Genomic DNA, 126082 nt, shown 5'->3' with positions numbered 1-126082 from the left:
CATTGTTGTATTATAAAAACGTGCCATGCGCACAGTGCACAACCCTGCAGCAATACAGTGGATTGAGGAGATACAATTTAAAAAGATTGTTAAATGTTCAGATTCGTACTGTCACTAAAATCGTTCTATCAAGTCATGTGTATAGACTATGAACATCATATGAACATCTATAGAATATAGTATATAGGATCTATAGTCTATAGTAGAATGTGAACATCTTTAGTATATAGAATATGAACATCATCGTAGCCTATTATGTAAAATACCAGCATATATAAATGGCAATGAAGAAGTAGATACAGTAGGTTAGCAAAACAAGCCTTGGAAGTAAAGGAAAGTTAATGTCAATCATTAAAACATTTACCACTAAGGAGTGGCAGCTTAAATGGGATACAGGACGTCATCTGTAAGTAGTAAAAAGAGAAGTAGGCTACCAATAATTAGGATTATTAAAAGAAAAACCAAAGTGGGAAATATTTTATCAGTATGGTACACTCCATGTTGAATCAAACCCTAAAATGAGCAAATAAGCAGTGAGTATTGTGGTTAGAATGAGCCAAACAGAAGTTGAACATGTTATATTTCAAACATATGTCAATGAGCGAGAAGCAATGAAGAATGATCTTAGGGAAATGGAAATGTAATGTAATCTTAAACATATTGGTATCTCTCTATATATATAATATATATTTTTGTTGTTGGTTTTTGTGAACTCCACTCCAACACAGTAGGTGGCGATAACGCGCCTTTAAAGTTCGTGCTACCCTCCCAGTACCCGCCACAAAACCAAAAATACGACGAATCTTCACCACCAGCCTGCATGACGTAGAACCATGGCTGTGTCCGAAATCGCCCACTATACCCTCATCCCCTACATTAGTTCACTGATAGAGTCCACTTTAAGGAGTAAATTGGGACACTCGGGGCACTAGAAACGTCACGCGAGCATCAGGATAGATGACTAGCCGGTAGCCGTGAGTGTACATCGGTTGTACGCTCGTAATTACGATGCATCGTGGGATTGAATGAGTGCGCTCAATAATGTCCACTAATAATCCGGACACCACTTAAAATGGACGTGGCCTCAAATAGTGCACTGTATTAGGGTATAGGGGGCTGTTTGGAACACAGCCCATAACTGTGGAGAACACAACTTTTTCCCCTCAGCACAACTTCTTTACTTCGGAAGCGCACGTCGTGTCTGTCGTCGAGCGATGAAAGGCGATTGCAAGTGCGGACTATGTCAACTCTGTGGTATTTTTATAAGTAACTTATGCCTAAACACAATCTAATAACACTTTAATCTAATTTCCTTGTCAGCAGTCAGTGCGTGACGGGTTAAGCAGATATAAAGGGTACGTTGGTGAGTTTTACGTGATGTGTCGCAGTGTTTGTTGAAAATAATGTAAATAAATTAGTTCTGTCACGCCCTTGCCATGAAAACCGCACTTCTCTATTTTACGAGTGTTGTTGACAGCTATGATATTTATCTTTGTCAGGCTGTGAAGTGTTAAACGTTATTGTTGCGTTTTATGTATGTTAAACATGTCCACATTCATCTGTTGAAGTTGATGCTTGTTTCGTTCTCTGTAGTATTGAATATTAAACGTTTCTAGTGTTTGGTCTCTCTGTCAGGACCAGCAAAATGGCCAGTAACCAGGAATCCGCTGTCGTCTACCTCAAAAAGTCCTGGGGGAACCTGGTGACCAAGATGCAAAACTTTCCAGTCATTGTTGAGAATCTTCATCAGCGGGTTTTTAATGACCATGATGTGGTTGCTGTCAAAGCGAGGAGCGCAGATTCTGATAAAGCCAGATATGTATTGAAAAGAGTCACAGACCAGGGGGAACGCGCCAGTTATGAGTTACTCAAGATTTTGGATTTCACTCGGAAGAGGACATTACATCCAACTTTACACAAATGGATCAAACGTTACTCCTTCAGGGAAGACTCGAATGCCACTTATTCATTTGGTGAGTAGTTTCAGTCACTCCAAAGTTTGGGGCTGAACAAACGAAAGGTACGGTAGTTACGCTTAACTGTAATATGGTTTAGTTCTTCAACAACCTGGTTTTCTGGTGTGTCTTGTTGTTTCTACAATTTTTGCTTTGTCTTGTTTTCTCAGAAAATTTCTAGGGACCCCTTAAGTGCAAGTTATGGTCGTGCATAGGACCTACTCCTGGGGTGGGCAAACTTTCAACCTCGAGGATTTTCGAATCCATGTTAGGGGGTAACTCCATAGTATTCGCACATTAAATACAACATTTTTTTATTGATTCCAAATTTAAATTTGAAAGCTACTGTAGTGTATGGACATGCAATTCCTTCTACGCTGTGTTTTATAAACACTTTTATACCGAAAAGAAATGGCACACTGTCATAGGACACATACTAATTTACAGTATACATCATTTTTTCAAATACTCCTTACGCTCAAGGGGATGATCCAGGCTCATGGCCGTTTTTGGCTGGCGTAGACACGAAATTTGAAATCTATTCATTTGTGTTCATGGACACAAATAGCACATTTTTTCATGTCAGTGATCACAACCTTTTGTCACTCAGCATGACTTTCTTTTCGTGTCACTCAGCACAACTTTCAATACGCAGACTGCGTGTGTATTTACATAATTATATATATATATATATATATATATTTATAACCTTGTTAGAATCTTATTAAAATGTTCTGAAGTCGGTCAAAGGAGCACAGTGAGTTCTGGATCCAGGGACCAAGAATGACACAAACACAGAAGTCAAATCTTTATCGTTAATCTGATTCTGCTTAGTTCAGCAAAACTTGTCTTCTGATGTTCTTGGGACATCGTCTTCTGAAACATCATGAACAATGGGAATGCACAGCAAATCACAGTTTATTTAATATATATATATAGGATACGTTAAGAATGTTGCGTGCATCATAACAGGATACGTTAAGAATGTTGCATGCATCATAACAGGATGCCATAGAATCTCACAATGGTCTCTTTAAGACAGAAAGTCTTACATGCAGTCCTGTGCTTTGTTAAACGTTAAGAAAACTACATGCCCTTAAGCGGTTGCTTTTATTTGGAACAAGCCCTGTTTTTTGTGCCAGCAAGCAAAAAATCTGTTGACCATTAAAACAAAATTCAAAGAATAAAAACAAAATTCAACTTTAACTCCATTCTCTTCCTCTGTCTTTACATCATCATCCTCCCTTTGAGAGACACAACGGTATATGTACAATTATAATCTGAATTTTATAAATTTAAAATAAGCATAATCAATTTCTGCACAGAAACTGAAATCGGTTCCTAGTACTTCACTGCCATAATGTGCTGTTTAAATGTTACTTTCATTTAATTGAAATGGTTTGAAGTCAGTCAACGGAGCACAGAGAGTGAAAATGCACTTCTGTGTTTGTGTCAACGACAAATCTTTAATGAAAGATGCTCACTTCTATATACGTTAGAGATGCGCGGATGAACAAAAATGTCAGTCACATCCGTTGCTTCAAATAAATTTTCCACCCGCCCGTATGTATAATTTTCTCTGATAGAGATACCCGCACCCGATCATCACTTTAATGCCTCTAATTCTTTGTTTTAAGCATAACGTTATCAGATTCAGTGACGCTAGAACTAATCTGCCATCTACATCTAATATCTCTGATAGTAAAATAATACACTGACCTTAAAATGCTTTTCGATATAGCACACACATGATGTACCATATTGGAGGTACCAGTCTTATATAGTTCATATATATACATTGTATATTACATACCCAACACTTGTTAACAACTTCGCTAAAACGCTCCCACAAAGTACTTATCTTTCTTTCTTTCCTTCCTTTTATTTTAATTTCTCCCTTTTTTTATTTCTGTTTGGCCTCCATTTCTGGTTTAAAAAATGTATACATTTTAGTTAACATGTGTATATGATCTCATCCACCCGCGACCCACCCGCAATTAATCAGAATGTCTTTTTTATTATCTGTTCCTTCACTTACGAATATGGGGTAACACAAAAAATGTTCAGTTTTACCTGTCAGAGTGATTTTCAATGGGGTAGTATTAGGGCCATCTTGACCTAGTTCTCGTTTGTGAAGAATTGTGTTGTTCTGTTTAGCCTGTTTCATTTCACATAACAGTTATTATTTTAACAACGGTACCTAGAATACAGGTTGTTCCTCGTATTCCACAAATACCTGGTCACCTAAATGGATTCCAGGGTCGATTAACATTGGTTATCATTTTTAATCTACAATTGTAAGATAATTACTTTGTCTAGGTATAGAAAGTTGACGAGGATATTCAATGGAACACTCAGAAAATATGGGCCGGGACTAAAAATGACAGACACAGAAGTGCAGTTTACTCAAAGTCAAAGTTTATTAGAGATGGGTCCTATATATATATATATATATATATATGCATAAATGAGGAAATGAGATTATTCTCAGATCCAAACCCTTGACGCACAGAAAGTCACATCATACCATATTTAGTCATTCTGTCTAGGGTAAAGAACACTTTGCACTCGTATACCCCCACCTCCTAATCATAACTTTTAATGACGGGGTCAATAAACAAACGGTCTAGGGAGATGTTTCCCATTTTGATGTAAACCATGACACAGGAAACTCTCACAACAGTTTTTTACATACTTGCAATTCCCCTTTGTTAAGCTTGAACAAATACAGTGCTAATCTTCAAAGCACTCTATCTCCGCTTCAGATGGTTCAAAATGCAGCAGCCAGATTGTTGACAGGAACAAAAACAAGGGAGCATGTTACTCCTGTTCTTGCTTCATTGCACTGGCTCCCTATCAAATTCAGAGTTGATTTTAAGATCCATCTTTTTGTATACAAGGCATTGCAAAAGTCAGACCAGGAAAATATCTGTGATCTTATCCAGCCATATCCAACCGCTAGGTCATTAAGACCTTCTAGCCAGCTTCTCTTATCTGTCCCTTGTTCTCACTGTAAATCCAGCTGACCGAGCTTTTGCCGTTGCTGCCCCTAAACTCTGGAACAGTCGATTTTCTATAAATGTAAAGACTCGTTTGTGCACCCTTGCATTTGAGTGATGTTGTGTACAGTACTTTTGATGTATACCTATTCTGATTTTATTTTGACTTTATACTTTAAATTTTGATCTATGTTGCTTTTTATCTTATTCTTTTGTAAAGCACTTTGGATCAACGATGGTTGTGTTAAAGTTGTGCTCTATAAATAAATTGACTTAACTTGACTTGACTACTTTACAATAGTCAGCATGCCGCTGAGCAAGGCGTGTCCACGAATATTGTTGCCATTTATATGTAAAAGCAAACACTGGCTGTATGTCTGGGTGTACAGGGACTGAGAAAAAGGATGCACAAACCCTGTTTATGTGTGCATGGTACTGTTGCAACTAGTGTTGCTTGAAATGCTCATGTGTGACTGCGAAATAGCTTTCTATTAGAGTGCAAAACTCAAACCCTGCACATTAGAAACTCCCTCTGTCGTGAGGAAAAGCCAGAGCTGCGTGCATTGCAAGCTCTCTTGCCTGAAGAAATACACAATACGTGTTTGTCATATTAATTGGCAACATATATTGGCAAACAGCCAACTATTGTCTAGGGAACTATAACGCCATAAGTCTTGTATATCTTATTTTTGATGAAAACTTTCCAGGATTATTCTTCATATAGTGGACTTCATTGGACTCCAAACGGTTGAAAGTCAAAATTACAGTTTCAGTGCAGCTTCAAATGGCTTTAAACGGTACCAGACGATGAATAAGGGTCTCATGTAGTGAAACGATCGGTCATTTAAAAAAAAAAATATATACATATGCTTTATAAACACAAATGCTCGCCTTGCTCTGGTCCGCAAAGCGCGTTCACAACTTCACGTAATACGTTATCACGTTGAAAAGGTCACGCTTGACGTTGGGAGGGCAGGGCGAAAAATCTCATATTCTCCTCAGAGTTCAAAATCGCCCGACATCGTTGTTTGAACTTTTAACGGCATTGGACTTAGTATTTGCACGTTCAACTTGTAAACACTGACTCTGTACTTCCGCCTACATCAAGCGTGACCTTTTCAACGTAATCACGTATTACGTGAAGTCGTGAACGCGCTTTGCCAAACAAAGCAAGGTGAGCATTTGTGTTAAAAAGCATATGTGATAGCGTAGGACACCCTTCCATCAACATTGCTTCAGTTGCATCAGTATCAAGTTTTCTTAACAACACTGCCCTGAAGTCAGCTCCTGTAAAATTACCGTATTTTGTTTGCGTTTGCAAAATGGTTACGTATCTGCCAGACTTTGGCATATTGCTTTCATATCAGACAATTTTAACGGACTATCTTTCAAAGTGTAACCAGCTCTAACCCAGACCATTGACTTTTGAGGTATTTCACATTTAGAAACAGACATTTGCTCAACTTTTTCTCGTAGGTACTAGGTTTCATAAGGTATTTAGGGTTCACCGACAGTGGTGCGCAACGGAGAGGCGTGGAGTATGGGGGAGTATTGTTTCGCTAGATAAGACCCTTATTCATGGTCTGGTATCATTTAAAGCCCTTTGAAGCACTGAAACTGTAATTTTGACCTTCAACCGTTTGGAGTCCATTGAAGTCCACTATATGGAGAATAGTCCTGGAATGTTTTCATCAAAAACCTTCATTTAATCTGTAATTATTGTTATGCTTTTATGTTTATTTTACATTTACAAATATATTGATTGTTGCTTATTTTTACACATGTATTACCTTTAAAAATAGGGGTTAATTTATTTTATGATTTCTTTGTTTTACGGTTGGAATGTAACAATGTTATTTATTTACTAATTATTAATATGTGTGCACTTACCCGAGTTGATGAAAGTTGCTATGGATGGTTCTTAACCTGTGTGTATGTTTAATTATGTAAACGACAGTAGTAAAACAATTATGTATTAGGTTAGAAAGCTTTCATTTTAAAATGTAGTGTAGCAAATGTAGTATATATTTCAGACCAAAAAAAGAATAGCACAGCGGAGACGAGCCGAGCCACACAAAGAGCAAAAAGGAGATCCAGATCGTGTCAAAGACAACTTAAAAAGACTGTGGAAGGCTTGGCAAAGTTCCAACGGATATAAACCAAAGGAGAAGCTAACTGCAACCTTGGCTATAAAAAGGGAAGAGCGAGATGCTTACCAGATACTGTTTGACCAGTGTCTCTCGATGAGTGAAACCCAGCTGATTACGCCTTTGCTCGAAACTTGTATACAAATGTTATTCAGTTAATTTAGCTTTTATTTGCAAGATTTTATTTAATAAATATAAAAAGTGAGAACGTACCACGGAGTCTTTTGTCCGAATTGTAAGTATTATTTAAATGCTTATGGTTTAGGTCAGATTCAACTTATTTACCTAACCAGACCCTTTGCTTTTGAGGCACGCTGGGCGTGTCACTTTTAGGAACAGGCCTTTGCTCAACTGTTTTCATGTAGGTACTAGGTTTCATAAGGTATTTAGTCTTCACCGACGGTGGTGTGCAACGGAGAGGCGTGGACTATGGGCAAGGTCTTTCATGCTAGCTACATAGGCAACAATTTGTTTCTTTTCAGGACCCTGATCACAGACCTATATCTTTCCATGAGCCATAAGATTTATTCATTGAACACTAGTTAATATCTCTTTGGATTTAAACATTGTTGGACTCACTTGGGATAATTTAAATGAGTAGTTCACTGCAAAATTTGCCCCCATTGACTTTCCATAGTAGGACTTAAAATGAAGTGAACTACTCCTTTAAGTACAGTATTTTATTCTCATTTCTTTTGAAACCATGCGAAAGCTTTATCTGAGGAACACTGGCTCATAACTGAAATGAATGTAAATCAAAACATTTGTCAACTAAATATTTGTCACTTTACTGCAATTTTAGGCACAAAGCCCTGTCAAGATTACATGACACAGCTTAAGATGAAAGGAAAACGTATCCTGGAGAACCAGAGGGAACATGGGAGTAAATGTTTGCTACACAAACAGCAAGAACATTTCAATTTCATACCTCTTGCTTCAGAGAAGGAAACTGTGAAAAGGAAGCCATCTTATTCTTCAGATGAGGAAGCAGAATGTCTCCCTATCACACCTTTTACTTTTAAAAGTGATTACGTGATTAAAAAAACACAATGTGAAGTAAAAAACAAAAACCGACGATACAGAAAGCTGGGAGCTTACATTCCTAACAAGGAAGATACGGTTTCACCTGAAGATTTACTATCAATGCAGAACAAGAACATCCTGCTGGTTGGCAAACCTGGAATTGGAAAAACCACGATCTCCCATCAAATGTTGCGTCTATGGATGGAGAAAACCATCACAGAACCAGACTACATGTTTTATTTTGATGAAACTATTGCCTCCCACAGTTCCAACCTGATGAATCTTGAATCTCTTTTGTTTGATGTGTATGTAAAAGCAAAAGAAGAAGACCAACGGGAGGTGCTTCAAGATATGAAGGACAATGCTGAGAATGTTGTTTTCATATTTGATGGTGTCACTGGTCTGCAAGAAGATTCGGTCTTGAAGAAGATCATGAACCATGATGTGCTACGTAAAGCGAAAGTCATAATAACATGCAGAACCGAGATGGAAAAAGATTCCCTTTTCTCAGATTGGCCCACAAAGATTGTTTATGTTCAAGGATTCAATGATGAGTCTATCAGAACTTACTATCAGGCGACGTTGGGTCACAATCCTGATCTTCTGAATGTGGTGTTGAACAACCAAGAGCTGTTCAGTCTCAGTTATGTGCCAATGTATGCATTCATGATTACAAATATGATTCTTCTCAAAGAACAAACTGTGCTCAACAGTCCACACACGGTCACAAACATAAACATCCACCTTTTCTTTAATACATTGATGAAACATGGAGATAAAAACCTTTTGGAAATAGATGAGTATATTGAACAGGTCAAAGATCAGCTTCATATCTTGATGAAAAATGCATTCAATGCAACTGAGCAAAAAAGCCTGAACCTTCCAGAGATCAGCGGTGATGAAACAAACATTTGTCCTGCTTTTCTGAAAATGATAACAGGAAGAGACAGTCTGACACGATGTGCATTTCTCCACAACACAATGCAGGAATTCTTCTCAGCTTTGTGGCTTGTTGAGAATCCAGATGAAATTGAGAAAGTCCTGAAACTGTGTCAGACTGAAGAGAATCAACACATGAGACATGTTGTGCCTTTCCTGTGTGGACTTCTGGGAGAACATAACAACAAACTCCTCAAGTGTCTCTTCTCAGAGGATCAGATGAAGAAAATATCCGAATGGTTCACTGAGAAACTTTTGGACACTTTCCTCAAACCTCAGAGTGACGGTGAAGACATTGATCTTCTCTATGTGTGTCAGTGCTTGTATGAGCTTCAGTCATCTAACGCTTGCTTGATGTTTCTGGAGAAGATGAAGCATCAGCTGAACGTTGATGTGAATCTGGACCCTCATCAGAGTTGTGCTTTGTCTTATGTGATCAGTCAATCCACAGATAAAGAAGTTCATCTGAATTTGCAGGACTGCACCGTATCTGACACAGGAATGAACATGATTCTCTCTTGCACACCACAGATCAGGTACAGCAGAAAACAATTCATCATTAATGAAACCATTCAAATATTTCTCAAACGTATTTATAATTTTAGAATTGTATGCAAGCTTTCTTTGTTGTTTACATCACACTGTATAAAAGCCATCATAATGTAACATCATTCAAACATTCTGCAATATTTTATTTGATTTAAAAGTGAATGTAGAATGGCATTGACACATTTTTTAGCCTAAAGAGTAGAAACCCTGTTGTCATCATACGGTTACAATAATTTGGATGATGCACGGAATGACAGAAAACATTGTGGAAACTCGATTGAAATAAACGTTTGGATATTTTGGTTAGTTTGTCAAAATGATTTGACATTCACAAAAATAAGACTTAATCACAGATTTAAATAGTGAATACTTAAGGCCTTGTATTTATTTCTGTCACAGATTGAAACCTTGCAATGCTGCTTTCAATCAAATCAAAGTGTTACTGCAATTCATTCATAAAGTGTCTGTTAATAAAACATCTCTCAAGAATGAGAAGAGGATGACATCACACTGCTGTTGCAGCTCTTTTAACAAAAACACCCCAGAACTGGCTGATGCCCTGCTGGATCTTTACTCACATGTGAAGGACTATGAGAGTCAAACAGGCAGGAGTTTACTTCCAGCATTACAGTCAGTTTTCCAGGCTTCACCTAAAGTTTGGTCCATAGATCTCTCAAAGAGAAAGACCTCCATCCTCCTGGAAGTGTTGAAGCTCCAAACAGAGAAGAAACCAGTAGAGCTGAGAGGATGGACAGATGAAGAGAGTCAAGTGATGAGTTTCTTTCAGTGTCTGCCCTACATCTCACAACTGAGGTACATGAACAGTCATTGAAACAACATGCCGTTTGTTTTCAGTTGTTTTCATTCCAGTTAATGTAGACTGAAGTATGTGTATTCGCTTAATTTTCTCGTTTTCTCTTTAAATCAGAGTTTCTGCTTATTATACTACTGTTGAACCCAGGATCCTTTCTAAACTCTTCATTAAAGCAGCAGAAACTGAGACACAGACAGGAGATCAGATGCTGGATCTGTTGACATCAGTCTGCACATACACATCTTTCCCTTATGGAGATAAGAACAGCTCTAGACAGAGTGATTTTCTGCTGGATCTTTACTCACATGTGAAGGACTATGAGACTCAAACAGGCAGGAGTTTACTTCCAGCATTACTGTCAGTTTATCAGACACCTGATGTTTGGATCATAGATCTCTCAAAGAGAAAGACCTCCATCCTCCTGGAAGTGTTGAAGCTCCAAATAGAGAAGAAACCAGTAGAGCTGAGACGATGGACAGATGATGAGAGTCAAGTGATGAGTTTCCTTCAGTGTCTGCCCTACATCTCACAACTGGGGTACTTGAATCTTTATCAATTCATAATTTCCCCATTTTATTAACTAAGAATACATTTTTGATTGAGTTTCGACAAAGGCTAGATTCATTGAATAGATTACATTTTTAATCGTGATTAATCGCATGCTTTTCATGTGATTAACTGTGATTAATCAAATACGTATAGTCAAACTAAACATACACTATTTATTTTTTATAACATGTTTATTTTAGTGCTGTCAACGGATAATTTTTTTACTAACTAATCACACACAGCATTTATGATTTTAAACATAGTTTTACATTCTAATAATGTAACATTTTATCTCCATTTCTTTAATAGCATAATTTTATGAATGAAAGCCAACATTCTAATTTTGTTGGTTTTGCAACTGATGTCTTTATCAATCATATTATCATCAATCCCATTTTAATAATGAGCCCTTCATATATAGATATATATATATATATACAGAAAAGAAAGTTCTCAAACACTTTACAGTCTTTACTGTTAAATACATGAATAACAAAAGACTCCTCATTCAAGCTACAACATCACATTGATTTCTTCTTTTCTTTTGTTCTTTTATTAACATTAGTGACAGAATTCACAGCAGAGCTGCTGCTCTAAGCAGGTCTAATGCGCTGCCTATTTTCACTACTCTTTGCATTCATTTAAGATTTTATTTAACTGGTTGAAGACGAAAATACTGCACAAAATGTGCTTGTGTGTTTTTCTTCATTCAAGCACGAAAGTGAAGTTAATACTGGTGCTCTGTCTGAAAGATTCTGGCGCAGACTTTAGCCCGTGTGTACACCAAACGGGAGCGTTGTCGCATTGCGTTGAGTCGTGTTCCACAACCAGAAGCTGTCGATCTACACTGGACGTACCAATTCAACCATGTTAAATCTCACCTAAATAGATTAAAGGCCTTTATATGAATAAGAATGTGATTATATAATGTAATGCTAGATGATGATGACGGAAAAAACTAAGGTTGTGTTAATGCCGGTAAATATTTTCAATTCGTTAACAGGCAAAAAAAATTATCGCATGCGTTAACACGTTAACCTTGACAGCCCTAGTTTAAACACATTATCTACTATTAAAAAAAATAAGCAGGGATGAAAATCTTACTTTATTTACATGTATGGTGCCAAAACTGTTGCAACAGAGATGGAAACAAAATTCTTTACAATGCCATTTGTACTAATGGCATTTTGCAGTTTTGGAAGGCCTTTCTTTTCTGAAATGACTATACCCATGTGTTCAAGTCATTGCTTTTGGGTGATGAGTTTTTTCAGGTCTCGGCTTTATGCTGACCAGTCAAATTTTGGAATCAAATTATTGATTTAGTTTTAAATTGTTTCTATCCTTGTTTTCCCTTTCATAAAGCTTTGTAAATAGGAATATCAGTGAAGAAACCACATTTTTAATGAAAGTCTTCATTAAAGCAGCAGAAACTGAGAGACTGTCTGGAGATCAGATCCTGGAACAGTTGACATCAGTCTTGAGCTACAGCTTCTTCAAAGTCGAATTGTGTCATTTCCTGCTGGATCTTTACTCGAAATCAAAGGACTATGAGAATCAAACAAGTAAGAGTGTCCTTCCAGGATTACAGCCACTTTACCGTTTAGTTCCTACAGAATGGATCATAGATCTCTCAGCGAGAAAGACCTCCATCCTCCTGGAAGTGTTGAAGCTCCAAACAGAGAAGAAACCAGTAGAGCTGAGAGGATGGACAGATGATGAGAGTGAAGTGATGGGTTTCCTTCAGTGTCTGCCCTACATCTCACAACTGAGGTATAATTCTTGCTTATTTTCGATCAACTGCATCAAACACGTCAAACATCAAACAGGAATGAACAGCGACCTACAGTCACAAACATGGCCGTACCTACAATTGAGGTCCCCGAGGTCATTACCTCGGTAGTTTTGTGGTGAAACACATTGCCCAACAGGACAAACTGTAGTGTACTTTTTGGTACTGCCAATATTGTAGAAAACTCCTAGATTACCGATATCAGACCTGATATACCTCAGCTGTCTAACAGCGCTCTCTATTGTAATTTGATGTTTTATGTCTGTAACGTCATTCAAAAACATTCTTCACTCAAAAGATCACTCAGGATTTCTGTTATCACTCTCTTAACTTTATATCATTCCAAACCCGAAAGCTCCTTATGAAAGATTGTATGTCAATCTGGTAGTATTTGTATAAAAAATTCATTTACTGATAAACATGAAAAGACAGACATGATTTTAGCAATTGTTATGTAATTTGCACTCAGAACTTTAAAAATGCTCATATGTAGATCAATAACGTCAAACTGACAAACTCAGTTTTTGGACCTCTGAATTTCTAAAATCCTGCGTACGGCCTTGGGCTGGGTTTCCCGAAACCTTCGTATCACTACGTCGTTTATAAGAATATATTGCTACCACTCTTTAGGTATACCTTATAATTTACTTAGCGTTAAGAATCCAGCCTTGGCCACAAATAAATATTAAAGTACTGTATTCCATAATACCAATGTTCTGAAGAATTTAGGGACCTGTGAAATCTAACAAAAAGTTTAACTAAATGGAAAAAGCATGGCGAAAATACTTCGCAAGATTGCAGAATTTTCATCGTCAATCTCTTCGCAACACTATGGACCATTAAAGAACATATTTGTTTTTATATTGTTCCAACCAGTGTTAGTACTGTAATACACACTGCAATACATGTAATACTCTTTCTTATCTTGTCCTATACAGATGTAATTATTCCTTTAACTGTGATGCCACAAGTTTTCTGTTGAAACTCTTCATTAAAGCAGCAGAAACTGAGACACAAACAGGAGATCAGATGCTGAAACTGTTGTCGTCAGTCTGTACATACAAATCTTTCCCTTATGAAGATATGAACAGCTCTAGACAGAGTGATTTTCTGCTGGATCTTTACTCACATGTGAAGAACTGTGAGACTCAAACAGGCAGGAGTTTACTTCCAGCATTACAGTCCGTTTATCAGACAGCACCTGATGTCTGGATCATAGATCTCTCAAAGAGAAAGACCTCCATCCTCCTGGAAGTGTTGAAGCTCCAAACAGAGAAGAAACCAGTAGAGCTGAGAGGATGGACAGATGATGAGAGTCAAGTGATGAGTTTCCTTCAGTGTCTGCCCTACATCTCACAACTGAGGTAGGCTACTTGAATGTCTGTTTATTCACAATTCTCGTCTAACTGAAAATAATATTTTAAATGTTTCAAAAAATAGTTTGCTTTTATGCCTGAAATTTTACTTTTTGGAACCTTTTGATAAAATGTGTATTTTTAAGATAACTTTACGATCATCCATGTTTACACCTCAGCAACACGTATTGTCAGTTCACAATTTGGGAACTTTCCAGTTGTATTGATTGAATACTAAAAAAAATGTATAACGTTTATACACCAGAACAACTGCAAAAGAATAAAAGTAAATGCTATAAATGACATTTTATTGATTTGTGATCGTTTAGCAAAGCTGTGCTGTTCTTTGCTTTGTTTTACCTGACAGACATCCCACTGTCAAATCTGAATGATTTAAAATGTAGCTAAAAATTCATTTTAACTGGTTCTCTCTACATGCTTTTTTTAATCCGGCACAATGTAAAGAGATGCTATTTTTTAAGAGTAAATATTGCAAGATTTTTAAAGGGGTCACATGGCTCGAATACGTGTTTTATATGTCTTTGGTGTGTTATAAGTTGAACATGCATGTATTAGACACGTAAAATTGCAAAAATCTAAGTATCGGAACAAAAGATGCATTCTATCTAAAAGAGAATGGTCACCAAGACCTGCCTGAAACGCCTCGTGTAACCACACCCCCACATATCTACGTCACATCGTGGTATGATTTGACTAAGACCTCCCAAATGTAAACGCAAGTAAGGTGCCGTTACCTGTCAGTACAATTGCTTTGTAACCTGATGTTCCAAATATGGTAAGAGGCGTTACATTTCCGCACGTTTCAAAGAGGCGGGGCAAAGAGAGATACAAACATGCACGGGAAGTGGAAAATACAGCGTTTTTTAACCTAAAATCGCGTATATACATGGCATTGCATCTAAAACAAACCACATTATTCGTTTTAACCGGGGTCAGCTGTGGCCTAATGGTTAGAGCGTTGGGCTTGTTGTCAGAAGGTTGCCAGTTCTAATCTCAGTGCCAGCAGGTCATGACTGAAGGGCCCTTGAGCAAGGCATCTTACCCCTGATTGCTCTGCAGTAATGTGCCACTGTATAAAACTACTTGTAAGTCGCTTTGGATAAAAGCGTCTGCCAAATGAATAAATGTAAATGTAAATGTAACCGTGTCATATGACTCCTTTAATGTCCTATTTTGGTTTATGTAGTGTCCAACAACAAGTTTACGTACATACAAGGTGTATAAAAACACTATTATTTTGTTATAATAGGCAGATTTTCTAACTTTATTTCTTGACTGACTCTCAAATGATTTGTTCGTAAATCTGCAGCAGTTTGTGAATCGGACTAGGACACGACTTGTTTGCGGGGTTCAGAGTCGACTCCTTTACAGCTTGGCAGACTGCTTACATTCAAACACAGCAACATTACATACATGAAATGTAATTTAGATGAAATATTCGTATGTACTCTTTAAGGTTAAGTTGTAAAAACTAAACGGTTACTCGGCAGTAACAACGCACACAAAACATTTAAAATTAATCCGTGAATTACAATTAGTAAATATGAAAGCTTTATTGCAGACATGGTGTATTATGATTTGTTTGTGGAAGTAGCGCTTTTACAGCTGCCCAAGCCCTAACATGAAGGGGGTACTTCCTATTAGACAGCGTGGCAAATCTTTGCTATGTTTTAGGGATCAAACATAAGGTAAAAATGGCTGTAACCCTAAATTATGACTGCTTTCTGTGCATGCATGAGATGTATTTGTTCATTGTTTTCCCTTTCCTACAGCTTTGTAAATGGAAATATCAATGAACAAACCAAATTTCTTCTGAAACTCTTCATTAAAGCAGCAGAGACTGAGAGACTGACCGGAGATCAGATGCTGAAACTGTTGACACCAGTCTGGAGCCACAACGGTTGTCTTAATGACAATAATGACAACATTGAATTGTGTGACTTCCTGTTGGATCTTTACTCGCATGCAAAGAACTATGAGAATCAAACTGGCAATAGTGTTCTTCCAGGTTTACATCGACTTTATCACTTAGTTCCTTCAGTCTGGTTTATAGATCTCTCAAGGAAAAAGACCTCCATCCTCCTGGAAGTGTTGAAGCTCCAAACAGAGAAGAAACCAGTAGAACTGATAGACTGGACAGATGAAGAGAGTGAAGTGATGAGTTTCCTTCAGTGTCTGCCCTACATCTCACAACTGAGGTACATGAACAGTCATTGAAACAACACGCCGTTTGTTTTCAGTTGTTTTCATTCCAGTTAATGTAGACTGAAGTATGTGTATTCGCTTAATTTTCTCATTTTCTCTTTAAATCAGAGTTACTGCTTATTATACTACTGTTGAACCCAGGATCCTTTCTAAACTCTTCATTAAAGCAGCAGAGAGTCAGACACACACATGCTTTCAGATGCTGGAGCTGTTGACATCAGTCTGCACATACACATCTTTCCCCTTTAAAAGTATTGACAACACTAGACAGAGTGACTTTCTGCTGGATCTTTACTCACATGTGAAGGACTATGAGACTCAAACAGGCAGGAGTTTACTTCCAGCATTACAGTCAGTTTATCAGACAGCACCTGATGTCTGGATCATAGATCTCTCAAAGAGAAAGACCTCCATCCTCCTGGAAGTGTTGAAGCTCCAAACAGAGAAGAAACCAGTAGAGCTGAGAGGATGGACAGATGATGAGAGTCAAGTCATGAGTTTCCTTCAGTGTCTGCCCTACATCTCACAACTGAGGTAGCTGAGCATTTTGCATTTTGATTTGCTGTCGTCTTAATCAGTATTGGTTTACAAGGCATACATATACATCTTAAAGTCCCTGTGAACCCGAAGTTGGAATCTTTTTTACTTTCCTATTCTGACGCATTTCCAGAGGTGGGCAGCAAGGAAGTAAATTTACCTGAGTACCTGGGCTTGAACGAACTAGTCGATTAGTCGACATTAATGCTCTGACGCGACCTTTAAAAATTGATGTCGACTACTTGCGCGGGTCATGTGATTTTGACACTGTACCTTTAAGAAGAGGCTGTTCCAAGAGAGCTTCAGCGAGATTCTGTCAAGCTTCCGGCAATAATATATGTTATCTTGTCCTGCTTCCACACGCATCATTAACAATGTTTCCTGTTTTCATCCGCAACATTCACGATTTACTCTGAAGCCGCAAAAGCTTACAAGTAAACCCTAACGTTACATAGATTTTAGCGTGCTGTGCTTCTTAAGAGTGGCTTAAGGAGAAGCACATTAAATGTCCTAGCCAGTCTCTAGACCCTAGTCCTTTAGAAAATGGTATAACCATACCACAATTAAGCTTATTTTAGTAAAACCACAGGTATTAAACATACCTATATTCCATTATAGTATCTATAGTTTATTTTTGTAGTTTAACTATGGTAATACAAATGTTTATAAATCCAACAAACATTAAGGGAATATACAAAAAAACAAAGACTGCTCATAAAACCATTATAGGCTTAGGGGGCTAATGACGATAATTAGGCTAAATGATCATACAGGAATAAAACTAAACTAAACTTGTGCTAAACATATAAAGGTCTTAAAGGAGTTGCTCACTTCAAAAATTTGCCCCCATTGACTTTCCATAGTAGGAATAAAATGACCATGGAAAGTCAATCGGGCAAATTTTGAAGTGAACTACTTCTTTAATACCACTGATACTGTGATTTACTCTGTGTATTCAGCAGTTGGCTTCAGAAGCATATGATATACGACAATAAAAAAATCCACCACTGACATAAAGGAAATTTACTTTTAATACTTTAATTAATTAAAAGTACTTTTACTTAACAATCGGTCTTTACAACTTACTTGTAGTTGAGTAATATTTGACCAATAGTCAGTAGTACTTTTACTCAAGTAAGGAGGTTGTGTACTTCGTCTACCTCTGCGCATTTCCAAGTGAAAAGGTATTTCAAGGAGAAAATTAGCGGCCGTGGCTTGCGTTTTACACTGCAAATTGATTGGATGTATGAAAAACAGCTGTTGCATTTTGGAGAGAAACTGGCAGCACAATGACAGTTGAAGGGGTGGAGTTAACGGATGCTCCGCCCAAGTCTAATTTACGCCGATTGAGATGGATAGTCATTTCAGGGCGGAAGTGCATTTTCAGATGTTAACTGAAGATTATGATGGCACATTAATTTAAAAAAGAAAACGACCCACATTGAGAATTTATTTAATATAAACGCTGCAATATTTCTTGAAAAAATAAGATTTGTCATTTTTTATTTCACTGGGACTTTAAAAGCTTGAATGAAAAATATGTTTTATTGGTCATAGTTTATGTCCATTTATTTGGAGTATTTTGTATTCATTTTTTATCAGATTTGACCTTTGGAATTGTAGTCATACAGTCCAGTGTGTTTCAAAACTCTTCATTAAAGCAGCAGAAACTGAGACACAAACAGGAGATCAGATGCTGAAACTGTTGACATCAGTCTGCACATACACATCTTTCCCTTATGAAGACATGAACAGCTCTAGACAGAGTGATTTTCTGCTGGATCTTTACTCACATTCAAAGGACTATGAGACTCAAACAGGCAGAAATTTACTTCTAACATTACAGTCAGTTTATATAAAGTCAGCACCTGATGTCTGGATCATAGATCTCTCAAAGAGAAAGGCCTCCATCCTCCTGGAAGTGTTGAAGCTCCAAACAGAGAAGAAACCAGTAGAGCTGAGAGGATGGACAGATGATGAGAGTCAAGTGATGAGTTTCCTTCAGTGTCTGCCCTACATCTCACAACTGAGGTACATGAACATTTAGCATTTTGATTTGTTGTCTTCTTAATCAATAAAAATATTAATTTTAAAGCCTAAGGCCCGATTCACATTTCGTGTCTTTTCCGCGTGCATATTAGTTATTTTAAATGTATGCGCGTGGAAATGGTGGGAGACAGGCATGCGGTGACACACGCTCTTTTTTTCAGGCAGCTGGCGCCAAATCGTGTTAAAATCTCAAGTTCTCAGAAAGCCTCAAGTGCACCGCATGTCAAGCAACAAACCAGCCAATATAGACAAGCTCAATGAAGATGGACACAGATGATCACAGCATAACTAAATCTAGTAGCAGAGTTATTGCGAGGTGTTTTCAGTGCATATAATCCACATAACCTTTGTTTATACCTCCTCGTCTCAACGGCTATCGTGGTTCATGGTTGCTTAGCGACGACAGATGCCAGGAGAGCACAAAAAGTCCTGGCGCTTTGGAAATAAAGGAGAATGCAGTGCAGCTCGCATTTTAAATGCGGTTTCAGACGCGAAATGTGAATCGCCCCTAAAGCTTTAATGAAAAATATGTTTTATTTGTCATAGTTTATGTCCATTAATTTGAGGTATTTTGTATTTATTTGTAAACAGATTTGATCTTTGGAATCGTAGTAATACAGTTCGGTGTGTTTCAAAACTCTTCATTAAAGCAGCAGAAACTGAGACACAAACAGGAGATCAGATGCTGAAACTGTTGACATCTGTCTGCACACACACATCTTTCCCTTATGGACATATAGACACACCTGAACAGAGTGATTTTCTGCTGGATCTTTACTCACATGTGAAGGACTATGAGACTCAAACAGGCAGGAGTTTACTTCCAGCATTACAGTCAGTTTATCAGACACCTGATGTCTGGATCATAGATCTCTCAGAGAGAAAGACCTCCATCCTCCTGGAAGTGTTGAAGCTCCAAACAGAGAAGAAACCAGTAGAGCTGAGAGGATGGACAGATGATGAGAGTCAAGTGATGAGGTTCCTTCAGTGTCTTCCCTACATCTCACAACTTAGGTCAGGACTGTTCACTACAGTAAATGTGTTTATAATGCTTGTCTTTATGCTTTTTTAGCTTATATAAATGTCAAGTTTATAATAATAACTTGAGACAGTTGGCTATTCATTTCTGAAAACATGTTCTTCACATGTCAATACCTTCTGTTACTAGGCCTAGACACTCACCCAAAGGATTATTAGGAACACCTGTTCAATTTATCATTAATGCAATTATCTAATCAACCAATCACATTTCAGTTGCTTTAACGCATTAAGGGGTGTGGTCCTGGTCAAGACAATCTCCTGAACTCCAAACTGAATGTCAGAATGGGAAAGAAAGGTTATTTAAGCAATTTTGAGTGTGGCATGGTTGATGATGCCAGACGGGCCGGTCTGAGTATTTCACAATCTGCTCAGTTACTGGGATTTTCATGCACAACCATTTCTAGGGTTTACAAAGAATGGTGTGAAAAGGGAATAACATCCAGTATGCGGCAGTCCTGTGGGCGAAAATGCCTTGTCGATGCTAGAGGTCAGTGGATAATGGGCCGACTGATTCAAGCTGATAGAAGAGCAACTTTGACTGAAATATCCACTCGTTACAACCGAGGTATGCAGCAAAGCATTTGTGAAGCCACAACACGCACAACCTTGAGGCGGATGGGCTACAACATCAGAAGACCCCACCGGGTACCACTCATCTCCACTACAAATAGGAAAAAGAGGCTACAATTTGCTCGAGCTAACCAAAATTGGACAGTTGAAGACTGGAAAAATGTTGCCTGGTCTGATGAGTCTCGATTTCTGTTGAAACATTCAGATGGTAGAGTCAGAATTTGGCGTAAAATGAATGAGAACATGGATCCATCATGCCTTGTTACCACTGTGCAGGCTGGTGGTGGTGGTGGTGTAATGGTGTGGGGGATGTTTTCTTGGCACACTTTAGGCCCCTTAGTGCCAATTGGGCATCGTTTAAATAACACAGCCTAACTGAGCTTTGTTTCTGACCATGTCCATCCCTTTATGACCACCATGTACCCATTCTCTGATGGCTGCTTCCAGCAGGATAATGCACCATGTCATAAAGCTTGAATCATTTCAAATTGGTTTCTTGAACATGACAATGAGTTCACTGTACTAAAATGGCCCCCACAGTCACCAGATCTCAACCCATTAGACCGTCTTTGGGATGTGGTGGAACGGGAGCTTCGTGCCCTGGATGTGCATCCCACAAATCTCCATCAACTGCAAGATGCTATACTATCAATATGGGCCAACATTTCTAAAGCATGCTTTCAGCACCTTGTTGAATCAATGCCACATAGAATTAAGGCAGTTCTGTAGACGAAATGGGGTCAAACACAGTATTAGTACGGTGTTCCTAATAATCCTTTAGGTGAATGTTCATTCTAATATGTTCAGGTAAATTACTGTTCATACATTTGCGGCTGCTTATGAACGTGAAAAAAGCATAAAAGCTTCAGTATTGTGTGTTTAGATCATGTTTATGAATCTGTTTATTTGAATCACTTTTTGTGTTTTTCAGTGGTGCTGACCGCTGTGTGTTGAGTCTTTTTAAACCGGTGGAGTTCAGAGAGAATCCAGAGCTGGTGAACTCGCTGTTCCAGGCTCTAGATTTCAACCTCAGTCTCGAGGGAATATTACCCAGCAGCACCTGCAGGTTTGTGGGTGGAGTCTTACATCGGTCAGCTGACAGACTTACTTTAACAGTAAAACCTCAAGCCATCTCTCTCAGGGGAACAAGACTTCTCTTCAGACACATCACAAACATACAAACACTCAGGTAAAGGACCAAAATAAACCGTTTTATTTACTGTATTTATAGATTTTACTATTTGTACTTCTGTTCTCTTCTCAGGCTGAGTGGTTATATGGGGTTGAGAATAGTGCGTGCAGTGAGGTCTGCAAGAGTTCCTGTCACTGTAGATGAACTCTCAGTTGATCTGAATGATAAACGGCGGTCAGACAGCGAGATGTCCAGAGTTCTGAGCAGTTTGGCTTCTCTTCTGAGACTCTGGACCGTCCAGTGTTTGAACTTGAGCGACTGCAGGATGAAGTCTCTCTCTCTGATTCTCCTTCTGTCTCAGCAGAGCCCAGTGACTCTCAGGTCTGACCATATGACAAATTGCAGTAGTGTCAATTTTCAAACGACATATTCTAACAGATTTGTGTTTTGTGTGTGTGTTTAGACTGTCTAAAGAGACTCTCCAGTCGCTGACTGAATGTGTGTATGAAGCTCAAGAAGAGGAATTGACTTCACGCTTCCTGCAGAAAGTGGGAAGAGATTTGACTCCATGTGCCTTGAGTTGGGAAAAGCTTCATTATTTCCTCCAGCGTGATACTTCACACGTCACTGTGGACCTTAAAGAAACTGACATTTCATTTAACATCAGAGAAACTCTGCCATTTCTGAACAGGATTCACTTTCAGGCGTAAGCAACACAACAAAAAGACATTTGAATCTCAGCTTAAAACACTTAATGCTTATTTACATTAACAGTGACATGTAACGGATTTGTGTATGTTTGTGTGTAGGATGAACTCCACCATGATGATGTCTTTAATGAAAGAGATCTATGAGTCCAGATCTTTAGGGTTTGTGTCCGGTCTGTTGAGTTCAGTGAAGAACTGCATTAACCTTCAGAACAGAGCGTTGGACTCGGTCCACTGTGCATTTCTGCGCTTTATACTGCAAACCCGCACTGCAGTCACACTCAACATGCTGTGGACCTCCATACCAGAGGAGGATCTAAAGAGCATTCTGCCTCTCCTCAGTCGTGTCTCCTGCCTCAGGTCCTTCCTCCATTTTATATTTTTTATGTTGATATTTTATTTAATTATATGATTTTGACATTTGATTTGTTTTCAGTGTTGACAGAGTGCTCTTACTGAGAATGCTTCACTGCTGCAGTTCATCTGATGTCCAGCAGGAGGCGTCAGCCGATCTGCTCTCTGCCCTGCAGCACAAGCTGGACTTCTCCTGTGGTTCTGCACTGGACCTGACAGAAGACACCCCCACACAGACTCTCCAACTGACTGCTGATGACTGTCGTGTGATGTCTACAGTCATTCAGAGAGTTTATAGAGATACACACACCCTCACACAGCTGAATCTACACGACTGTCAGATGAATACAGCTGGAATAGATCAAGTCTTCACAATCTTACGTTCTGTTAAACTCCAGTGAGCAAACATAAACGTATATCATTCATACACACAGAGATACAAGTAACACGCATATACATATAAAACATCTCTCTCTCTCTCTCTCTCTCTCTTTCAGGTGTGGTAAATCAACGCTGCTTCAGTTTCTCTCTCATGTTGATGATGGAAAAGCTGAATGTCTTTCTCGCTCTCTGGGTGAAGAAGTGGATCTCAGTCAGACTCATCTGGACCTGCAGGTCTGTAGAGGTCTGGCTCTGGTTCTGGAACATTCTGAAGGTCTGACAGAACTGGATCTCAGTCAGTGTCATCTAACTGATCAGAGTCTGAATCTCCTGCTGCCAAACCTCCACAAAGCACAAAACATTGAGTGAGTGAAAGACAGAGAAATAGTGAATGTTTATACATTGAAGCATCCTCTAATATTTTGTGTTTGTATTTTGTACTGCAGTTTTAGCGGCAACAGCATCACTGATGCTGGAGCGCAGAAAATGTACAGTATCCTGTATCACAACAGTAACGTGACGACAGTGAGGTGTGTGTGAGCATCTTAAAATCACAATTATGGAAGTCTGAAATATTTATGGAAAATATTAATAATTTTTATTTACATAAAATACATTTGTTTTTATTATCGCAAGGTTTATTCTGGGATGTTTTAGAAAAAATATCTTCACAATCGTAATTGTGAACGTTCTTGTTATAGCTAATATAAGTACATGTTTGTATTTTCGTAGGCTCTTCAAAAACAGAATCACATCCAGAGATCTTTTCAACAGAGACCCACGGTTTGAGATCTGGTAGTGCCAAAAACTGAAATGACAGGAAATAGGATTTTAAGAGATTCCTGATAAGGCAGTGATTCTTAACAGGGGGACCATGGCCAACAAGGATGCCCCAACTGACTTCCAAGGAGGCTTAAGGATGGCTCATAATTTAAAATAAGAAAGAATTAGCATTGAAATACATTATAAAACAACTAAAAACCAATATATTTATTATTATTTGTCCATTTTTATATTGAATAAACAATTTTCCAGTTAATATCAAGCTCTAAAATATTTTATTGGGCTAAATGACTAAATGTAAATGTAACGTTAATAAGGTAATAACAGGCGTGAACAAGAATCCACCAGATTCACATAGATTTCAAATTGCCCTCATATTCACTTTGTTTAATATGGTCTAGCCAGAGTTATTATAGTTTTGTTTTCAGCAATTTTTGAATAATTGTAGTTTTAGTCCACTTTAAGAAGCTTGAAAAGAACAGGCATCAATGATGAAACATGAGTTTGCTTGGTCAAATGTTTGTGTCATTAACCAATTATTTCCTACAGAGGGCAGCAGAGATTCCTGTATTTCTAGAGCTTAGCTACTCAGAGATGATAGATTGATCAGATAGATGCATTGTAGTAGTCGACTGAAATAAATACCAATATGAAATGAAACAATATATTAGACACAACTATAGTGCATGATTTAATGGAGATTAGAGCAGGCGATAAGGATGCTTGTATTGTCCTCATCAGGGTTACAGATGTCTGTGGAAACGGAGTCCTCATGGCAACAGCTGTGTTACAACAATGGGTTCAATCTTTGAAATAGTCTCGGCTCATTTTCAATTGGACGTTGAATGGGTCTTTGTGACAAGTGTCACAGTAGGACATGTGAGGGCTTTCAGAATACAAAGCGTGAATCTTTTGAACAGAGAGAGAGAGAGAGAGAGAGAGAGAGATGAGCAGCTGCTGAAGTACCTTCTTAATGTATAAATTAATGTTATGCCCTCAAAGATTCATGCATTTCTGTGTAAGACAAAAGTTTTTTTTGTAATTCTCTGTTTCTAGATGACTGTCAATTGTAAAAAGATAATAATCTGTCAGAACATGTTTTATTCACATTATGTGAGATTTATTGTATGTACACCGTACAATGAATTATGGTCTGTAGCTACAGAAACATCCCGACAATCATTACAGTATACGGAACAAATAAGGCAACTGGAAAATCAACATCAAATCTAAATTGATGATACTGTATGTCCTGGTTAAACTGCACTATTTATCACATTTTTATTGTCTATCCAAATGAAATGAATTTGACTTGATTCACAAGACCAAATGTTTTACTTCACACGATTGCCTGCAAACTTGCTGGTAGGTTTGGATCCATTTTTCAATGCAATTCGCTTTTTTATGATCCAGTCTTGGGCTGTCACAATATTGCTTTTTTACTTCATGTCGCCAAACAATTCACAACGATGATACTGTTGCAATACCTGTTGATTTTTAAAATAAAATAAACAATACTATCAGCCAAATTCTTCTTTACTTTTTATGTTTTTATTCAGTCATTTAACCACGGCAGAGAGAGTTTTTCTGACCATTGTGTCTCTTAAGGCAACATTTTAAATGGATGCTGACTCACAATATGATTTGTGTTGAATTAACACAATATATGTGCTGTTATATACCTGTGATTATTTAATTCTGTTTTACTAAAATAGGTTTCAGATGCTATTTTACGATGACAGCTGGCTGGTTTTAATTCTGACTCGATGTTTGTCTTGTACTTGATGCTTGTCTTTTATAATGCTTTGAATAGTTGGTCAGATTCTGTTTAGATGTTTATTCAGAGCTCCTCAAAGAAAGAACTTTTTCTATTTAAACTCAGATTTACAACCACATACACACGCTATGACGTGTGTGTGTGTGTGTGTGTCAATGCTTTTTGCATTTATTGTGTTTATCTTTGGCATTGAGTTTGTGTCGGCATTGTTTGCCTCTGGCTAGTTTCAAAATAATTTGTCAGAATTGTTTTTGCTCTTAAAGAACCAGCGAGTCCTGGCTGGCTCTTCAATTAATTATTCAGTTTCACTGCTGACCTGCTGCAGTCTTGTTTTAAAAGGCTTCTGTAACCACATGTGTATTTAAATCCTCTTAGAACCAAGCAGGTGTTTCAGCACAAACTGTCTTTTCAAGGAACGTGTGTCTCTTACGTTTTAAACATGTTTTGTAAAGACATGTTTTTAAAAAAACATAGGCAATTGTAAAGTTAATTTACAGGTCAACTATATCACTGTAGATTATTAAAACAGGAATACTGGATCTTGACAATGAACGGTCAATTTATTTTGTTTTTAATTACTTTAAGTCTTTATATAACACCACAGTCCATGGAAACATAAGCACTTATCATATTAGAACTTATTTTTCACACTCAGCAAAGCACATGGCTGTTTGTGTGTTTTAAATATGATATTTAATGATGTGATTGTGTTTATGTACTTCAGATTAATGACGTCACGACAATGTTAAATACTTTTAATACTGACCTCTTTTTGTATTATGTCAGATTGTTAGATTCATGATGCTGTTTTGATGCAGGCATGTTTTCGAGCTCATTGAATTTATTATTTTGTATCTATTTTTTTTCCTGTATCCTTTTTTACATAATGAACTCATTTATTGTGCTGGACTGTTATCAGACACAATTTGGATGATCTGTGATTGACAGCTACAGTGACTACAGTTTTCAATCTCTTACAGTGTAGCAGATGAGAACATGGAAGTCTGTGCTAGGTGATTCTAAGTGATAGGCAGCCAATGTGACCTAATAAGATTTGGTTCTATTAAGATTTGGTTGTGCATGCTGGTAGTCCAGCCAATGGCACATTGAAATAGTACTGGCATGCTCGGACAGGAAAGGTCTAAATTTCCTAATGATGTAGAGGATAAATCTACAGGACCGGGTGTGTTGCTGGCAACATGATCCGTGAAGTTTATTTGATCATCAATCACCACTCCCATGTCTCTGGCCGTTCTGGAAGGTGTGATGTTTGATGATCTAGTTGAATGGAGAGGTTGTGATGAATCTTTGGGTAGGCCGGGATTACATGCAGTTCTGTTTTTGCAAGGTTCAGCTGCAGGTGATGGTCCTTCATCCAGAGTGAAATGTCACTAAGGCATGCTGAGATGCGTGCAGAAACAATCGGATGAAATGACAAGTGGAGTTGTGTATCATCTGCATAGCAGTGATAGGAAAAGCCATGTTTCTGAATGACAGAACCTAAGGATGTGGTGTACATGGAAAAGAGCAGCGGTCCAAGCACTGAGCCCTGAGGCTCCCCTGTTTTAAGATGTTGGGACTCCGAGACCTCACCTCTCCAGGATACTCTAAATGACCTACCTGGGAGGTAAGACTTGAACCATTGTAGAACCATTACAGAGACACCCATAGCCCTGAGTGTCGAGAGGAGGGTGTAGTGGTTAACTGTGTCAAAAGCAGCATATAGATCCATTGGACGAGTACATATGATATAGAGGCTGCCCTTGAGTATGCAAGTAAAACATTTAACATACATTTTTTTAAGACATGGACAGTTATTGGTTAGTCAAATAAATGCAAAACATGTATGTTTTGAGTTGTTTTTTGAAAGATGTGAAGAATGCTGCAGTTCGTGTGGAGACTGGCCGTTCATTCCACCTCAGGGGAACCGAATAAGTAAATGTTTTTGCAAGCGATTTGGTGCTTTGCTGTGATGGAACAACCAGGCGTCACTCATTTTTCAACCAAAGATGACAGGAGGGGATGTAGACCTGGAGCAGTGAGTTAAGGTAAATGGGCAAAATTACTGTTACCGTTCTGAAGGCCAGTGTCAGCAATTTAAACTTGATTCGTCTTACATGGGTTATTTTAGGCTGATTGAAAACTAGACGTGGAGTTGTGTTCTGGATCATTTGCAAGGCTTGACTGCATTGGTTGGAAGGCCGGCCAGTATAAAATTATAGTAGTCCAGTCTTCATATCACCAGAGCTTGGACTAGCAGCTGAAAGGCATTGATCAGCCTGATTTTCCTGACATTGTAGAGCACACACCTGCAAGTTCGAGGTATGTGCTACACACACACACAGCTTTAAACCTTTTTGATGAAAGACCCCAGTCATTTCAAATGAGTATCCTTTTTGAGTTGGAAAGAAATCTAAACGTCTGCCCTTAGGTGTAATGAAACTTTTTTATCTAACATAAGGAAAAAATTGAACTTAGAAGCTCAATTATGTTTCATTTTAGTTTAGCTTCTGAGCTTAGTTTATATTTTTGGTATTCTGGTAAAGTTTTTAGAAGACATCCTGTAAATGACAAGTTGTGATTTTAACTTTTTCTAAAATGTAATAAAACCTTAAACAAATGAAATGTTCAAGGTTTATGGTTCTCTATAATCTGTTGAATGTAACCCAAATTAGACAAAATGTCCCACTTTTCTTTCGTTGCGATTTCTCCCACAGGGAAACACTTTGCGCTGCTTTGCAATTTCTGCTCCACTTTGCTGTACCAAAAGAAGAATGCAGAAGTAGCCTACAACCTGTCCTCTATGACTGTTTGCCGGCCATGACCTCTTTTTATGTCATGAATTTTAATGAGGGACGGTTATTTATTTGCACGTTCGCAGGCAGCACTGCGGTCCGCTTCACTTCCCCATCTGGTGTGTTGTGTGGTAAATAACATGCACCATTTCCATCGTGGTCACAGGAAAGAAAGGATTTATTCAAGAGGGCCTACAGGATGTTATGAAATGAACTGGCACGAAACATGCAGAACAAAGATGCAAATATTGCAAAACACTGCACTAATTATAGAATATTTTAAGAAACTGTGATTCTTGTTAAGTTACAACTGTAAAATAAACTCAATCTTATTTTGCTAAAACATGAATTGGCCATTTAACATTCATTGGAGAAATATAAAACCATTTTTATGTCTTGAGTTATTTTCTCTTTTTTAAACCCACCCCCCATTGCAATGCCCTGGTGCGAGAAGTGTTGCATGACTGAACACAAGACTCAAGGGACAAGATGTTACCACACGTGCACACACACACACGTGCACACATAGGAGTAAATGCTTAAGTCCACATTCGCACCCAATGGACTGACATAATGCACATCAAATGCTCATGAGACATGCATGCTGCATTAGTTTCCCATTTCTGTTGAGTTTCCTTCAGTCTGTGATGTGTTGCTGCCGCCTTCTATTACCATTGAATGGAAATATACAAACAAGCAAAAGTAACCAAAGTTCTGTTTGGATTTTTACAAGTTTAGTACTCTTGGTCATTCCAGAGGATTGTTTGTCTCTGATATGTTGATCTTTGTACACAGTAAAATCGCAAGTGTTAAAAATTGTGAAATTAACACTCACGGTGTATTTATAATTCGACAATTTTTAACACTGCCAATTTTGCTGTTTAGATATTGTTATTTCAGACTTAAGCTTCAATGTGAATATTTCAAGGTAAATGGCAGCACGAAGATCATATTCTTCCAGTACTTTCTGTAAAAACTGATGTTAAGATGAAAAGGAGTACATTTAATGTATTGCAATGCACCAAAGAGCGCAATGTAGTTGTTTGTTGCATTTAATGACACCCCTGATGAAAACTGACCCAAAGTAATGTGTTATTAACCTACATATGGTCACCTGAACACCGAGGGAGAGAGAGATAATTTGTTCTCTCTCTCTCTCTCTCTCTCTCTCTCTCTCTCTCTCTCTCTCTCTCTCTCTCTCTCAGTATTCAGAAAATCTGCGGCGGAGGTGATTTAATCTCTCACGCCTCATTACGGAGGGAGTCGCCGGTGCGCGCACTCGCGTTGCTTTGCGCACAGACCGCGAGCGCATCAGCACGCGTTAATGCGCGCGGGGGGACACGCTCGTGCGCTGGAGAAAAATCCCGAAGACAAACGGTGCTGAGGAGAGGGAAGCTGGATCGGACATGGTCTCTGCATAGGATCCCGACGCCGCCGCTGCAGGGTGCGAAGTAAGTGATGCGCACGCTTCTGGTCACCATTACAGTCGATTGTGGAGCCCTGCGCGGCTTTAATATGGGGTGCCCGTGGGGTGAGGTTTGGCACGAGGGATCGTGGAAATATGACTGATGTTTGCTGCTCGTATCTGTGGAAATCGGGAGCAGAAGAAGGTGGGGGTGTGGTGTTCTCCAAACGCGCTCTAATTGCCCTGTATGGCGAAATCCCTTTAGGCTTTAATGCTCTCTTGATCTTGCTCTCTTTCTCTCGCCCCCCATTTTGAATCGCCTGAATGTGCGCTGTCGGCAGGTGATGCATGCTGTGATTAGAAACGTGTACAGTGTTTTAGGGTAAGCTGCCCGAAACCAAGACGCACATCAAACATGATCGCACGCGTCCAGGCACGCACGCACACACACACACCACACACTAATGCAGGTGCATACAGTGCCATCAGGAGGATTACAGTCTTGGACTTGTGTGTCTTTATATGCTTGGGTAAAAAAATGCATTTTCTTATAGAAAGTCTATGTCCTCTCCATTCTTTTGTTTATGTTATGGCTCAGATGTTGCTTTTTTGACGCGAGTATCCACATAGTCTCAAATGTTTCTTCAACAAATGAGGCAATTGTTAAATACACGAAGAGCATAGAGGTTTAGAAATGTCAAGGCACAGACTGTCTGTATTATCATACGTGATTATGGAAAGTCAAGCAAATCAGCTTTGGTTGTAATGAAGTCGTGACCCATCCATCTAACTAAATATTAAGTCTCGGTTTGTCATTCAAACATCAAAACATAATATCCTTGTGTAAGAGATTTATTTTGGTGTTTATAGCACTTCTGCTTATGGCACTATAAAGGTCCGTTTGGCACCTTTGGAAAAGCCTTCTTCAGAAGCACTCATCGTGTAAATTTGGTTTCTTGGATGCACAGTTTTGGGTTCCAGCATCCTTGTGTGAACCAATCAGATTGGAGCTTTTAGTTTTTGTCTGCAGCATGCAGCAGACGGTGTGCGAATGGTCCACTGGCGTGTGTGTCTTCTGAGCCGAAACATGACGGTGCCATATGTGATGTGCTGTTTCCCAGACACTATTGAGGCTGTTCAGAGTCCTAATGTTTCATTTTCATTTATAATCATTTTGAACTATTCCTTAAAATACACATTAAAAGTTGTTGTGTCAAAAATGAAAATGCTGTTCTTTGTGAGCACAAAACTTGTCATTTGTTTTGTGCTCACACAATAGAAGTATATGGGTGCTGCAGTAGTTTGGTTACCAACATTCTTTCAAATATCCTCATTTGTGTTCTGCAGAAGAAAGTCAGACAGATTTGAAATAACATAAGGGTGGGCAATTGATAAAATTGGGTATTTTGGGGTAAACCATTCCTTTAAAATGTAAGATTTGCAATCTCATTCCAGGCATTTTAACATACAGTTTGGGTAACACATCTTTCCCAAAATGCATTGTAACAACACAGCACACATAATCCATTCCAGTGTTGCCTGGCAACCAAGAAAATGTTTCACTTCAAATATGTCGAATCGAGGCATTGATGCCTTTCCTATATTTTAATAAGACATGAATATCAACCAGTAGAACACGTCTCCTGAATATGAATACAGATGTTGACCCCTGTGAGTATAAGACAGACTAAAAGCAGAGGCTTGTACTGGAGGCTTTTTGGCCTCATGCTATATTCATGTGCTGCCCTAAACTCAGAGGATGTGATGTTGAACAGACCCGCTGACAAAATGTTGCTCTGTCATTCACGGATGAATGCAGGACAATACTGGAGACCAGTGGATGGGACATTTCAAGTAAAGAAAAAATCATTTTATTAATTGGAGTCGCACTATGTGCAGAAAGAAAGTGCAGAAACCGAAAGGGATGGTTTCACCCAATCATATAAAAAAATCTGTCGTTGATTTATTCAAAATCTGTATGTGACTCAACACAAAAGAAGATATTTTGATAAATGTCTCTGTGGTTTTGTGTTCATAATGGAATTCAATGGGGTTCAGTGTTGTTTGGTCACCAATGTTCTTCAAAATATCTTCTTTTGTGTTTTGCTGATGAAAAAAGTCATACATGTTTGGAATGAGATATGGGTGACAATCATTTCCTTTTTGGGTGAACTGGCCCTTTAAGACAGTACTGTTACCAGTCAAGGTTTACTTTCTGACCTGATCTCTGTTTTTCTTTCGTGTTAGAAGAGAAAACCCAGACTGAGAGAGACATCTGAAGAATCTATCATGGCCGTAGAGGAGAAGCCTGCTGTGAAGAGCAGCACCTCCATTGTACCATGTTTTCTGTTTGTGGAGGTGAGTTCACATGTAGTAACCTCAATTCTGACCTTTGACCCGAAATGAATCCGAACCCTAATCCAGACTTTACAAACCTTTACCTTGAAACAGAAATGCTGTATGAAAGCAAAGCTTTCTTTTATTATTTCCTTATTTCATTCTTTCTTTCTTTCTTTCATACTTTCGTTCTTTCTTTCATTCTGTCGTACTTTCTTTCTTTATTTATTTCGTACTTTCTTTCTTTCTCCCCGCTCTCTCTCTCTCTCCCTCTCTCTCTCCCTCCCTCTTTTTTTCTTTCTTTCTTTCTTTCTTTCTTTCTTTCTTTCTCTCTCTCTCTCTCTCTCTCTCTCTCTCTCTCTCTCTCTCTCTCTCTCTCTCTCTCTCTCTCTCTCTCTCTCTCTCTCCCTCCCTCCCTCCCTCCCTCCCTCCCGCCTGCCTTTTTTTCTCTTTATTTCGTACTTTCTTTCTTTCTCTCTCTCCCTCCCTCCCTCCTTTTTTTTTCTTTATTTCTTTATTTCGTACTTTCTTTCTTTCTCTCTCTCCCTCCCTCCCTCCTTTTTTTTCTTTATTTCTTTATTTCGTACTTTCTTTTCCTCCCTCCCTCCCTCCCTCCCTCCCTCCCTCCCTCCCTCCCTCCCTCCCTCCCTCCCTACCCTCTTTACTTTCATTCTTGTCTTTCTTCCTTCCCTATCTTCCTCCCTCATTTTACTTACTTTCCTGTCTTTCATCCTTCCTTGCCTTTCATCCTTCCTTGCCTTTCTTCCTTCCTCCCTTCCTTCCTTCCTTCCTTCCTTCCCTTTTTCTTCCTCCCTCTTTTTCCCTCCCTCTCCTACTCCCTTCCTTCTTTCCTTTCTTTCTTGTCTTTCTTCCTTCCCTTTCTTCCTTCCTTCCTCTCTCCCTCCCTCCCTCCCTCATTTTACTTTCTTTCCTGTCTTTCTTCCTTCCTCCTTCCTTCCCTTTTTCTTCCTCCCTCTTCCTCCCTCCCTCCCTCTCCTACTCCCTTCCATCTTTCCTTTCTTTCCTGTCTTTTTTCCATTCCCTTCTTCCTCCCTCCCTCCATCCCTCCTTTCTTCCTTCTTTCCTTCCTTCCATGAGCATCATAAACACATCATGACACTTGCCTCTACTGCCGTTACTATGGAAACCAATCAGCTGGATCTCTTTTCTGTGTCTATGCTTTTATTTATAGATGCTTCTCTTCCATGCGTGCCTTTATACAACATTACAATCTCGTAGTAAATGCCTCACACTAATACATTTATCACATGTGTGTGTGAAAAGCATGGAAGTAGTTTCTAAATGTAGTTGTCGAGGTGGATGTGAACAGTTTATGTGAAATCTCAGAACTTTATGTATATCTCGGAGCACACTCATAACAGTAAGCCGGAAAATAAAAATCTGAAAATCTGCTTAGCTTTGTACCTCCCCAGAGAACCAGTAGAGGGCGCATGGCTTAATTTAGGTTTTATCATAGTACTCTTTTGAATATAATATAATATATTTTAATAGACATTTTATATTGAATGGAAGTAATTCAATGGATTAATTGAATTGAATAATTCAATGTATTACATATAAGTTTGTAGATAGATGTGAAGGATGAAGTGTGTGTGTGTGTGTGTGTGTGCACATTTGTCTTGTGTGCAATGTTCGTTTCAAGCACATCCCAGCTGAGTAAAAGCCATTTTTCTGCGATTTAGCGAGATCTAAAGACTGAATGCATATACATGGCAAAAAGAGCCATATCGTTATCTTTTACATGGTCAATTGAGTTTTGGCAGCAGTTTTGGCGGCTCTAAACAAATGCAGTTGTGGGCAGTTTCTCCAGTTCTTTTGATTGCTGCGCTGCATAGAGATCGCCAAAAGACCGAGAGGTTTAACACATTTAAGGAATGTTTTCTTAAGAGTTTGAAACATTCACTGCTGAGCTTTGTGGGAGTTGAAGTGTTTGTCTTAGTAGGAGGATGAAAGGGACCCAGCTGGGAATCTGGAGGAGTACTGCTGCTCTCGACGGATGAACGGGATAATGGTGAAATTAAGCACAACATGGCAGGGTCCTAAATTATCTTAATTTAAATACAACAACATCTCAGCAGTCCACAGCAGAATAATGTTATTTAACCACACGCATGCAGAAAACACACCGAACCGAGCTTTTTGGCACACTGACGTCTAAACTACTGAAAGAGATGGAAGAATGTTATGTATTAGGATGCAAAATGGCTCAAAACAATAAATGGGAGTCAAACTCTTAACTCCATCCATCATCCTCGCTCAGTATAAAGCACTCGGATGCTGTTCAGTTCTGCTCATCAGACAGAATAAAAGCCCTTAATGAGCTATGAATATAACAAGAGCTGTCACTCAAACCTCCAGACAACCTTCTGCGTCTGCCAGCATCACACACAATGTTCAAAAGGAGGAGCTCTAAAAATAAGACACCAGCAGATCAGCCTGATTTCATATGAACACAAAAGAGATGTCTCTGTGGTTTTGTGTCTATACAGTGGAAATAAACAGGGTACATTCTTCAAAATATCTTCTTTTGTTTTCTGCAGAAGACAGAAAGCCAAATATATCTGGATATACAGTATATCAGATTTCTCTATCGGAGGCTTTGAACTGTATATTCGGGTCATCAAGTTTTGCACAGCCTGCTACAGCGCATCTGTCAGGATTCATTTGAGACCGAATGAACGATGCCTCGGTTTTACACTCTGAACAAATTCAAGCGTGTCCTCTGAGGTTTTTACCGTGGTATCTGCTGTCACCTGTGCTTTCTGTGATGCTGTGGTCAATACGCCAGGGCTCTCATTTTATTTGTCTCATCTTGTTTCTTGTGTGCACCACAAAAATGCGACCCATTGACTCCGTGTGCATCATAAAACAATTTATCAACTAAAAAGGAGGATTGAGAAAAGATTGAAATTACATTTAGAGGTTTTCATTTGTGACTTAAAGTTGATACCCTCATGTCCTTCAAAACCTGTATATGACTATTTCTTCTGTGGAGCACCAACGAAGATATTTCGAGAAATGTCTCGGTGGTCTTGCGTCCATAAATGGAAGTCAGTGGGGTTTAATGTTATTTGGTTACCAGCGTTCTTTAAATATCTTCCGTTGTGTTCTGCAGAAGAAAGAAACTCATATAGGTTTGGAATGACATGAGGCTGAGTAAATGATGAGAGAATCTCTTTGTGTGGACGGTCGCTTTAATCGTCCTTATATTTTTTGTAGCCATTATGCATTGATTTCTATAGCCCTCTTCACATGGCTCCATACAGAGAATTTAACATGCATTCCTTTGCTCAGATCTTCACAGGCACTTTATTTGAGTTCGGTAAAGCAGGATTAGTCTCCCGACTCCTTCATGATCAATATTAGACCGATTTGACATTTTATGAACTCTGAGCTGACATCGGTTCTTTAGAACAGAGTGATTATTATTTGATGGAGCCGTGTTGCCATATGGAATTGTCTTCCCCCCGCTCCCACTCATCAGAGCTCCTTGAGTGAACACGGACCCTCGGAGTCATTCTGACACCGTGGGCTGAATGATCATTTCACACAGTCTTGCCAAGCATGTTCCAGCGTGCTGTGTGCCATTTAAACATTTTGAAGTATTTCTAACCGAGGAAATAAGCATAAGGTACATAAGCATTATTTATCACGTTGCTTATGTGTTTTGGAATGCGTATCGGGGAATGCTTGATAGTTCCTTTGATGTTTATTAGTGCGCAACATATTCCTCCTTTATATTATGTTCCAGACTTGTTTATGATAGAAATAGAAATGACCATGTTTTAGTGGCACATTGTTTGGTAAACATTAGAAATCTGATTGACCGACTGCAGCTCCCGAGTGCCACTTGGTGGACGTCTGTCGGTACGGCATTTTACAACCGAACATGTCTACGGACTTATATACAGTATATGTTATTTGTGGCGGTGACATTAATGTTATACAGTAATCTACCAAGGAAAACTGTTATAGTGAATATTGTCACCCCATTAGTTATTCGCTGTGACAAACATATACAAAAAAACATATTTGTTTGAGAGATGAGGAAGCGTTGGTCTGGTGTAAGGTGTGTGTGGGTAGGTTGGTGTTTGTGTGAGTTGACGGATCTGGGTAAGTACTCAAAGTGAATATGCCAACACCTAGTTTGTGTTCCAAGTTCTTGGGAAGTGTTTTGCTTTTCTGGGAATATAATTGTGTTTGTTCTTAGAGAGCACACGGGCCTACAGTGTGTTTGCACACTCAAACTCAAGTCGCGTGAAAGCCACTGTATTTACAATTAGACAATTAAACAAAGCGTCATGATTTCTCTGAACATTTGTGTTGTTTGGCAATGACTTAACACACCTGTGGCCTGCATCACGAAGCGAGGTGAACAAACACTGAGTTGCAAAGTAAGTTTTGAGTTGACAAAACCAGACAAACCCAAGCCTGTTTAGATGTAGCACACTGCTTGCTATAAACTTGCTCTGTCAACTCCGGTTTGATCCAAAGTTTGTGAGGCGTGCGCTTGAAAGTGTGAACACGGAACATGGAAAGCGTCATCAGTTTGATTGACTTCTCGCGGGTATCAGCGCAATTCACTTTTCTGTTGAAGGTGCCGAGATGAATGTGAAAAAATGACTTGAGACACATTTAAAAGACCGGAATTAACACGGCTGTGGTGAAAGTTTGAGAAGGCAGCTCACGACTGTATCAATACAGAATCAACTGAACTTCAATTATTTATATAGGTTTACAATAAGATCAAAAGATCAAATGTATGCATTACTTTAAAATGCTTTATATATTCAAGTTTTTTTTTTTATACGAATACAGTTCGTATAAATTAATATTAATGAATACATTTTAATTATCAACTCATATAATAATTATATGCATGTGTTTTGAATTATAATCTATAAATGTAAATATACAATACAAATAAACACTAAGCAGCAAAAGATTATCTCTCTAACATCATCGTTTTAAACTTTTTTTCGTCTCTTTCTCACAGCTGATTGGTCCAGTTACGGTTTGCGATCTCTAACCCAGAATAAAAGAGGAGGTTGGCCGTGAAGCCTACGTTACCATGGCGACGAAGCCGGCTCAAAACCAATCCACCCTCTTGAGCCGGAAAGCTCGGATTATGCTCAAACTAAACATGAATTTACCTGGGCAAATACCCAAACCTGCCTCGTGATACAGGCCGCTGGTGTTTACATGTTCAGACTTGACCTCTTTTTTGACAAGAAAATGTTGACAAAGGTGCTTTTTTAGAAAGAAAAAAAAAGGCTTGCACAAATAGCAGCCGAACGCCATGTCTGTGCATGTAGGCAGCCCACAGAAACAGAAGTCTATTGAATTATAAGCGAGGGCGTCTTTAGGATAAATCATCACATGTATTTAAAAAACGGCAATACTCATTTCTCGCTAGAACTGCAAGCAGAAGTCGTTGAAAGTGAAAACTTACATTTATACAAACCTATGCTCGTTTCGTCCGCCATAAAAATTTTAAAGCTTGAGCCTTCTCGCCCAATCACATTTCTGGAAACTTTTTATAAAAAAGACAGGTTTCTGACATTGGTCAGCTGTGAAAAAGGAGCTTGACGTAGGGCGAGTTTTTTCAGAGAACCTGGACGTTTTTCCTCAAAAGACGCTCTGGGCGGTGTTTGAAAACACGTAGGATTATAATGTAAAACAGATGCTAGCAGCTTCAAAATGAAGTCAAGTCTGAACACGGCCTAACAGCTTTTTGATGGATGCATAAGTTCACACAGCTGTCTCGGCACGCAGGAGTAACCACGGGTGTTGTTTGTCACATTATAGCATTCAGATTGATTTTCAAATATGTCTGTGTTCAATTTCACCTTACTTTTGTGAAATGTTTTGTTGAAAGGTGTTCTTGTGTTATGGCTCATTTAAATAAATGCCTCTCGGTTTGATAGCTTATGTGAGATTTTGGAATGCCAGAGTCGGCATATTAATGTCCTGTTTAATAACATATATTAAATTATATTTACAAACGATTAAACCAAATGGCCTGTTCGTGCCCTTTGAATGTCATTTCTTACCTTAAAACCTTGTGGACGGTCTCCGCATTCGGTTAAAAAGAGCTAATAAAATATTTCAAATTCACATTTCATGTCAATGTTTTTCTCATGTGGCAAGTAGCCGTGTAATGTAGAGGCAGCCGTCTGTTATCGCGAAATAACCCATTCGGTGTGATACGAGTCCCTCCGCTTCACGTCCGGTCCTGATCAACACTGTCGGTGCTTATTTCTGCGATAACAACCGGCTGCATATACATTATCTTGCTTTTACAATATGATTATATTGTAAATAATAACTTTCAATGCACAGTAAAAAATGATTTTAGATTATTAGTTAACTGTTTTTGAAGATGAACTCTTCAGATATAAAAAATGACATCTTGTGGTAATATCGTAATCGTGAATTATTTTAGCCACGATACTCATGCAGCCAAAATCTGATATTGTGACAGCCATAGATACATACTTTATATTTTAACAATTACAATAATACAGATTGCTTCACTACCGTATATTACTGCAGGTCTGGAAACCACAACCCTCGTGAAAATTGACCATGGTATCTTCAAATGAACTGTGGTTTTGCATGATATTCGTAGTAAAACTGTGGTCATTTAAATGGTTATCAATTCACCGAAAACATGATGACGACATTATTTTGATGTAAGAAATTCCTTGTGTGTTTCTGATTCTACTATAGCATTTTGCTCAGCTGTTAGAGCATTGCGCTAGCAACACAAAGGTTGTGGGTTCGAACCCATGGAGCACACAAAGACTTGGGATAAAGCCATGTCCAAAGCATTTAAGCGTATCACAACTGTCCAGGTAATTTTTGGGGTTACTGTAAACCAGTATATCTTCACAGCTGAGCTACGACATGTTGGATGTGTAATTCAGAGGTTTGAAGAGAGGCATGACATGAGAAACGACTTTAATATAGACGCCCTAAAACTCGCTAATGAACGCGTTCACACCCTAGCCTGCCCCTCAACGTGTTTCACACACATCCAACATGACACCTACGTGTACCCGCACATACACTGTTGAGCTCATTTGTAGCTGGCTATAGGCTCAAATTCACACTGTCCCTCCCCGCTGCTCCACGGTGCCTCTTTCCTCCTCTCTCTCTCTCTCTCTCTCTCTCATCCATCTCATCTCATCTCTCGCCGTCTGATGCTCTGAAAGAACAGCATGTAACTCTTTCAATCTCACGACTCCTCCGTCGTGTGGCGTGATCGCTGCGACGGCGTGTCTTCATTCTCTTGTAAACCGTGGACCATGTTCTATTTTCAGCTGGTGATCATGGCAGGCACCGTTCTCCTGGCGTACTACTTCGAGTACACCGACACGTTCCCCGTGCACGTCCAGGGCTTCTTCTGCTTCGATAAGGCGTTCTCCAAACCCTACCCCGGACCGGACGAGACCAGTAACGTGCCCCCGGTGCTGGTGTACTCTCTGGTCGCCGCTGTACCTACATTAACGGTGAGTGGTTTGCGGAATGAAGCTGTCTTGTCTTTGCGTTGGTCTCGGCTGCTTTGTGCTCGTGGGTGGAGAGAGAGTGAACTTTAGTGTGAATGAATCATCCTTCAGTGTGAGGATGTAGGTTTTGGACAATCTGAGCGAAAGAACGAGAGGGTGGGGGTTGCTTTCATCCAATTTTGGGCCTAGGGAAAATAACGAATGTTGCTTATTATCAGAAGGCAAAAAGTATTATAAATAACCGTATTATACACAGAGACACAGATCATTGCTTTTGGTGAATTTATATTAATTTAACTAAATATGTTGGATGTATTTTCCCTTTATTATATTTAACCAAGTATTAAAAAAGAGAAAATGGAAATAGCAAGCGTGATTGGAATAAAAATAATGCAAATAATGTGCAATTGCAAAAAAATGTGATGGCCTTAAAATGTCTTTCGTTTCCTTCAAATTCCTCATTCGATTATTTTGGCTTGATTTTGTTGTGAATGATTTAGCTCCCCGTTCTCCTGCAAATACTTCGGAATCACTTTTTCAGCCTTCCAGAAGAAATCTTCAGGACTAGCGTCAAATGTTCAGTTTATATCATCATTTCTTATTGTACATCAGCAGTCTATTTTATGAGTTTCAAGCAAGGTTAGGAGTGAACCTAAATGTAAAGAAACACAAGTCTCTCACATTGCGAGCGTGAGGGAACAGATTGTGGGACCACATGGATCCGTCTCCCTCCTTTCCTGAGTCATGCCACACACGCATGCGGCGCATGTGTGTATGTTTGGGCGAGTGTATGCTGTGAATCCTGGGTGCGTGGACAAGAATGGGTCAGAGTCGACAGGAGAATAGGAAATAGGGAAATTAATAGGAAAATGGAGACAATTTTAAAAGTCCAAGACGTCATGCCGGGCAGAGTGGAATGAACCCATGAACAGTAAATGAAGTAAAAGTGAGTTTTTCCACCAGCGTCCTGTCCAAGACTGAGCGACACGGTTACCCCTGAGCTTGCCTAGTGGCGTGCATGAGCCTATGCTTACCATAAACAACCTTTAACATCCCACCTTTCTGTTTTACTTAGTGTTCTTTGAGGTTCTTCAGATGATAAAAAAGTAAGAAAGAGATGGTTCTTTAAAAAACCAATAATGGTTCTTCTATGACATCCTTTTGAGCACCTTAAGATTGTATATCTTAAAGCCTCCAGTGCAGAAACCTATCAAATATTGGCAGATTAGTGGAATCGAATCCTTTTTTTCTGCTGTTATGTTGTTTGCTAAATGCACAACAGATAATTAACTGATCATTTTGTACAGTACTGTAAACACAGCAGGCGTCTCGTACGCTCTCCTATAAAGGTTTCGAAATCTGTTACTGGGGTGGTAACCTTTCTTAAAGTACACGTTTGCATCGAAAGAGTAAATATAACACGAAAAAAAATTATTTTTTCACCTAAATGATATATATTACGAACCTTCTATTTTTGCAGCTGATACATAGTATGGATTTCTTGTCATCGTGATCGGCCGATATAGATCCATGCTTCGGGCTTTATGTAACTCATATGTGAGCTCTCTGATTACAATTGTTTAATAAAATTATTCATTTTGGTATTAACTTTTATTTCTTATATTTGTTATTAGCTCTAGTTTCTAATGAGCTGGAACAATACATTTAAATCCTACATTGATATTAATGCACAAGCCTTTCTGCTGGAGATGTGTATTTGAGGAATGACATCAACAGGTCACCATTCTTCACTGCATTTCATTTTAAAACGGCAACATAAATAGCTGCTTGATGTTTTAGGGTGAACTTCATTTAAAGATGTAATTTGATGGTGTAAATTGCATCAGAGACCGTAATTCACATTTTCAGCGCCCAGAGGAAGAACTGGAGTATGTGCACTGCAATGCCTCCTGGGATAGTAAGGCAGATGGCACTGCCCTGAAATCCGACATATGTCTGAACTGTGCGGCTCTCTGCGTGGCATCGATGCCCACGTGTAGCTTCAGGAAATAGTCTGTTTATGATCAGCTTTACATCACAAAAACAGAGATGAAAGTGAGAACGTCAGATTATCAGACCTGAAGTGTTTCATAGTGTTTCAACACATGCACCATCACCTTACTGTTGAGATGAAAGGTATCGGAGTCATGTGTTTGTATGTGTATTTGCATTGATACGATCCTAAATAATACCATGCGACAAAACATTCATAATCTTACATTTTGTTTTGTTAGTATGGCATTAAAAATGTACAGGGCTGTAATTTAGACATCATATTTTGCTCTTTGTTCAATTTACTTGCTTAAGTTAAATCAACACAACTTTTGGAAAATTTGGTCACAACATGATTTTTTTATGTTTAGTCATGTTACTGAATCCATTCATGTTTGGTCAACATAAAGGAGATGTGTTCTGTTAACATAAAACAGTTACAATTTGGCAGAGGCCATATATTTCCCAGCATGCTTTGCGCATAACTGCATTTTGAAAGTAAGTGTTATTCTATGCATTTTTCAGTAAAAAGAAACACTTGTTAGTGTTCAATGTTCATTCATCTTTAAGGTTTCGACAAGTTTGTGGTCACCATTGTTTAGGTCGTGTGCGTTTATAATTCTTTATTTGCATTTGTGTCAATATCAATATCGTCTTATTAAAGTTAAATGAAGTAGTGTCTCATTAATGTTAAATATGTATAATATAAAAATATGTTCTTGAGTGCTTTTATAAAATAATCTAATAGATCAAATAGTTTTTTTTATATTGGTTTTATGTCAAATATACTGTACATGACACAAATTAATTGAATCTAGAATAAGTTCATGCAACAAGATTATAAAGACTAGTTTCAAACAATTTAGATTTTGTTGAAGAAATGTAATTCAATTTGGTGGAAAAGTTGTCCTCAAGTTGTTGAACGAACTTGATTCAATTATTTGTTTGAGTGTTGTGTAAGCACATTCACAATCCAGTGCATCACGCACACGGTTCATGAGTGGCTCTGTGTGTTGACCGCTCATCACTGATGTCACGATCTGTCAGTCTGTGTCAGCGGTCAGGTGCTAATCTTGGAAATGTGCGAGATGAACCACGCGTTCCTGTCCCTCGTGTCTCATCTCTGACGTCGCTCTCTGTCCAAGCTTGTGAGTGTTCGTTGTAGCGTTGTGTTGTGTGTCCATCAGATGGTTATATATGAGGTTTTCCACTTATCTTGCATCAGATTTTACACTGAATGTTGAGCGGCGAAATTACACTGCAACAAATTGTATAATATTGTAAAAAGACAAAATACATAATGTTCAAGAAATTTGTTTTTGGTTTATTTTTGATTTAAAACCTTCAAGCGTCAAGTTTCTTTTCTTATTTTGCATGGATTTGGGCAAATTTGATAAGAAATGTTTGGGTTCGTATTGAGATCTTCACTAATATTGGCTTTTGATCGCCGACTTGACAGATCTGAGCTCAGTTTGTGACATTGTTGACATCCTTTATGAAAATATAATGAGAACATTTGTGAGATTTCGGACTCTTTTTCTCAGGAGATCTGATCTGTGATTTGTTTGTGAGGTCGGGTTATCCTCCGCAAACCTGAATGTAATGCATTCTGCTTACTTACATGGTTGAATTTTAGAGCAATGATTTAGCTTGTGGTGCTGGCGTGTTTATTAAAAATGACAGATTATTATTTGCACATGATTCAAATGCTTAAGCAGACTTATAACTCTTTGTATTCATCAAACGGTGCCACACATAATCGAACTCGGTTTGTCTTTGCCAAAACAAATAGTGTAGGATGTTTTGGCAAGTGAAAACAGAACTCCTCCTAGCCTGTATTTGTAATTGGTGTTATTTGTTTCTGCAGATTTTAGCTGGAGAGCTGATGGTGTTTTTCATGAGGTCAGAGGTCACGCAGGAGAAGACCATAGTCACAGCGGACTGCTGTTACTTCAGCCCGCTGCTGAGACGCATCATACGCTTCTTAGGTACATACAGTATCACTTCAACACATGGGACGTTGGCAAATAAACCGCACCTATGGTGCGACAGCCAAAAATGTCAAAACAGCCAAGATGAATCTCTCTTATGCTAATTTATATTATACATATTTATATTGTTACTTGTTTGTTTAAAAAAATTGCTTTCATACCATAATACACACGTACGTTTTATTTGTCGATTACCCACAGACAGATCAACTGAATGACCTATAGCTCCAATAGAAGAACAATAAACATGATTTATATTTTGAAGATAGCTTAGTACATACACAGTAAGAATGAAAAAAAGAATATAACTTAAGGTAAAAGTGAAATATGATGTGGAGTATAAGATAAAGCAAAGAAAATAGTGTGACAAAATATTATAAAAATCTTAAGTATATAACAAAAATTATAAAATGTGACAAGTGAGAGTGCATGAAAGAAGTAAATAAAATACCGGCTGTATAATGGCCGAATAAGTACTTTTATTTTTGCTGTTGACTTACTGAATTTTCCTGTTTTTTAACATTTTTACTGGCTACTTTAAAATACGCCTTAATTACAGAAAAAGACTATAAGTTTACAAGAAAAACTGGAAAAACTAGTAATTTTATGGGTGGGAAATGTTTCTGGTGCCCCAGCCAAAACTACAAATGTTTACTTAATATTTACTTAAATATTTACTTAACTTAGTCTCATAGAACTACATTAGTAATATATTGATTCAATTTCCGCGTATATAGCTTACATTTATTCTCTACATTCATACCCAATAATTCAGTTATGTTATGGCCATTATGTGAACCAATGTTCACTCCTGTGTTTTTTCCTTTGCTCTCTGTTCCGTCCCTCAGGTGTCTATACTTTCGGCCTGTTTACTACCACCATCTTTGCCAGTGCTGGACAGGTGGTGACAGGAAATCAGACCCCTCACTTCCTGTCGGCGTGCAGACCAAACTACACAGCACTGGGCTGCCATTCCAACCTCCAGTACATCACCGAGCGCAAAGCCTGCACGGGAAACGCACTCATCGTGGTGTCTGCACGCAAATCTTTCCCCTCTAAAGACGCAGCCATCAGTGTTTATTCTGCAGTCTACACCGTCGTGAGTACACGAGCCTGAAACTGTATGCACGCTCCCTTAGACATGTTGAGCTTTATTTGAAACCATGTACTGATAAATGTGTTTTGTAATGTTTGTGCTGATATATTATAGAAAAATATTTTTATTATTGTCATTTCAAGCTTACATGGAAACCTTAAACATGATACAACACTAAAATTGATGGTTCACTGTAAAAACAATCCAGTTAAAAAAATTACATTTTCTGGCAGCTGTTATTGAAAAAACAGCGTTCTTCTGTAAAATTACGTTTTTCTTGTCAATCTTTTTTTGTGATTTGACATTTTTGACCGCATTTTCACAGTGTTGTTTTAACCCATGTTCGGTAAAGTAGGTATTTTTTGGTTAATCAGTTGGGTTTGTCCAAATGTATCCCCACATCTTTAAACAACCCATTGTTGACTCCAGTATTAAATATGAGGTCATTATTCTCAAGCTCTGTTTCTTCCGCGCTGTCTCACTGTGTTTGTTTGCAGATGTATGTGACATTGGTGTTCAGAACTAAAGGAACACGTTTGACCAAACCCACGCTCAGCCTGACCCTGCTGTGTCTGGCCATGTTGGTGGGCGTGGTCCGAGTGGCCGAATACCGCAACCACTGGGCCGACGTCGTGGCTGGATATTTCACCGGCGGAGCCATCGCTGTCTTCCTGGTGAGACTAGAAATAAAACATTTTAAAAGGCTGTCACATAACATACATTAGAAGTCTGGACTCAAAGATTGCTCTTTCATAGATCAGAAGATCTGTTTTGATGAGTTCACGTTTGTGTTTCATCAACCTCTATATAAAAATCTAGATTTGGGTAAATTTGATAAGAAATGTTTGAGGTTATATTGAGATCTTAAAAAATATTGACTTTTGATTGAAGAATTGACAAATCCGAGCTCAGTTCGCGACGTTAATGAGATGAGACACACATCTGTGATTTTTCTTCCTTATGCAGCATTCCAGCAAATTTGATCCATTCTTCATTCTCTCATTTCTCTTTTTAGGTGACTTGCGTGATTAACAACTTCCAGCAGACGAAACCTCTGGCTCGGCCGGCGCGACCCCAGCGTCCCGAGTCCGTACTGGGCGTGCCCATGGTGGCGCTGCCCTGCGTCGAGAGTCCACTAGAAAAGTTAAGTGGCACTCAGGTAAGGGGAGGGAGCGGGTTAGTGGGAGGGCTTCACATATGAGGGCGATGGATTACGCCCCCTGTCCGTCTGATTTTGACCCAGTGGACCCTAATGTGACTCCCGAGAACCACCCACCCACCCCTTCCTCTCCCTTCACTAGCACGATCTGTCCCAGCACAATCCAATCACCGACCCTACAAACCTCGGAACACCATTGTGGTCTGAAGAGACGTGTCCATCAGTTAAATCATCACTGTCACTGTTTTTAGATGAATCAGTACCGTGTCAAGCGAATCTGAGGACATCTGTGAGTTTTCATTGTAGGCCACCTTCACCTTCCTCACGTTTTAGGATGCTTTGTCAATTTTTCTCTCTTGGTCACCATTTCCATACAGCCATCCTTTTCTCTCAGTCTTAAAGTTTATTTGTCTGTTTTCGAGCCCAGTGGTTCCCAACCGTTTCCACGAGGAACACGTCAGTTAACATTTTGGATGTTTATTCACAGATAATTTGGGGATGAAAAGATTTTTAACGCACATTAATATCATGAATGTAATTGTTTCCCATCAGTCATATTTCTATTTTGAACCCGATTACAATGACAACAGACAAAATATTTTCTACAGTTTTGATAATGTATCTCTTACGGAAAACTTCAATACACTTGCTTGCTTTATCCGATTATGAATATAACAGTCCCGTTACAAACCTACAGACGATTATTTTGATTTAGTATCATCAATGTACAACTTATTGAAAAAGTTTGCAATAAAACCATGATTTATATATTTCATGATATTCTGTAGAATTCACAGAAATTATATTATTGCAGTATTGAAATGTAAACAAAATAATGGCATCAGTCATCAGATTAATTTTTATTTATATTATTATTACCTATATACGAATATGTAAAGTTAATATAAATATTATAATAAATATAAATATAATACAGTTTGTATCTAAACGGGTTGTCACAATATCAGATGTTCACTATTTTTTATTATTGTGGCCAAATAACATACACGAATGAACTTTTGTCGCAGTATCTGTTTAAATGTTTTTTTAAATAAATAATGATATCATTCATATTAGTTTTTATTTTGTGTATTTTTTTGGCCAATAAATCACATTTTGTGTGCAATATTAACACAATATCGATATTCTGGGGGTTTAAATATCACGGTTATTATCGTTATTGTGACACGCCTAATTTTGTTTTTACTTTTGTCACTTCGTATATTTGGTACTAATATGTATTTACTGTAAATCTCCCTGCAACAATGCAACATTGTGACAAATGCAATAGAATTCAATTGAATCAATTACAAAAACCTACAAAACATTTGAGGTTCCTCCAGGAACAGGGTTGAAAATCACTCCTCAAGCGAACGCCATCACTCGTTTTTCGCCTCTCTTCTTGATTTCTCATTCTCTCTCTCTCTCTCTCTCTCTCTCTCTCTCTCTCTCCCCTTACACCCTCTCTCTCGCCCCTTACAGACTCCAAGGGGATCTTCATTCACTGAGATCACATGACCATCAGCCTTATCGGTTCCCCGTCCCCCCCGATGTCCTCATACCGTCTCGCTCCATATCCAGCGAAGTCTAGACCAGCCGTCCCAGCACGAACGCCACTGTGCCGCCCACTCTGCAGGACGCGTCGCCACTCTGCACCGGTCCTACTCGACGCAGGTCTAGATTTCACCCCTCCATCTCCATAATCCTCCATGATGCAGATAGGGCCTCCACAAACCGCTCAAACAAACAGAGTCGCTTCTAGAAAGCATGCATGAGGATCTCGAACCCCGAAAGACAAAACTCTCACTCCGGCCGGAGGAGGTGGGACCGTGAGTTGAGGATGTGCACCTTAAGCGGCCTCTCAAAACCAACCCGTCCTATTTCCAGGGGAACCGAATGACTTCTTGACAGCTCACAGCTCGAAATGCAGAACACTAAAGAGACTGCGATTTGCGTTTCAGTGTCGGAACGTTCATATTCTTTTTATTTTAAATGGCATGTCTTTGTTTTTATCACATCTTTTGGCTTTCGTGGTAGATCGGTTCGTCGTTTTCCCTGTGAAGAACCTAATAAGACAATCTCACGTTGACGTCACAGAACGCTTTTGGCTAAAGTTCTCTAACATTGCAGCCGTTCTTGAATCCACATTGCGTAACGGTGGACGCTTTGGAAAGAAAAGACTCAATCTTTGTTATATTAAATGTGCGGTTTGTGCTGTGATTTCTCCGGCGGTCAGATGTGACGCACAGTGATAAGAGTGTGATGTTGTGGCTTTTTCATTGATGTTTCCTCACACACAACAGACGTGTGACACGTCTTGTTCTCACAGACGGACACCTTAGCAAAGTGAACACCTTTTCACGGCATTTCTTCATTTTTAGGTCAACCAACAAAACCTGTTCACCCAGTATAAATAAAACGTTTCAGTCTGTCATTACAGGTGGAATCTTTTCCCAGCAAGGGAAACAAGAATGCCACCACGTGTAACATTTGTATCGATGTCTATTTGCACTTTTTTTCAAAATGCATTTCTTTAGTCTTGTATAGAGAGGAACTTTTTTTCACATTGTGTCACCATGCTTTATGAAGCGTGTGAGTCGTTTTATATGAATGATGTTATTAAAAGACCTTGTCATTTTATCGTCCCCGCTGTTGCATATAGTGCCGAATGCTTTGCAATACAACAAAACTGAATTTTGTCTTTTAAATCTTTTTCTTTCTTAAAATACGTTTCTTGTTGTCTATTTATTTTTAAATGTGTCCGTGTGGTCTGACGTGAATCATGTACACAGCAACCAAACGTTGGTGTCCCAGGCAGCTAAAATAGTCTTGTTTCACGACTGTAATATATTTATTTTTTACTTTTAAGGCCATTGTTAGCCTACAAATATCCACAGATGAAATGTGTGTTCATGCAATTTATCGTGCTTTAAATCATTTTATTGAGCACCGTCTGTTCTCTTTCTTGCCTGCAGTCTTGATTTTGTTTTTGTTTAAATGCGCTTTGAGTCCGTTTTCTTTAAAAAATTTCTCAGACACGTGCGTAAACTAACTTGTATGACTGGTTTTTTTCGACATAGCAGTCGCATCCCAGGACCAGACCGGCATGCTCTGTCCTTCATGGAAGTAACATCGAGAAATCACCTTGAGCTCTCAGCTCATTTGTTCCTACTTTCATACACCAAAAAATACACCTGTACAGTTTTGCAATCTCGTTGTATTAAAAAAGAAATAAGATGATGAGATTCTTCAGAACTTTATGCTTCTTTGGCGTGGCTGGCATGGTCCCGTTCTACCAGTGATGCATCAACCTCCACATTTTACTAAAGATGCTTTCCATGAATTAAACTAAGAGTGTATATAAGATATATAATGTAGATTAAGTATTCGGTAGTATTCAAAAGTTAGGCCTATACACTATTGAATACTACATTTCATCAGAAATGTTTGTTTTAACATTCACCCAAATATTTTCTTTTGTGTTTAACCAAACAAAGAAATGTATACAGGCTTGGAACAACTAGAGGGTGAGTAAACGATAACATTATTTTAATTCTTGGGTGGACTATCCCTTTAATAGTCTGGGGTCATGTCATAGTTGCTCTAGTGCGAACTTGTTGTTTATTTAGGGCCAGAGCAATGTTCTGTTTATTATTAGCACTGATTAAGTTTCCAAATATTATGGTTAATAGTTGAGCAAGAGAATGTCGTTTGTACACTACGGCATTTCCTTTCTAGATTTAAACCATCATAACAAAAACACGAGGGGTGTTTTTATCATCCAGAGGTCAGTATTGCACAACGCCTGACCCTGGTCAGCATACCGACGTCTCATGCGGACACGCGCCCCTGCATACTTGTCCTACATGGCTCATCTTGTTCACTTGTGCATTGAATGCCACGTGTCAAATGTATACAAGGTACAGCTTGTGCGTAAACATGTATCGTGCCTCGCAAAGTAAAGTAAAAAAACACTGCTAGAAAAAGTGTTTGCTCGGCTACAAGTGATGGCTAACGCGTCCTGTGTCGGAAGTGGGAGGCGTGGCCCGACAAAGAGGCGTGCGCGGGGGAGGAGAGTAGGCGGGGCACGCGAGCTGACGTCAACAGCGAACGTTATCTGTCAATACGCGGTAGAGAAATGAGGGGTTCGGATCGAAGCACCGCGCAGGTTCGCGACGTCCCATCGCGTTTGTGAAGGTGGGAAATGTCATCGCCGTCGGAGGTTCGGTTTTTCCGCGAGCGCTCCACGCAGGACGCGCGCTTTTAAAGCCAGTGCGTGGACGAGCCGGTCGCCATCGAGCCGCGCCGGTTTTGTGTTGGGAATAAAGAAGACGACGTGATCCAGACGCGTTTTCTCACACCTATGCGACACTTATCAGGTAAAATAAACCGTTAAGTGCTTAATCACGTTAAGCAACGTCGCTCGCCCGCACCTGCCGCGTTTATTGTCATTTACGTGGCACGACTGCACCATTGTTAGAGATGAATGGAGAAACTTCAATGCGCTGCGGCGCAGTTGCTCGAGCCCCTCGGTCGGCTCGATACGTGTGCAGAATGTAACCATGTCTTTACGCACTGCGCATGCGCGGGTCGTATTGTTATTGTTGCGCGACTTTGAGAACAACGTTGTGCAAACATTTATTTTCTTGAAGATCGCGGGAACGTTTTAATTTAATGTGAGTCGTTATTGCTGTTACACCACTTACAAACAATTCCCTAAAATACAGTGTTCTTACGGGTTCCCATCTACAACAAAAGCTCGGTCTTGTTGTTTTTGTGTGTATTCATGTTGCACTGTCATTGGTGTCATTCATACAGTTTGCTATTTTAATCCCTCGTGTCATGGTGGAGTGACAAATTGTTGTGAGCATGAGGTGGTCAATGTGATTTATTGGATGTTGGGGTCCTTTAAATATCCTGATGTTGTCGTATCATGGTTTCATTCAACATTTCCCCGGCGGTCTTTGGTTGTGTAGAGGTTGGATATATGTTGTAGAGAGGTTCCCACATTTCCCTGCAGTGTTTCTTAAAGCAAACACCGATCCAGTGCAGTTTGTGTCATATGTGCCCTCTACAATTCATCTGAGACTAGATCATGCGTTAAAATGCTGTGTTACGAGATGAAATAATGACATTACACAGATAACTGTGCACATGACCACATCTGCTTAACTCTTCAATCGATGTCTTGCGTTTCCTGCCTGTCTGTCGGTGCTTGTATTAATTATTAATCTGAAAGCTTTGTTGTATGATGCAGGGGTGTGTGTTTGCTCGCATTTTTGGTGGGATTAGTGCTGTATATCCCATTGTTTGTGTGGTAGGCTCTGATCAAGAGCAGTTTTGCAATACAGACTCAAAGAAGGGCATGCTTGCTGTAGTCCTACAAAACATGAAAGCATTATTGTTTTCGTTGTTTTGAAACGTATGTATCGAAAGAAAAATGAAATGTTGAGACAGTGTTTATTGACATTCAGAAAGATGTAACCGTGTAGCAGCAGCTCTTGGAAAAAGGCGTTTCTGAGTCCGAGAGAATCATTGACGTTTCATTTGTGAATCAGTTTTGAGAATCTTGTCAACGAATCGAGAGATGGATTTGACAGGTGTGTTTTTGTATTTGTCCCAGGTGAGAGATGGATATGAGAGAGGTGTATGTGGTGACCGGCAGCTTCGTGGGCTTTCAGCTGTTCTTCTCCTGCGTCAGTCCGGTTCTGTCCTCCAACTTCACGCAGGGTTACGGGAGATTACCACCCCACAAACTCAACGACTGGAACTCCAGGTACCAGACTCCCACCGAGACGCGGATAAAATGTACACGCTTGACATGCTTTTAAATGTCCGTTGTATGAAATTTAGCGGCAACTAGTGGTGAGGTTGCAAATGGCAACCAACGGCTCACACCACCCCTCCATTGCACTACGGTGGCTGACACACGACTAAGATTTTTACTTTTTTGCCGAAAGAGATGACGTATTTACAAAACGCGCTCAGTCTGTCTCAGTTTGTCCGTTTAGGGCCACTGTAGAAATAACATGGTGAATTCTAAGGGGACCCGCGTTGTATTTAGATAGAAATATGAAGGTAACAAAAACATAACGCTTCATTATGAAAGGTCATAATACACATCTGAAGACATAATTATGAATATTATGATACATTTTTGACAATAGATCCTTTAAAAACTCCACCTAGGACCTTTCAATACTGACTAAATGTAATGACTTTAAAAGAGGATTTTAGTATTGCACAGGTAGAGATATTTACAGTTTATAGTTCTTAAGACAACAAACAAACGTCATATACTGTATCTGTCAGAATACGGTGTAGTACTTGAGTACAGCTCAACTCGAGAGAGGTTAGTGATCTCTGTACTGCATTGTGAAATGCGGTTAAATGGCACTTTAGTCTAATCACCTCTGTAATCGTTTGAACCGGGATAATGTCGACCTTGCGTCTTTTTGTTAGGAAATCTGTAAAATACCTGGAACGATTATGCAATCAGGGCTAAACGCACAATGATTTCATTGTTTTAGACACGCCGTACACTATGCATAAATATCTTGTTTTGACGAAGAAAATATTCGATTTTAAGTCAACAATGTAAAAGCTAAATTCTGATTTATGACTATTACAGTCAGTTCTCCCTACCCTGCTGGAGATAGAATGGCTATAGAATGACAATGAGGGTTTACGTGCTGATACAAGCAGATACAAAGGTCAACCCTCCATAGATAGACCGTACAAGTCATTTCATCCGTACATGCACCACAGCGATCGGCCATATCTGCAATGCCTGGATCCATGTGAGATAGAATCATAAAATTATCTACAAAACGTACATTTCGTACAAGAAACTCCTTCTTACTCTGTCAGTGTTGTGATATCAGCTAATGCAGATTTGCTGTCTGTGCAGTGTGCGAGTTATACAATAACTCTTAGGAAAATAAATATTGTTATGAAAGTAAGTCTAATGTAGAAGATCCAATATTAATCAAATCAGGGTGTACGGATGTATTGTGGGATGTGAGACAAAAAATAAGTTAAATAAGTTAGTATTTTTTATTTAATTTATATCAATATTTATTTTAAATGGATCATATTTTATATATTATTTGTTTTAAATTCTTTGCTGAGTATCACGTCTGTTTAACTATATTTACAACACATGATCTACATCAACACGTATGTGCATTTCGTTTTTGTGCTTTGACTGCTCTATAAAGTTCTTCATTTGTGAAAGAATTCATACAAAATTCTTAAATTCTTTCCCTAACGTTCACGTTTATATATTCACTTATAAATATCTTCAGTTAATTCATTTTCACGCAGAATGTTCAGTTTGACCTTGAATGTTGTCAAATCTCTAACTTATGGAATGTACAACACATTTTTTATTATTATTATAAACTATTAATGTTTCAGAAATAAAACTGTAAAATCTTAATTTTATTTCTTTATTTGTATGTCTATAGAGTACCTCGGAGATGGCGTATTTTTGTATGTGAACACCGGAAGCGAGTTAGCATTTTAGCACCTCCGGTTCAATCGCTCCAAAGTCTGTGATTTTTTGAATGGGTTTCTGATAAATAATATAAGACCTGTAGCTTAACAATGCCTCTTAATATTTTCACTTTTGAATCTTTGACATAAAACACACCAGTTAAAATCCGCTCGTGATTATTTAAAGCTTTAACGTGTCTTAAAATCGGGGGTTGCTAACAAGTTGCTAAAAGCTACAAAAGTAACAAATGTTGCGTTGATTTGTAAAGATGATCCTGATAGACAAACCGTGTAAATATTATAAACCTGGTTAATCACAGAGCTTATTTTTTGCAATCTTCCAAACATCTAAGGGGAGAACTAGCGCGGCACTAACTTCTGGGTTAGCCTACAAAAACAGGTCATCTCCGCACCATTCCATTCAGTATTGTGTAATCTTGAGCTGATCATACGATTACACCTCTAAGATTTAAACAATAAGACACTTTTGATGTTAAATCTGTCTGTCAACGACGCTGTTGTTTTTGTGTCCTCAGGCTGGTGTCCACCGTCCACGCGTTGATCGTGGGGCTGTTCTGTCTCTATATCCTCTGGTACGACGATGCCGTCAACGAAGATCCAGTGTGGTAAGACGGCGAGAGTGCGAACGCGTCCTTTCACCGTCATGCATGTTTTGAGGCCGTGTGATATTTTTCATTACAATGAACTGTCTGCTCAGATCTGCTGTCTCATTCGTCGTCTTTACTTTCCTTTTCTTGTTTTCTTTCCTTTTCTGCCTGCTGCCTGTCTGGTCTGCATCTTTGCATCCTGAAGGTGAAAATGGTAACTTGTCTTCACTGGTTGTCACCTCTTCTGTTCTGTAGAGAGCTCTGTTCCCAAACCTCAAGAGCCTGCAGACGCAAAGCTGTCTGATCGGAGGCAGATGGCGAGCAGCGGGTTTCGGAACAGTCTGCCTTTCTTTGCTTTCTCAGCGTCTTTTCAGATTAATCTCTTCTTCTTTTGGTGTTTCTCAATGGCGATGCTTCCATTAGTAATTTGCTCGTTCCTTTTCATCGGAGGTATTTAAGAGGCGTTTTACACCGGCTTCCGGTTTCTGAAAACGCAAAATAAATGCGTTTTGGCTGTCCGTGGCTGTAGGTGTGAAAATACAGTTCTCTCTCTCTCTCTCTCTCTCTCTCTCTCTCTCTCATTTCTCTAGTCCCCTCACTCCTGTATATACACATGTCTTTTTGTAACATTATATTACAGTTACTGTTGTCTAATACAGATTCTATCCGTCTCTGTCGGTTTCTTGCCCTCTCCCCCTCAGTTTTAGTCTTGCCAACAAAGCGCCTTTCAACAGGAAACTGCAGACCACCCCCCTAAACCTCCTTGGGTCATGTGACACTCCTTTAGGCCTCCTTCTCCTTTGATATCCTCTGTCTTTCTCCCTTTCACTGTCACAAGAACTGTTTCGGCCAGAATCCACTCTTACCCCTTATGTTTATCGACCTGTGATGACCTAACAACAACATGTTATTAAAGGGATGGTTCACCCCAAAATCGTTTATTCACCCTCACGTCATTCCAAACCTGTATGAGTTTCTTTCTTCTGCAGAACACAAAAGAAGATATTTGCCACTTCCATTGTATGAACACAAAACCACTTGAGACATTTTTCAAAATATCGTCTTTTGTGTTCCACTGATGTAAGAGTCATTTACAGGTTTTGTGTGATCTTGTGTTTCGTGCCCATGCTTCATGCTTTTTCGAAACTTCTTTATAAGTTTATCTTCTGTTCTGCGAGTCGTTTTTCTTTGTCTCTTCGACTTGCTTACAAACTCTGAATTAGATCAAAGTTGACGAAACTTGATTAGTCGCGTCCTATTAATGGTGATCGCCCATTCATGTGAACTCTGGCCTAAAATGTTTATCTCACTCACAAGTGATGTTAGAGTTATCACTTAACTCAATAGAGCAATAGATAAGATTAATTTTGATGACCTATAGAATAAAATCTAATCTTTCGTTCATTCGACCGGGTTGTTTTGTGTAAATGGTAACATTTATTTAGTTTCTTTTACGCATTTGGCTTAAACCTCTATATTAGATCGATTGGTTGAGGAAAAGTATTTGCATCGATTCCAAAGTGAAATTGTGACATTAAACTTGAGCAGTGCTGGTTCAGGTGTTTGATAAATGAGCCTGTGATGTCACGCGGGGTTACTGAACCTCCCGTGTGTGTGAGAGATGCTGCAAGGACTCGTTTCTGAGCTCTGGTTTCGCAAACACTAGACATACAGTACGTCTGCCGCTGAACACCTGCGCTCAGTCTGTATCAATAACCTGAAAAAGATACACACGCTTGACTTTGTCCATCAAGCTTCTCATGGTGTCTTACTGTAACCGAGGCTTGTGTAAAGATATTTAACATGGTTATTCATCATTCGTAAATGAAGGGTTTCTCGAGAGGAGGTGATGCAGTTGCTAAGGTGTTCTGAGTGGTTGCTAGGGCATCTTTGAGGGTTGTTCGAACTTGTTTTTATATTTGACGAAAGTCACATTTCTTCAAACAGTTTCTGCGACTTTGTTGCTCGTCATTCTGTGCTTGATTCTGAAGAGCGTATTCACGCCATCCATTTCTGGACTTTCCTACCAGCTGTAGGTTTTTTTCGGCAATCTGGCTTTTTATTATATTGTGTATAATTTTTTTTAATAATAACATTAACGTGTAGCATTTTAATAGTTGATTGTAGCAGTTACTAGGCTGTTCATGTACAAAATCGCATCAATGGTTTCAGTTCTCTTTTAAAGATCAGTCTGCAGTTGAAAATAATTTTCTGTAATAAATAACTCAATATCAACGCCCCACCCATTTACTCTCAGTAACCCGTGTCGGCTTTGCATGCCTCTGTCTGCACTTCAGAGCAATTTTAACAGGTGGTAACGTTCACAAATGACATTTTCAAGAAAAAAACACTTAAATGGATAGTTCACCCAAACATGACACTTGTCAATTCAAACCTGTATGAATTTCTTTCTTCTGCAGAACACAAAAGAAGATATTTTGAAGAATGTTGGTATCGGAACAACGGCGGTACTCATTCATTTTTGGATGGACACAAAACCAATGCAGGTCAATGGGTACTGCTGTTGTCCGGTTGTTTTTGTGGTGAACTGTCCCTTTAAAGCTTTTATTAGAGCACACACTTTCATTGCTGATTCACTGCCTTTGTCTGTGTGCGTGTTATGCTATCTGAACGCTGTTTTTCTTTTCAGGGGAGATCCTAACTTGGTGAAGCTGAATGTGGCTATCACCTGTGGCTATCTCTTCTACGGTATGAACATTGCTGGTTTTCTCCTGTCTATTAAACAGATTTAACACGGATTATGTATTCCAGATCTACACATTTTTCCATTTGTCTCTCAGACCTTTGGCTTTTGGCTTGTAACTGGAGCACCATGGGAGACCCATTTTTCATCTGTCACCACTTGGCGGCGCTCTATGCTTATGGATATGTGCTGGTAAGTGCATGAAAAGTTTCAAAAGGCATTGGGAATATTTATGCTACCTTCAAGGGCGGATTTGGGAAATTTCCCCACAGCAAACCCTGGATTTAGTAACATTAAAAGTATTTCTTCTTGTCTGTGTCCTGTTTGTGATGCGGTGGGCAAGGTGGTAGATTTGCAAAAATGTATAATATTGTTAAATAGCGCTTTAAAAATAAGATTTTACTCTTAGGCAACACAGGTTATAAGCTAATTGTTTAGCTCAAGTTTATTTCAATCCTATTTTTTAAATAACTCTTTAAAAAAGTTATTAGCAACTACTTAAGTCTGTTTAAGTCTTATTCTTTTTGTCCGTCACATGACTGACCAAAACACTCTTTGTGACTTCTTCTCAAACAGACACGCGGACTGCTTCCTTATTTCGCAAACTTCCGGCTGATTTCCGAATTGTCGACACCGTTCGTCAATCAAAGGTGAGATTCACAGCCACTCGATCCTTCCCCAACACGTGCCAGATCACTTCTCATTTCATCCGTTTCTCGACGCAGGTGGTTTTTCGAAGCGCTGTCACACCCCCGTACTCATCCGCTGGTCGTCATCAATGGCATCGTCATGGCGATCGTGTTCTTCCTCGTCCGCATCGCCGTGATGCCCCCGTACTGGGCGAAGGTGTTCGGAACGTTCGGCACGCCGGAATTCGAGAGGCTGGGTCTCAGTGCTCAGGTGGCTTGGATTGTCTCCTGCATTTGTCTGGACATCCTAAACACAATCTGGATGTACAAAATCGCCCGAGGCTGCTACAAGGTCATCAAAGGCAAGCTGAAGGGCGGCAAGACAGACTCCAGAAAGTCCAATGACATGAACAACCACACAGACTGAGCTAGCGTTGGGACTACGGGGGAGGAACCTGTCAGCAATAATGACTTCCAGATGAATAAACGTATACCGGGATAAAAGTTATTTTCATGTTATTGAACTGAAGTGCTCTCGTAAACCGAGGCAGAGAGGAGAGAATGTTATCCCGGTGTTCAGACGAAAGTCTAAAAGTGGAGCAAACAAACTTACCTGTTAAGAGTCAAACACAACCAAAGGCCTTAAGTGCCTCCAAGCACGAGCAGATGTCCATCACATCTCCATTTTAAAGCTTCCGGCCTTCGATTCTTCGACTGTGGTCGCCTTGAGAACCTTGTTTTTTCTGGTGACACGTGACCTCACACCCACGCTTAGTGTCTCAGGTCCTCTGTGGACGTCCTCAACTCCACGTTCTTTGAATGACTGATGCCCAAACCTTCACTGGACAACCAGAAGTGCTACTCGACTGCATTCAGTCTCATGTCAAATCTACATTGCCAGTTCAGTCTGACCGGTTGCAAGACTCGCGAAACCACAGATCTACCTCTACCTCCGTCTCAAGCACAAGCTGATTTTTATACCCCTCTGCAAGAATCATGAACCGCTTCATTAAAGGACAGTCAGACACTCAAACTTTGCTATTATAGAGGTTCTTTTTTTTTTACTTTGCTTCGCTGTATGACTACGTTATATGAAGAATATCAATGTGATGCTGATGGTGGATAGTGTGCATGCTGTCTCTGACTTGACAGTCAGTATTTGAGTTATATTTGCATCCGTTTCTCACAAGGCCTTTGCAGTTCCTAAGTTTTTCTTTCACCTTTTCTGTTTGCTTGTCTTTTCGGACAAGCCGATGATCCGCAGGCATTGTTTCCAACTCATGAAGAGCATAGCGAACATGACTTGATCTCGTTCTCCCGCGTCTGTTTCTTTTTCTCTGCCAAATGGAAGTGTGTTTTCACTGTGTAAGACGTTTCCCGTCCTTTAGGTGTTGGCATGCGTCATGATGTTGAATGCTGCTGTCATGCTCCTCCTGAACATGATTTACAGCTGATATTTATTTGTTCTGTGGTATTACGATACACTTTATGATATATATACATGTATAAATATATGCATTACCTTTTCCTGCCAAGTATTGGATAAGAGTAAGTCTCTGTATTTGGAGCTAGCGTTTCTCTTCTAATAATCAGGTACGCCTCCAAATTTCATGTTGTTTCATCTTAGTATCTACCAGAGGGTCCTGCTTACAAAGAATGTGGCCCTTTTGGTTGGGAGGGACTGGTGGGTAAAATGTTTGGAAACGTCTTTTTTTTGCCTTACGTACAGAATTCTGAGTTACCAAATACTCCTCCACACCTTGAAAACGTAAAGCTGTGACAGTAGAAATGTATTTTCGAGAAGAAATGGACATTTGGTCATGTCATTATAGCTAGTTATTATGCCGAAAATTAGCTGCAACCTTCATGTTTATAGAAATAAAATTTTAATACGTCTTGCCTCTGTGGTACAAAACAACATCCACACAATTGCACAATCGGATGCCTTTGTGGTTTTGACAACATATTGTTCTTCAGGGACCGGCCGTCCTTCGCATTAGACTAGTATTGTCTTTTGAGGGCTAACCAAAATCAACAGAAAGTTAAATGAAGAATTTAAAGGAAAAGTTCAGCCAAAAATTTAAATGATTTGAAAGAATGAATATAACCAAACAGTTCTGGGTCACTATTGACTACCATCGTCGAATAAAAACTACCGAGGTTATTAAATAGCGACCCAGAAATGTTTGGTTTCCCACATTCTTCAAAATATATTTATTTGAGTTCTGAAAAGAAAGAAAATCATACAGGTTTAAAATGATTAATCGCGATTAATCGCTTCCAGAATAAAAGTTTGTGTTTACGTAATATGCTGAATGTCTGTGCACTGTGCATATTAGTTGAACGCATACAAAAACATACTGATATTTTCCAAATATGTACAAAATGAATATGCAAAGTAAACAGACATGTATTATGTAAACACAACCTTTTATTCTGGATGCGATTAATCGATTGACCTCCCTAGTTCGAAACGACTCGAAGGTAAGTAAATAGTTTTCATTTCTGTGTAAACTATCCCTTTAAGTGATGATACTCCAAATCAAAAATGTAAATGGCAATAAAACATTTGTTTACAGAAAAGAAAAGATCAGTCATGCAGTCTCTCGCTATATAAGCTGTAAGGTTAGTAACGGCTCCAAACCCAGATAGCATAATGCATAGATGTTAATGGTAAATGATTCATGTAAAACACTTTTCAAGCCACTGTAGAGTTAGCACACTTACGTTCAAAACACTGAAGCTGAAGTTCAGGTCTCGGGTTTAGTAAAAGCGGAGGGCTTGCGAACTACACTCACTACAGTTTGGGAGGATGTGAAATAGAAATATGCAGAAATACGTAGAAAGTCTTAGATTTAAGTCAATGTAACATTGTTTACAAAGACTTGCCCACAACCTCGTGGTAATCTCTGCTGCACCAGGTCATCATCTTCGGATCGATGCTCTCGGCCAGTTGTGTGATAGACCCCGTCTACAGTATTTATGATAATCACAACTCAAGATGTTTGAAGATGATTTTGAAAATGGCAACCGGCAAAACACATCACAAACATTTTTATTAAAAACAAAAACACTGAAACCGCATGCATTTTAAATTTCCATTGAGCCGTTTAATTTCAGAACACTAATGACAAGAGACCCCAGTTGAATATCCAAGAGTGATGATAATCTACCATATGAGTGACTTTTTCACCTGTCCAGCCTTTTCTTCCTGTCCAAGTGTTTCTCTCTTTTGCTGTCAGCCTTTTTTATAGGTAGTCGAGTTTTCGATAGAATAACTGTAATTTACTATGTGCAATTCTCCGTGCCAGTGTTGATGATGTATTTATAGAATCATGAATTCAATCTTTAACTGGAAGTCTCAACTGTTGAATAACTGTTAAACTGTAGTTCAGTTTTTGCCCTGATCTTTTGATTTTGATTTTACTTTTTTTTAAACACATTACTGTGTTATAATTCCAATTGTCTTTGGAAATCTTCATGTGAAAATCAACATTCAGGGGTCTTATAGCACCTGTGTCATGTACTTTAAAATCAACGGATGACAAGAATTACAGATAATAATATCGTCCTAGCAGTGGTCAAATCATGAGATATGTTCATGTATAAACTTGAGATTATAGACAAACTAAAGTGATTACCTGTCTTTGTTTTGGATCATCTTTTAGGTTTTCATCATTGACTGAAAGCTTTTCGTTTTTGAGGTAATGAAACGAACATGTTATGATATCATCTTGAGCCTTGCAGATTAAATTTTTTTTTGCATTTGATTGTTTAATGTCCGTTTTGAATGGACATTTGGCTCTTGGGGTAAATGTTGTGTTTTGGCTCTTCAGCTGGATGTTTGGACATTTTTTGGTATTTTTCTGTTGACATTGCAGCTTTTTGCTAATTCTAGGCATTAACTAAAGATTCATTCAAGTTTGCTTTCAAATAAGCCTTGTTTTACATATAGGGTTGAGTTTTACTACATGCTGCTGACCAGTAATGCTGAAAAATTACTGTAGAAAGGATTTGCTAAATATTTAACCATGCCGGTTAAAATCCAGCTTAAGTCACGTTTTTGTGATTTGCTGTTCTGTACCCAAAAGAATTCAACCTAATGTAAAGAGCATCTAATATTGACTGAGTAATACCATGTCAAAAACTGAAATCATAGGGAAATAAATGATGGAAATCAAACTGTGATGCTTGAGACTTTAGTCTGGGTTTGACACAGAAGATCAAATGTTAGGATAAAAAACATTGTTATAAAAATTTGTCTTTTTCGTCTAGTGGAGTAAATACAGCCGTGGAAAAATTTTAGACAATTTACTAGCCTATTTATTTGTTTAGGTAAAATTATAATTTTCGATTAATTCTGTGTTTCTCCCAAATCTGAGATTTTAAAAATTGTTTCTATATGCATTTATTTGCAGAAAATGAAAACGGGAGAAACAGGTCAAGATAACAGAAAGGATGCTGTGTATTTGATCAGACCTCAAATACAGCAAAGAAAACAAGTTCATATTCACTTTGAAGCAATACAACAGTAACATCTGTACATGTATTTTGAACTTTAACTTAAAAAAGTTTTTTGGTGCTATAAAGAATCTTTAACACGTGAAGAACCTTTTCTGGTTACATTATAAGAAAGTAAGAAAGAGATGGTTCTTTATGGAACCAAAAATGGTTCTTCAATGGCATCGCTGTGAAGAACCTTTTAAGCACCTTTATTTTTCAGAGTTAATCCAGAGAGTGGATGACAATTAATATCATAAAAAGAGAGCGAGAGTGTCTTTGTTCTGGCTATGCTGCATATACTTACGGTCAATGGGTTGGGTCAGACCGTGTGTGTGTGTGGATAGCTTTTACCAAACATGGTCACACAATGCATCTGAGCCTCATTGAATCTCCTGTGGTACCCACACACACAACACTATATCGCACGTCTGCAGTTTTGCTGTCCGTGCTGTGATATTTCTATGCCTCACACAGAGTATATATTTCCCACTTTCGTGTTACTTGTCGGAGAACGGTGTTCATAACACTTTCATAACTTCTCAGAGCTCCTATACATTTTACCTTTAATGGCAAGACGAACCATGACATGCTTCGACAAATACCCATGTGTTTGTTTGGTGATATGCCGATGTTCATACTGACCACACACAAATCTAAAACCTGCATTTGATTTGTAGAAGCATTCATACTGAAGTTGTTCCCAGACGCCAATTTGCATTCCAGACGCACTATGATCATTTACGAGGCATTGGGAGTTGTTTGAGGGTCGTATTGTAAAGAACCGCGCTGGTATCGAGTAGATTGATCTTACTGTTTACAACGGTCATTACAGGGTGGGTTAAGCGTAAACGGTAATACACATGGGCTGAATGAACCATCTACCATAAATAGGCGAAAAGGAGAGAAGGAACCTGTGAGGAGGGTGGTGGTCCTTGCCGTAGTTTTTCTCCCTGCTTTATTTTCTCCGGCTCATCAAAATCAACAAACACGCTGATGCTCTTGTGTTTATGCAAAAATCGTTTGCGTAATCTGTGTTTTGGTGTTCTTTTAGACATCTTAAGAACAAGAGACATTCAGTAAGATCTTAAAGGGAATGTTCTTTAATCATTTACTCATTCTCGTGTCATTCAATGCACGTATGAGTGGAAGAAGATATTTTGAAGAATGATGGTTCCCAAACAATATTGGGCCACATTGACTTCCATTGCATGGATACTTTTCTCGTAATTTCTTCTTTTGTGTTTCACACAACACTTTGGCACATTTGGAATAAACCTACCGTCTGGCTTTTTAGAAATCTTCCTTTTAGAAAAGGTTTGACAACATGGTAAAAAAACGATATAATACATGCAAACGTGTCTTGACACTGCGTGATATTGCTTTTATGGAAACAAGAAGTTAATGTTAAATCCTTTCAGACTGTTTGTTTAGCAAACAGTCTTTCTGTCGACTAACTTTCGCAAGAGCTACGGGACGGTAGCACAGAGACTATGATTTCACCTCACAATACAACTTTCAAAATAGTTTTGAGAAACAAATCACAAAGTGATACAAAAAGTGAACCGCTCCTAAATATTATTAATATTATTAAATGGATAGTTTTGGAAATTAACCTTTTCTCTCATTAGTCTTCCCAACTTCTCAAAAATGATGCGATCTCTATGTACGTATATGTACAGTACTGAAATTCAGTGGAATTAAAGTCCTCACATGAGATTGTGAAAGCCATAGAGCGTGAGCCGCTCTTCATCATGACCCTGGCAGCAGGGTGATCATCAGCCTCGGTCATGACCAAATAAAGCGTCCAAATTCCTCTGCTGCTCTTTTTCAATCCCTACAATGTTTACAAGAGACTTGAATCAGACTGCGCTCGCTCTGACTCTCTCACCGGGACTGTGCTACTGTCTCTGACTGTCAGAAATGTTTCTGGATGTGTTAAACTGTTTCATTCTCTGGTGTCATTGCTTTGGCTTGATGGGAGCTTAAGAGGTAAATCATAACATCCGTCCATCCAGCAGCTTGTTTTTTCCTGATATTCCTCAAAGGAAAGTTGAGAGGATAAATAGGCCTATTATGGTGAATAATGGTGATAATAACTGACTCCCAAAGGTTGTGAACGAACTTTATTATGAGGAGCCTTGATATGTTAGAATGTCTAAAAAATTGTCTTATTGTGCCGACCACAGATTTTGTTTCGGACTATGTTTTCTATTAAGTTAAAAAAATACGACTTGATATCATGATCATTGTGTCATTCCAGAATGAGGGACTTTTGTTTTTATGTACGAGTTATTTTTAATGCCTTACAAACTAGGAATATCTTCCTTCTTTTTCTGATCTCGTAATGTTGAGACATATTTCTTAAAGTTTGTTCAGGAAGAGCGATTTAACCTAAATTTAGATAAAACATGGATTACAGTAATGGATAGAAACATGAAGTCAACTTTACAGGTTTTGACTGTTGTTTACACAATAGTCTCCCAGCTGTTATTCAAAAACCATTCGTCTTCTCAACCCGAGCACGTCCTTAACCAGAGAATGAGTTTCTGACACTTTTTTAGTGATATGTGTTAGTATATATTTATAAGCATCTGATGTAAAACACTCTCGAGAGGCTTGAGAAAATATTGCATTTGTTTGTCTCGAGTGTCCAAACAATTCCTCTTTAAAAACCCATTGAAACGTTACATGTATTCACCAAACTCCTCTTAATTCTACCATATGCAATTCGTAAAGTAGAAAGGAAAAGCTTCATACATTCTGTTAAATTGTAAGTTATATAAATTGAGATTACCCCGAGCACATGTATTGTATATGAAGTGATATTATTTTGCTTATAGGACTTTCTCCGAATGTTTCAAATCACAATGTCGTGGAAAGCACAACTTGAATTCAGTAGATAATGCTAAATGTCATGACATTCCTCGTCTCTATACTGCTTTATTTAAATCATGACATCATGCTTTAGTGAGTCCTTGTTTCATTCCTGTGTGAGATCTCACAGCATCATGACATCATTACATTGTGATGATGGACTGGGAGGGTTAACCTTTTGGGATTCTTGTGTTCCAGCTCAACGTGGCTTGTCTTTGTCATCCGCATCCACGCGTGCCCCCTGAAATAAACAGATAGACTCAACGACAGGCCTCGGACAGCTGACCACAATGAACATTTATGAACATATTAAGTTTCTGTTCTTTTATAATAACTTCAACCGATCTAAATACGCAATTTCAACTTATGTTTACAAGTTGCATCAAGTCAACCGCCTGCCAATAAAAAAACAGACTTATAAACTACTTCTAACATTTTTTACACTGTGCTCCCATTCGTTTACATGTATACCAACCACCATCACATTTGATTTGGACAGATGAGAGTCGCTTCAAGGTGGAAAAAGTGACACGGGACGCGTTTAATGCCATGCCGATGACATCACTTTTACACTCCGACGTGACGTCACGACTTGGCCGACGGCCCCGACCAATCGGCGGCGGCGCCGCGTACGCGCAGATGGGAAGAGTTTAAAACAGATTGAGGAAAGAAGTGCGATGTGGCCCGAACCTTCCCGCAGGATCTGACAGCGGAACAGGACCTGTAAGTCCCGTTTGACTCACGAAGACACGATGACGACTCACTTCAAGAGCGGACCCGCTTTCGGGATGTCTGCAGAAGTCAAGAGCAAGGTAGGCGTGGTCAGCTTCTTTGATTGACAGCTGTCAACGATGCGCAGGCAGCACGTGCGAGTATTGTGATGCTAGAAACTTGACAGTATCGTTTAATGTGGCCCATAAAAGTGCTGTCGTCGATTGAGAAGTGCCAACAAATGTACAAATATAGAAATGTATGACGTGCTATATAGCGTGCAGTGATGACATCCATGACAAAACATCTAATTGATGAATTTTCTATACATTAAACACTTAGGAATGTCATAGTTAACTAAACTTTCCATGGTGTGCAGTATGTATCAAATCTGGGGTATTTTAAGTATTCAACGTTGACATCTAGAACACTGAAATCAATGTCTGGTGTTTTTATTATAGCGTGTTAAATTAACACTTAAAAGTGTAAACAAGTTTCGTGAATTGAATAATCGATACGATTCATTCATAACAGTCAGCTTGGAACCAAAACATTTATTAAAAGGTCTAGATATGTTTTTGTGTTTGATGGATAGACGTGACGTGATTGTGTCGTAATCCCTCTGTCAACATTTCAATGAAACAAATATTACCGCCGTAGACATCTAAACATCCCGGTGGCCACATTCCTCACCTATTCGCACTCCTTAAATTCGGGTGTCACGCTGTGACATCATTCATGTCACTGGTATTATATCAGCTGCATCTTCCTGTGCAGTAGGTATGTGATTTTTCTCCCCATATAAGGAAGAGCGGCTCACAATATCCGAGGTTGTTGTAAACAGTTTGGAATAAGGAGGAGCAAGACATCCCAACACGAGAGAGACACCAGTGCTAGGACATCTTCAGCATGAACCCCAGCTCATTTGCATCTTTCCTCTTCTGTCATTTTGTCCCTACTGAAGTTACGATAAAACGGTATAACAAATAAACAGTGTAAGCGCTAAAAATAAATGCAATCATATTCCTGATATTATAAAGGAATGTTATCCAGGCCGTGTGACAGAATTCCAAAAAACAAGTGTGAATGGCGTTAGACTGAGGTCTGTCGCAGAATGAGAGAAGAGCAGTAAATCAAAATTTGAGCAGAAGACGAGAGAAAGCAGTAAAAGAAAGAAATATGGAGAAGGGAAGATTGATCCGATGAGACCAACAGCTGTGGGAGGAAAAGTGACATGTAGTGAAGAACAGAAAGAGAGAGAGAGAGAGAGAGAGAGAGAGAGGGCCAACAATAGCACAGATTTAAAGTTACAGGGTTTGTTTGGCTTCCACACCGGCACACCAAACTTGGGAGAAACAGCTCTCTTTCTTTTTCTCTCTCTCTCTGTCATTTTCTTCCTTTATTGGAAATGCTTCAGTAGTCAAAGGCTTAGAACTATTTCAAAGCTGAGAGTAAATATTTTGCCATGAGAAAAATACAATGAAAGACATAATAATTTTGCGTAAAGGAATGTCTGCAGGGTTTTGTACACGCCACCTCTTTTTCCGTTTACAACCCACTTGTGCCTTCCAAAGTTTGTTTTGAGAATTTCATCCGTGTCTATCTTAAGAATCGTGACAAAAGGAATTATATACAGTCGATGTTTATTTGGAAGCAACATCGGAAATTCTCAAGTTCCTTTTTTATCAAGTAAACAATGTTTGTACAATCATAAAATCATCAGTCAGTGGTGTATAAACATCTGTGGAGCAACAATGAATTTTCATATAGTTTACATTTAATTTAGTATCAAAATTGCAGTATTTACATTTAGTCATTTAGCAGATGCTTTTATCGAACGTGACTTACAAAGAGATCAGGGAGAAATAAGCGATATGTCAAACCGGAGCAATAATACAATGGGCCCTAAAACAAAGTTCAACAAAAGCTAGACCACTACCTGTTGAGAGAAAATTGAGAGAAGGTGGCGATTGAGTTTGGCCTTTTCAATATGTGGGTGTGAGAAAAATAACAACAACAAAAAACTTAGTAATAAGGCTTTGACCTTTCACCTCTAGCTGGCCCAGAAGTATGACCCTCAAAGGGAGGAGGAGCTAAGAATGTGGATCCATGAGGTCACAGGCCACAAACTTCCAGACAACTTCATGGAGGGATTGAAAAATGGAGTTGTCCTGTGCGAGTGAGTACATGTCTGATCACAACGGTGTATTAAACTACATTTAAGGATCATGTATGCAGTTTGACAGCTATGAAGTTCGATCACATGATAGATTTCCCCAAATATATTGTTGCTGAACGTCTTCATCTGTGTATATGCATGTTTAGGAGCCAAATCATGTACACAGACAAGAGTCCCAGACTAACATGAATGTTTGAGCTTTCTAAACTTAAAATAACTTGCCCTGACACATCTCAAAATATGTCTGTGCCATTGTTTGGTTTCTGGATGCATACCAGATATTTTTCCTAGGCATTTGAATAAAAGGGACTTTTATTTTACTAAGGCATAGTCCTGACTTAAGCCAAGCTTTGTCTGAGAAACCGTAGCTATATGTTTTAGAAATGCAAAACTACAATTTGAGCCTATTTTTGGGTAAAACCTGCTTTTGGTTAAAAAATGCCACATTTTAACAAAACAATATAATATTTATAGATTAATGTCCCTTATTAGAATGTACAATTTAATTCGATTTTTTCATTTAATAATATAACATGTTATTTATATGAAAGAAAAATAAACACGTTAGCTGTGCTCCTTAAGGTCATTCTCTGGCGATGCCTACTATAAGGTCACAGGGGTTCTGCTGAAGTTTGTAGTTTGTTATAAATTTAGGTCATCATCTTCATATCATATCTTCAATATGTCAACATCAGTCAGACTGCAAAGAAATTGTTTTAGATTTTTCCATTCTTCGATTCGTTTCTGTGTAGGGCACTGAAACATTTTTAACAGATGAATTCAGAATAATTCCTTTATAAATAAAGTTACAGTTGTTTTAGCTATCAAAAACCGTGTTTGTTGCTTTGTATAAAATCATTTGACAGATATGTAAATGTTTCATCACTGTGAACCGTTGGTTTTGTCTCTATTTATGCTCTTTATTTTATGAACAGGCTCATTAACATCCTTCAGCCCGCCTCCGTGAGAAAGATCAATAAGTCACCTCAAAACTGGCATCAGGTGAGAACACCTGACTTGCAAATATATGTCTGGCTCACTGATGTGGCACGAGACAATGAAAATAAAAATACATATCTACACTAGAAACAGGACATGAATTTACGCTCCTGACCGAAAGGTGAAACACTTCTTGGTACTATATTCACATCACATGTATTGTACACAAACATACAAATTGAAACACTTCAGCCACAAAGCTTAGCATCAACAATATTTATTGAGAGATGAATACATACTTCAGACAAGAAAACATAACTCCGAGTATAAGTTCTTGGTAGTCATGTTTTTTATTCTTTAAGTCTTGCGGTTATATACACAGACAGGGTTTCTGGTTCTGCTTTCATATTTTGACAAATCACACTAAATATCATGTTCCACGTTGTTCGGCCTTGTATGTTGCAGCTGGAAAATATCAGTAATTTTGTACGAGCCATTCAAGAGTATGGACTGAAGCCACACGACATATTCGAGGCCAATGACCTGTTTGAGAACGTCAATCACACTCAGGTGCAATGCACTCTTATCACCCTGGCCGGAATGGTAAGTCAAACTTACTCATTTTTAAAGTCCCAGTGAAACGGAAGTTGCTTTTGTCATTACTTCCGTATTTTGACGCATTTACGAATTAAACGGAATTTGAATGAGGAAAAAATGGTGAGCGTGGCTTGATTTTTCACTGCAATTTGACTGGATGGATAAAAACAGCTGTTGCATTTTGAAATGGAACTGGCAGCAGGGGAGGAGTTAACGGATGCTCCGCCCAAGCCGTGTAATTTATGTCATTTGAGGTGGATTGTAATTTGAGGACGGAAGTGCATTTTCAGATTTTCATTGAAGATTATGTGGGCACATGAATTAAAAACAGGAATAACCCACATTGATAAACTATTTAGAATAAGCGCTGCATCGTATATAGAAATCTTAATTTTTCATTTCCGTGGGATTTAAATAGGCTATAGAGAATTTAGAAAATTGTAGGCAAACGATTGAGGTCTAATCCTGGATTTGATACATAATAAATACAAATATTTGTACATTTACTTTGCAACCCTTTATAAATGGAAAGGATCCATTCCATTTCTTTAACCTCTTAATCTAACAAACTTCACAATAATATTACCCGTCACACTTTACAATAAGGTTGTATTTGTTAATGTTAACTAACAATGAGCACTATTGTCATTTCAGCAGCATTTGTTCTTTATAATATATATCCTCGCTGCAACTTTAGATATCCGAATTTGCTGTTTTCCAGAAAATGAAAAAAACACTGTATAATGATATATTTGGAAATTTGGAGTCATGAGGTTTCAGAAGGACAACAGCGATATAAGATAATGTTAACAGATTCAACTTTTGATGAAGTCATTTGGCAGACACTTAGCAAATAGCATTTAGCAAAAATGTATCAGTAAATGCTGAAAATAACATCACCAAAGATCAATAAATGATGTGGAAGCAATGTTAATTCTTAGTCCATGTTAGCTAATGCATGATGTTAACAAATACAACGTTTTTGTAAGGTGTTACTAAATTATCTATATGTATGTATCATGTCTTTATTTTGAATCCAGGCTAAATCTAAAGGTTTTCACTGTAAATATGATATTGGAGTAAAATACGCAGAGAAACAGCAGCGTAGATTTGCTCCTGAGAAGCTGAGGGAGGGACGCAACGTCATTGGACTGCAGGTCAGTGCCGCAGAGATGCTGTTGTCTTTCACACGGAAACATTTTGTCGATTCAATGACACATCATGATGCATTGTTTAAAGATGATTTTATATGGCTTGTTACTGAAATGTCCTGAAATATTCTTCACCGTTTCATTTTGCTTTCATACATTTTCAGATGGGAACCAATAAGTTTGCCAGTCAGAAAGGCATGACATCATACGGCACACGGCGTCATCTTTATGACCCTAAAACAGGAATGGAAAATCCTCTGGACCAGTCAACAATCAGTCTGCAGATGGGCACCAACAAAGGAGCCAATCAGGTGCCTAAAAATAAATGTTTGAGAAATATTTGTTGGTCAGAATTATAATCTGTTTAGGCATAATATAAAAGGATAGCTCATCCAAAAATAAGAATTCTGTCATAATTTTTCACCCTTATGTCATTCAAAATATGTATGTGACTCTTTCTTCTGTGGCACAGAATGTTTTTTGTTTATACGACGGAATCCAACATTTGGGCAGTACATGACATTATATGAATAATAATGTATATATAATAATGGAGTGAACCACCTCATTTTAAGTGTCTCGCATAAGAAATAAGACCGGTTTTATTTCATTATTGATCAAAATTACCCACTTATCTAGAAAGGTACGTAATGATTTTTTCCCCCTCAGTCTGGCATGACGGCTCCAGGCACCAAGCGCCAAATCTTCGATAAGAAGCTGGATATGGAGATGTGCGATACATCTACTGTCTCTCTACAGATGGGCACCAACAAAGCGGCGTCCCAGACCGGCATGACTTCCTACGGTCAGCCCCGCCAAGTGTACGACAGCAAGTATTGCTCCACCCCTAATGACTACATCAACAACGGCCAGGACACAGAGATGGATGGATATCAGTATTCCGACTAAGAGGAAAAGACAGCTCCCAACACACACCTTTTTTTTAAATCACCTGCGCTAATTCTGATATTCCAAATTCATGTTGACCAAGTATGAGCAGCTTGAGCTGTTTTCTGACACCACGACCTCCGGTCAGTGCTGAGTACTTCAGTGACTGATGCTTCATGGGCAAAAATGAGAGGAATATTTGGAATATATTTTTTAAGCACTGGCTTTTCCAGCTTTTCACTTATGTAGTTAATTTTTTTGGTGTGCCATTCTCCTTCAAGTGCATGGTCCAGATTTTATGAAAGAACGCAGATGAAAAGCATGGAGGTTTTATTTACAACACCTCATAAGGTTATAGAATGGAAGTGGATTTGGTCGCCTCCCCAGCTGTTGTGGTCTATGTATTCATAAAACAATTTTGATTGGATTAAAGGAGAGGAAGTCCACAGGCATCATTGCAAAGGTTCGATCAAATCAACAGATCCCTAAAGGATGAGTTTATCACCAACCAACAAAGTGATCGAACTGAAGAAAAGCAAGACATATTTATCAGAACAGATCAAAAACATGTTGACCGATCTCTGTTATTCAGCTTTCAATAAATCTAATTTAAATAAAACAAGATTATAGTTCATTTGACCTACAATGCATCATTACAGTACAGCGGATGTTTCTTTGATGTTTGAACCCATTCTTTCTATATAGGTCGCATATCTGCAAAAACCATCCTGATATCCAAATATGGGTTGAACTCTGCCAGGGAACAACTAAGAATATAGGGATTTACCCCTAAGCGTAGCCTAAGCGGTATTTGTAAAGTATTTGGACCCAAAAATTGTCTTACTGGGGAAAATCACCTTTGAGTTTTTGATTTATCATACAACATTCACGTTGACGTCAACCAAAGTATTAATCAATACAGCGATTGTTTTTGGGTGAAGGTGGGCTGACTCTCTTAAATTGAAATTAAATGTTGTGAAGAAAGCCATTTAAGGATGAACATTATGGTTTTCTAATTCTAGGCAGGTTCTGACTGACTTGTGTATCAAGACATGTTAACTCAAGCCGACCGAGTTGAATTTCAGTGGCAATGCCACTACCTATGTATACACATTTGAATGAATAAAGATTAATTAAACAGACATTTAGCTTGTCAAATTTCACATTTCAGTCTTCTTTGCACTTTGCTTATGGATAGATTACCCTAGTGTTTTTTTATTCCTAATTTTCAAGATCTGAAAAGACATTCAGTAATGTTTTTCTTGGATTATGGAAACAGACCATAAAACCTGAATTTTCATCTTCCCTTTTGCGTCGATGCTTTAAAATGTGTTATTTATGATGCTTACCAACAATGGCTGAGCAAAAACAAATAAATCGCAGTCATTTTCAAATTATCTGTGTTTATCTTTCCATTAACGTCATTAAAACGTTTCTGTTCTGTTTTCCCAGTGTGTGCAAATGTATCCTGAAAATGAAAAACCAAAATAACGTCGCAGAAACACACAGACCACGGATTATTACAAGTGAGAATACGCAAATGATTTATTGACACTAAGTGGTCTTATAAAAACCAAAGTCATAAAACAGACAAACTAAAAGATTATAAACTAAAAGATAATAAACTGAAATGCAAACATCCATTGCTTTTCTGTAACACTAAACGATATGAAACCTACATTACGGCCGCTAAATTATGTCTTAACTTCCATCGATGGTCTTAAAGATGAAATACAAGACAGTGATTTATAAATGTATTGGTCATCAAAACTACTGGTTGGCTGCTTCACAAGCATCTATCCAGTCACTGTACACGTCCACGGGTTCCGAGAGATCTGAGTGGCTACTTAAGGAAAAACTAAATCACATTGATGTCCCTTCATACATACATACATACATACATACATCCATCACAAAAGGATACAAGTTATGGGTGTCTGGAACTCTTCTAGGCACACAGTACACGATATTATTCCCGTATTTCGACTTCGTTCCCTGGAATAAAAACAAAAGCATTTAACAGTGCTTGTTTATTCGAATGCGATACAAAAAATAAAATGACATTTATTATATGAAAACAGTAGTTAGTCTTACATCTTAACATCACATGATTTCTCGTGGTTACAGAAGGGACACGTAAACTGGGTATCCAAATTTCCCGTCAACTTCTTCTTGGGAGGAGGTTTTCTTTTCGACTTTCTGCGACCCATCTCGCCAAAGACTAACGTTGGGAAAAAAACATGTAAAGAACAAATATACAACATTAGAGGAACGTGCCACACAAATGAATGAAAAAACAGAATGGCGAGCTATATAAAGTGAGTGTTTTATTAAAGCCAGGAGCTGTTTCTGCTTAAATACTGAGCGTAACACAAGAAGGCAAAACTCTAGAAAACACCTAACGTCACTCATCTGAACTTCATTGTGTAACGCAACATGCATGTAAACAAACAATTCAGGGCACGTTAGAATAAAAGCCGCACAGCACGCGCATATATCTTAAGTCAATCGTAAACAGTAAATCAAGTAATTTACATAAGAAACTACACGTTAAATCCTCTTACCGCTTTAAGATCGATATGAATGAACTCTCAGAGAAACCAAAGCACACCGCCGCAGAAGAATAACAGGAGATTAACTTCCGCTCGCTCTTCTTCGTTGGAGTTTTCGACGTTTGTCGCAGCGAGCAGCGCCACCTGCTGCATTGTGTAAATCCTACAGTACAGTAAAATGACACACGTCCTTTATACTCATATACAATAATAATAATGATAACTATAATAATAAACAACAGTTTTGGTCGGTGGAGAAAATTTATTTTAACATTTTAATGTTACGCAAATCTGTTGACTTAAATAAAAAACATGTTACATTTTACGTTTTTGTATACATTCAACGTACACATTGTGAGCACCGCGTCGACAAATATGAATTATTTACAACCACTGTGCACGATGAATAGCCGACATGTGGCAGTGTATTTGAATAACAGCGGTTCTCGTGCTCGTAAGGGGCGGGTCTAGCCGAGAAAAATGTAGTGCCCGCCTACTTTGAACTCACCTCCTGTGTGCTTTGTGAATGACCGTTTTGCGGAAGTCTTGCAACGCACTTTTGACATTAGTAAGTTAACGGAACGGAAGGTGAACAAGCGAATCCCCGATCGACCGGTAAGGATTGTGAATATAAAGGCTGGGCTCTCGGTTGGATGTTGTTCGCATGTTATCGGCATTATTTCACGCGCGGTGCTCGTCTTATGTCACGATACATAACGTTGGTTGCATAAGTAGACTGCAGATGTGTCGTAAGCACCGTCAATGTGCTTGAATGTGCCCGTTTAGGGACTTGACAGCAGATTGCGTAGACGAGATATGTGTATGGAGGACAGGGACCCCAAAAACTATTTGGCCTCTTAAGCTACGTTGATGCATTTTGAACTTTATAAATATTGGAACATGCACGTGTACTTAATATGGAAATTCTGTCTTCGTTTACTCACCCTCGAGTTGTTTCAAATCTGTATACATTTCTTTGTTCTGATGAACGCAGAGAAAGATATTTTGAGGAATGCTTGTAACCAGACATATTTTGCTCCCCATTGACTCCCATAGTTGACTCCCATTGACTCCCATAATACAATGGTCGCGAAAGTGCATCAGAACCGTTTGCTGTCCTGCATCGTTCAAAATGTCTTATTTTGTGTTCAGCAGAACCACTATGTTGTCTTTGGGGGGCAAAATCTTTTCTGTGTTCATCAGAACTAAGAGACTTGAAGGTTCAGAATTGTAATTTTTGGGTGAAGTATCCCCTTAAACCCCCTTTAAAGGTTTTATGCGTGCTTACATAAACAGCTTTATCCTTTTTATTTATTTTAAGTGATGGGTACTGAGGGGGATCCAACTGATTTGATAAAGGTGCTTCACCTTTTGGTGATCTCATTCACCTGGGGAATGCAGGTGTGGGTGTCTTTCATAGCAGGTAATTCATGAGTTATTTCATTTTTAGCTATTTGCAATGTCAAATGCTTTTAACCAATTTGTTTTCTCATCCTCAGGATTTGTGCTGATATCCCAGGTTTCAATGCACACTTTTGGTCTTGTCCAGATCAAATTGTTCCCGTTTTATTTCTACTGTCTGCTGAGCGGTAATGCTATAAATCTGGCCATATATGCAGTGTATCATCCCAGAGAACTGCTAGACTGGCATGAGGGCATACAGGTAACCATTTATTATTTTTATACCAATAAAACTCGCTAAAAAGTCTTCCCAGAACAGCAGAATACACTTGAAGTGATAGATGATGTGGGTACTGCATGCCATGCTGATGGATGTCCGTATAAACTCATTAGCCAGCGAAACACATTTAGTTTTCTTCACTCACATTTGTCTTGTTCCATTGAACAGATGACACTGTTTTTTGTGTCCGTGATCATGGCCGGTCTGAACGCGCAGTGGTTCGGCCCATCTGCCACGGAGAGCTTGGTGGTCATGAGAGGGATCGAGCAGGAACATGGGCTCGGGGCTGAAGTGGGCATGGGCTCCAGCAGGGAAGGATACACCAAACTCCGCGAGCAGGATCCGAAATACAAGGAACACAGAACCACTTTCTATCGCTACCATGGTCTGTCCAACCTCTGTAATCTCTGTGGCTTTATTTCCACTACCGTTAATCTGATTTACCTAGCCCTCCATTTAGGAACTATATGAGTGTTGTGGTCAGTACAAAAATGTACATGACGCAAACAGGTGTATGTTTTCAAAACAAAATTCAGTGCCTGTTGTCTTTTAACTTTTTCTTTGTGTTTTATTTTGGCTTGTTCTTCAGGTAAACTTGACAAGGTTGGGTTCAATTTACAGGGGTCAGCGTTGTGTTCATATAGTATAGAATAAAGACTTTTTCATATTTGTGAATGTAATATTTGAATAGTGAAGTAAACTTATTTCCTGTTGTCATTTTGGAGTTTATGGAAAATCCTTGTATCATTGTGTTGTGTGGAATTCACTCCAAATTATTTGCTGTGCTGAAAAAGATAAATAAAATAAAATATAATTCAAATGTTCGCTTAAGTATGAACTACACTTAATTGTCTTACTGTTCAGTTATTATGAATATTATTGAATCATTTAAAGGAAAACCATCCCAGCTAACAAAAGTTTGTTTTAAGAAAGTACCTTAGATGTTTCTAATGTTTTGAAAACAATGAAACTGTGTTTTAATGTTGTATGAATATTTATGTGTTTCAGAAATCACAACATCTAGTAACAAGTAGGCAACCTATAATTATTACTGATTTATATATATATATATATATATGTATGTGAAGGGTTAGGTTCCAGAATGAGATAACTAAAAATTTCAAAATCATGTTTTTTATTGTGCATTCCAATAACTATCAATCAAACTGAAGTTGGTTTGTTTTGATTTAAGCCTTAATAACTCAAAAAATACAGTTAATAAACACAATAAAAACATCATAATAACATGATTTTATCTAATTTTGGAAGCAAACTCTTCTTATATTCATCTGACTGGCCCACATATAAAAAATGGTCCGCATATGCCAGAATTGCCAGATGGCCAATCCACCTACTGTATGTGCAGAGTAACTATGAATGTGTAACCCAGCCTGTTTTGTCTGTGAAACCTTTAAAAAAGTTAAAAAGATCTAAATTAAATCATTGCACAACCGCTGTACTTGATCTTTAGATCAGTGGTCCTAATACTATCAGTTAATAAATGGCAAACAATAGGATGTGCTTGAAAATCTCTTGATGGTGAAGTAACAAGCACTAGCTATGTTTCATTAGAAATGGTCATTACATATTTACAAGAGTGACATTTCAGCATTTTACATAATTTAATAACACTTGCCATTTTCTTGTCAATGTTTTTGATTCTCTTGTTGATTATTGTCACAAATTCAACAATATAATAATAGTAGCCTATTATTATTTATCATTTATTTAAGCTTCGCACCCATCACAAAAAAGTAACCTAAGTAACCTCGAACATAGCTTACTTTAAAACATCTTTTTCTTTATTAATGCACAAGTGTTCTTGAAACACGATCGAGGTAGATCCAACTCTGGATATGGCTTATAGATGGAAAATTAGAGTCCAGTTTCAATGGATCTCTCCAAGCAGGAACTTATTAAATCTGAAAATATCAACTTAATACTTCAAATCAACCACCGGATACAGAAATGAAGAAAAGAACAGCAGGCTGGAGACAAAGGGATGTTGAATAAAATGAAAGATGGTTTATTGAATAATCTTAGCGCTTCAATGCTCAGCCTAGCTCTGTCCAACTTCGTCTAACTAGAAAAATTTTCAATAGGGGTTGTTAACCATGCAAGATTATGGTATCAAAACCTTGTCTTGTGACGTAATTGTGAACCTTAGATGGAGACCATTTGAGACTCATATCAGCATAGAAGACAACACAGCAGCCAACAGAAGAGTAAAAATAAGGACAAAATGTAACAAAGAATATGAATAAAAGTGAATAATAAAATAAAAGAATGAATATAAATGAATATCTGATAAATGACATAAATGCAGAAAACTTAGTAAGGGCTAGGGTAAATATATATTGTAAATAATAATAAATGTAATAATGTAATAAATAAGATCAATTAAATAGAACAATAATAATAAAAAGCACTTAATAGTAATAATTAAAATACATTTGATTTGAAGGCAAATACAACAAATAACAATTATTGACAACTTATTCCAAAGCTCTTTTTGTCTTTTTAAAAAAAGTTTTGCATGTTAAGTTTTCTAAATGAATAAAAATAGCTATAGTGCTGAAACGACGCATCGCCTGAATCAATTGTCGATACATTTAATGTAGACTTAAAGCATCTATATCTTATGATGAAAGAAATAGATTATTTTCAATAACTAGTGCCAAAATAAGGGTGTCTCATTCATACAAAGAGTTTTATTAAAAGTCCATCGCTTTTGAAATACGCGTGTGCGTCCCGGATCCGCGCGTGCACGTACGCGCGTTCACACACACACACACACACACACTTCAGATCCGTCTCGCACACAAACATACGGAGTTTCTTGCGTCCGTTTTGCCACCCGAGGAAATCCCGTTGGCTGTCCGTGTTAAGGTAAGCCAACAAAACGACGGCAGCTCGAACTTAATAGCTATATTTACACTTTTGCTAATGTAAAAGCTCTTTTTAGTCTTTAAATTGAGATTATAAACATCATATTTTTGTCCAGATCCCGCTTGTGTGTTGGCACCAGAAGACTGAAAGGTTGAAAAGAAACTTCCGTTTGGAAGTCTAGTCTTGTTTTTATTTGGGTTTAATCCCCCGCATGGATCTCAATAACACATCATTTAGTGACATATGATATTTGTTGAAACTAGTAACTTGTATTAGCACCTATTGTATTACTTTGGATAAAAGCGTCTGCTAAATGACTAAAAGTAAATGAAAATGATGGCATTGTGTGGTTGTTACATCTGAAATGAGAAACGGAACATGTGCGTCCGGTTTGTGATCAAACTGAACATCTGCCAGACGATCAATAGAGACAGAGCAGTACCATGGTAACAAGAGACACTGTACCCCAAAACATCATTTGGTCCTCAGGCAGGGGTGAACGGTAAATGTTGGTCCATATAACAGATTCCACAATTGCATCTCACAGTTGAAAGAATGATCCATGTTTAAAGTGGAGCTGTAAAGTCTAAATTGTTATTTTGTATCTACTGTATTATTCCATTCAATACCAGCTCTTTCTAGAAATGAAACCATAGGAAGTAGGTACAACCCACAACTAATTGACAAATCTGGAAGCTTCTTGCACAATTTGTTGGTGATTGTTTATGAATTTATTTTAAGAGTAAGACTGCAATGTCTTGTGTATTAGATTTCATAACCATATTTACATTTTGCAGAAACTTAGAAGTGGCGTTGGGAGTCATATACAGTTATTGATTTAATTCTCTCATGGGATAATCGACTCTTAGGCTGAGCATCATGTGTTCAGCTTCGTGGCTAATGGACTAAGAGACGTGCTGAGTGCTTTTTGCTATAAAGTCGTTAAACTTTAAAATGAATGAGGAGTATATCTGCCTCGCCCGATGTGTTTCATTGAAGCAGTTTAATGGGGTCATCCGGACACGCATCTGAACTGCCAAAGTTAAAATAAACCTCAGCTGTTATAAAATGCACTGTAACCCACTGCTTCGCGTGGCTTATTGCTTAAATAAACCTTGCAGGGTTTTTATGTTGCATTGGTTTTGCACAGTGTACACCAGACGTGAGCAGCGCGACTGCTTGTTCTAATGGGACTGTCGCGCCGTATCCAGTGTGGACAAAATGTAAAATTATAATGGGTTGTATTGCGTGCTTTTGTTGCGTCGTGGCGCGTCCGGTGTAGTCACTGCGTTCTCATGCTCAATACTTGCTGGGACTTTCTAGGTGCTTTAAAAACGTATTTAAAATCTTCTTCATGTAATATAAAATCCGTGTGACTTTTTTCTTTTGGAATCCAAAAAACGTCGGACCCCATTGACTTCCATTGTTCACGACACCTTTTAGGCATTTCTCGAAATATCTTCTATCGGATGATATGTAACTTATTTTTGTAAATGTAAGATTGCTTGTGTTTAGGCTCATTTTTGTCAGAGTACTTTAGCTTCTTAAAACAGGAAGACTGTTATTTCAAAACCTGTGTTTCATATTTTCTTACCCAATCGTTTTGCAACCCTGAACCGTAACAGAGACCAGGACTACGGAAAGCCCTCAAAGAAACGAGACGTACACAGTTTGAATGATCTCTCTAAAATGAACATCTCTCGGTGTGCAAAGTGTACACGGATCACAGTACTTAAGTGCCGACTTAACCCGTACCCACTCCAAATCCTCAAACTTCCCCATCTGAATGACTCTCGCAAGAGTGAGTTCAAAGAGATGCTGTCCAAACAAGTGCTCTCGTTGACTCAAGACAAAAGCTGCTGTTTTTGTTGTAGCATCTCCACCTCTGGAGAGGAGTCATGCTCGCAGCCTTTTTAATGGGCCTGTGCTCTTTGTTCGTGTGCCCGTCTCCATGGAGATTGTCTCCATCAGAGGACAGCTGCAGGCCATGTGTGATTGATCAGCTGGCTGGTGTAGGGTTGAGGAAGGGTTTTAGGTTCATTCTCAGGAGTTTGGCTGTGAGTTGGGGTACTTCCGACGACGATGATGCCAGGTTCAGAAGATTGTGTTAAGAGGGTAGTCGGACATCTGTTATCAGACCCGATTGGGATTGTCTGATGTGCTTTAAGTCCTCATGGAGCGCGGAGTAAATCTGTGCAGAAGACCTTATTTCTAAAGGACTTTTTCTACCCTTTTCATTCTATCAAAGTACATTTTTTAAAACGAAAAAACCCTTGCAGCATACAAAATCTGAATAAAGAATAACTCTAAAACAGGTCATAAAATGAGCAGAATTGAATTGATGTCTCAAATGGCTTCATTTCCAGTTCTTTTCTCTTCCAGATGGCGACAGTGATCGACTCGCGTTTTCAGTCGTTGCAGAAAGATGCGGCCGATCAAAACTTCGATTACATGTTCAAGCTTCTCATCATCGGTAACAGCAGTGTCGGTAAAACCAGCTTTCTGTTTCGTTACGCGGACGATTCCTTCACATCGGCCTTCGTCAGCACAGTGGGCATCGACTTCAAGGTGAAAACCGTTTTTCGCAACAACAAGAGGATCAAGCTTCAGATCTGGGTATGTCTGACCATCAGAGGAACAGTCGCATAAATATACATGTAAATGTTTTTGAATGAATATTATGGGTTAAATGGTCAAGTACTGTCAACCTAATAATGCAAAAATGACTTGAATAAAAAAACATAAAACACACAGAATAAAGTCTATATCCAATAGAAGTCCATTGTATGATTTGACAGAAAGAATTGAATGGATCCCACTGTTCTGCACCGTTGGGGTTGCAGTGAATGATCAGATGTTAAAGGCCTGGTCTGCACCTCCAGTGTATTAACATCAACAAACAAAGATGTCTTTTGTCAGTATAGACTAAAACCTGTTTATTTGAAGAGGCACTCTTAAGCTTTAAGGGGACTTTACTCAGTCACTGATCTATATTTCATAAAAAATGTTGGATGTCAAATTTGACCCATTTATGCAGTTAAAGGAACAATTCACCAAACATAAAAATCGATGACGGAACCAACTAGGCCTTAAGGAAACGTCTTTAAATCAAATAAACAGTAATCGTAAACAGTATTCACCCGGAAAGTCTTTTCATTGCATTGGTCCTGATGTTAGATATCAAGAGTTTAATAAACAAAACCAAGGACGCAATTTCCAGGATGGCTTAAAGGATAAAGCTCTGTGTTGTATTCTGAATAAGTTTAGCTGGCTCTGACTGGCAAACAGAAAGACCTTTGATGCAATTGTTCATTGCCCACATGCCACAACAGATTTGTGTTCCTGTTAAACGAAACCGGCCAGAAAGTCATATCACCCATATTTCTGTTTATTTTATATTGTGTGGATATGATGTGGTGTCACTTAGTAAACGTACAGTAGAATCAGATTTATATGTACATTCTGCACTAGATTATAAACCTGCAAAGATTTCTGTTGTTTAGGATGAACTAGGCGTTCTTTTCTAAATAGAAAGTTTTGTTGAAAAGTGTTTTGCACTTTGCACATATAGCATGTATAGTGTGCAAGTATGTTATAGGAAATGCATGCTCATTGTTTTTGCATGTGCTATTCGGCTATATAGCGGTTCTTGGGGCTCTGTGGATGTGCATGTGCAGGCACAGAGGTACATTTAGCCGTGTCTTAATGTGAGATGTGGCTCTGATCCAGTGCTGGAAAGGCTTGTTGTTTGTGCGTTAGATTCTCAGAGTGCTCGGATCAGAGCAGATAAAAGCTCTTCTGGCCAGGGAGAACTTCTGCATCCATCGATGTGTGACTGTCTGTCAAACCAAGACATTTGTTTTAAAAACCTGGTCTTGAAAGAAGGGTTTCTGGTGTTGTTTTATTCAGCAGCGATGCATGTTACTGCAATTCTCTTTAATAATCTGTATAGTTGTTTTGCATATTTAATATTAGTGAGAATTGGCGTTTTGCTTATTCCCAAAGGAAAATGTTTTTGCTCAGAGATTGCTGTTTCGTAGATCAGGGGATCTGATTTTGAGTTCTTGGTTTTTGTATTTTGAGTTCTCTGTTCTGTTTAAGTATCTGCTTAGTCTCAGATGATTATTTTTATCATAGGACAATTGCTTGGGAAAATTACAAATCAGACCATTGTTAAAGTACATGAAGAGTTTGGAGGTGTATAAAAGATATGTGACTTTTCTCTCTTGGGAGATTACAAGTCTCCCAATATATTGCATATTCTCTTGTGTAAGAAAACATCATTGAATAACCGTCAACAGCATTCATGGCTGCATAATTATCGACAGAAATGATGGTCACGTTGTCTCACAACTGTGTTTTCACAGTACATCTATTTACATGTTGAGCTCTCTGCTGTGGTAATGAAACATGTGTAAACATGAGTAAGCCAGCGGTTACCGTGGCAACACATTCTCTCCTCCTTCTGATGATGGGAAGGCTCCTCATGCAAATTGTTGCATAGTAGTCACTTCCTTGCCAATCCGGTCCATTAGTCCCTAGACCTGGATGATCTTTTGATATTTATTTTAATTTTGAGATTAAAATATTTTTTGTTTCCCAAAAATGCACAGCTGAAATAACTATGCATAAAATGTATAACATAAAATATGTAACTAAATTATCTTATAAAGTATTATTAAAATATTTAAAATGATTTAAAATATGTATTAAGTTGTAATAGACTATGTGGAAAATAAATTAATTTATATATATATATATATATATATATATATTGCAGCAGTGTTTTTTTAAACAACAATCTCAAAACAATGTGTGCCATCTGCTGGTTGTCTTTTATAATGTCACCATCCACCACGGAGCTCATAAATAACACGACAATTGGGTAAAACATCACCTCTTCTTCTTATAATGTGCATTATTAGAACTAATGTAATGTAATAATAACGTTTAGGACACGGCCGGACAGGAGCGCTACAGAACCATCACTACAGCGTACTATAGAGGGGCCATGGGCTTCCTGCTGATGTATGACATCACAAACCAGGACTCCTTCGGTGCTGTCCAGGACTGGTGAGTGACACGTGCACTGTTGTTTATACTCCGAGTGTGTACGAAGTATATTTATCATTCATTGTGCATTGCTGTCAGGGCCACCCAGATCAAGACGTACTCGTGGGATAACGCACAGGTGATTCTGGTGGGCAACAAATGTGACCTTGAAGACGACAGACTCGTAACAACCGAGGACGGTCTGAGGCTGGCAGAGGAACTCGGTTAGCATCTATATCCTTAAATTAGGGGAAAAAATGATGCCACAGGTTCGAGAAAAGTTGACCTGCCACCATCGGAAACATGTCTTTCACTTAATGCTGGATTTATATTCTTCCTCTTTTAAAAAGAACATATTGTTTTCAGGTTTCCAGTTCTTTGAGGCCAGCGCCAAGGACAACATCAACATAAAGCAGGTTTTCGAGCGACTGGTGGGCGTCATCTGTGACAAAATGAACGAAAGCACGGATGGAGACGTTGTGTCAAACCTCAAAGACACCAGTCTGCAGGACACGTCCCCTGAGAAGCACAGCGGCTGTGCCTGCTAAGAATAAAAGACGTACTGAGAACTCCTCTTCATCCTTGCTACCTGGAAATATCTGTGCTTTTCTTCCTTAAGTTTAAACCAGTATCTGCTGAACACGCCGAGAGCGGACGGTTCAGGTCCTACAGTTGTCCACACAGGTATGATGAACTCTGAAGCACAGGCACGCCTCATAAAACCATTTTTTATGATTTTGTGAGTAATGAAGGTGCTGACTCGTCTTATCTTGGTTAAAGGCTGTTTGTGGTTTTAGCTCATCTTATCATCACCTCACTCTCAACGTCCACGGCTTTCATCCGACAGCTACTGTATTGTCCATCACATGTCTATCTAAGGGTCCGTCTGCTTTAAATAACAGCGTTAACAGTGGGTTCGGTGGCATTGTTGAGATAAACTCACTGTGATACTCTGATATGCGCGCACATGTGCCATTGTCTGAAACGCTCATGCTTGCGAATTGAATACAGTGTCCACTCAAAATGGTTTTGAGCGTCAGACTATTTAAAACCCAATGGGTCTCATTGAATTACAAGTAAAACTCATTTCTGTGTTGTTGTGCATGAAGCAAATCGTATGTAACTGTGCAGTTTGTCGTTGCTGCAAGGTTTTATGAACTTTTACTCAGAAAAGAGGGAGATTGTGTGACAAACAGTATTTGCAAGTATCACTTTTTCTGTTATCTTTTGCAGTATTAAGTTCTGAAATCTAGTTTATCATTGGTGGTCTCAAAAGGCCAGAGCTCAGTCCTCCACTGAATTGTCGTTTCTTTAGTGGAAATTACAGCTTTGCCTGTTTTACCCTTATCATACAGTATGAAATGGCGATTTTTGTATAATAAAATATATTACAGAAACGGTTTATCTCTGATTGTTTATCGTTTAAAAATCCTTTAAACGGTATTGTAAGTTTATTTCTGTATAAGAGTTTAGCGTATCTTTGGTTTTGTAATGGATAATGTGACGTGTTGTGGCCACGGTTCTGTATGTGGTGCATATTGTGACAAGACACATTTCATCCCAAAATCAAAAGGACGCAAAACGTTTGCATGCATGTCTTTATGACTATTAAAATATATTGCAGCGTGACATTTTCATTCAAACTGGAGTGATAACTACTGTCACTACATTTTACTTTACTGTCAAGGAGTGCAGTACAATGTATACAACCATAATGTAAACATGCATTTTTTTCCATTAAAGTAATGAGAATTTTGGGAACAATGTGCCTGAATAAATAATGTCACGCAGAACATCTGAAATGCATAACGATTACATTTACATTTGGACTCTATTATTTTGGACTGACTCTCGTCGTCTCTATCTGTGTCCCTGCAGGCTCTGTTGACTGTCCGTTATGTCCAGATTTTCTCTGTTGAAGATAAAGGCCTCACGTTTTGTCCTATAACTCCTTTCCCGCACGTTTTTATCTTGTCCTGTCATTTCACTGTTGTGTTGCAAATTCAATACAAACCCCCAAAACTTGCCCATGCTTTGTCGATGCCCATGCAATCCGCCATGTATGAAAGAACATGTACATTATAAGCACCCACGTCCTAGCTGTGTCATTTTCTTCTAGCTTTCGTTTTACCCAAGAACGTTCGGTCTAATTTTAAGTTTGAACTTCCCGTGACACTCATTTAGAGATGTTTACTTTTTGGCCAAAACGTTAAGTCAACCATGGTGTTCGGATGTGGTTGGTTTTCAGGATGTTATTTTGCTCTATAGGGTGTTGTTGCTCAGGTGTTGAGGGCGCGTTTTAAATTTCTTTTGATATCAAGGTCCGCATGGCACTAATTTAAGGCTTTAAATGTGTTTTCATGTACCTTAGAAGAAAACAAATTAAGCAGACTTAATATCAAGTGTGTTTCTGCAGGGTACATGTCTCAGGAACCTGAAGGCCACTTGGTGTTTGGTGCGTTCGCTCGAAGGTCTGTAATTTATGACTGCGTGGTTGTATCTTTGGCGCGTTCTCTGCTTTTATCTCCGTGCCCAGAAAACTTTGACAAAGAGACTTCCTGTGTTTCATTTTCCTGTTACCCAAACGTCATGGCCAAAGGAAACGAGGGACGTGCACCGTTGACCCAAGATAGACACGAATCCTAACCTCACCTGAAAAATGTGTAGACAAGCTGCCACATCATGTCTTATTTCGACTCCTTGCTTACATTTATTTGAGGAACGACATTTCTAGTTAATGCACATGCTATTAATTCCGTATTGAACAGACATGTGATTTTATAAGAATAAAACTTTTTAGGGCCCCTATCAGGTGTTAAATTTGCATTAAAAAAAAATGAAATAACGGTAAAGACGTTCCAGTGATAATGGGCAGTAGGCTGCAGGCGTACCGCATTGGTTCGCAATGCTTGTGCTTATCTGTGCGTAAGAGAGACTCGGCACAGAACTGATAACGCAGGTTTAGCACAAAATAACAAGAGTGTTAGACTATGATAAAAAGCACCGGTTACTGTGTACAGAATAACATCAGATCTTTTTACACCCTTAAAAACTCTAACTAGGAACCAGGTTGTATACTTAACATGCATCAAGTGCCAAAAAACATTTTCATATCCGTACAAGGTATATCATTTCAAGCTCTTGATTTGTAAGTTGTTTGTATGTAATACGGCGTCGTGCCAGGGAATATCGAGAACTTTAAATACTATTGACAGCAAGTTCTCATTGAGAAGCTCCTCCCAGTAAACAGCAAAGGTTTGGCAGTCCGCCTCTGAATAGTAAAGGAGTAAACACACTGTCCTGACACACTGGCAGCTTATCAGATGTTATGCATCGTGTCTGCAAAACCATTTACAAGAACAGGTCTTCTAGACGGAGGATTCTTTCTGGACCATTACACAGAGCGACGATGCGTTTATAATCTGAATGGGTGACAAAAATGAGGATTAATACATTGAAAGTTGTTGCCGTGTTGTGCCTTGCATTCATCACTATAGGAGGACAGAGTTTTGAAAGTAAAGGTAAGGAAAACAGGACACCAAACGTGCTTTGAATTTTATTTGTAGTAGGTACATTTTGTAAATTTGAAATGTATTATTCTTTCATTCAGATTGATACTTTCTAAAATACGTAAAAAAACGTACGATAAAGTGTTATAAAGGTTATCAAATAAACAGTCCGGTCATCTTTTGTAAAAACACTCATAATGTGTTTCATTTATAATCAAAACAATTCAGTGGCCCAGTTACTTCACGACGAAGCAGATGATCTCAAATGTTTCGCGGAGAGCAAGAAGGATCTGACCTGCTTCTGGGAGGAAGAACTGGAAAGAAATGATTCACATGACCGATATACATTCATATATTTGTACAAGTAAGTCTTAAGAATCTCAAACCACAGCTGCACGAAACATACCAAATGCGTAGACACGGTAGACGCAATGTTGTCACTCGAAGAAAATGTCATTTTTGGTTTGTTTTAATGTGTTGTCAGGAATGAGAAAAGCAGAACGTGCGATGTTTCATCGCTGTCTTTATTGGCCAGCAACAGAACCGTGTTTCTCTGCAAACTCCCTCAAATCTTCTTCTTCACGATGCTTGACGTGCAGGTCCTTCTTGATGGCCAGATGCTCTACAATCGGAGTCTGAATGTCGAGGACGTCTGTAAGTCGATTTCAACTGAGCCATAAAGTATTCCCTAAACATGTTCAAGAGAAGGTCAGGTGTTTTTGCAACGTTGGCTCACGGCGGCGTTTCTCTTTCAGTGTTTCTCGATCCCCCCAGAAACCTCACAGTGGTGAGCTCAGGAAAAGACGGGCAGTTAAACGTGAGCTGGTTGCCTCCGCTTCTCAAATACATGGATGACAGTATGATGTATGAGGTCAGATACGCAGTGGAGGGAAGTCACATGGGCAAGGTGCGTCCTTTTTCACCGTAAGACCCGTTGCTAGCTTGTCTACAGCATCTTACATAGATACACAAGTTCGAGACTTCTATTGTAAGTGCATTCGTGTAATGCTGATATGTATTACTCTTCACAATCTGGGGGACTCAAATGTTCTCGTCTTTTAAAGGTGGAGGAGATAAAGGCCAGCCCAATGCTGATCCTGCGTGGGTTACAGCCTGGCACCCGATACAAGGTGTGGGTCCGCGTCAAACCCGATGGCGTCGCCTACGATGGTTACTGGAGCACCTGGACTGAACCTGTTTTCGGAGCTACGCCGCCAAGCGGTAAATGTTGTGGAAACATAATAAAAATACTAACGGTATCATGAAATACATTCTACTTTTGAGATTTGAGAAGTCTTCGTGTTTTTCTTTTCGCAATAGACATGGATCCTCTGATCGTGTTGCTGGTTCTGTTCATTGCATTGATTCTCTTCATACTGTCTGTGACTGTGATTCTATCCCACCACAAGTAAGTCATTTAATGTACAGTATGTTTTAAACTTTTAATTCAGTGTTGTCTATACTTTAGAAAGATTGACACGAATCCCAAACTGCTTTGCGTTACAGGTTTCTACTTAAGAAAGTGTGGCCTGACATCCCGACTCCTGAGCATAAGTTTCCAGGTCTCTTCACCGTCTACAAAGGGGATTTTAAGGTAAATTGCTCAGTTTATCAATTATATGTTAGATGCTTGCATAGGCTTGATGTTTAATTTAAATTGTAATTGTTTATTTGTACACAGAATACAACTTGCAGGGAAATGTAGGTCTGGTTGCCTTTTCTTATGCTGTGTTCACACCAAACATGAAGCATTGCGTTAATCGCTCTTTATAACTAGGATAGGTCCTTAATTTCACGTGACTGACGCAAAAAAACATTGTGCAACCAGGTGTTCGCCCGCCGTGAGTTTGTGTCTATTGGCGCCTTTGCATTTATGCATTTGGCAGACGCTTTTATTCAAAGCGACTTACATTGCATTATCCTATACATTTGTTTCTAAGTATGTGCAGAACCCCAGGGATCGAACCCACGACCTTGGCGTTGTTAACGATGTTCTCTTCCCACTGAGCTACAGGAAAGCTTTGCATTGACTTTGTATGTTATTTACTAGCGCAAATCGCTTAATTCGTGTTTGGTGTGAACACAGCATTAGGCTGCGAAAGTATTGAATGTTATATACTTAGAAATGCTGTCTTTTTCAACCCTAGCTGGTTCAAAAAGGTACAAACTCAACTATTTGGTTAAAGTAATTATTATGTCCATATTTGACCCAACAATAGGATCAAAACAGCATTTTGAGATGAAACAACCCAGCATCGGTTCATTTAGAACCCAACGGTTGGGTTTGTTTCTTTTTGACCCAACTATGGGTTTAAAATAACAGAAAAAAATACAGAATAACAATATGAAAAAAGCATAATAATGCAATAAAAAATATAAACTGAAATCTGGATTTAAAATCTAAATCTAAATAACAAAAATCTAAACGTTTTCTTTCCCATCGAAAAGATGTTTATTTGACAGCATTGTTGTTCTAGGACCAACAAAACATTTTCAATAAATTAAGTTAACGACTATTTTGCTTTTCTTCTGACACAGGAGTGGATGAGACAAAATAACGGGAATATGTGGGGAAGATCCGTTCACGTCTACACAGAGGAACTTCCTTCACCTCTAGAGGTTCTGTCCGAAATCGCGCTGGCCAGCCATGCAACCTCCCCGATAGAAGAGAGATTAACTTTAGAGGAGGAAGAGGAGAAGATGGAAAGTGAGGATACCGACTCCAGAGTAACCGGCAGCTGGCGGGAACCTTCTCATGCCCATTGGTTTATGGAGCAGTTGAGGGTGCTTCAGGGAAACCCGCAGTCTCTTTCCCAGTCGATGTTACTGGAGTCACATGACACATACGTCACTCTAAACCAGAACTCCCAGCATGCTCGAGCCGAAGACGACAGCCAGGTGGACGATATCTGCGATGAGTCGTTACCTCTGCAGACGTTGTTCAGCAACACGGGAACGCCTTCTTTGAGTGCCTCAAGGTCAGACCTCGGCTCTCTCCAGCAGAGCTCGGGCAGACTGTCGTCACAATCCAGCTTTGAGTATCCAAACCACACGTGGCCGCCCAATAGGCCGGGGTACGCCTACATGGCGGTCACGGACTCAGGGGTTTCCATGGACTACAGCCCGATGAGCTCGAGCAGGATAGAGGATTTTGGGAAACGGGTGATCTACACCAATGAATACAAAAACGAGATTTTTGGCCACAAGTGGCCGATCTCCGGTCAGTGTTGAATCTGCATACTGATGCAAGGATTTGATCAGGATTTCTATTGGAGACATGGCGTTTGAGGCACATGTCAAAACACTAGGATGTTTGAGAGGACAAATCATATTCCATCAGATAAAATAAGCTAATTCTGTTGTTTAAAAATAGTGTTACTACGGCACCTGTTGATCAGACTTTTATCATGGATTTTCAGTTTCTATTTCAATTGTGAATCATTTGGTCTGGCATTGTCCACAGCTATAAATCCAATCTGTTTTAGACACATTAAATACACTGTCATATAAATAACAGTTGTAAAACGTGTTTTTGAGCTTGAACATAATGTATATCTTCCTTCTGTAAAACCTGTATAGACCCCCATTTCACTTTATTTGAGGTTCATCCATCCTGTCCTGCTTGCAGTGCTTTGTGTGTTGGCTTATGTACAGTTGCTCCGGTGCATTCTGGGACTGCTCGTGTGTTGGTATAAAACCTGACAGACGCCTGTAGGTTTGCTTTACACGGGGTGAACAAATTACTGTATAGAAAACCATCTTTTAATCATTTCAGTTTAGTTTGTAAACCGTTCTTTACTTATGCCTTCTGTATTAATCCACATGGATAAGCATGGCTCTGTGAATGACGGATTTTTTACAGGTTGAATTGATAATCACATCATTTATATGTAAGTTTCGTGCAGGAAAAAAGCTAATTTGTGCCATTACGTACAACCTCCCTTTAAATACAGTCTTGATGGTACAAGTAATAATGTTTGTAAATATTTTTTAAAACCATTTCTACATCAATCGTTGCATTAAGATGAACAATTGTTTCAGGAAGTAATAATGACAGAAATGATCAGTTCTTTAATTCCTTAATCTCTCGATTCCCAAGCCATAGAATTGAGAAATTATTTATTTTGAGCCTTTTAGCACAACTTCAATCATAGTTGAAAATTATTCTTAACATGTAAAAAATAAGCAAAAATATTTGTATATATTAAACAGCTGTTTTTAATCTCTCGATCTACTTCAGGTATTAAAATGTCTTTTTTAAACAAAAATATAGGTGTCTTGTTTTTATTGTGAAATTACACGTCTCTTTCACACTTTACAAATAGGTCATTAAATTGTCTTCTGAATTATTTTGTGTGGTTGTGTAGATTTTCGTTAAAACTCAAAATGAAGTCAAGAAAAGCTGTCCATTTGTACTTGGTCACTTCAGAATGACCTCTGACTGACCTCATAACTGCGAAATACAGAAAATAGATCTTGGATTAGTTCAAATGTTTATTATCTGTCTCCACACCTCCTTCCTCTCTGCTGATGTTCTGCTCTTCTGGAATCTCTTGTTCTCCATCGATGACTTGTCGAAACTCCACCGCACCGCTCGACTGCACCACCAAACACCACTGCCGTGCCTGTACGCCCCGCTGGTCCTGCAGAGGACGTGTGGCTGACCGATACACCCGCCACTCCTTCTGCCCTGTCACCCCATCACCCCTCACCTCCTCCAAGGTGCACCGCACCTGCAGGTAGCGCTCCAGTACCGAGAGGAGAACATCTGCAGCCTGCGTATCGCCGCCGTCACATTCAGGACAAACGGAGACTATGAACCTGCAGGGCCCTTTGTTCTCTCCTCTGTCGTGCAGGATCTGTGTAAGAAAAGCTGCAGTGTCATGCAGGAGGGCCGCCACGTGGGCCACAGGGCTCAGATCATCCTGCACGGGTCCACCTCTCGGCCTGCGTAAATACCGCTCCAGATCGTCCACAATTATCAGCGAGGGAGGCGAGTCCAGCTCATGGAGGGACGCTACATCCTCAAGGAACTCCTCCAAAGTTTTTGCATACACAAATTTGACATTCTGGAAACAAACACGAAAGAGTTCAGACTTGTTTCTTTCTGACTGTTCTCGAATAAAAAGTTAAAAATAAAAAAACGATAATGAAAGTTAAATAAATTTCACATGCAGTATAACAAAAGATTACCAAGACATACAATAATGTGTATTAATAATAAATACATTTGTCACACATATATAAATAATGCCGTATTCTTAGTATTTACTATATTTGAATTCCTAGAATACTATAGTTTCTTTGATCCTTACCATATGAATTATTAAAGTCTTTTAGTGTTAACTTCACTGTAAATTCGCAAACAGTACACAGAAAAAATCTCCAGTGTTAAAAGGGTCAAATTAACTCTCACAGTGTATATAAAGTGTGCATTATATATAATATGTGAGTGTTTATTTGACCTCTTTCAACACCGGCGAGTTTACTGTAAAGTAATGAATCAAATAAACTACAATGCAAAGTATGTAAAGTAAATATTAAAGTATCCAACACAGTTTTTTCCTGTGGATTGGTCTCATACTCTCTGTATAGCAAATATATGACTGATTAAGCAGGTACAGGATTGTCTCACAATAAAAGACCCGTTTAAAGTGAAGTTTCATTGTTTTAAATGACCTCTCGTGCACATGGACACCCTGTTACTGTACCTTAAGAGCAGTGAGTTTGAGTCCTGGTAGTGACCCCCTCAAAGACACCTGCAAAGACTCAAAAGCTGTCTGTGTGAAAAACAGAACTTTAAGCCCCAGATCTGTGGCAGCTGTCACAGCCGCTAGAAACAACACACATCTGCTGCTGTCTCGGTCACCGTTCACTACAGTGTTGCTCTCTACACCTGGAGAACAGCTCACATCGCTCGTTACAGGACCTGATGCAAACCGCCTAAAAACGACTTCTAAAATATCGCCCATAACTATTTAAACTAAAATTGCATTTAGCATTAATATTGCTCGTTGTTTGTTTATTATGTAAACATCCGTCCGCAGAAACACGCCGAAGTCTCCTCTCCCGCGATCTGCGGTTAAGCCCGCCCATTTTATGACGCGTGAGCCTCCTCTCAGATTAGACATTTTTTAATTTATTTGATCTTTTCAATTAACTTTTTATTTAGATGAATTATCATTTATAATATAACAGCACACAACGCGAATTCACAGAAAACCGCAAAACATTCATTTAACCCGTTTCCTGTTTTAAAACAACACATTTGATTGGCTGTCGTAGAACGAAGCGTGTGTTTGATTGGTCAAACAAAGTGTCGGTAAAAAAACAGCCTCCTTTTAATTGCAATTTGTTTTATAAAATCGTATTAAATATCTCAAACGATTAAACATGGCCGTGACTCAAATAAGAAACCGAGTAAAAAAAAAGTGTGGCAAAAAATCCACTTCCTTTAAATGTACTTCCCTTTAAGACAAACCATAACAACCCAACAGCTGACATGAGAAAGATGGCGGCTGCGGACACGGTCTCCACCACCGGAGCCGGAGAGCAAATCAAAGCGATTTTACGCCGCTGTCGGGGTCGACCCAGGCTGACGGACGCGGACCGAGCTCAGCGGCGGCTGGAGTCCCGGAAGAAGTACGACGTGCGACGGGTTTATCTCGGTGAAGCGCATCAGGTCTGGAGCGAGCTGCGACGACGCACGAGCCTGAGCGACGCGGGGCTCGCGGAGTATTTAATCCTGCTCAATTCCGCGTACGGGGAGAAATACCAACAGAAATACGCCAAGTATGCATTTAGGTTTAATGACTGGCCCTTATACCCCCTTTGTGACCATGCATACGTCCAACCTTGTCGTGCTTAAACTGTCTACCCCAGCTGGCTGTCTATTAAATACACACAACTTGCATGAAAATGCATATACTGTATGCATAATTAAGTGCATGGGCTTTTAAATGCATTCGTGTGTGTGTGCTCTTAAATATACATTTATGCAAAAAGGCATGTATGCATAAGCATACAAATCTTTTGTTTTGATTGCATAAAGTAGGATGTCCATTAGTACATATTCCATACAATACCTAATATACATCAAGTACTTTTGAATCACAATTTGCTGTACCTTGGTCATGTCAAAGTACTTATCAAAAGGTCATTCAAATGTCATCACGTGATGGGAATAGTGACTAAACATTTGCCCAGGTCAGCATGTTCAAGGCATTGATTGGTCAAACGGTTTCATCTTGTTGACATCGGTGTGTGAAGTGTATCATGTCTCTTCTGTTTCGATGGACAGGAGGAAAGACGTTCTCGAACTGTGCAGCAGTCATAGGAAAGGTGAGCATTTCATTCATTTCTTTTGTTGACATCATATTCGTTAAACTCAAATTGGAAAGCTTTCTGATGTCATAGCTTGTCGTTGTTTCGAGGTAATATGTTGAAAAAAAGAGCTGAAGTTGGGCATGACTGAACGAGGGAGTGGTTTAAATTAGTCGTAATGTGTGTCTGTGGTGTGTTGAAAGTTGTCCATGCATGTATTAGACACGTAAAATGGCAAAAGATGCATTTTATCTATATCCTTGATGCCACTTCCTAGAGAATGATGACATTGAGGAACATATTGTTATTATGACTAACAAGAATGGAATGTGATCATGAAGATACAGTAAATACCTCTGGTTACAGTGTAAAGACACAATTTGTTAGAATACGACACACTGTATAATGGGGGCATAAAAAAATGTTTGTTAATATAGACAAATTGTGTTTCCTCGAACAGGGAACAAAGTTTCCGCCACCAGCTTGCAGAACCTGGTGAACTGGTATCAAGGGCACTTCCAGTCCTGCCCGCATGAACCTGAAATGCGGGCGGTGGAGCCTACAGTGGGTTTATCTACGTCTGTACTGTGGCAGTGTGTTGCTGGTCATTCATTTGTGCAGTACCTGCCGTGGGCTGCTGGGATCGATTCGGAATCAGAAGGAGAGGACAACGACAAAGAGAAAGACGACATCGTTCCTGACGAGAATGAGGTCACTGACAAAACCGATGACAAGCCAGGGAGAATGCAAACTCACAAGCTGCTACGAAGTATAAAAACATATTATTTTGGAATTAATATGATTGTAGAATTCAGATTTATTGCAGAACATTTACATCTCAATCCTCTGGTTTTAGTCAATGACTTGCAAAGCGACACTGAACAGTCGTCTCAGGTGGGCCATGAGACGACATGCACGACCCTCAGTCAGCTTCCAGGAGCCCCTGCGGCCCACGAAAGCTCCCCCTCCTCCGAACATTGTCTGGGAAACCCGGCCGTGTGGGAGATGGAGGTGCTCATGGACCGGGAGGCTCAGGCTGCCCTCGCCGGTTCCGCTGACAAAGCCTTGGGTCGGGTTGTGGAGAAGGAGACCGACTCTGTCAAGGTGCAGGCAGACGGTCTGGGGACTTTGGGAAAGGCGGAAGGAGGTGGGGGCTTGGCTAAAAGTTACGAGTGTGTGGTCGTCGCAGCGCCCTTGGCGGACAGTCCAGCGAGGGAGGATGAAGACGGGGGTATACGAGAAGACGTAGGGGAGGGTGAAGATGTGCCGGGCACGCCGCTGGCGGTCGCCCCAGTGCAGGACGAACTGTACGGGACGGTGATGCAGACGGTGATGAGCGGCTGTGAGCTGCCGGATCAGCGCTCCACACTGGGAGGATCTCAGGTAGGTCAAGAAACGTAAGACATTGAAATGCATACACTACAATACAATAGCTGCTAATGAACGTCATACACATCTGACTTCCATCCTCATTCCCCTCAGTTGATCATAATTACGGGTCCCAGTTACGAGGCCCTGACGTCTGAAGGCATTCAGCTGAACGTTGCCGCTGGAGACGTGGAGGAGGTCACGTGTACCGTCATCGGGGACGTGGCGTATAATCAGATCCAATCTGGAGCCATCTCACGCACTGACACCATCACAGGTCTCAGAGCTTATACACGTCACATCCCAGCAGCACCGAGCGCTTTAGAAACATGCAGAGCAGGGTTTCGAGATATTCTTAAACACTTCCTTATGAGTTTAGTTGTTGATGTGTCAATGCATTATTTACAGCTAAGGTTTCATAGAGTTTAGGGTTAGGGACGTGATAGTTCGCGTTTGGTGTGTACCCAGCATATTTTGTAGTTACAATTGTAGTTCATTTACTTTTCTATTTTACTTTTTTTATAAAAACAGCATAGTATTGCACCTTAACAAACGCACATGGTAATAATATGTTAAACTATTTTACTTCTTAAATGAACCTAAGTTTGATATCGCTGCCGTCCTTCTAACACCTCTCATGTTTTAGTTTTTCATAAATCATTATTATTTGTCACTCTTATGTTTGTCACTGGGTTTTGCCAATATCTAAAAATGTGCTTGTCATTACTATATTTGAGCATTTAAAATGTTTAGTTTTTTCTATTTCCTGAAAAACAATTTAAGGTTTCAGAAAGAAGGAGGATGAATAAAACTTAACAGTTTTTGGTTTCGTCTGATTGTTTTAGATATAGTTGAGAAGCAGTTGTTGGAACCCAGTGAAGAAACGCACTGTCCGAAGGAGCTCGAGAGATCTCTAAACAGGTTAGTCAGTGTGACACCTTGTTAGAACAGTTGCTTTGACGTGGCATCAACACATCTGAGCCCGCTTTATAAAATCATTTAACCTGTTTATGTTGTAGATCTAAGAGAAGTCGAAGGGGTCCTGTCATCGAAGCAGACGGGATGTTGAAGATGTTTCACTGTCCGTATGAAGGCTGCAGTCAGGTGTACGTGGCCATTAGCAGTTTCCAGGTGAGATCACCTGAATGCACTTGTGGCCTTCTGGGTAATCCCCGAGAGCAAAAACCATTCCACTGTAAAGTGTGCTGCACAACAATGTAATGACAGACCCGACCGGTCGGATTTTAAACCGGTGGTTCGGAAGTCCATTATTCAACACAATGGCGATGGTGTAATGTGTCTTCTTAGCAACAGGATATTAAATTCCCCCTCGGACAGGATTTGTTGAATATAGCAAACCCTTGAATGCATATAATGATGCAATATTAGGAAATAAAAGGATAAGTAATCAATTACATTCAAAATCAGTTCTTGTTCATTCTCTGATAAAGTTCACGTTTCGGTTCATTTAAAAAATAAAACTGTTGTGGTTATACATTTTAGGAAACCCAGAAGCAAAATAAAACAAATCTGTTGTCTGTATGATGTGTGTTTGGTCAGAATCACGTGAACCTGGTGCACAGAAAGGGTCGGACCAAAGTTTGTCCTCATCCAGGCTGTGGGAAAAAGTTTTACCTGTCCAACCATCTTCACCGCCATATGATAATACACTCGGGTACGTTTATTGCACTTCTTTTTAATTCCCTGAAATAATGAAATGGTTGTCAAAGGTTTTGTCATGCAAATGTTTGTCTGATCAGTATTCGACTGTTTCATTTGATCTTTTTCAGGCGTGCGAGACTTCATCTGCGAGACGTGCGGCAAGTCCTTCAAACGCAAGAATCATCTAGAGGTTCACAGACGAACACACACAGGAGAGACGCCATTACAGTGAGTCACGTTGACACGTTTACCATATTCAATTTTCATCTGATTGTAACACTTGTGTCTTTTACCTGTGTTAATTCGTATATTTACTAATGCTAAGAATAACTAAACAATGCTAAATGACATATTTCAAACTATCTTGTTGCGGTGCATTCTGGGATGGCTCTTTCTGTAAAATGGCAACATGCAATGCCATTACATAAACATGTTGTTACTTCATTTGTGACCATGAATCCTTTAAGAAATGACTTTGTATTTATGTTCTTGTGTTACTGTGTTTACTTTAATAACACATTTTTTGGTTGTGTGTGTCTACAGATGTGAGATTTGTGGGTATCAGTGTCGTCAGCGAGCATCTTTGAACTGGCACATGAGAAAACACACGTCCGAAACTCATTTCAACTACACGTGCGAGCACTGCGGCAAACGCTTCGAGAAACTCGACAGCGTCAAGTTCCACAAACTCAAGAGCCATCCAGACGAACAGAGCAGCTGAAGACGTCTTCGGGATGTGCAGAGAGGCTGCTCTCCAAAGAATTGTTTTCTTGAGCTATAATCGCATTTGTGCACTTTTAACGTCATCTAAAAATGACGTGCTGATAACCTGAGATGCTTGAGCAATCAAAAAGTGAATGAATGGACATGAAAGATATTCTTATGGTGTTTACTGTGCTGGACACATAAACGAGAAACAGAATTTCTGTATTTGTTTTCTTTTTTTTATGATTTTAATAGACATGCGGCGAGCTCCAAATTATACCACATCCAAAAAAATGCAGAAATTGGCCAATGAACAGTTTTGAGATTCAGAAGTATTATGGTGTGAAAGAAGTAATGTTTGTCTGTTATTTCGTATGAACTTCTACAATTTAAATTTTAGAAATGTTTGATTGTTAGAATAAAGGAGAACGTACTAAAATGAAGTCATACGAAGTAGAAACTTGCGTAAAAATGAGCTAATTTTACACTTTTATCACATGATAAATGAATAAATTCATGTTAATGAATGTAAACACACTTGAAATCCATTTTATCCGAAATTCATAGAAAATATGTATAGTGGATAAAATAAAGACAATTCAAGTTTACCATTCTAACCAAATGCGAGTCAATTTTGTTAACAATGTGATATGAAATCCAAGGTTTGTTTCCTTTCGTTGTATTTTTAGGTTTGGCAGAGCCTGTCCTCATGAGAGAGATCTGTTTTAATCTGTTCTTTTACTGTTTAGATCTCAGTTAAATAACTGAGATTAGTGAATCCCGTGTGTGAAAAAACTGAGATGAGATGTTATCTCGCACCTTCAATTGCACGTCTCATGAATTTAATAAACTTCACCTTAATAATGTTCCATTTTTTGTTCCTTAATTATTTCAGGATGTATTTTGTATCTTGCGTTTGTTTGGGATGTATTTCTCTGTGTCTAAAGACATAAAGAGGAGCTTGTGTTTTATTCAAATCAGAATGGGAAGCTGTGTAACGCTGGTGTCGTGTCGGTGGGTATGTCTGTGAAATACACAGGGAAGTGTAATTGAACACTTCTACTCTCAGGTAAAAAAAATTCCCTTTGTGCTTACGATGTGCAATTGGTTACGTTTGTATGTCACGTTGATCCAAATTTTTTAAGCATTTCCTTAACTAAAAGAAGTTCCTGGTAAATGTTTTATAGTGGGAGTGTGATTCTGAACAGAGCATGAAGTATTAGACAAGAGAATCGTGGTGGCGTTGAGTCATAACTTGTTTAATTATTTTAGACCGTAGGGGTGACATCAGCAGATTTGGTTTACTGGGTTTGGAAAAAGACAACTTGTCAATGACCTTGAGTTTCTTTTCTATCCGAATCTTTTGAATGTTCTATTCTCTGTTTTCTTTTTACTTTGAAACTTTTTTTTATTTAAACATTTGATAATGCATTCTTTTTACATTTATTTTTTTCCTTATTAAATGTCTTTGTGAACTTCTTTCAGGCCTCCTTTGAGCTTTAAAAAAAAGAAAAGCTCTTCTTGTTCAGGTTGAATGTATGTTGTACTTTGACGACTTTATCTAGTTATCTACCAACATTGTTGTCTATTGCAGTGGTTCTCAAACTTTTTCGTTGTAAGGCCCCATTTGTGTAGAGTGCATTGCTTTGCAGACTCCCAAATAAAGACTTATCATCTGAAAATTTTTAATTATGCCAAAACATATTTTCTTTTGGTTGTTGATCTTATTTTTTGTTTGATTGCATAAAATCAATGATTCATTTTTCATAAAATGCCACAAAATCTGTGGTCCTCCCCAGAGATCCATTTTAGGGCCCCCCTTTGTTTGAGATCCACTGGTCTATTATTCCGTTCAGATTACGTTAGAGATCTGAATTTCCTCCTCTCTTTAAATCTGCAGTCTAACAAATCTGTATGATTATACACACACACCAGAAGAATGTCCCCAAATAGTTTTTAAATCTCAGAAAACCTGTTATTGTGTTATACTATGTTAGTTGTGTCACTCAGTTTCCAGTTATTCTGTGATCCTGGATGTCTTCATGAATCTTTCTGTCTCCATGACGACGATACATTCCACCCACTCTCTCTCTCTCTCTCTCTCTCTCTCCAGAGAGGGGGAGTGGTAAATCATTCCCACCTGCTCACCCCTCCCTCCCTCTGTGCAAAACCAACCTGCCTTCACAAGGGGACAGAGAAAACCGGAGCCTTACAGTCCTGATCAGTGTTCACACTCTGAATCTACCTGCTACAGTTTACTGAAGGTGAGGCATTCTGCTTTGTAACTATTGTACAAAAAATTATACACTTTTTTCATGGATGACCTTGTTTCACAAGTATTTTGAACAGATCTGTTGAGCTCACACTGTATGTTGTTGTTAGGAGATGTGTGTGTTTACGTGTTGCACTCCATTCAGAGTGAGGTCCCGGGAGAGACTCCCGTGCTGTTGTTTTGATGTGTTTTGCCCGACTCGTCCTGAGTCATTGTGTTTGCAAGGTGAACCGTGTGTGCGGGTGTAATTAACAGTCATTTGTCTCATTAAATTATCAACCACATTTAGTATTTTAACCGAAAGTCACAAATCTCTGCCAACTACATGTTTTCAAGTCTTGACAAGTAACATTTAAATACCGTAGTGGTACCGTGTCAGTGATGCATAGAGTTGCCATGGTACTTGGCGATATATATATTCTGTGATAGTTATGATAGATAGGATATTCCAAGTTTTTCCATAACAAAAAAATATGATATTACTATATTGTCTATATATGTCCTATATTAAACACACTTATGCCATGAATTTTGATATATGTACAGATGCACTTATTTAAAAGTACTAAAAGCTTTGGAAGATTTTTCTTGTTAAATCTGTCTTCTGCATTTACAGTTATGATATGAAATGAGAATGAGAATAAAAATGTAGAAATTTTATTGTATTAAAATGTAGAAAGAATAACATTAGCTAACTTTACAATGAACAAAACTTCTACGGCATTTACAAATCTTAGTTCATATTAATGTCATCATTTACTGAAACGTTTTTATGATCAAATATTGAATATAATACAACTGTATTGACATTAACAAAAGATTGACAAACATTTTTAAATAGTAAAAACTATATTGCTTATTGTTAGACGATGTTAGTTAATGCATTTACTAATGGTAACAAATACAACCTTATCCTATAGTGTTACTTCCATATGAAAAAAATAAAATGCTGGTTAAATATATACAGAGATGAATCAAATCAAACTTATTTTTATTCTTAAATGAAAGTTCCATCCGTCAGATTTTCTCCAGGAAATATGTGTGACCAGACATGAGTCAGTAGCCGCTCTTCTATGCAATGTGCACTTATTCCTAAGCAGACAAAACCAAGTCAAACCTTTCTGAAGATGACAAAACTAGGAAACAGGATATACTCTAAGTATAGAGTTTCAGATAAATCCCACTGAACGTTGAGTAAACATTAACTGATAATGAATAATTTCCAGTAAGGTAAGCACACTTGTATATCGCCATAGCTCCACGGATCTGTTTTCATTTCAATGACTCGCGTACGAGACAAATCTTTTATAATGTGTTTGTTTAATATTTACATCACAATATAACTCTTTGGGTTCGAATAGGAGAAGAGTAATAACCCGAAGAGGTTGACACGGAAGTAAACAGCTGACTTTCGGTAGCTGTTTTGAGATTATGAGTTACCTTAGATGTTACAATCATGTGACAAACCAGCAGACGGCTAAACTTTGACCTGACCTTTGACCGGCAGTTGGTCAAAGGAATCGTCTGATCCACTTTTATTTGGTGAACCTTAACTTTTATATTTATTTTGTATTATTATGTGATGTAAGCCCCTATAGTAAAGGTGACCTAAATTACCTCATAAAAATGTACGAGAAGTCCAGAGGCAGAGGTAGATCTAGTGTCCTATATATATCAATATCAACATATCAATAGTCCTCTATTGATGGTTTCAATGTTTATCTACATCTTATTCTGACTGGCGAATCAATGATTTCATCTGGAACTAAACCTACATAGCCTGTTCATCTGAACCCTGAGTAAACTTAAAGCATACACGGCGCCGACGTGGCCTGTTTGACACGCTCTGAAACATTGTATGGAGGCACTAATAGCTCAACATGAGAGGCTTATGAGCCACGGATAACAAATATAAAATGTGTTTTAACCCAAAACAGTGTAATTCTTTACTCCATCACATAGTTTCCAAAACTGTTATGTTAAAAATCTTCACATAAATGGCTTTACATAGCATGGGAAGTGCATTTTTTGTTTAGCTGAAAAAATTATCAAATATTATATCAATAGTATATTACGTTTTAAAAGTACCGGTATATCAGTAGAATAAGTTTAAACGTTTAAAGGTCCAGTGTATGAAATTTACCAGCGTCTGGTGGTTGCAAATTGAAACCAACGGCTCACTCCACCCTTCACTTTCGAAGCACTACGGTGGCTGACACAGGACTAGGATGTCGTCACGTTTTGCTTCTTTGCTGAAGGAGAAAACATATTTATGAAACTGGCTCTGTTGATCAGTTTGTCCGTTAAGGGCCACTGTAGAAACAACATGGTGAAAGGGGACCTGCGGTGTATGTAGATCGAAATAGCACATTCTAAGATAATAGAATAACGCTTCATTATGTAAGGTCTTTATACACCTCTGAAGTCATTGTTGTGTATATTATATTGCATTTCTGTCAATAGATCCTCCAAAGAAAACAACACACGGCATCATTGGATTATGAACAATAGATACCTATTTGATGTCTGGCTTCAGAAATGATCTCATCTCTTTACAGGAAGGGAGGTGCCACCCGACAACATATATCGTAGATAGTCACATTGTTGCACAATAAAACACAAAACACAGCTCAAAAAATCACGTTTGTGTTGAGAGCGCATCAAATTACTGGCGTGTACTGTAACACATCACTCACGGGTTGGTTCTCTCCGACTTTATAATGTAGAAAAGAAGCTTGTAAAATCACCTTGTCACAAGACTCGGAGTCACTTATTGTTTTCACAATCTTATCAGCTCATGTACATTTACACCAAAGTGAGTGTTGACGTTTCTACAGAAGACATTCAAAGGACATTTATACACGGTCTGGAAATACAATGTCAAACATTTAAGGTATAGAATTGTATCGTTAAAATGAGGTAAAAACGTATATGTTAATTTATCAAAATAAACTTAATTAATTGTGTAACAAGATTTTGTTCCTATTGCGAATATGAAACACAGTGAATGTAACAAAACCTTTTAACATTCAATGTATTATACTCTGTTACATTTAGTTTTTATTTGTTTTAGAGCACAAGATCTATATTCAAAATGAAGTTTACATAAAACATTTTTTATATCAATCCCTAATGTTTAACAACACAGAAAGATAAAAAATTTGTTTTAATGAGGGGTTATATAAATGCATACCGGGAAACAGTGTAAATATCATGGTCCTTGAACCTGGAACCGCAAAACAAAACAGTATGACTCATGTTGTATGGAATATTGTTTGAAGTGGACGTTCAAATCATTGAACATATTTATTTTTAGTTCCTTAAAGCGTTTTAACTTCCATTGACTTGTCATAATGAAAGAATGCTGTCTTTGTGACTGTGTTTGTGTAATATTTAAGCACGCCGTTTACGTTTGGTGAGTCAGTTTATTGCGCTGACCGACAGTTTTGAGTTAATGAGATTTCTAGTTAAATGAGTTACTGGGGCAAAACCACCATTTGTTCCCACAGCATTTCCTTGTAGGTATACTCACAAAATCCTGAAATGGCTTATATTTAAAAACTTAAAAAAATGTTTTTTAAATGAGGATGTTTTTCTCAGCATTTAATCACTCTTCTCTGTTTTTAATGTATTTTTCAGGTGTCAAGTCCGCTCTAAAAGATGGGTTGCTTTGGATTTTTGAAAGCGACGATGGTTCTCTTTAATGGGATCATTTTTGTAAGTACAATACTTTTTAACTATATGATTTAGGAAAAGATTCCCAAATGAATGCACATCTTCTATAACTCGAAATAAAGCTACAAACTACATTTTGCAAATGCGCACGTGTTCTGACTACCCGTAAGAAATATAAATCACATCTCTTTAAAATCGATATTGTTTCCTGAAAGAGCAAAAAATGTTTAGTGGGGTCAAATTCTACAACAAAAGCGGACACGTTTCTATTTATATTTCTACCTCATCAGTTGGAATATAAGTTTCATCTGCAAACAGTCACACAGGTGTCCTCAAGCGCAAAGACCACAGGTGTGTTTTTCTCACAGGAACTACATGTGACGTCATCTTTATGCAGAAAAATACCCTGGATATCTATATAGTGTTTGCCTCCATCATTTTTAACCTTGAAACAGAAATGCATTCTGACTTTCCTTGTTTGCTTTTGAAATAACAGCATAAAATGATCGTGTAAATGATTGACAGAACACATTTTTGTTTTTTGGCTCCAGCTGGCGGGAGTGGCTATTTTGGGCGTGGGGATCTGGGTGAAGGTGGACAGTGGGTCCGTCTTGAATCTTCTACAGAACATACAGGGCGCTCCGGGTCAGCTGGGTCAGCTACTGAACGTGGGCTATCTTCTGATCGCAGTGGGTGCTGTGCTTCTCATCCTGGGCTTCCTGGGCTGCTGTGGAGCTGTTCGAGAGAGCAGGTGCATGCTGCTGCTGGTAGGTCACATCATAATTTTTTCTGACATCTTTCTATACTATGGACTTTGTTTGATAAAGAGATTGGAAACTTACGAATGTGTTCTTACATTTCCAAAACACATCATAATATTTCTTTATTAGTAAATCTAATCTATTCTATTCTTTTACAAACACACAAAAAACATGCACACAAATATTATATTATATTAGCCTATAGTAAAGTAGTGTAATATATATATATATATATATATATATATACATATATATATATATATACATATATATATATATATACATATATATATATATATATATATATATATATATATATATATATATATATATACATAGGCCTACATAGATAGAGAGAGAGAGGGGGAGAGAAAGTTAAATTTAAAGTTAAGGCTAAAGCTAAAGTCAAAGTTAATAATGTCAAAGTTAATAAAGTTAAAGTTAAAGTTAATAAAGTCAAAGTTAATAATGTCGAGGTTAATAAAGTTAAAGTTAAAGTCAAAATTAATAAAGTCAAAATTAATAAAGTCAAAGTTAATAAAGTCAAAGTTAATAAAGTCAAAGTTAATACAGTTAAAGTTAAAGTTAATAAAGTTAAAGTTAATACAGTTTAAGTTAAAGTTAATAAAGTTAAAGTTAATAAAGTTAAAGTTAATAGAGTTAAAGTTAATAGAGTCAAAGTTAATAGAGTCAAAGTTAATAAAGTCAAAGTTAATAAAGTCAAAGTTAATAAAGTCAAAGTTAATAAAGTCAAAGTTAATAAAGTCAAAGTTAAAGTTAAAGTTAATAAAGTCAAAGTTAATAAAGTCAAAGTTAAAGTTAAAGTTAATAAAGTCAAAGTTAATAAAGTCAAAGTTAATAAAGTCAAAGTTAATAAAGTTAAAGTTAATGGACTGCGTTTATCTTCTCTCTTCAGTTCTTTGTCATCATTTTGATCGTCTTTATTGCTGAAGTCGCTGGAGCGATCGTTCTTCTGGTCTTTAAACCTGTGGTGAGTACATTTACATCACTTTCACACATAACCGGCATGAAAAAGCTTTATGTACTTATCTTGTGTGTATTTCAGGCAGAGAAACTGATCAATCAGGTCGGAACTGAAGCTGTGAAAAGCATCAGAAAAGAGTATGGTGACAACAATGACCTCACTGGACTGTGGAACACAACCATGACTTCGGTTTGTCACCCTTCAAAATAAAACGGAAACATGTTTTTTGATTGAATCTCATAACGTTACGGATAATGTGCGTGGTTGACATACAGAAAGACAACAGAAAATATATAAAATACAAAAATAGGCCAACATGCATAGAAATTGATATGAAATATTTATGAGCGGGCACCTGCATTGCTAAAGGCGCTTGTTTTATCAGTTACTTTACCTGCATTTGATTTAATGTGTTGTTTTTATATCTCTTTTAGCTGAAGTGCTGTGGATTCTACAACTATACAGATTTCATAGATTCTCCTTTTTTAAACCGAACGGGTTATTATCCGTTTCAGTGCTGCAGTAGCGCTCCCTGCACAGCTGGCAACACCGTAATGCACAACGCAAACTTCATCACACTATAAAATACTGCATGACCTCTTACATTCTTCAATATACATTCACTTAGATTCCATAAAATAATAAATTCTCTAAAGATTAGCTTGCTGTCCAAACGTATAATTCGTCTATTTTTGGGTTCAGGATGTTGAAGGATGTTTTCCAGTGCTGAAGAAGCTGGTGGAAGACAATGCTGTCATTATTATAGCTGTCGCGCTGGGCATCGCTGCTCTTGAGGTAAACGCTTGCAAACACAGATATTACATTTCTACTCTACTATCTTCATCGAAAGTTTTGCTCTTACACCATGAGATTTGACACGTTCTATTGTATGGTTTGTTATCATTTTTCCCAAAGACTAACACTTATTGCATTTATGCTCTTAACATTACTTAATAGCTTAGAAAATATGCACTAGCAATGAATACAGTCCTTCATATATGTAGTTCGTTGTCCATTAAAGGGATAGTTCACCCCAAAATGAAAATCCTGTCATCATTTGCTCACCCTCAGATTGTACCAAACCTGTATACATTTCTTTGTTCTGATGAACACAAAGGAAGATATTTGGAAGAATGTCTGTAACCAAACAGATCTCATCCCCCATTGACTCCCATAGTATGTAAAAATATACTATGCAGTGAGACTTTAAATATTATTTACCAGAATCATTTATCTTGTTATATAAACACCATGCAGGTACTGTGCTGTGTTTGACCTTTTTTGTCTTTTTCACTTGTTCTCATTTTCTCCTGTAAAGCTGCTTTGGAACAATGCACATTGTGAAACGCGCTTTATAAATACAATTGAATTGAATTGAGTGTTCATACCGTTGCAGATGGGACATTATTACAAAATGTCGTATTGGAAAAATGCATATTGTAACGTAAATGTAAAACTCAGTTTACTTCTGTAGGTCTGAAGTCGTGTGCTTTGTCCTCTTTAGGTGGCGGCGATGATAGTGTCCATGACGCTCTATTGTCATATAGGGTCAAAACGGGATTAATGTCACACCATTATCTCACCAATGAATGGGTTCATTGAGGACGACGATGGATATCTGATCACCCCCATACGTTTAATGCACATCACTGTGACGCAATATAACAAAATACATGTTGCTTTTTGTAAGTCGCTCTTAATAGAGCATTTCCTGACGGCCTTACATGTAAAAGTTCAATCTTGTTTGAGTTTTGACTGAGGTCTCCTTTTTACTGGAAAACGTTTGACTTAGTCGCTTGACTTACGTATAATGTTTCTGTGAGACCAATTATATATATTTTAAAAGCTTCGCCTATGAAGGATGTGCTTTATCTGAAAATGAAATTACTGTTTTGTTTAATCGTCAGAAGAAAGGTTATGATCTGTAATTATGAACACATTTTGTTTTATCCTGCTTTCTTTATATGTGAAATGGAGCGACCAAAAAGCCAAATGTTACTGATCTATTGTAATTTATTGTACACTTTTTACAAACCAGACCTATTTTAAATAACGTGCCTTTGCAATAATGCACAACGCCGTGTCTTTTCTACCTGTGAATATGTAGAGTTTTGTGACTGTGTGTTTTGATCAAATGTGGGTTTTTTTTTTGGGGGGGCAAGGAATTATTAAAGCAACGTGTCCGCTTGTTTGAAATGTGATTGTCATGTCTTTGATTCGTGTCATTTTATTACAAACACTGACACTTTTAGTAGGTCATGGTGATTTATGAATGTACCAACAACGTGCATACTGTGAACAGTATATATACATATTGCAACAATACAGTAAAACAGTAACACAGTAGCAGTTGTGTTATTTTACATGCCATATGATTGAGAATGTATGATTGCATTGTATGTCTTGAGAAAATATGAGAATAGTAGTATGGTGCTTTATTTACTCTCCAAAACAGCCACCCAGACACCAAGTCAAAATGACACGCAAATACCGCCATCTAGTGGGGTTCAGTCATCATGACATTAAAAGCTACAGATTAATCTAAATAACGAACACAAATTGATTTATTTACAAACTAAAAAAAACATAAAAAGTTTGGTGTCATCCGCATGTCGGATCTTGCGGCGCAAGTCAAACAAGCGTAAAATGTCCTTAAATTTTAGGATGCAGGTTTGGAATGACGCAAAAAATGTTTTAATTGGTTAATTATATAAATATACAATTAAATATAATATAACATGTTGGAATAACACTTTTGCATAGTTTCGTTGTTGTTTACTTTATAATGTAATGAAACACAAAGTGGACTTAAAACATTATGTAAAAAAAGGTTCTGTGCCATTGAACGACATCTCGGTTATGTAATACTTATATATTTCATTATGTTATTATACAATACAATCTTGCTTAATCATAAACATATAATTTGCTGCTAAAGATGATTTTCTTCGGGATGCTTCGGTGCGCGTTCGCTTCCTCACCCCGCCTCCGGGTGGCGCTCTTTAGTTCTGCCCCTGCGCCCTGAAGTCACCACAGCTGCTGCGAGGAGGAGTCAAGAAACTCTCCCTTCTCACTTCTGCCAAACGAGCAGATGACTGTGCTCACTTCAACACTCCATGCAGCATCTTTAAATGCATGAAACACGGAGATCACTGGACATCTGACGACCTCACTGGAGCTTCTGCACCTCTAACAGGTGTCTGTATAAGGCCACAGGGCCCAGAAGAACAAAAACGACCAATATTACTGAGCCATGTCCAGTGGGAAAGATGCACCTGTTACAGAAAAGTAAGTGTGGAGACTGTTGACTTGTTTCTGTGTGTGTTGAGGACATTAAAGGCAATGGCGCTTTAAACCTGACACGTTCAGTGTTGGGTAACTTGGGTCACTAAACGGCTGATTCAGTCTTCTTGTGTTAAGTTTTGGCAGTTTTACATCTCTTCCTTCCTTGTTTTGCAATAGAGTCTGTCTCAGTGACATGAAGTGCGCGTGTGCGCGTGTGTGTTCTGAGCAAACATCAAACGACTGATGACACAGTACATATGTCTATTTGTAATGGAGTCATTGCAGTTTAATGCAGTAACACATTTCTACATTTCTTTAGTTTAAAAGTCCTACAGTCACAGATGACAGTATGTACTGTCACACTGGCAGGTGCGTGCGTATCTAACAGCTGAAATCTCACAAGCATCAGTGAGCCGCGGCTCTGGACTCGAGAACATGGTGTTTTCATGAATATATATTTTTTAAATGAGCCTCGATAAAGCAGACTCACGTAGGGGACATTCATTAGTCTTGCTAAATATATCTTCGGCACTCGGGTTGCATTTATAATTTATAAAGGGCGCTGTTGACGGCACAGACTGTTTTCATAAGTGGTATCTTGGTTTCAGGAAATGTCATTCGCTTGATAAGATTGGATAAAATAATAAAAACAAACTCTACATTTACAAGAACTAAGTGTTACTAAGCAGGGAGGGGCGCAGGACAAGTCATGAAATCAATACAAAGAGGCCTAAAGTTGTATCTGGATGCAATAACGGTCTGTGTTTCTGTGCTTTAGATCCAGACAAATGTCCCTTCAGGCCTCTCTTGAAGACTGCATGGAGGCTCTGGACCTGTTCCTCAACAATCACTTTAATGAGAGTTTGGACAAACTGCGACCACGGTACGAGCTGTCATTTCCATTTGCCGAAGAGCTTTTCTGGCTTCTATTTGTTCGACGTGTGTGGGTTGTTTTAAGAGCAGGTGAGGTGTTTGGTGAAGGTGCGGCACCATTCAAGCCCCTGTTGCAACGGCGCTTTATCAGATGCATCACATATTTTTCGTCGCTGTGAAATGTTTTTTTAATTGTAAATGCCGCGATAACCTTTCCTTCGCCATTCTTTTCTCTTGTGGTGTGCGGTGGTGCGGAATGACATCACGCACGCTCCCTTCTCCAGGATGTGAGGTGTTTACTTAAAAGCTCACACCCTCACGCCTCACAATACAGTCTTACACGGATGATACACAGCCCAGAGGTAGACTGATCATACGCTGGAGGAGAAATCCAATTCCTTAAAGGGACACAACAATGAAAATTCTCCTACGTTGTATTCCCTCTTGTGTCTCACATGTGTGATTTATATACATGCGGCCGCTTAAAATGAAGAGACTGCTCCAGATGCTTTAAATCATCATTTCTGATGCGTTGTCACCTTCCGTCCAGTGTTTGTTGAATTTAAACAAAAAAACAACCCTCCAGAATGACAGAGAGTCACCCAGCGGCAATGTGTTAAAGAAAATCGAGTTATGTTCACATGTATTGTGTTTTTTAAATATAAATATGAACTTGTTTTCTTTGCAATATATCTTTGCAACGCATCTGTTTTTTATTTTGTTCAAAATTGAACAAATCGAAGTTTGTCCCGTTTCCACTTCCGCAAATACACGTGAATAAGAATTTTCTTTTGGAGCACTTGGGAAATGCAACAAAACCGATTATTTAACTTATACAAGTACCTATAAGGTATAAATTCAGAAAAAGTGAAAAAACCAATATGTATACAATCTTCATATGCTTTCTCTTATCTTTGTTTAATGTGCAGAGACATTTGTAAGTAAGCCAACAGGTTAATTCTCAAATAATATGTCAACATCGACTATGTCCCATCATCAGAAAATACCAGCAGTGGCTTTATTTTGAGCTGCAGTGTGTCGTTTCTGTGCCTAGTGAGCAGTTTAAATAAAAAATTGAGCTGTTTTTGATCAGTTTACAGACTCGCCTTTAAATGATGATGTCAACCACAGCCTTCCTATCTTGATGCGTGTTTAAAATCACATGCTGTGTTCCAGGTCCAAGGACAGCATGTATCACGCTCTCATCTACGCCACAGTATTAGAGATGCAAGCAATGATGACGTTTCAGCACGATGACATAGTGCATGCTGGGAACACCATGAAGAGCGCTCAGGAGGTGTGCCAAAGGTATCCGCGCCGGGTCTCTATATTCAAACTTCTTCAAACTCCGTGCTCTATAAGCCGCCTACGTTTGTCACCTTTCAATGTTTAATCAAATGGAGATATTTCCATGACGGCTCTGCCAGTCCGGCAGACGTGAAATTTGCCTGTGTTTGCATGCAGATCTAACTGCAGCTTTAAGACCGACAACTGGCGATGTTAAACAGTTTACTGCATTGAGATCGTTCACCCAAAAGTGAAGATCCTTCGTCATTTATTCACCCTTGTGTCATTGCAAACCTGAAACAAAACATATATACTTAAGCATAAACTGATGTCACTTGTACAATAGAGGAGGATGTTAAAGGTGGAGATGACAGCGTTTATGTGAAAGATCTTCATCGTCATATTTGTGTTTGTTTCTTCACTGTCAACTTAAACTGACTCACTGTTTCTTAAGCAAACTTAAGTGAGCTCAGCTGTTGCTAAAAACACACACAGACGTATGGATCATAACATGAGAAATGCATGTTTTAATGTACATCACCACTGTATTTATCTTTACAATCGTCATTTTATCCAAGTGAAAATAGAGACACCATGTTTTTGATTTGTATTTTTATAGTTTTACTACAAAAGCTACTGTTAAACTATAGTTTGACGGTGAGACCGTATACAACCGTGGTCTTTTTACAAATACAAAACGTAGTAGTTTATAAAGAGTTCATGTGGTAATGTACAGCCTTTAAATTCTGTGTTTCTCACGACTGCATGGTGTCATGGTCTGAGTCTCATGGTGACTTAAGCATCTTTTGACCATAGCCTCTGACTGTTTTCCCTCAGGTTCCGTAAGAAGTCTGGCGGGCTGTCGAGCCGGGGAGCAAACGATGACCTAGCAGAAGGTGACGTTTGTAATGAAGAAATTAATACTTATGTCACATCTAAGGTCAATTCATTCTTTTTCCTTTTCAATTCGTCCGTTTAAAAATAACCCAAATTCTCAAATAACCAAAAATGACCTGCCAGAATAAACAAATAAGTAAATAAATAGAACTGCTATGTTTCAAATATGTTTTTCTTGAACGTTTGGTCAAACCAAGGATTAATAAAAACATTGATTTACTTTCTAGTTTTGTAAAGAAAAACACTTATGTTATTGTGTACAATGATGTTTGAAAGCGTACGTCTTCCGAATAAAATATTTTTCTATCAAACTTTGAACATTACTTTAGACTCCCAAATGCCAGTAAACAGTGTAATGTTCACATTCTGCAGAGCATTGTTTATTTTGCAGTACGGTGAGTGTGTTTAACACGAACAGTAATTCAATACATGCGTACAGAATCGAGCTTTGAATGGTCTGTGTGTTTTGTTTAATGTTTTACAGAGCAGCTTCACGCCGAGGTGTGTTACGCCGAGTGTTTGCTACACAGAGCTGCTCTCACGTTCCTTCAGGTCTGAAACACCTCGAACATGATCACCCATACGCAAACAACCTCACGTTTCTTCTATGCATTTTGTTGGATGTATTTGGTTATGTTATGGTGTGTAAATGCACGTAAATTGTGCACGTAGATGTTTTTAACAGAAAATGTCACATTTGTGTGCCGACAGGATGAGAACATGGTGGGTTTTATCAAAGGAGGAATGAAAGTTCGCAACAGCTACCTCATATACAAGTAAACGCATTACCTCAAACCAATATCAACATTTGATATTAGATTTTCATTTATGTAGCCGTCATCATGCTGTTGGGTCGACTCGTTCTTAGGGATGTAACGATTCACCGTGCGCCGGTTGAAAATCGATTATAATGTGACGATTCGGTTGAGATGTTAAATGAATCGCAATACACGTTTTGAACAACAGGGGCCGCTGCAAAACGTGTATTTACCGCAAATGTGGATATTTCTTAAAACATTCAAAAAACAAGTTAGGAGAAGCGCAAAGTCGAAGTTTGTTTATATTGAAAATACTTTTGTATCATTTTTTATTTGATTTTGAATTGGTCAAAAAAATGGCAAATCAATTTATTTATTTATTTATAATAAAAGGGCAGTTGTTAATATCTAATTTGCCTCCTTTTGTTAAAAAATCGTATCGTCTATCGCATAGCAAACTGAGTGAATCGTTACATCCCTACTCGTTCTGCGTGTCTGTTTGCTTTTTATGACATCACAATTCTCACGCAGGGAGCTTAACGCCATTGTCCAATCAGATACCTCTTTCAAAGGACCCAGCCACAAGCATTTAGAGGGCGGAGTCTCATTTGGAATCGGGGCTTTCAACTTGGTACGATCCGCCGGAATAATGCATCCATACTCTGATGATGTTTCCAATTACGCTGTCGCTCATTGACGTTCTTCGCAATGTCCTACAGACTTTGTCGCTGTTTCCCACGAGGTTACTCAAGTTGCTTGAGTTTGCTGGGTTTTCCGGAGATAAGGTGTTTAACTTATATTTTTTACCGATTTTGTATAAAAGCATTTGCCGATTTGCATAAACGTGTTGTGTGTTATAGGAGCTTGGCATCTCTCAGCTGTACACGGGCGCCACCTCTCACAGCTTGCGCTCCATGCTGTGTGCTCTGCTCCTGCTCTGTTTCTACACCTTCCTCTCCTTTATTTTAGGTAATATGTACCTTTATTGTTTTTCTGTGGAGGTCTTTTATTCCATCTCCTTGTGATCCATGAAAGAAATTTGGGTTGGGAAAGATGGGTACGTGTAAATGATGAGAGATGTCAGTTTATTTGCTGGTTGCTTTAACCGAGTCATGTTTTTATTATGGTTTGGTGTTTGTGATGTGTTCTGTAGGTACTGGAGAGGGAGACGTGGAAGACGCGGAGAGACTGCTGAAGCCGTTTCGCCTGCGGTATCCACGCGTACGTCTAGCTCTTTTCTAAATGAACATGACGTGCCCTTGTATTAAAAATGGGAGTTTTTGCCGTTGACATTTAAGCATTACGCATACACTTTTATGCGATTTATGCGAAACAGTTAAAGCAATGAAGGGTTAATACAAGAAGTGTCATACAAAGTTAGAAAGTTTTAACCAAAAATGCTATTATATGAAATAATGTTTAGTAAAATATGCGTTTATCGATCCGTGAACTCTCTGTAAGTCGCTTTGGTTAAAAGCGTCTGCTAAATGACTCAATGTAAATGTAAAACATGTGCAATCTGTCACCAAGGACCAAAAATATGGATGACAATTTTGCATTATAGAGCAGTGATCCCGTATGTATTCTTTATCTGCCCCTCCAAGCAATACAACATATGTGCAATGTCTGTCACATCTCCAGTATCATGTCTTTTGTATTATTATTATTATTATAATATTATTATTTTATATTATTTTTACAGTCTCTCTTAAGTTCGATGAAGTGCACCTGAATTTCATTGTATACGTCAACAAATAGATCAAATGTAATCTAATCTAATGAAAATGTCCCGCCCTCTTACAGAGGTATTATAATTTTGATTTTAGTTTTATTCATATTTTAAACTAGCTTTAATTTAGTTTTTCTATGTTAATTTTAGTTAAATATTTAGCAACTTTGTTATATGCTTCTGTCATTTGGTTCTTTCTTTGGTTCTTTTTATGTTGCTATATAAGATTCATTTAAATGATTATTCTTATTAGAATTTGAGTGCTTTAAACTTATTTCAGTTCATTTCATATTTCATTTCAATTCATATTTTTTTCACAATAATATTTAGGCCAACATTTAGTTTGATTTCAATAAATGACCAAAAAACGCTTTCAATGTTTTATTAACCTTGCACACCTGCCGAATTTCTTTCTAGGGTGCAATCTTCCTCTTCTTTGCAGGTCGAGCCGAGGAGATCAAGGGCAACATTGATGAGGTCAGAATTGTTATTGTTGGGCGTTATACTGTTTTGAATTCTGCCTCTTTGTTTTAATCCCAAAGCATTTGGAATTTCACGCTTTTGGGAAATAAAATGGTTTTTCGCCAACATACTGTGACAGTCCATACACCTTTTCTCAAATTCTAATCGTGTCTGAAGAGTATTTTATGAGGGGACTCGTGAGCACAATGAAATGAAACAGTACATTGTTTTACCACTGTGTCCAGGCGGTGTTGCTCTTCGAGGACGGCTGTAAGGCCCAGCAGGCCTGGAAACAGTTCCACCACATGTGCTACTGGGAGTTAATGTGGTGTTTCACCTACAAGAGACACTGGAAGATGGCTTACTTCTACGCAGACCTGCTCTTCCAAGAGAGTCGATGGTCTAAGGTTAGACACGCCGCTTCTAGACCATCAAAGCCCGGTCCAAACACATACGTTGAACCCTTTCGAGGGAGTTTTTGGACTGGACATGAGTGACAGCTTCCATTGCAAACACCTAGCATATGTTCATATCATGGTTTTGTCCAAGTGTGGTTTGTACAGTTGCCAAGATATCTGTGTCACACAACTATCAAAACACCCTCCGCCCTGAGTGTACATAATGTTTAGGATTGTGTTAGCCTCAGACGAATGTTCACAACTCTGTATCATATACGGGTTTTAAACCCTGTGAGGGTAAATAACAAATGACAGAATCTTTATTTTAATCTCTTTCTCTCAGGCTATGTACATGTATATGAAGGCTGCTTATCTCAGCATGCTTCCCGAGACGGATGCTCGGCCATTCGGTGATAATGAGGTCAATCTCTTTAGGTAAATACTCTTGCATCTAAACTCACTACGTCTCTGCTTTATCGTTTTTTTGGGGGGGTTAACACCATGAATAATGACTTCATGGATGGATGGATCGGTAAGGAAGGGGTCCTCCATGTTCACGTCCTGTCTCTCTTCATCTGTCACTCAGACAGGTTTCTACATACAAACAGAAGATAGCGGGCAAATCACCGCCCACAGAGAAGTTCGCCATCCGCAAAGCTCGACGGTATAAAGGCAATAATCCAGTCAAACTTCCAGTTCCTGTGCTTGTAAGAATATCACACAACACCTCCACACGGTTGACAGATGTGTATTAAACGGTCTTATTTTTGTACTTGCCGTAAGAAAACACCATTGAAAAAATGGAAAGCCGAGGTTTAAATATACCTTGATTTTTTTTTTGTGTATTTAGGTGTTTCCATACAGGACATACAGGCTAAATAAGAGCATTTTCATTTATTATGGTTTTTGAGAATTGAGGTGTTTCACAAAACACAAGATTTTTATGAATTGTGCACCAGAAAAGCGTAATGCATAATCGTTTTGCCATTTTAACTATAACAAATGATCATTATTTTTGTAAAGCATCGTTCTATTATTTCATTCTTAAACTGTATAGCTTGAATTCACTGTAAGTTGCTTTGGATAAAAATGTCAAATGTATAAAAGTAAATATTTTCTCCTTATTTTGTGGCCGTTACCATATATATATATATATATATATATATACAAAGAGCATCTTTTCTGTCATTTTGACCTGTTTCTCCAGTTTTCATTGTCTGCAAATAGAAACAATATTTCAATTTGAAATTTGGGATAAAAATTGTTAGTCATTAATGTGACCTACTCATAAATCCAGAAAAGCAGAAAATTCTGCGGCTGAATATGTTTTTACCAAACTCATTTTGAAAACTATTTCCAACTGTATTTAGTTTTATATTTCAGGAAATGATGTACATGTGGAACGGTTTCTCCATGATCAGTAAACGCCCTGAGCTCACACAGGGCATGATGGAAACACTGTTAGAGGCGGAGCGCACCCTAGGGGCAACTCCAGGTAACGCCACACACCCCATCTACACAAACACAATGCCTGTTGTACTACATAAAATATCTAGTTTATCCTTTCTGTTTGTATAGAAAACGAGTTCACTGTGGACGACAGATGTGTCATCCTGCTTCTGAAAGGGCTGTGTCTGAAGAACCAAGGCCACTTGCAGGCCGCAGAAGAATGCTTTAACCAGGTTTACAGCAGGCCAGTGTTTCACACACTTCTGCATTAAAGGATTTGTATCGTGCATATGTAACGGACGGTATCAGTGAAGTTTCTGTGTGTCCCAACAGTGAAAAGAAGCTGAAGTTTGATCATTATCTGGTTCCCAATGCTCTGCTGGAGATGAGTCTCCTGTATGTGGACACGGGACGGAAAGACCAAGCCATCAAACTGCTGCAGAAAGCAAAGTGAGTCAAAACCGGCCCAAAAACGACATACAGATGTGTTCAACACAAACAAGCTGTAATAACCTTCTCTCTTCCCGTCAGGAATAACTACAAAGAATATTCAATGGAGTCTCGTACGCAGTTCAGGGTCCACGCCACCCTGACCAAACTGAAGGCCGATACAAGCGACCAGGATGAAATAACGGTGTTGTGAGGCATCCCGCAGCCTACGATATAGACCAAAGACTATCTAGTGTGCTTCCCGGCGTTCTGGACGGCCTGTCTCACAAGAGGGTTTATGTGGTTTTAAAGGGAACACTAAAAACGTTCCCCCTCAGGAATCTGATGTGACGTTTATTGTAGTCTATTAGCAGTAGTTTAAAGACAAAGATGTTTCAGAAACAGGGTTGTAAGGTCTTGCGTGATAAAATGTAAATTTTAGCGCAAATTAAAAAAAAATTGTCGTCTGTTTCGAATTTTGTCTATTTTAATAGGAGAAAAGAAAAACTGTTAAACTGACGGTGTTAAATAATAAGATCAAAACCCTTTTACACTTAATTGTGAAGATGATTTTAAAAAGTTGATTATTGTTAGATGCTGTTTGGAATATAATACCACTAATGTATTCTTAATATGTAAGCAATGTGCATCATAAACATTCACTTTGTGAAATGTTGTGGCCATTTATTTCAAACTAATATCAATGATTTTTCTATTTACACACTTATTTGAAGTCAAACATGAATTTGATATAAATACGTTTATTCTGCAGAATTATCGGACGGGCATGTTGCTTCAGTGAAGTTCGATTAAACGAACAACTGGATGATCAAATCCACGTGTAAAGAAAACTGTATAACAATATAGTACAATTGATAGGCCTCGTTCTCCCAGTGAGAATTATTGGCTGGATTCAGCCGCTGCAGGAGACAAGCCGGCATCTTCTTCTCTCTTCCTGCGTTTCAGAAGTTTCCTTTTCTTTTTCTCTTCTTTCTCTATTTCAGCCGCCATCTCTTTGAACTTGGCACTGCGGGGGTCCACGGTATGTCCGAAACGCTCTGTCGCTTCAGCCAGCAGTCTTTCCCTTTTAGCCTTCTCCTCTTTCTGCTTCTGCTTGGTTTCTTGCTTCTGCTTTTTCCAGTCAGCGATCATCTTGGGCATCTTGGCCATGTTGGCGGCGATTGTCTTCTCTCTGGGAAAAAGAAAAGCGAGAAAGAAGTTTACGTTAACATGTTCAAGTTGCCAATTTTATAAGAAAACGCAGACAGACAAGTCCACACCGGATAAAGAGAAAGAACGAGCGGACGAACACACTGAAATTGATGCTTTATGTTTGAGTGTGCAGAAGTAAAAATGAGATTTAAGAGTTATGGCGAAGACGAAGGTTTCACACTAAATCTGAATAAGGAAATTCTTATTCTATTGGTTACCATTACGAACACCAGAGCCATCAGCTGTTCACCCTTGAACCATCACAACATTCCTTAATGCAGTGTATTTGGGGTTTTATTCCAGTAGGATTTAATGATTTTATTGCTTCTCATTGGCAAGATAACGTCCCACCAACAGATGCCAACAAATAGAGACCCACACCAAGAGTTACCATTAAAACCAATGCAATTCTCACTGCAACCATTGAACTATCTGATTGTTTACTCTGTGTGTTTTTTCAGAAGGTGTGTGAGACTATTGTCCTTTAAAAAAACCTTTAATCTTTATCTAACAGATAAGAGGTCTAGTTTAACCAGGGTTTGAATATGCCAAGCTTGCCAAGATACTACAGGCACCTGTCGAGGTGTATTTCCGCAAATAATAGACTGTATTATGGATTAATTTATATTTGATGAATTCTGCAACTGTAACCAGCAATTTGGACAGTGGACGTATGTTTTGTTAGGCCTAGACGAAGGCGAGTAACGTTAGATGGACAGTTTCTTTTTAGTATGGTCGACAGTTCAATTCATTCAACTTTGAGAATTAACCATTGCTTTACTATAGTAAAAGTTAACATGTTTTGACAGGTTGATTATCAGTTAAAACTACAAACCCCAAAGTTAAACTTCTACACTAGTATTGTATGAAAACAATGATTGTTGAACTGATGACAGGTCATTTGTTACTGGAGAGACTTAAAGGTACAGTACCCAAAAATCACAACTCGCTCTCAGTCAAATGTTTTGTCGAATTGTGTTACCCTGTCGAATTTTGCTACCTCCATACAAAACAGCAATAACCCCAACCCAACCCTTAAACCTAAGTTACCCCTTTCCGGCCCGATCACAACACCAGGGTAGCAAAATTCGACGGGTAACACAATTTGACAGAACACAAACAAACCTGTATCCATTTCTTTGCTTGGTTGAACGCAGAGAAAGATATTTGGAAGAATGCTTCTAACCAAACAGATGTTGCCCCCCATTGACTCCCATAGTAGGAAAAATGACAATGGTAGTCAAAAGTGCCCCAGAACTGTTTGCCGTCCTCCATTCTTCGTGTTTTTATTCCGTTAAACACAAAATATGTTTTGAAGAAATGTCTCCTACTATGGTAGTCAATAGGATCCAATAACTGTTTGTTAACAGGTACCTTTCCATCCGTTTCGCAGTCCTCTCCTTCTCTTTGGCTGCGATGTTTTTCAGCATCACCTCCAGCGGGGGATGCCACTCTCTCTCTTCCGCGAAGGCCTCCTCCAGCTGGGCATGAGACGGCCAGAGTTGGGCCGGGTCCACCCCAGACGCCCGTCCGTACCGGCCGAACAGTTTGCGATCATACTTCTCCGTCTTCTGCCAGTCGGGCGTCTTCTCGTTGCTTTTCTCGGGTATGTAAGGACTCTTGATATTCAGCCACAGCGGTTTGGGGTTATAATGCGCGATATGTTGGACGACAGCCGGCAAAACGTTTACTTTGGAGTTTAATTTTAATAAAATGTCGAATAGTACCGCTGTCCTCCTGCTCAGTACGGAGGCCGCCATGTTGGATGACCTCTGGTATCACGTGGGCGTTTGACGTCAGCACTGGTGTGGAAGTACGCCCTCTGCTGACAAACGTTTGTAGTTGAACTGGGATTAATGGGAGAATGGTGCATAGGGTCAATTGCATTTTTGTAATAAATGCAAACACATTTCATTAACAAGCCATGACGCAAGAAAATACACAAAAATGTAAAATGTTGTTGTCATGGCTGGTATGTAAAGAGGAAGGTTCTGCTTTTCCACATGTTACACCTCCATCATTGTAGTTTATTCATCACCTTTGTTGTTTTTGTGATTTAACGGCACAGTTTGACACTATTGTCGGTAACAAAAGGTCTTAAAAGGATTTGGACCTGCTGGTATTGTTTGTCTCAGACTTTAAATAATAGTAAGCAAGCTTGAGACTTGAGCACTTTTTTATGTGTAATTGGTTATTTTATATATTTATTTAAATGGATGGGAAGAGGAAAGCTGTAGAGCATAATGCAAATACTCAAAAGAAGATCAAGTGTGAGATTGAGTTATTTTTAGTATTAGATATAATAAAAGAAACCTGTTCGTTTGGGCTAAAACAAGATCAATCGCTTTTTATAGTGTTTTTGTATTATTGCATGCATTATTATTACATAAACGAATAAATATGTGAATAATGCTGTTTAAATATTAAATGTAAAGTTTTTGGCATATTGCTTTAATTAAAATAGATGAATGTTATATAGCCAGTACAATAAAACCCAAATAGAGAAAATATAAAACAATAGGTGTGTAAAATTAAGCTTAATATTCAAAGAGATTACACTTTTTTAATTTGAAGTGTATTTTTAATTCAAATGAAATTAGGTAAATAAACACGAGTACATCAATCAGGAGACATTTTGTTGAAATGCATTATTATATTTGATTCGATGGATATTTGAACGTTTGATCAGGTAAACCGAGAGATGAGTATATTATTGTTTCCGTCCTTATGTCATTTACTGATGAATGGATGAATTATCATGTTTGAACAGTACTAAAGGGGTTTACATTTTCCTTGAACTAATAGTGCTGCATGAGGTCGTCTGTTCTTGTTGATGGTCCACGCCAGCCTCCGCGAGCAGATGAGCAGAAAACTCCACTTTGAATGTCTGGAACGCAGCATGGGAGACTAGGATTATTAACCACCGAACGCTGTGAGAAAGAAAAAGTCCTTTGTTTTAAATCTCCAGCCCTCCCTCGCGATCAGAAATCCCTCCCCTCCTTCCGCAGCTCTTCTTTTAGTTTGATTTCTTTTCAAAAATGTAAAGATGGAACAAACAAGCGGCTTTAGAAAGCGGCTCTCGGAGAGACAGATGTCTGAGCTTTTGTGCCCGACGAGCGCATCATTATAACTGGAAAGTTCCCATGGTGGGGGAATGAGGGTTGGAGAGGGGTGCACGGCGTGCCATGCGCGACACAGGGCTTAATTTAGACACCGGTGATCCATGCCAACTGAGGCGCTTTAAAGACATGGTCCTCCATCACCATCTGAGAGAATCACGTCTGTTGGCATTCAAAGACGGGGACTTTCTTAAATATATGGATATTTAAACTACCGGTTGAAAGTGTAGGGTCGTGTTCCTTGTGTGTGCTTTTCAGGTTCGTTGATGATCTATTCATTTATTTCATTAGAAGGACAAAAAAAAGGTATTTTTGTTATAAAGGCTTGACCTGGACTGAATACTGAAGAAAAACAGCCAACAAGGACCCAGAATAAATGGGAACTTTAATACTTTTTTTAAAAAGCATCCAAACCTCCAAAAGTTGGCCCAAAATGTTTTTCACCCCACAAATTCAAGGCAAAAGTTGTTAAAATAAATCATTCCTTTTCATTTATTTTCATTTTCTTTAGGCGCAATCTTTCTCAAGGTTAAATTTGCGTTATCCACTAGTTTTAATGAGTTTCTTTTTATTGTAACTTTAAGTATCAAGGTCACGATAGATTTCCAAAACTGAAATGATTTTGATTCAGAGTAAACAAATGTTTAAAACATTTATTTTCTAAATCGTATAAATGATTATTCAAATATTATAAAAAAATGTGGCCTCAGAACTAAAGTGAAAGAAGTTTGTTTCAAAATAAACAAGACATAATAAAGTGAGAAAAGCACATAACAAAAAAAACATTACATAAAAACTAAAAGTATAAAACCTAAAATCTAAAAGAGAAAATATAAAACTACAATATATAAAACTAAACAAATATTATAAAACTACATTAAAACTATATATAGACAACTAAGATAATAGTTTGTGAAAAACTTAGTCAAGTTAACAAACTGCATAGCAACACCCTGGCAACCAGCTCGCACAGCTAACCCTGAAATTGATGTTTTGTGGTTTTCTTAAGAAGTTGTAGGAAATATGAGACGGGAAATGGCTTGTGACGTCTTAAACGAGGAGCTCGGGACAACATGGCCGTTTGGCACATGTACCCGCCAGCAGTTGTTCAGATGTCAAGAGTAGGTGCAACTGAAAGGTCGACACCTGTAGGCAACGTGGATGGATGGAGTTTGTTCCCTTGTTTTGCTCTTGTGAGGCCATCCATATGGTCTTTTGATTAAATATTAACACACCAACCAACTCATGAGAAATTCATGGAGATGTTGCATTATGGAATGACTGGTGGTCACCAATATTTTATAACTGCAGGACAAACCTCCAGATGTCATGAAGTCATTACCGCCGCGGCCCTCGTAGGACGGCCTGCAGTTCTGTGACATATGCTTCATATGATGCTTCTGTCCATTTTTTTTATGCTTTTATCTAGATGAAGGACATTTTCATATAAAAGGTTTGAGTTTTGCTTTGCAGAAAACTTTAAAAACTGGCCTTAAAGCTGCAAAATAGACTCAAGAATGAAGAATGACCTGAGGTCAAGCCAATTTCTTCCTCCGAATATCCGTACCAATGATTAACATCTAGCCCACAACCCGAATTTATTTATAGAAGAGTTGTGCGATTTCTGTGCCGTCAGGACGTTTTGCTGTTCTCACACGGACCCTACGTGACACAAGTACATGATTTATACCCATGCAGAGTGTGACATTGCTGGCCGTTCTCGTCCCGCAGACAGCCCTAAAAGTCTCCATACCATTGTTGAAATGATTCCCCTTCACTTAACTTCAGTCTGGAACCGACCCAAGTGAGAAATACATGTGAAAGCACCTCGGGAGGGGAGCGCGTTCAGCGGGGAGCATTTCAATAATGGATGTACCACATCGAGCTCCCGTTAATAATGTGTTTCTGTCACCGCGGGAGACGGAAAAGCGCGTTTTTAAAGGGGAAGGCGAATGAGAGAATAATGGGACGAAGAGTTTTGAGAAACTTAGTCATAAGTCAAACATTCTCATTTTTGGCTCCTTCTCAAACCTTTTCATGTGTAATGGCTTTCTTTTAGCGGCCAAAAAAACAAATAAGCCTCGTGCTCTGAAAGCCCAGATTATACAGGAGCCTGTTAACCCTCGAACCCCATCACGGAAGCTGTTATTATCACAAATGTAATTGTAAATTACAGTGTTTTTAATAGACGTAATGGCAGATTGAAGCAAAGATCTGTACGCCAGAGAAAGCGCAGGCCTTCTTTTTTTGATCACGTTATAGACGAGATATACGGGGCAAACAACTTTGACCTCCATCGACTTCCATTGTATAGACACAAAACCGCTGAGACATTTCTCAAAACATATACAGGTTTTGAATGACGTGGGAGTTTAAAAAAAGATGACAGAATGTGTCATTTTGGGTGAACTGTCCCTTTAAGACAAAACTTGAAAAATCCCATCTTCCGAAACTCTTGATTCTCAAATGCACAGTTGTCTATTCTGTCTGAGGGCGGATTTTATTCGGTGTGTGTGCTCGCATTAATAAGTGCTTTGACATTTGCGTCATGCTCTGTGTCCCGCTCTCGTGTCTTTATGCATCGGGGACCCGGCACGGCCCGTCGGCCAATCAGAAGCGGAGCCCTTCTGCTGACGCTTTGAAAACGCACGCAACGCCACAGGCGAGAAATACACTCAATGGTCAATGAATTTAAATGTCACCATTATGAAAATAAACGTTTGTCCTATTTATATATCATGTATCCACATTTTTTGTTTCGTTCGGTAACCATTGTGTGTATTTAAAATATTCACCGGTTTAGGGCCAGTAAGCTTTGGAAAGATCATATTAAGAGATCCCAACCGCGCCAGTTTCTCACAAATAACATGGATGGATTGGGGTCCACGAGAGCTGACTCATCACACACACCATCCATAAGTCGCTGTTGGGTTTTGTAGACTGGCAGAGGGGTGCAGGTGGCACTGGATCGGAGCAGACACTGTCCCGATGCTCTTGTGTCCGTGCCAGTGCCATCTGTCATTACCGGGAACATCTGCAAATCCAAGGTGCCCTTGATGCCCGGTGCCACCATGCCCTCTTCTGTTTTCTGCTGAGGGACGGGTTGGTGAGAACCAGAACACTAATCACATCTTCATCACTAATCATCACGGTTTCGTGGTAGTTCTCGCTGTGCCGTGCCACAGTTGTTTGTCCTGTTATTTTTCCTCAGAACAATTGGCAATACACCACCTCACACAAGCAGACAGGTTTTCTTGTACTATCTGTTTGATATAAGTTTTTAACACGCATCACGGTCATGTATTCCCTTATTCAACCATGGTTTTACTACACTTAAATCCAAGAAAGAAAAACACGGTTACTAGTAAAACCATGCCAAATGTAATAGATGCACAAAAAACACTTCAGCTACAAATCTTTGTAAGGGAATCTCTTTTTTATTATTTTATTGATTCAGTGTTGATTCCTTAGACCGATTCAAAGCTTAATGTGTTTGATACACTTTTATGTGTAGGTTTTCTTTTTTCTTTGATAACTTAATACAATGTGTTGTTGAGCAAGTATATTTAAGTTTTGCTTTTGATTAATATAGATTATAAGTAAGGGATAATGTACAGGCAGCCGGTTGTTATCGCAGAAATAAGCCCGGACATTGCGATCGTGTATATAAGAAATATTTTATTAGCTCCTTTTAATCGAATGCAGATGTTTACATTTGGTTTTAAGGTAAGAAGCGGCATTCAAATATCTCAAACAGGCAATTTGGTTCGTAAATATATTGTCATATATGTTATTAAAAGACATATTTATATTTATTTTGTCAAAAGAACATGTCAAAATGATCTGCTGCATCCGGGTTACCGTGTGTTATTAGTTTTGACGGGTTGTTATCTGGGAATAACGAGCCTGCGAATGTCGCGACTGGCCAATCGGAATCAAGCATTCCAACGAGCCGTGTAATAATAAAAGTTTATAACAAATGGCTAGTTTTCCCAAAATGTATTTTTATTTTTTATTTCGAAATAAAATATTTCGAAGAACGTTGATAAACCGACAACATTGAACCTCGTTGACTTCCGTTGCATTGACACAAAACCACCGAGACATTTCTCAAAATATCTTCTTTTGTAGCAGTCGTGAACAGGTTTTGAACCACACCAGGGTGAATAAAAATGAAGAACCTGCAGCTTCAAGCAAGTATTAACATTCTGAAGAGCATGTGAAACATTTAACTCCGAACAGGCATTATAAAAGGCCGTGAAGGGTAAAAACGCTTCTGTTTTATTGACTAATGACAGACTGAAAAAGAAATGCTCTTTAAAAGTAAAGACAACAAACTCAATTCACTGCCACCAAGAGCTCAACACTCCGCGCCAAAATTGTTTGGCACGAGTGGTTTTTAAAAGGAACACCTGCGACGCGGCAGTCAGTCCTTCACTCTCTCACGAACCCCCGCTGGTCAGCGCTGCGCTATTTGGCATCTGATC

At 38.6% G+C, this 126082-nt stretch overlaps 13 protein-coding genes across 27 annotated transcripts; 10 read left to right on the top strand and 3 right to left on the bottom strand.

Moving 5' to 3' along the window:
* Nucleotides 1–8205: 8205 nt before the first annotated feature.
* On the top strand, nt 8206–25425 carry LOC306894680 (uncharacterized protein). The gene is made up of 17 exons (XM_079457398.1): nt 8206–9599; nt 10012–10425; nt 10541–10963; nt 12338–12745; nt 13703–14128; nt 15913–16338; nt 16454–16879; nt 18485–18913; nt 19523–19945; nt 21474–21731; nt 21807–22055; nt 22138–22380; nt 22484–22741; nt 22818–23132; nt 23233–23481; nt 23563–23646; nt 23849–25425. Exons 1-17 carry the CDS (start codon nt 8245–8247, stop codon nt 23913–23915), a joined length of 6453 nt encoding a protein of 2150 aa, XP_079313524.1. The 5' UTR covers nt 8206–8244; the 3' UTR covers nt 23916–25425.
* A 4249-nt stretch (nt 25426–29674) lies between these two features.
* plppr2a (phospholipid phosphatase related 2a) lies at nt 29675–49236 on the top strand. Of its 5 annotated transcripts, none has more exons than XR_013786734.1 (9): nt 29725–29922; nt 32124–32234; nt 39560–39748; nt 43605–43725; nt 44577–44827; nt 45322–45498; nt 45840–45983; nt 47466–47734; nt 47778–48930. XR_013786734.1 is itself a non-coding variant. In XM_079457655.1 (8 exons), the coding sequence occupies exons 2-8, from the start codon at nt 32166–32168 to the stop codon at nt 47489–47491; spliced, it is 966 nt and encodes a 321-aa protein (XP_079313781.1). In that variant the 5' UTR covers nt 29675–29922; nt 32124–32165; the 3' UTR covers nt 47492–48688. The 5 variants fall into 5 exon arrangements, 3 of the variants coding, with proteins under 3 accessions (XP_079313781.1, XP_079313780.1, XP_079313779.1); XR_013786733.1 differs by having other exon boundaries at nt 29793–29922; nt 45840–45967; nt 47778–49236; XM_079457655.1 differs by having other exon boundaries at nt 29675–29922; nt 45840–45972; nt 47466–48688.
* Nucleotides 49237–50059: 823 nt separating this feature from the next.
* Nucleotides 50060–61600, top strand: tlcd4b (TLC domain containing 4b). Of its 5 annotated transcripts, none has more exons than XM_079456715.1 (7): nt 50060–50362; nt 51607–51759; nt 54017–54106; nt 56739–56797; nt 56890–56984; nt 57369–57442; nt 57518–61600. In XM_079456715.1, the coding sequence occupies exons 2-7, from the start codon at nt 51614–51616 to the stop codon at nt 57846–57848; spliced, it is 795 nt and encodes a 264-aa protein (XP_079312841.1). In that variant the 5' UTR covers nt 50060–50362; nt 51607–51613; the 3' UTR covers nt 57849–61600. The 5 variants fall into 5 exon arrangements, with proteins under 5 accessions (XP_079312841.1, XP_079312842.1, XP_079312844.1 ...); XM_079456716.1 differs by having other exon boundaries at nt 50066–50180; XM_079456718.1 differs by lacking the exon at nt 50060–50362 and adding an exon at nt 50491–50659 and having other exon boundaries at nt 57518–59643.
* Nucleotides 61601–63780: 2180 nt separating this feature from the next.
* Nucleotides 63781–72710, top strand: cnn1b (calponin 1, basic, smooth muscle, b). Its single transcript, XM_079457178.1, has 8 exons — nt 63781–63913; nt 65298–65610; nt 67567–67688; nt 68624–68690; nt 69093–69230; nt 70265–70381; nt 70540–70686; nt 71045–72710. The coding sequence occupies exons 2-8, from the start codon at nt 65551–65553 to the stop codon at nt 71282–71284; spliced, it is 891 nt and encodes a 296-aa protein (XP_079313304.1). The 5' UTR covers nt 63781–63913; nt 65298–65550; the 3' UTR covers nt 71285–72710.
* Nucleotides 72711–72888: 178 nt separating this feature from the next.
* On the bottom strand, nt 72889–73921 carry elof1 (elongation factor 1). The gene is made up of 4 exons (XM_079456828.1): nt 73828–73921; nt 73358–73484; nt 73188–73258; nt 72889–73098 (listed from the first exon to the last, which is right to left on the bottom strand). Exons 2-4 carry the CDS (start codon nt 73471–73473, stop codon nt 73034–73036), a joined length of 252 nt encoding a protein of 83 aa, XP_079312954.1. The 5' UTR covers nt 73474–73484; nt 73828–73921; the 3' UTR covers nt 72889–73033.
* A 353-nt stretch (nt 73922–74274) lies between these two features.
* Nucleotides 74275–76480, top strand: tmem205 (transmembrane protein 205). Its single transcript, XM_079457674.1, has 4 exons — nt 74275–74430; nt 75137–75238; nt 75315–75478; nt 75665–76480. The coding sequence occupies exons 2-4, from the start codon at nt 75139–75141 to the stop codon at nt 75965–75967; spliced, it is 567 nt and encodes a 188-aa protein (XP_079313800.1). The 5' UTR covers nt 74275–74430; nt 75137–75138; the 3' UTR covers nt 75968–76480.
* A 1781-nt stretch (nt 76481–78261) lies between these two features.
* On the top strand, nt 78262–85257 carry rab3db (RAB3D, member RAS oncogene family, b). 4 transcript variants are annotated; one of them, XR_013786613.1, is made up of 6 exons: nt 78266–78385; nt 80768–81001; nt 83340–83458; nt 83537–83661; nt 83804–84121; nt 84218–85196. XR_013786613.1 is itself a non-coding variant. In XM_079455726.1 (5 exons), the coding sequence occupies exons 2-5, from the start codon at nt 80768–80770 to the stop codon at nt 83983–83985; spliced, it is 660 nt and encodes a 219-aa protein (XP_079311852.1). In that variant the 5' UTR covers nt 78262–78385; the 3' UTR covers nt 83986–85257. The 4 variants fall into 4 exon arrangements, 2 of the variants coding, with proteins under 2 accessions (XP_079311852.1, XP_079311853.1); XR_013786614.1 differs by having other exon boundaries at nt 84235–85190; XM_079455726.1 differs by having other exon boundaries at nt 78262–78385; nt 83804–85257.
* A 1442-nt stretch (nt 85258–86699) lies between these two features.
* On the top strand, nt 86700–91168 carry epor (erythropoietin receptor). Its single transcript, XM_079456305.1, has 8 exons — nt 86700–86958; nt 87175–87310; nt 87431–87600; nt 87702–87853; nt 88011–88167; nt 88267–88354; nt 88453–88540; nt 89485–91168. The coding sequence occupies exons 1-8, from the start codon at nt 86877–86879 to the stop codon at nt 90175–90177; spliced, it is 1566 nt and encodes a 521-aa protein (XP_079312431.1). The 5' UTR covers nt 86700–86876; the 3' UTR covers nt 90178–91168.
* Nucleotides 90694–93669, bottom strand: swsap1 (SWIM-type zinc finger 7 associated protein 1). The gene is made up of 2 exons (XM_079456307.1): nt 92658–93669; nt 90694–92015 (listed from the first exon to the last, which is right to left on the bottom strand). Exons 1-2 carry the CDS (start codon nt 92916–92918, stop codon nt 91428–91430), a joined length of 849 nt encoding a protein of 282 aa, XP_079312433.1. The 5' UTR covers nt 92919–93669; the 3' UTR covers nt 90694–91427.
* znf653 (zinc finger protein 653) lies at nt 93314–99682 on the top strand. The gene is made up of 10 exons (XM_079456304.1): nt 93314–93738; nt 94247–94287; nt 94730–95038; nt 95126–95652; nt 95752–95914; nt 96483–96558; nt 96657–96768; nt 97198–97312; nt 97428–97527; nt 97843–99682. The coding sequence occupies exons 1-10, from the start codon at nt 93449–93451 to the stop codon at nt 98018–98020; spliced, it is 1911 nt and encodes a 636-aa protein (XP_079312430.1). The 5' UTR covers nt 93314–93448; the 3' UTR covers nt 98021–99682.
* A 499-nt stretch (nt 99683–100181) lies between these two features.
* Nucleotides 100182–107885, top strand: tspan34b (tetraspanin 34b). 3 transcript variants are annotated; one of them, XM_079455823.1, is made up of 8 exons: nt 100182–100268; nt 103916–103993; nt 104503–104718; nt 105629–105703; nt 105779–105886; nt 106132–106248; nt 106400–106492; nt 107202–107885. In XM_079455823.1, the coding sequence occupies exons 2-8, from the start codon at nt 103937–103939 to the stop codon at nt 107259–107261; spliced, it is 726 nt and encodes a 241-aa protein (XP_079311949.1). In that variant the 5' UTR covers nt 100182–100268; nt 103916–103936; the 3' UTR covers nt 107262–107885. The 3 variants fall into 3 exon arrangements, with proteins under 3 accessions (XP_079311949.1, XP_079311950.1, XP_079311951.1); XM_079455824.1 differs by lacking the exon at nt 100182–100268 and adding an exon at nt 103070–103169; XM_079455825.1 differs by lacking the exon at nt 100182–100268 and adding an exon at nt 103523–103794.
* An 820-nt stretch (nt 107886–108705) lies between these two features.
* On the top strand, nt 108706–117933 carry LOC306894526 (tetratricopeptide repeat protein 39A). Of its 2 annotated transcripts, none has more exons than XM_079457157.1 (18): nt 108706–108985; nt 109761–109865; nt 111032–111163; nt 111980–112038; nt 112524–112591; nt 112751–112815; nt 113329–113428; nt 113517–113582; nt 113658–113766; nt 113951–114018; nt 114944–115003; nt 115234–115395; nt 115730–115821; nt 115973–116093; nt 116770–116881; nt 116965–117079; nt 117169–117285; nt 117367–117933. In XM_079457157.1, the coding sequence occupies exons 1-18, from the start codon at nt 108951–108953 to the stop codon at nt 117476–117478; spliced, it is 1698 nt and encodes a 565-aa protein (XP_079313283.1). In that variant the 5' UTR covers nt 108706–108950; the 3' UTR covers nt 117479–117933. The 2 variants fall into 2 exon arrangements, 1 of the variants encoding a protein (XP_079313283.1); XR_013786700.1 differs by having other exon boundaries at nt 108764–108985; nt 116943–117079.
* Nucleotides 117757–120285, bottom strand: gadd45gip1 (growth arrest and DNA-damage-inducible, gamma interacting protein 1). Its single transcript, XM_079457158.1, has 2 exons — nt 119851–120285; nt 117757–118456 (listed from the first exon to the last, which is right to left on the bottom strand). Exons 1-2 carry the CDS (start codon nt 120234–120236, stop codon nt 118165–118167), a joined length of 678 nt encoding a protein of 225 aa, XP_079313284.1. The 5' UTR covers nt 120237–120285; the 3' UTR covers nt 117757–118164.
* Nucleotides 120286–126082: the final 5797 nt, after the last annotated feature.

The sequence above is a fragment of the Barbatula barbatula genome (genome assembly GCF_947034865.1).
Source record: "Barbatula barbatula genome assembly, chromosome: 5".
Taxonomy (NCBI): domain Eukaryota; kingdom Metazoa; phylum Chordata; class Actinopteri; order Cypriniformes; family Nemacheilidae; genus Barbatula; species Barbatula barbatula.
Note: the sequence above shows the minus strand (reverse complement) of the source record. Positions and strands in the feature narration are given on the sequence as shown.

Coding starts and splice junctions, on each gene's coding strand:
- LOC306894680 (XM_079457398.1), top strand. CDS start 8,245: ATGCAGAACAAGAACATCCTGCTGGTTGGCAAACCTGGAATTGGAAAA. Junction 10,964..12,337: donor CCCTACATCTCACAACTGGG/GTACTTGAATCT, acceptor CCTTTCATAAAG/CTTTGTAAATAGGAATATCA. Junction 16,880..18,484: donor CCCTACATCTCACAACTGAG/GTAGCTGAGCAT, acceptor ATTTTTTATCAG/ATTTGACCTTTGGAATTGTA.
- plppr2a (XM_079457653.1), top strand. CDS start 32,166: ATGGCCGTAGAGGAGAAGCCTGCTGTGAAGAGCAGCACCTCCATTGTA. Junction 32,235..39,559: donor CATGTTTTCTGTTTGTGGAG/GTGAGTTCACAT, acceptor TTCTATTTTCAG/CTGGTGATCATGGCAGGCAC. Junction 45,499..45,839: donor GAGCCATCGCTGTCTTCCTG/GTGAGACTAGAA, acceptor TTCTCTTTTTAG/GTGACTTGCGTGATTAACAA.
- tlcd4b (XM_079456715.1), top strand. CDS start 51,614: ATGGATATGAGAGAGGTGTATGTGGTGACCGGCAGCTTCGTGGGCTTT. Junction 54,107..56,738: donor GTCAACGAAGATCCAGTGTG/GTAAGACGGCGA, acceptor TTTTCTTTTCAG/GGGAGATCCTAACTTGGTGA. Junction 57,443..57,517: donor ACACCGTTCGTCAATCAAAG/GTGAGATTCACA, acceptor TTCTCGACGCAG/GTGGTTTTTCGAAGCGCTGT.
- cnn1b (XM_079457178.1), top strand. CDS start 65,551: ATGACGACTCACTTCAAGAGCGGACCCGCTTTCGGGATGTCTGCAGAA. Junction 65,611..67,566: donor CTGCAGAAGTCAAGAGCAAG/GTAGGCGTGGTC, acceptor TTTCACCTCTAG/CTGGCCCAGAAGTATGACCC. Junction 70,382..70,539: donor GCAACGTCATTGGACTGCAG/GTCAGTGCCGCA, acceptor ATACATTTTCAG/ATGGGAACCAATAAGTTTGC.
- elof1 (XM_079456828.1), bottom strand. CDS start 73,473: ATGGGTCGCAGAAAGTCGAAAAGAAAACCTCCTCCCAAGAAGAAGTTG. Junction 73,259..73,357: donor AAATCATGTGATGTTAAGAT/GTAAGACTAACT, acceptor TTTTTATTCCAG/GGAACGAAGTCGAAATACGG. Junction 73,099..73,187: donor GTTCCAGACACCCATAACTT/GTATCCTTTTGT, acceptor GTAGCCACTCAG/ATCTCTCGGAACCCGTGGAC.
- tmem205 (XM_079457674.1), top strand. CDS start 75,139: ATGGGTACTGAGGGGGATCCAACTGATTTGATAAAGGTGCTTCACCTT. Junction 75,239..75,314: donor GTGGGTGTCTTTCATAGCAG/GTAATTCATGAG, acceptor TCTCATCCTCAG/GATTTGTGCTGATATCCCAG. Junction 75,479..75,664: donor ACTGGCATGAGGGCATACAG/GTAACCATTTAT, acceptor TCCATTGAACAG/ATGACACTGTTTTTTGTGTC.
- rab3db (XM_079455726.1), top strand. CDS start 80,768: ATGGCGACAGTGATCGACTCGCGTTTTCAGTCGTTGCAGAAAGATGCG. Junction 81,002..83,339: donor GGATCAAGCTTCAGATCTGG/GTATGTCTGACC, acceptor AATAACGTTTAG/GACACGGCCGGACAGGAGCG. Junction 83,459..83,536: donor TTCGGTGCTGTCCAGGACTG/GTGAGTGACACG, acceptor CATTGCTGTCAG/GGCCACCCAGATCAAGACGT.
- epor (XM_079456305.1), top strand. CDS start 86,877: ATGAGGATTAATACATTGAAAGTTGTTGCCGTGTTGTGCCTTGCATTC. Junction 86,959..87,174: donor ACAGAGTTTTGAAAGTAAAG/GTAAGGAAAACA, acceptor AAAACAATTCAG/TGGCCCAGTTACTTCACGAC. Junction 88,541..89,484: donor TCTACAAAGGGGATTTTAAG/GTAAATTGCTCA, acceptor CTTCTGACACAG/GAGTGGATGAGACAAAATAA.
- swsap1 (XM_079456307.1), bottom strand. CDS start 92,918: ATGGGCGATATTTTAGAAGTCGTTTTTAGGCGGTTTGCATCAGGTCCT. Junction 92,016..92,657: donor TCAAACTCACTGCTCTTAAG/GTACAGTAACAG, acceptor GTTTGTTTCCAG/AATGTCAAATTTGTGTATGC.
- znf653 (XM_079456304.1), top strand. CDS start 93,449: ATGAGAAAGATGGCGGCTGCGGACACGGTCTCCACCACCGGAGCCGGA. Junction 93,739..94,246: donor TACCAACAGAAATACGCCAA/GTATGCATTTAG, acceptor TTCGATGGACAG/GAGGAAAGACGTTCTCGAAC. Junction 94,288..94,729: donor GTGCAGCAGTCATAGGAAAG/GTGAGCATTTCA, acceptor TTCCTCGAACAG/GGAACAAAGTTTCCGCCACC.
- tspan34b (XM_079455823.1), top strand. CDS start 103,937: ATGGGTTGCTTTGGATTTTTGAAAGCGACGATGGTTCTCTTTAATGGG. Junction 103,994..104,502: donor TCTTTAATGGGATCATTTTT/GTAAGTACAATA, acceptor TTTTGGCTCCAG/CTGGCGGGAGTGGCTATTTT. Junction 104,719..105,628: donor GCAGGTGCATGCTGCTGCTG/GTAGGTCACATC, acceptor TTCTCTCTTCAG/TTCTTTGTCATCATTTTGAT.
- LOC306894526 (XM_079457157.1), top strand. CDS start 108,951: ATGTCCAGTGGGAAAGATGCACCTGTTACAGAAAA. Junction 108,986..109,760: donor GATGCACCTGTTACAGAAAA/GTAAGTGTGGAG, acceptor TCTGTGCTTTAG/ATCCAGACAAATGTCCCTTC. Junction 115,396..115,729: donor AAGAGAGTCGATGGTCTAAG/GTTAGACACGCC, acceptor TCTTTCTCTCAG/GCTATGTACATGTATATGAA.
- gadd45gip1 (XM_079457158.1), bottom strand. CDS start 120,236: ATGGCGGCCTCCGTACTGAGCAGGAGGACAGCGGTACTATTCGACATT. Junction 118,457..119,850: donor ACTGCGAAACGGATGGAAAG/GTACCTGTTAAC, acceptor TCTTTTTCCCAG/AGAGAAGACAATCGCCGCCA.